A 138,282-nucleotide genomic window follows, 5' to 3' on the forward strand; every position below is an offset into this window, starting at 1 on the left:
CACTAAAAGGCCCATCAGTAGGTAAAGAGAGAAACAAACTGAGGTATAGCCATAGGGTAGAACACTACTCAGCAAGAAAAAAGGATAAATCCCAAAAACTTTATGAGAAGTGGAAAAAAAACAGACACAGAAAGTGAATACTGCATGATTATGATTCTACGGATATGACGTTCAAGAACAGGAATGACTCATCTATGGTGATAGAAATCAGAACAGTGGCAATCTAGGCAGGATGGGATTGATTTAACTTTCTGGGGCTGTGGAAATGCTCTGTACCTACACATTTGCCAAAATTCACCCAATTATACTCTGAAGATCTGTGCATTTCCTCATAGGTATATTTTACCTTAATTTAACATATATATAGATTAAAAATTATATACGTGGATATAGATATAGATTATAGATTATAGATAATATATAGAGATATATTATAGATTTTATAGATTATATATTATATAACATAATATATATAAAATAATTATATGTATTAGATTTTATATTATATATAGTGTGTGTGTGTGTGTATATATATATATATATATATATATATATATATATATATATATATATATCTCCTTTGGCCCCCATCCAATTCCTAGTAAGTCAGCATCTCCAGAGGTAGAATCTGGAAATTTATATTTAAAAAAGTGATTAATCAGGTTTGGGAACTTTTGGATCCTAAGAAAGCTTTGACTGACTCTCAGTTACCAGATTTGGGGTAATCTGCTACTAGAAAGAAAGACTAAAATAACAGCTACTGCTTATTGAACACTTATGTAATAACCCCACAAAGCAGGTATCATTTTCTCCATCTTACAGATTAAACAAAACAAAACAAAACCGAGAGCAAGGCACTTGCCCAAATCACACAGCTGGTAAAGAGCAAAACTACTTAGCCTAAATCCTCTTTACTACAGATACTTCATTCTTTCCACCATTCATTCATTTATTCAAATAATCCAAGCCAAGTAAGTATTGTGTGCCTTCTTGGAGCCAAGCACTCGGCCGGGCATTATGCCATGTCAACCTCTCTGAGAAGATAGTAAGGAGGACTGATGGGTGAGCAAGATGAAGTCTATAAGGCAGCATTTACCTTTGCTTTATAGACTTGGGGAGGAAAAGGGATCCAAGTCCTCTTTTCATTTTCATTATTCAGATGGTTTAGGGAAAGTCCTAGGGTTTATGGTTATATAAGCATAACTAAAGGAAGCCTCTGTGCTGCTTACTTTGGGAACTTTCCAGAGCTAACACCAATAGCAGGTAATGTTAAAAAAATGGGCTAAAATCATTATGGGATTATGAATAATTCACAGGCACCCCCTATTACCCATTACATTTTGTTCTACATAATTGCTTCCTGGGAATCTGCTCCCAGGGCAGGGAATTGGGACTATGCATGAAATTGAATATTTCTGCCTTTGACAAGTAAATTTAAACAAAATTGTGAATTAGTTTCAGTCCCCTGCTGCCTATCCCCTTTGAGTCGATAAGACAGGTCCTTTACTGAACAAAATAACCGTGCAAGCAAAAGAGTATAGCTCTTTTGAAAGAGAAGTGAGCCCCAGATCCTATTCATACCAGGAAATGTTCCGAGGGTTCTAAATATGCTGGAGGATTTGGGGCAGGATGGGGGACTAGAAGAGGGATGGCTAGGAGAGAATTAGAGTCAAACCAGAAAAAGTACTCTGGGTAGTATAAAAATGGGACTGACCAGGAGAAGAATAATCCTGCTTTTAAAATTGAGATGGGGCACCTGGATGGCTCAGTCCATTGAGTGTCTGACTTTGGCTCAGGTCATGATCTCGTGGTTCTGTCCCCCTCTCTCTGCCCCTCCCCCACTTGTGCTCTCTCAAAAATAAATAAACATTTTTTTTAAATTGAGATGTAATTCACATACCAAAAATTCACCTTTTAAAGTGTACAAGTCACTATATCCCACCCCCTGGCAACCATTGATCTACTTTCTGTCTTTGTGACTGGCTCCTTTCACTTAGCATATTTTCAAATTTCATTCACGTTGGCTCACGCATCAGAAAGAACTCCATTCACTTTTATTGCTGAGTCATATTCTATTGTGTGGATATACTATACTCTGTTTATCCATTCATCAATTAATGGAAGAAGTTTGGGCTATTATGAATAATCCTACCATGGACATTCATGTATAGGTTTTTGTGTGAATATATGTGTTCAATTCTTTTGGGTATATAGCTAGGAGTGGAATTGCTGGGTCATAAGATAACACCTGTTCAATTTTTAACTTTTTTTAAAAAATTTTTTTAATGTTTATTTATTCTTGAGACATAGACAGAGTGTGAACAGGGGTGGGGCAGAGAGAGAGGGAGACACAGAATCCGAAACAGGCTCCAGGCTCTCACTGTCAGCACAGAGCCCGACGCGGGGCTCGAACCCACGAACTGTGAGATCATGACCTGAGCTGAAGTCAGACGCTTAACCAACTGAGCCACCCAGGAGCCCCAATTTTTAATTTTTTAAGAAAATTTATTTATTTTGAGAGATAGGGAGAGAGCAAGTGGGGGGGAGCAGTGGGGAGGGGAGAGGGGGGAGAGAATGAGAATGAGAGAGAGAGAGAGAGAGAGAGAGAGAGAGAGAGAGAGAATCCCAAGCATCCTCTATGCGGTCAGCGCAGAACCTGACACAGAGCTCCGATCCCACAAACCATGAGATCATGACCTGAGTCAAAATCAATAGTCAAACGCTTACCCTACTGAGCCGCCCAGGCACCCCAACGTGTTCAATTTTTTTAACATGTATTTATTTTGGGGGGGGGGGGGACAGAGAGAAGAAGCTTGAGGAATCAAAATAGGCTCCAGGCTGTGAGTGCAGAGACCAACGAGGGGATCAAACTCACAAACTATGAGATCATGACCTGAGCCGAAATCAAGAGTTGGCCGCTTAACTGACTGAGTCCCCCAGATGCCCCACATGTTAACTTAAAAAAAATTATTTTAATTCCAGTATAGTTAACATACAGTGTCATATTAGTTTCAAGCGTACAATATAGTGATTCAACACTTCCATACATCACCGGGTGCTCCTCCGGAGAAGTGCCTTCCTTAATCCCCATCACCTACTTCACCCATCCTCACCTCTCACCTCCCCTCTGGTAGCTATCAGTTTGTTCTCTGGAGTCTGTTTCTTGGTTGTCTCTCTCTTTTTCCCCTTGCTTGTTTGTTTTGTTTCTTAATTCCACAACACAAGTTCAATTTTGGGGGGGAAGTATCCAACTGTTTTACATAGTGGCTGCACAATTTTACATCCTCCCAACAGTGTATGAGGATTCCCCCTTTTCTAGCAATAACCTCTAGCAATACTCTTGCTTTATCTTCTTTATCAAAATTTATGTTCTATGTAGTAGTCATAGCTTATCTGAAAACCTAACCTACATGACTGGTCTCATGTGTCATCCCTCTGGATAACACCTTTACAATTTAAGAGAGCTTCCTGGAAAGAGCCTAAATGTCCATCAACTGATGAACGGATAAAGAAGATGTGGTATATATATATAATGGAATACTACTTGGCAATGACAAAGAATGAAATCCTGCCATTTGCAGCAATGTGGATGGAACTGGAGGGTATTATGCTAAATGAAATAAGTCAGTCAGAGAAAGACACATATCATATGTTTTCACTCATATGTGGAACTTGAGAAACTTAACAGAAGACCATGGGGGAGGGGAAGGGGGGAAATAGTTACAAACAGAGAGGGAGGGAGGCAAACCATAAGAAACTCTTTTTTTTTTTTCAATATATGAAATTTATTGTCAAATTGGTTTCCATACAACACCCAGTGCTCACCCCAAAAGGTGCCCTCCTCAATAAATAAGAAACTCTTAAATACAGAAAGCAAACTGAGGGTTGATGGGGGGAGCAGGGAAGAGGGGAAAATGGGTGATGGGCATTGAGGAGGGCACTTGTTGGGATGAGCACTGGGTGTTGTATGTTAGCAATGAAACATGGGAATCTACCCCCAAAACCAAGAGCACACTGTATACACTGTATGTTAGCCAACTTGACAATAAATATTATGTAAAGAGAAAAAAAAGAGCTTCATGGAGATACACTAGTACATTATTCAGGACACTTCCAAATTCAAATTATCTGAAGCAAAGAGAGGATTTATTTACTCATGTAGCCGGGAAGATAATCAGGTAGCCTACAGACTCTTAAGGGGAAATTATAGGAACCAAGGTTTCAGCTTCAGGAAGAAGTTGCCTCACTTTCTCTCTTGCCCCTCCCCCCTGAATCTCCCTCTTGTTTCTTGTTTCTTTGGTGTCTTCTTTCCATGACACTCTCTCCACCTCTCATCTCTGTCGCCTCCACTTGGCCTCATTCCATATCAGGTTCTTTCCATGTACGAGAAAGACGGCTGCCCGCTGCTCAGACCTACATCCTCCCAGTTTAGCAGCAGTGGGGATAGTTTAGACTTAGGGACGGAGACCTTCTCGCCCACCATCATGTAAGTCATGCCATCCTTGTATCAATAGCATGTCCAGGAAAACGAAGTCTAAAATGTGTGGCCCCCACTGGCTCCCACACCCACATCTGGGGCCGGATCAGAAGAAGGAGACCTTCTCTGAGACTCACCACCTAAACTAACTACCGCCTCCTTAGTCATTTCACTCTGTTGCAATTTTACTTTTTCCAAATGAGTGGAATGGAATCTTTTTTTAGAAAATGGAGGAACAACTTCAGTAATTGAAAGCACTTTCTATTTTACTCTCAGTGGATTCCAAAATCTGAAAAGGACTCTCAAGGGACTTCCAAAACTTCTCAAGTTAGGTTAAACACCTATTAGAGCCCACGTGTTAAAAAAAAAAAGAAAACGAGCTGAATCCTTGAATGTTAGAGCTGGAAGACTCTGTGGCGACCACCTAGTCCCCCAACTCATTTTACACTGGGAGCAACTGAGGCCCAGGATTGGTAGGGCTCTGTCTGGTCACACAGATGAAAAGCAGTAGAGCTAGCCCCAAACCCTGATGTCCAGGCCATGCCCTTTCTTCTTGACCAGGCTTCTTGTCTGCACCCTCCCTTAGGCGCACAATCAGACAAAAAAAAGCGGGGGTGGGGGGTACTCCAGATTCATAGTAAGGGCATAAGAAGGACGTGCTGAATGTACGTACAGACTTCCTAGTTGCAATTTACTCTGGGCATCGCAGGGACCCAATTTATGCTGTGGGGAGGATTTCTTGCTGAAATCAGCACTGCCTGGGCCATAATCTTGCTGTGAGTCACAAACTGCACAGGAAGTATCTGAATGAGATTTCTTTAAGTGAGAGAGAAGTGAAGGGTGAGGAAAAGAAATATATGCAGGCATTTTGGGAACTGAAATGAAGAGCTGCAATCAACAGACTCACCCAACATGAGTCCCACCCCTGTGTAATGCTCTGTGGGCAGTGCGGACACCGTGGACACAAGCTTCTCCTTGCACACATGCTATTCAGAGAAAAGACATACTTCTGGGACACATTTTAGAATCTTTCCCCCCCCCCCACATGAATGTGTAAGAGCTCTTTATATGAAGAGTTTCATTCTTGTATATCTTGTAAGTGTCAAATATTTCTGCCCAGCTTTCATTTCTCTTTTACTTGTTTTTATCTTCTGCAGTGTTTAATTGTCATACGTGATCTTATCAATTAATTATTTCTTTTGTGCTGGCTAAGCTTTGATGTCATAATTCAATATCCTTCTCTACTTCATTTTTTTTAACCGATGAAAGTCATTTCTTATAAACCCATTGAAACTTCCCTTAAAAGCCCGAGTTTGCAATAATTTGAACAAGACAGACTCCCATATGCATTCTACTTAAATGTATCCAAATTTTCTTCCAGTACTTTTGATTTGTTTGTTTCGTTTTTAATGTTTACTTATTTTGGAGAGACAGAGAGACACAGCATGAGCAGAGGAGGGGTTAGAGAGAGAGAGGGAGACACAGAACCTGAAGCAGACTCCAGGCTCTGAGCTGTCAGCACAGAGCCCGACGCGGAGCTCAAACCCATGAACCATGAGATCATGACCTAAGCCGAAGTCAGGCACTTAACCGCCCAGGTGTCCCTCTTCCGGTACTTTTGTACACTTAACTATTTCAATTATCTGGGATTCAATTTGGTGCAAAATGTGAGATAGGGATCTAAGTTTTTGTTTTCTTGTTGTTTTTTTCCAAATGGCTAATCGCTTATCATAATAACACTTACTAACTAGTAATTCTCTTCACTTCCAGTAATGTTTTCTAGCGGTGCAGACTGTGAGGATGCATGCTTGGTTGCTGTTGTTTTAAAATATGTGCATAAATCCATGCCACTTTTCTCTTCAAAGGATGGAATTTAACTCCCCTCCCCTTGAGTGTCAGCTGGTCTTAGAAACATAATAAAGTAGGGGCGCCTGGGTGGCTCAGTCGGCTAAGTGTCCGACTTTGGCTCAGATCATGATCTCACGGTTTGTGAGTTCGAGCCCCACATTGGGCTCTGTGCTGACAGCTCAGAGCCTGGAGCCTGCTTCGGATTCTGTGCCTGTCCCTCTCTCTCTCTGACCCTCACCCACTCATGCTCTGTCTCTGTCTCTCTCTGTCAAGAATAAATAAACATTAAAAAAAAAAAAAAAAGAAAGAAACATAACAAAGTATAATGGATGGTGTAAGTGCTGGTGTGTGAGTCATGAGGCTAGGTCATAAGCGACATGCAGCTTTCTTCTTGCTCTTTCTTAGATCATCCACCCTAGAGCAGGGCAGCTACCAGATTCCACAGCCCCCACAAGTGCAACAGGGAACCTCTGCTCCCTCAGAGCGCCCCAGGTCTGTCGGGGAGGTGCTGAGAAGAGCCTCACAAGATCACACAAACCAGCCTATCTCTGTAGTCACCAGGCAGCTTCTTGCCTTTTTTTTTTTTTTTTTTTTTCTCTTTAGCACCACTGCTTCCTGACTGTGGCTTAGGAATCCCGTTGGAAAAGCATCGCTTCTGCATAAACCATCGAGAGAGGCCCGGGAGCAGAGTGTTTTCTGGGGGTTGAGGATGGAATTGCTTATGAGCTACAGCAGGCCACCTGGGTCCTTGAGTGGCTCTGCTTTGCCCTGAATTTTGGGGTGTCCAGCTTGAATTGCTTTATCAGTTTCTTTCTATAAGTCCCTCTCTCTGTAGAGTGCTCAAGGCAATCCAAAGGAGTAGGTAGGGACACAAGTCCTTGTATCTGCTTCCAGACATTTATCGTCTCTCCCACAGAGAAACGTCCCGTTAATTAGATGGAGCCATGGAGCTCCATGGAGATATGGATTAGAGCCCTAACAGCAACCAAGACGCAATGCTCTGTTATTCCCCAAACCCTTTTTATAGACCTCACCTAAGAGACCCCTTTGGTCTCTCTGTCTCACCTAGTTAGCATTTACCTTCTCGCAGATACACATTCCCCTTCCTTGGTCCAGATATCGCTTCCTTAAAAAACCCAGCAGCTCCCTCTCTGCCCCAGGCACATGACCTGCCTGAGTTTTTGCATTAATAGCTGACCTAGCATTCTTAGAGAACCAGTGCCTCTTGCGCATCAGATCTAGGAAGGAGCAACTCTGTGTTCTAGAGAATATTCTCTTGCCCTCTTGCCTTCAAAATGGCATTCACTGAAAAGGGATAGGGTTTTGCTGTCAAGACTGGGGACGAAGCCCCTCAGAGAGACAGACAGTCAGCCTTCAAAACATGCATACAAGCCTTTTTAACAAGCAACTCCACTGTTGGAAAAAATTTAAAGACAAGAACAAAGATTTAATGGCAAGGGTGCTCATTACAACACCGTGTATAAGAGTGAAAAATTGCTAATAGCCTAAACGCTCAAGACTAAGGGTACTGATAGATTATGGCACATCCATAAAATGGAATACCATTTAGCTTTTAAAAACTGCCCTGTAGATGAATGTTCATGGGCATGTAAAGATGGGCATTGTACATTGTTAGCAAAATTTACTGTAGCATGTCATTTTTTTCAGTATACACACTAATAAATGTAGGATGGATATTTATCAAAGATTAACAGGAGCTGACTTGAGATGATGGGTATTTTTATTGTCTTCATTTTGCCTGTGTATGTGTTCTACACATCCTCTAGGTGGGTGTCTGTCACCTTGTAAAGAGAAGAAAATTGTAAGAATTATTTTCAACTCAAAATCTGACTGCCTCTCTACTAGACCAGCTAAAAGCAAAAGGACTGGCAAGACCAAGCGCCAATGAGGATATAGGACTACCAAAACTCTCGTCCACAGCTGACAGGAGTGCAAAGTCTAACAACCACTTTGAAAAAATGTCACAGGATATTACTACAGCAAAACATGCATCTACCCCATGACCCAGCCATTCCTTTCCTGGGTTTATACCAATAGAAGTGTCTGTTTATGTACACCAAGTACACACACAAAATCATTACAGCTTATTAACAATAACTTTACTAACAACAACCCAAATCTGGGAAAACACTAGTGTTCATCAGCGATAGACTGGGTGAAATAAACTGTTGCCTACTAATACCACAGAGTACTACAGAATACTGAAAAAATAAGCCTCTACAACATGGTAGAACATGAATGAACTTCACAGATCTAACGTTGATCTGTGTACACACATTATTCTATTTACATGAAGGCCAAGAACAGGCCAAATGAAGCTATGATAGAGATCAGGATAAGGGTTACCTGGGGGGTATTGATGGGAAAGGAACATGAGAGAGCCTTCTGAGATGCTGGGAATGTTCTATACCAGCACTGTCCAAAAAACATATAATGCAAGCTGTATATGCAATTTAACATTTTCTAGTAGCCATATTTATTTATTTTTTATTTTTTATTTCAGAGAGAGAGTGTGAGCCGGGGAGAGGGGCAGAGGAAGAGAGAGAGAATCTTAAGTAGGCTCCACACCCAGCACAGAGCCCGAGGTGGGGTTCAATCCCACGACCCTGGGATCATGACCTGAGCCAAAATCAAGAGTCAGACACTCAACCAACTGAGCTGCCCAGGTGCCCCCAGAAACCAGTGAAGTTTAATTTTAAGGATATATTTTTACTTAGTATCCAAAATATTGTCATTTGGACATTTAATCGCTAAAAATTATCAATGATATATATTCGTTTTTTTGTACTAAGTTGTTGAAAGTGTATTTTATACCTACAGCACATCTCAATTCTAACTAGCCATGCTTCAACTGCTCAATAGCCACACATGGCTGGTAGCTACCATATCAAAAGCCACAGGACTGTACCTTGATTTGAGTTGTAGTTTCATAGGTATATACTTACATAAAAATTCATGATACTGTACATTTAAGATATAAAAGTGACACTTCAGGGGCACCTGGCTGGCTCAGTCAGTTAAGCGTCTGACTTCAGCTCAGGTCATGATCTCCTGATTCGTGGGTTTGAGCCCTGCATTGGGCTCTGTGCTAACAGTTCAGAGCCTGGACCCTGCTTCGGATTCTGTGTCTCCCTCTCTGTCTGCTCCTCCCCCACTCATGTTCTGTCTCTCTCTCTCTCAAAAATAAACATTTAAAAAAATGTTAAAAGTTATACTTCAATAACATAAACAAATACATTTTTAAATAAACCTTTAAAAAAAAGAGGGTTTAAGAGACACTTCGAGCCAAGAGAAGCAGCCTACGGCTGCCTAGCTCAGTTGACCAGCCCTCTCTGGAACTGAGGATACCGGTCAGAGTTCTAAGGGCAACCTTGCAAGTCAGCTGACTTGTCTGCACTGCACAGGCTAGATCCACGGTGTGGTGGAGCAGGGTGAAACCAGCAGGGTAATAGAAGGAAAAACAGAAACTTGTGGAGAAGGCTCCAATGTTAATAGGAGTGTGGGATGATTCTCATAAACAGAGTGCCTTCTTGCTGGGTTTGCCCCCCGGAGTTGAAGATCATGCTCTGGGACTCACATAGAAGATGGCCAGGAAAGATCCCAACCCACTGGCCAGGAAGGTCCCCATGGCCATGGCTGACATTGGTTCCACTCAAGCCTGACAGAATCTACCTCCAGAGTTTTACTTGGAACACCATAACTTAGGCCTGTGCTCCTGATGATTTCTGTAACATTTTTCTCACTAGTTATGTACTTATTTAAAATTGTGTGTGTAGGGGCTCCTGCTTGACTTTGTCGGTGGAACCTCTAACTCTTGATCTTGGGGTTGTGGGTTCAAGTCCCACAGTGGATGTAGAGGTTACTTAAAAATAAAATCTTTAAAAAAATTGTGTGTATATAAGTACGTGTGTATATAATGGAACATGAAATCTATGATTTCATAGATAACAACTGATTAGAATAATGCTAAAGTTTAAAAAATGCCTAAAAAATATTAAGTAATAACACAGACAGTACATGGATAATAGCAACCAAAAAACTAATGAAGTGGTATGCAATCTTTGAAATTTAGAAAACAGTGCTTTATATACAATCCTCCCTTCATGAAATGATACTGGATACCCAGGCTTTTTGGGGTGGGAGAGGCAGAGGTATTTAAGGGACTGGTCCATGTGGATGAATCAAGTAGGAAAAAAAGATGAACAATTTGTTTAGAATGTCTGTAAGAGGCATCAGAAACTGCCTAGTTGGGGGCTGCCTGGCTGGCTCAGTCGGTTAAGCGTCCAACTTCGGCTCAGGTCATGATCTCAACCGTTTGTGGGTTCAAGCTCAATATAGGGCTCTGTGCTGAGAGCTCGGAGACTGGAGCTTGCTTTGGATTCTGTGACTCCCTCTCTCTCTCTCTGCCCTTCCCCTCCCCTGCTCATGCTCTGTCTCTCTCAAAAAATAAATAAACATTAAAAAACAAAAACAAAACCCACAACTGCCTGGGTGGAAGTCAAAGGCAATTTTCTAGGCAAACCCAGGCCTCAGAGAAAACAACCGGGGCAGGTTTCTCCAGAGGGATTTATGTTGTAGTCATGATAGAAATTCTTTGTCCTCCTGGGGCAAAGGACAAGGCCCCGACTCCTCACCCAACCAAAGCCCAGAGCCATGCATTTTCCAGATCAGCAGATCTCTAGACATGGCACTTCCTGTTTGTCCGGGAGCCCTCAGACAAAACGACTGCTTGCAGGACTGATCCACGGCTGAAGGTCTGACAGAGAGCAAAGTCAGGGGAAGCGCACATCCGTAAATACTGAATTGGTGAGCAAAAACAAAGAGCAGTACCCTAACTTTGAGTGGTTGCTCCCTTTTTTAAGTCTGTTAGTACATCGATTTTGGGAATTTGTCTTTTCCTATCAATATTCTGAAAGTCTTTTCTTTCTGATCTGTTTTCCTGGTTCTGACCAGAATGCTTCCCAACTTGGAAAGAACTAGCTTTGTATATCAGGGCCAACCTGCAGGGTCTTTGGAGGAAGCAAAGAAGTAGGGGTTTTAACCGGCATTGAGTTCCTCAAGGGCCCTCAGCATCCACTGAAGAGAAGCCTGCCCACCTCCAATTCAGAAGGTGCACAGGGGGTTTCCGCTCTATTTCTCCATGCCCTTTGAGTCTAAAGCCCTGTGTGGAGGAGCCGCTGAAGGAACACAAAGATGTCACCACCTTGTTCTTAAAGAAGCTCAGTCCAATTGGGAGCAGAGGAGAACAAAAGTGTAAAAAAGGCGGAAGGAAGCCAAGAAGGAAGGAGTGGGCTGAGGAAAGAACCAGCCACCTTCACAGCGCCAGTTTGGTCCACAGGACAGATTTGGGGGATGAATTTTATATCCCTCCTCTGAGCTCCCCGCCATATGGAAGAGCCCATAACAGTCGTGAAAATTTGTTTCTATTCATTGTCCATTTACAGTGTGCCAGGCACTGTGCTGAGTGCTGTCCATGCACTATCCCATTTGGCAGAGAGGTTGCGAGCACAGGCTCTGGAGCTACTCATTCAGTCCACGTGTTTTATTGAGAAACTACTATGCGCCAGGTGCTATTCTAGGTACACCAGGGAAATGGCAGTGCCAAGGCCAAGTTCCTACCCTAAGAAGTTACAGCAGAGGCTTCACTTGGACCAGATCTGTGTTTCAAACCTGTCTCTGCTTTTCAGCGGATGATTGATCATTATTAGCTCCTTGAGCCTCAGTCTCTAAACCCATGAAATGACCAAAAAAAAAAAAAAAAAAAAAAGAAGAAGAAGAAGAAAGAAAAAGATTTGCCTTAAACGTCTGTGTGAGGATTACATGAAACACACATGTAAAGTTCTTAGAGCAGCACCCAGCAGAGCGCACAGGCTCAATTAATACTGGCTATTATTTACAATCCCTGAAGTAGGTACCTTTATTGCCCCCCTTTTTTTGTTACTGTAGTAAAATATACATAAAATAAAATTTACTATTTTAACCATTTTTAAGTATACAGTTCAGTGGCACTAAGTACATTGACACTGGTATGCAAATGTCACCACCAGCCATCTCCAGAATTTTTTCCATTTTCCCAAACTGAAACTCCCTTCCCCATTGCCTCCCGTCCCTGGCAACCACCATTCGACTTTCTGTCTCTGAATTTGACTACCCTAAGTACCTAATATAAATGCAATCATATAACATTTATCCTTCTGTTACTGGCTTATTTCACTTAGTATAATGTCCTCAGGATTCTTCCATATCGTAGCATGTGTCAGAATTTCCTTCCTTTTAAAGGCCGAATAACATTCCACTGTGCGTACAGACCTCATTTTGTTTAACCATTCATCTGTCAGTGGACACCTGGATAGTTTCTACCTCCTGACCATTGTGGATAATACTGCTATGAATGAAGGTGTACAAGTGTCTTTTCAAGTCCTTGCTCTCAATGCTTTTGGGTATATGCCCACAAGTAGGATTGCTGGTTCATATGGTAATTCCATTTTTAATTTGGAGGAACTACCATACTGTTTTCCATTCCCACCAGCAGTGCACAATAGTTCCAATTTCTCCACATCTTCATCAACACTTCTTATTTTCTTTTTCTTAAAATAACATCCCATGGGTATGAAGTGGTATCTCATTGTGGTTTCAATTTGCATTTCCCTACTGGTTAGTGATGGTGAGTATCTTTTCATGTGCTCATTGGCCTTTTGCATATGTTCCTTGGAGACATGTATATGCAAATCCTTTGCCCATTTTCCAGTTGGGATTGTTTGTTTTTGTTGTTGTAACCAAGTTGTAGCAAGGTGTTTTACATGCATTTATTCCTTTCTTCCTACATGCTCCTAGAGCCTCCTCTTAATCCTCCAGCCAGGCACAGACTCATGCCCAGCCTCCTCTCTTGGCACCCCAAAGCAAGCCAGACTGATAAATGAAACTTGCAACAGCAGCTGGAGAAAAGAAAACAAAAGCAGAAAGAAGGGAGGGAAGGTCAGCCAAAGAGATAAATAAACAGGCTCCAATTCTCTCAATCCAGGGCATGCTAAATTAGGTCCAAAATAACAGCACCTCAAATCCAAAGGAAAACTGATTCATGTGAATTTCGTCTTTGAATTTCACAAGGGAAATGGGTCTTTCACATTCTAGGAGCATTCTCTCTGCCTCCCCTATGATGAAAGAGTAGCAGCAAAGACCAAAAGAAATAAGAAAAAGGGTGAGGGGCCTGGAAGGAGGGTGGGTCCTATGCAATCAGCCTCTGTGAGCAGAATCATGTCTGGTGGAAGGAGGAGGGACAGTGATCGCTCCCCCATTGCATTCTCCAGAGGTGGACCCTTAGAGCACTAATGTAATAATTAAATTGATGTTAGAAAGTCAAGTGAGGCCATGATGAAAAGATGTTGCAAGGAAGACATGTAAATGCAGAACAGAAGACCCCTAGGGGGTGCCTGGCTGCCTCAGTTGGTAGAGCATGTGACTCTTGACCTTGGGGTTGTAAGTTTGAGCCCCACACTGAGTGCAGAGATTACTTTAAAAAAAAAGAAAGAAAGAAAAAGAAAAAAAGCATCTAAAAAGATGGCCATCCACAAAGCATTTTTTAAACATAATTGCTCCTTGTGGTGCCTGGGTGGCTCAGTTAGTTAAGCATCCAACTCTTGATTTCAGTCCAGGTCATGATCTCATGGTTCATGAGTTTGAGTCCCACATCAGGCTCTGAGCTAATAGTACAGAGCCTACTTGGGATTCTCTCTCTCCCTCTCCCTCTACCCCTCCACCCTGCCTCAAAAAATAAACTAAAATAAAAATAAAAATAGTTGCTCCTCTTGTGGTAGGTTCCCCTCCTTAAGGAAAGAAAAAAGAAAAAACAAACCTCAAGGCAACCTGGCTATATGCATATGTGACAACATCCCTCATGACCTTGTAACGTGAGACCACTTAATCAGACTACATGTTTGTGTGTTACTATACATGGGAGACAAAGAAGTAGCAAGTATATAAAAAACTACACCACATGACATTCCGGGCTCAGTTCTTTGGGTACAAACCCAACTGAGCAGTGCCGGCCCGAATAAAGTTGCTTCCTGGACAGAAAAGACTCAGTGTCAAGACTCTGTGCAAGAATCCTGCTACACTCTGACAGTGACCCCAGCCTTACCCCAGTCTCTTTGTTCTTGATATTAGAATTAGACTATAGCTCTTCACCAGAAAACATGCTAAATGCAGGTTCATGGGCACCATCTCCAGAGATATGGCCCCCGTGTGCCTGAGATGCGGCCCAGGAACCTACCTTTTGGCCGAGCTGCCCACTGTGACAGTGACGTCAATGGTCAGAACCTGTTCTTTGAGCTCTTCTGGCTACTTTCAGCAGCAGAGACAACCCTGGGCTTTCCCCAGTCTATGGGACAGCCATCATGGTCTCCACATCCCCTTTCTCTCCCCAGATCCCAGATTCCTGAGATTGCAAACAGAAAAATTAGGGGCCGATCACTTATTTACCCCATGACAACAGCATTTTTTCCTTCTTAAAAAAATTTGCTTAGAGATGCTTTTAATTTTTAAGCACTTGCCCCTAAGTCTTTGCCGCATAAAGAGTGTGAGGGAAAAATTTGGCAGATGGCATTTGGGGGAGAGATGGAAAGCATCTAAGAGCCATGCAAACTGATCATCACTGAGCAATGAAGATAAAGGGAGAATCATAACCTAAAGTTACAGTAAGAATAGGATTCTACATACTGGTCAAGGTCACACCCATTATAACTGTAATAATGGCTCATGAATCTCATGCCAGGCCCTGGGCTAAGTGCTTTTCACTAATTTATTAAAAATATATTTAGGGGCGCATGGGTGGCGCAGTCGGTTAAGCGTCCGACATCAGCCAGGTCACGATCTCGCGGTCCCTGAGTTCGAGCCCCGCATCAGGCTCTGGGCTGATGGCTTGGAGCCTGGAGCCTGTTTCCGATTCTGTGTCTCCCTCTCTCTCTGCCCCTCCCCCGTTCATGCTCTGTCTCTCTCTGTCCCAAAAATAAATTTAAAAAAAAGTTGAAAAAAAATTTTTTTTAATAAAAAAATATATATATTTAAATATGGGGGCACCTGGGTGCCTCAGTCAGTTAAGTGTCCAACTCTTGATCTCTGCTCAGGTCTTATCTTAGGGCTGTGAGCTCAAGTACCACATCCAGTGTGGAGCACACTTTAAAAAAAAAAAAAATATATATATATATATATATATATATGAAAAAATATATATATATATGAAAAAAATATATATATATGAAAAACTACATAAACAATTATAAAAATGTAAACAGAGGCTGCATTTACAGATGGTCTCAGGTCATTCAAGCAATGTAGCCTTGTGGTTTTAGCACATGAGCTGTAAACAGCCTTAGGTTCAAATCTTGGTTCTGTCATTCATCAACTATGTGACCTTAGCAAGAAACCTCTCCTGGCCTCAGTTTGCTCATCTGTCAAATAAAGAAGCATGTAGCTCACAGGGCTGCTCTGCTGATGAAGTGAAATGATAAATGCAAAACTCTTAGCACGGTCTCTGGTACGTAGTAAACAACTTAAGAGTGTTTATTATCATTATTGCTGCCAGAGTGGAGTGCGAGTCCTGACCTACAGTAGGGCGTGTTGGGCCAGTACCCACTTCTAACTTCATACATCTCCAACAAAGATCTAGAGAGATCCAGGGAACACTGCTAGGCCAGAGTAGTCACTGAGGTGGCACCCGGAGCTGGAAGCTGGCAACCTCTAGTCTTTATGCTGGATGACTCTCCCTTCACAGATGGCATGGCCCAGAACTGGCAGAAGACCTTATAAAATAGGTTGCTTCAAGAATTAAATAAACAAGCAATGCCTGGCACATAGCAAATGCCCAATCACCGTTAAGCATTATTATTATCATCTATAATTTTATAAGACATTTGCTAAGAACACGACCGCAATAATAACAATTAGCATGATTGTTAGCATAGACTCTTGGAGTTTGGATGTCTTGGGTCTGGAAGCCCAGTCCTTTCACTGTTCCCTAATAACAGCATTCCACCTTGTTTTGGACGAACTTCATCCCTCCATCCCACGGTCCTGGCGGGGCTGCCAATCACAGTCCTCTATTCCAGACCCTGACAGTCCCGTTAAGCCTCATCAGCCAGAGGCCACCAGGAAGGAGCCTGCAGTGATGCAATCATATTTCTTGCCTTGATGTGGTGAGGTGGGGCCTTCCACAGGACTGCTCGTGTTACTCTTCAGGACTCAGGATTGAGAAAAGCAGAGTTAACTGGGGAGTGAAAGCTGTTGTGTCATGAGGGTGGCTGAGTAGTTGGTTGTCCTCCGTAATAGATGAGAATGGCAAAGAAGGCCTTTGTCACAGATCAGAAAGCATCGGTCACCCAAAGAGAGGTCCTTATGACATTTCATAGTTTCTATGTGACTTTGGGAGAAAGTATTTCCTGTTGGCTTTCCAGCTGGCTTTATCTTCTCTGTCCTCCTGGCTTCATTCTTGGGCAGTGCAAGCTGATTTTCACTGTCAGTCCCAGACCCAGTTTTGCTCTTGCAGCCCCAGGAGTGACTTCAGACAGAGACACTTTTCCTCAAGACATGTTACTGGTATTTGCTAGAAAATTGTCATAATGAGAATTCAAACCTCTGATGACCATAACATGAAGAAACCCCCGGGAGTCATGCAAAGACCAACCTACAGTGACAGGCAGCACCTGTAGTGGCACTCAGGCCCTGAGCTGCGGCAGGATGCTCCGGGAGCCGGGCAGGGTGCCCTCAGGTGGAGACGAGGTCGGAGCATGGGAGCAGAGCCCCAGGGGGGTGCAGATCCATGGCTGCTGGTGCTAACATGCCTATAACAGCCTGGTGTCTTCCCGGCCTCCTGGAGAGCTGAGTGCTTAGTTACTTTTGCGATTCTGGGAGCTATTGTAATCTTTTTTCCAGGAATATCTGTTAAACCAAGCCACTCAGTTTCTGCTGCTTTCCACTCCAGAACCCTAAATGACATATCTCTTTCTGTAGGCCCTGTGTTTGCTGCTGGGGATAGAGAGGAATGGGCCGCAGTCCTACTTGGACATACTCACTGACTACTTGTGATTAAAGGGAGTCATTATGCTCATGACAAAAAGATTCTTGCTTTTGGGGCTCCTGGCTGGCTCAGTTGGTAGAGCATGTGACTCTTGACCTCCGGGTTGTAGGTTCAAGCCCATGTTGGGTATAGAGATTATTTAAAAATAAAATCTTTAAAAAATAAATATTCTTCTACTCCTGAAATCATTGTTGCACTATATGCTAACTAATTTGGATGTAAATTTTAAAAAATAAAATTAAAAAAAAAATTCTTGGGGCACCTGGGTGGCTGAGTCGGTCAAGCGTCCGACTCTTGATTTAGGCTCAGGTCATGATCTCACAGTTTGTGGGTTTGAGCTCTGTATCAGGCTCTGTGCTCTCAGCACAGATTCTTGGGGATTCTCTGTCTCCCTCTCTGTCTGTCCCTGCCCTGCTTACTCTCTCTCTCTTTCTCTCAAAATAAATAAGCTTACAAAAATCCACTCCTGGGTCCTCCCCACTCCACCCCATTTTCCTTCCATAGATTTGATGAAGGCTTTCTCTGACCCCAGCACCTGGCCCACAACAGCCTCAGCAGACGCAGTGAAGGGATGGCTGGATGGATGGACGATGGGATCATCTCCATTTCTACACAGAAGGAGACAGTCTCAAAGAGGCTTACAACTAGCCCACACACCTAGTATCAACAAGTGGTAGAACAGAGGTTCAAAACTACACCAGCCTGTGTCTTCACACACACACTGTCTTTCTCTTGTTTGCCCTGGAAAGGAGCTCTCTCCTTTGCTTGGATAGGAGAGAGCCAAGGTACCAAGAAAAGACTCCAATGTCAAAATAGCACATTGCAATTTGGGGGTTCCTCAAAAAAGGTAAACATAGACTTACCATGTGACCCAGCAACTCCACTCCTAGGTGTAAACCCCAAAGAACTGAGAACAGCTATTCAAGTACGTGCACACACATGTTCACAGCAGTGGTTTGAGTGGTTTTTTATTTTTTAAAATTTACTGCACTCCAGCCCGTCCTAACAGTTAGCTTGCTTCAAGCTTATGCATTCCTTGCTTGCTAGCCTGTCCCTTGATGCACAGCAGAAACAATTTACTTTCCTTGACATTTGCAGACCACTGGTTTTGGGGCACGAAGAACCAAACTTTTCCATAAGATAAGCCTTCGAAAACAGCTGCCACTGATCCAGCAAGTCTGTGAAGGGTCATGTCCACATAAGAGTAACCACCTGGGCACCTGCTTCTCTTGGGTATAGCCTCCCCCCCCCACCCTTTTCCCATGATTTCTCCTTTAAACCCTACGGCTTCCCCTGATCAGGGAAGATGGTCTTTGAGACATTAGTCTACCATCTTCCCAAGTTGCCAGCTTCCTGAATAAACCAACGTTTCCTTTCCTTCCATCATTCCTCTCTTGATTTTCAAGCGGTGAGCAGGTGAACCTAAGTTTGGAACTGGTTCTCTGTCCTGTAACATTTATAATAGTCAAAATGTGGAAATAGCTCAAATGCCCATCAATGGGTGGATAAACAAAGTGTGGTATATGATATTATGGAATCTAATAAAAAAAAAAGCATGGAGTACTGATACCTATTACAATGTGGATAAACCCTGATAACAATATACTAAGTGAAAGAAGCCAGACACAGGTCATATATTTTATGATTCAATTTATATGAAATATCCAAAATAGGTAAATCCACAGAAACAGAACACAGATTTGGTGGCTAGAGGGGCTGAGAAGAGGGAAGAATGGAGGGAAACAGCTTAATAAGGAGGTGGGTCCTTTTTGGGGTAAGGAAGATGTTTTGAAACTAAATAGAGGTGATGGCTATACAACACTGTGATTGTACTAAATGCCACTGAATTGTTCATTTTGAGATGGTTAGTTTCATGTCATGTGAATTTCACCTCAATAAAAGAAAATCACTTTCCAAGAGTCACACTAACACTCAAACATCAAATGTCTCCCATGGTACCTCTCCCGGTCCCAGGCACACAGTAGGTGCTCAATGAATGCTTGGTGCTTTTTAACTGGTTTTTAGGCTGTGTTGGATAAGCCCTCTTTTGGAGGAAGTATGATTGAATGGCTAAGACTGCCGACAGCTGGGTTCAAGCCCCAGATCACCCATTTACATGACCTCGGGTGAAATTCTAAACCTCTGTGTACCAGTTTTCTCGTTAGTAGAATTGGAATAACTGTGCCTACCCCATAGAGTTGTTCTAAGGACTGACATGATAATGCACGCAAAGCACCTAGCACAGTCCACATAACACAATACCTTCTCAGTGAACATCAGCTCCTAGGATGACAGTGGTTATCTGCTACAGTGGGTTCTGCTCCCAAACTCTCTGTTTTCCAGTGCTTATCATACTCTAACACATTCTGTGCTGTAGAAAACTGGTTTTGCCAGGAAAGAAGCTATTCTTCTCAAGGCAGACTGACTCTCCAGGGAGAAGACTTTCAGCTATGAAATTCCAAGGAGGCTATGGAGTACCCTTCTTTGTTTGTTTGTTTGTTTGTTTGTTTGTTTGTTTGTTTATCTCCATCAGCAACAGAGAGCTCCCAGGAAGTGAACTCTACACAGAATAATGAGAATGGTTCCTGTTTCCTTTGGCTGCCTGTGAAATTTAGTGCATTTACTGTGAGCTCTGTTTCTTGGTCATATGCTATGTGTGATGACATTGCTCTCCTTCCAGCCCCAGGCTGCTTCCTGTGCTCTGTGATGTGGAAGAGACTTGGAGACGTGGGAAACATCCCACACAGCTGGTCCACCAGCCTCGGAAGTCCACCCTAGAGCGGAAGGGTCACCAGGCTCAGGAAACATCCTGTCCACACCCTCAAACGTATCAAACCTGTGCCTTTTGTCTATGCCCAGGTCACACGCTTGATTTTTGAAACCACTGTTTTAAAAATAATTACAAGTGGGACACCTGGGTGGCTCAGTCCGTCAAGCATCAGAGTCTCGATTTTGGCTCAGGTCATGATCTTGAAGTTGGTGAGATTGAGCCCTGCATGGGGCTCTGCACTGACAGCGCAGCACCTGCTTGGGATTCTCTCTTTCCCTCTCTCTCTCTGGCCCTCCCCTGCTTGTGTGCACATACACTCTCTCTCTCAAAATAAATAAACTTAAAAAAAAATAAAAATAATCAGAAGCATTTAGCATAGGTAATGCACTTACAAAGGATAAAAAAAATCAAACAAGGGGCATCTGGGTGGCTCAGTCGGTTGAGCATCTGACTCTCACTCTTGGGTCATGATCCCAGGGTCACGGGATTGAGCCCCACATCAGGCTACGCACTGAGCGTGCAGCCTGCTTGATTCCCTCTCTCTCTCTCTCTCTCTCTCTCCCTCTCTCCCCAACTCATGCACACACGCACTCTCTCTCTCTCTCTCTCAAGGTAAAATAGATTTAAAAAAATTTAAAAATCAAGCAGTATGAAAAGGAAGACTTCCTGCTCCTTTTGCTTCAGGTCCCCAGCTTTTCAGTTCTCCTCCCCCCAAGGAGATCACCACAACTGTTCTAGAATATCATTCCAGAGATAGTCTATAGGAACATGTATTTATTTCTACCTCCATGACCCCCATGCATACTTCAGTGCAAATGATACCATACCTGGAGTTCTGCATCCTGCTCTTTTATTTATTTAAAAAAATTGTTTTATTTATTTATTTTGAGAGAGAGAGAGAGAGAGAGCGTGCAGGGGAGGGGCAGAGAGAGAGGAAGAGAGAGAGAATCCCAGGCAGGCTCTGAGCCGACAGTGTAGAGCCCGATGTGGGGCTTGAACTCACAAACCACACGAGATCATGACGTGAGCCAAAATCAAGAGTCAGACACTCAACCAACTGAGCCACGCAGCCACCCCTATTTTTTTTAATATTTATTTTTTGAGGAGGGAGAGGGGAAGAGAGATGGGGACAGAGGATCTAAAGTGGGCTCTGCACTGACAGCAGAGAGTCTAATGTGGGGCTCAAACCCACAAACAGCAAGATCATGACCTAAGCCAAAGTAAGACACTTAACTGACTAGGTCAGCCAGGTGCCCCGTCCTTTTTTTTTTTTTTTTTTTTAACTTAACTATGGGGGTAGTCTTTATAGCAGTTCACAGAACTCCTCCTTTTTAACTGCTGCATTATACGCCATTGTATAGATGTGCAAAACTTTATCCAACCAGTTTCCCCACAATGGGCACTTACGTTGTTTCCAATATGCTCCTTTAAGAAGCAGGGCTATAAAGGGGCGCCTGGGTGGCGCAGTCGGTTGGGCGTCCGACTTCAGCCAGGTCACGATCTCGCGGTCCGTGAGTTCGAGCCCCGCGTCGGGCTCTGGGCTGATGGCTCAGAGCCTGGAGCCTGTTTCCGATTCTGTGTCTCCCTCTCTCTCTGCCCCTCACCCGTTCATGCTCTGTCTCTCTCTGTCCCAAAAATAAATAAACGTTGAAAAAAAAAATTAAAAAAAAAAAAAAAGAAGCAGGGCTATAATGAATGACCTTTTAGGAGGAAATGAGAATTACAGTTCCTTCTGTTGGGGGTTGGGGGTGGGGATTCTTCTGTTACTCTTGAACTTTCCCCAGAGTTGCCAGTTTATACAGGACATGTTCTGTACTTTGTCCTGCACTCTCTATTAACTATCTATTAACTTTCAGGAAGCCCTGAACGTATTCAGCTTTTTTATTAACCTATTTTTAAAACTAATTTATTATCATTTTATTTTTTAAATGTTTTTATTTATTTTGAGAGAGAAAGAAAGAGCATGAGCAGGGAAGGGGCAGAGAGAGAGGGAGAGAGAATCCCAAGCAGGTTCCGCATTGTCAGTACAGAGCCGACACAGGGTTCCATCTCACTAACCAGGAGATCATGACCTGAACTGAAATTAAGAGTGGAACGCTTAACCGACTGAGTCACCCAGGGGCCCCCATTTTTTTTTTTATTTTAGAGAGAAAGAGGGGAGAGGGGCAGAGGGAGACAAAAAAATCTTAAGCAGTTTCCACGCTGATTTGAGCTGAAATCAAGAGGAGGATGCTCCACCAACTGAGCCACCCAGGTGTGCCATGTACTCAGCTTTTTAAAATTAAGTTACTAAAAAGTTTCAGAGTTATTTTTCCTCCACCATAATTGGTATTTAAATCAATTAAATGGCCACACTAACTGAAAAGCATAACTCTACCAATATAGATCTGGACAACCCCTTATGGTCTCCGCAGGTTTAACTGAGGTAAGTATAAAAGGGAAGGCTGCAAATTAAAGGTACTTATTTTCACATTCAGGAAAGGAAAATACTGTTCTTTGGCTAAAGTCCCAAGCGGTGAACACTATCCACCATTATTAAAAAATAGCGATTTTCGTTCTGAAAATCAGCCAATCAGCGATACTCACCCCAGTAACCAGGCTTCTGAAAGTGAGAGATTCGAGGAAGGAGAGCCCCATGCCTCTGAAAGCCAGCCAATCAGTGACAGCCCTGTGCTCCTAGACAACAGCCAATCAGCAAGTCCCTCATTCCACAGTCTGGGCTTCAAAGTCAGCAAGTCAAAGGCAGCCTTGCCCTAGCGATAGACGAACACAGCTGAGGGTCCTTAAATTCCTAAATAATTACTCTTCTGAAAGTCCACCAGCTCCTTGTCACACTCCCCCCACCCTTACAGAAAATCAGCTCTAGCTTTGTTCGGGAGACTTGGCCGTAAAAGCACACGTCTCACTTTCAAGCAAACATGAAGTTCATCTTTGTGCGTCAGACATAAAGTTCAATTTAATATTAGTTTGCAAGTATGCAGCCCTTTTAACATCTGGACCCCTGTTTATGATTGGTTGTGAGATCAGACTTCGGAGTGCAGGTGCATTGTTGCACCTGTGAGCTCTTCACATTCAATCTCTTTGACTCTTGGACTTGTTTCTATTGTCTATTTTTTATTTGTGTATATTTGAACCCCCCACAAACAAAAGCAACCATAAATTTTGTGAACTTTCTGAGCATAGTCATTTAGAGAGCAAGGAAAAATTCCTTTTAAGGTTTCCACAGTGTGCAGTTGGTCATTTCATATTTTAAAAATGGTGGAAAGCCACATATAAACCAGCATATGGTAACAGCTACGTATAAGAGATGTATGATTTCCTCAACTAGTGTTAAGGGGAGTGATAAACAGATTTTTTAAAAAGAGAGATTCAGGTTAAAATGATAAAATACTTGCAGCAGAAATGTAATGGACTTCCACACTGTATATCATCATCAGTCTTCAAGCTCAAATAACCATTCAAAGATACTACTGCTGAAAGTGTTTTCTGATTCTAAAATTGTAAGAAAATTTTCAAATAGTAGCATCCACTTCTATAATAAAATTGTGAAAGCTGTATTTAGTATTGTTGAAATGAGAGATCTAAATGTCTCACCTTATGGCATAGCCACAGTGCAAGTAATCTCAAGGCAGAAACAACTTTTCTTTCGTGAAATACTTTTCTGGTTACAAAAAGCTTGCTAATAGGGCTATTCTGAGTAGAATCTCTTCCAGATAAGACCTCAGAAAGTTTCTGCAAATTTATGCAGAAACTCTTTTACTGAGTTCATCATACACAGTTCACCACACACACACACACACACACACACACACACACACAGACACACACACACCCAAAGGGCCCAGGAAACTTCTGGAGGTGATGGAGATGTGTATTACCTTGCCTGTGGTGATGGTTCACAGAGGTATGCATATGTCCGAACTCATCAAATCACATACATGAAATATGTACAGTTTTATTGTGTATATAAAAAAAGAAATGTTGAAAATTTTTTTACTGCTTTTGTTGGAGATAATATGAACATACTTTTGGTGAATGTTTGTATAAGGGTATAAATCCTGCTTGTTCAAGGTTGAAGCACAACATAAATAATTCTATGGTTAGTTATCCTGCTGATATTCTGCATAATGCTACTCAACAGTACCTGATGTCTTTTTAAAAAAAAATTTAATGTTTATTTCTTTTTGAGAGACAGAGCATGAGCAGGGGAGGGGCAGAGAGAGAGGGAGACAGAATCTGAAGTAGGCTCCAGGCTCTGAGCTGTCAGCACAGAGCCCAACATGGGGCTCGAACTCGGGAACCAGGAGATCAGGACCTGAGCCCAAGTCGGATGCTTAATCGACTGAGCCACCCAGTCACCACTCATGTCTTTTTTACTGAGATTGGAGTAACTGTCATGAAATTGCTCTCTTCAGCATTGATACTATTCTAAGTGAGCAATTTAAGGATTTTGATTTTATTGGCATTCAGTATTCTTCATTTCTCTTACATTCAAAAACCATTAATTCTCGTTAACACACAGTTGAGAAAATCCTCCATTTATGTGAAGGACTGAGATGATACTTGAATTCTAAAGAAAAGGGTTTTCTTCTCTAAGAAATACTCTCTAAGAAGCCAGTTGTTGGTTCAAAATTCCTGTTGGCTTTTTTTTTTTAATTTTTTTATTTTAACGTTTATTTATTTTTGAGACAGAGAGAGACAGAGCATGAACAGGGGAGAGTCAGAGAGAGAGGGAGACACAGAATCTGAAACAGGCTCCAGGCTCTGAGGGGTCAGCACAGAGCCTGACGCGAGGCTCGAACTCACGGACGACAAGATCATGACCTGAGGTGGAGTCGGACGCTTAACCGACTGAGCCACCCAGGCGCCCCCTGTTGGCTTTTTAAATAATGCATTGAATGAAGTTTACTTCTTTTTCTTTCTTTTTTTTTTTTCTTTCTTTCTTTCTTTTTTTTTTTTTTACATTTTTTAATGTTTTTCTTTTTTGAGAGAGAGAGAGAGAGAGAGGAGGGGAGAAGCAGAGAGAGAGGGAGACAAAGAATCCAAAGCAGGCTCCAGGCTCTGAACTGTCAGCACACGGTCCGACCCGGGACTCAAACCAATGAACCCCGAGAGATCATGACCCGAGCTGATGTCAGTCGCTCAACTGACTGAGCCAACTCAGGTGCCCCTACTTATTTCTTGTTCATAGTCTTCAGTATCAATTTGGCAGTAGGATTGTGCAAATTGAAAGAACAGCTAACAGTGTAATGGAGGTGCTCCATTATTAAGGAACTTGTTGAATGTGTTAAACGAGAATTGATGAAAAACTTGTCCCTTTTATTATCAAAACTCTTGTTAAAAAGGATATTATGTATGAACCAGAAAATAAATTTCAGTCCAGTAGATAACTATTTCAGCACCTGCCATGATTATCTTTTGAAATGGGTTTCATCCATTACAAAATTTGACTATTTTACTTGGATGTTACTCAACACTCTTTTAGCATGGGAACAAGTAGAATCAACATGGGTAACACAGAAGAAAAAATGAACAAAAATTGAAGACCATGCTCCTTTTTGCTGGTGGACATTTTACAAAATTATTGATCAAGAGATGCAGTGGAATCCTGCAGAGTTGGAAAAGCAGGTTATGCTGTGAAAGATGGTATCATGTGCTTCAGCCAATCACATTTGAAGCGCAACGCTCAGGGTTGGTAACTTTTTGCAAGTAGATGTTCCATATGTTGGCTCATAATGCTAATGCTGAGCACGATTTCTCATTAACAAATGTTCACTGGTCAGGAACAGAATAAGTTGAATGTGGGGTTCCTGGGGAGCTCAGTCGGTTAAGCGTCCAACTCTTGATTTCAGCTCAGGTCATGATCTCCCAATTTGTGAGTTCGAGCCCCGCATCAGGCTCCGTGCTGACAGTGTACGGCCTGCCTGAGATTCTCTCTCCCTCTCTCTCTGCCTCTCCCCTGCTCTCGCTCTCTCTCAAAATAAATAAACTTAAAAAAAAAAAAAAAAGAATGTGATCACTGCAGAAATCATGTTAACATGTAAATGGAACAAAGACTGTAACTTCAGGGAATTTTATAAGCAAATTCTGCAAAACGAGGAACTATTAAGGAGAACCAAATAACCAGGGAAATATAATGAAATAAACAGGTGTGTAATTTAGATACTTAGAATTTATTTCAGATAAACAACTCTGTTTTTAGAATAAGTATGTCTCTTGTAACTTTTTTTATCTCAAAGTATATGCAAATAGGCATTAGAAATAATTCAAATTTAACTGTGTCCTGTGTTTTTACTTCTTGAATTGGTGAACACCTTACCCGCAGCCTCTGTGCCTCTGTGCCTTTGATAATCCCTGTCTATAATGCCTTCTCCCTCTTCTTCAATGACCAAATCCTAATTCTCTTTTGAGACCCATCTCAAAATGATCCCTTAGCGATGGCTAACTGTGCCAGGCACTGTTCTAAGTGTCTTACATCTATTAAGATCATTTGTTCCTCCCCAAGGTAATTATTCTTGGTTATAATAGCATATACTATAAGGAAGATATTTTTCATATTTTATGGATGAAGCAATCAGGGCACAGAGAAATTAAGTGACTTACCAGAAGTTACCCAATCAGTAAATGGTAGAGCTGAGATTCATAGCCAGAGAGTGTGGCTCTGAAGTCCATTCCATGACAAGCCATTCACGTCTGTTGGATATGGTTGCCCTTGGAACCCAGCCACCATGTTGTGAGGAAGCCCAGGCCACAGGGAGAGGCCCTATGTGAGTGTGCCAGCTGACAGCCAGCATCAACCACCAGGCCTGTGAGTAAATGAACCTCATGATTCCAGCTCCAGCCTGTGAGTCTTACATTTGAGGCTCCACTGTACCGTGTGAATGTCTAGCACATTAGAAATCATGAGAGATGATTAAAAATACATGTTTTTAAAAGGATTCTTCAGAGAAGTTTTAGGTTCACAGCAAAATTGAAAGGAAGGTACGGGGCACCCAGGGGGCTCCGTCAGTTAAGCTTCCTATTTTGACTCAGGTCACGGTCTCACGGTTTGTGGGTTCCAGCCCCACACTGGGCTCTATGCTGTCAGCGCAGAGCCTGCCTCAGATCCTCTGCCCTTCTCTCACTCTGAAGCTCTCCCACTCACACACACACTCTCTCTCAAAAATAAATAAATGTTAAAAAAAAAAGAGAGAGAAGGTACAGAGAATGCCCATATACCTCCTGTGCCTACACATGCACATCCTCCCTGGTTATCACCATCTCCCGCCAGAGTGGTACGTTTGTTGGAACCGATGAACTTACACTTATTCATTGTAATCCGCCAAAGCCTATAGTTTTCATAGGGGCTCATTCTTGCACATTCCATAGATTTAGACACATGTATAGAGACCTGTATCTACCATTATAGCATCTTACAGAATGGTTTCACTGCCCTAAGAGTTCTCTGTGTTCCACTTATTCATTCCTTCCTCCTCCCTAACTGCTGGCAACCACTGATTTTTTTTTTTTTTTTACCATCTCTCTAGTTTTGCCTTTTTCACAATGTTACACGTTTGGAATATTACAGTAGACATAGCCTATTCAGACTGGCTTCTCTCAGTGATAACACACTTGAGTTTCCTTTCAGGTCTTTTCATGGCTTGACAGCACATTTCTTTGTAGCCCTTACTGAACTTACTGTTTTCAGTCATTGAGTTTTGGGATAATCTATTGTGCAGCAATAGATAAGTATCCTTCCAGAATTTCCTCTAACTAGTCTCATGGTAAAAAAAAAAAAAAAAAAAAAAAAAAAATTACCTATGTTTTCACTCATCCATTCACCCGGTTATTGAACTTAACAATATATCTGGCTTCAGACATGGCTCAAATGATGTCATCAGGGTTCGGTATCTGTTTTAGATGGTTCTACTTTTCTCATTGGCAGTTCTAAGCTTTCCTGGATTTTACAGCTCCCCCAAATGTATATCCTCAAAATACCAGCATAAACCCCAAGGAAGACCTGAGTCATCTGCTGTAACAATGAGTCATGTCTTCAATTTCAAGTCACAGAAAACTCTAACAGTGACTTAAAGTTTAAACCATAAGGATATTTGTTATTTACTTAGGAGAAGTTCAGAAGCAGGAGTCCCAGCATTGGTCAAATATTAAGAAGTTCTTTCTAGCCCTCACTCTATCCTTACACTTATTGCCTCATGGTTATAACATGGCTTTTCCAGCTCCAGGCATCACATCTGCCTTCACGGAAAGAAGAAAAGGCAAGGAACAGAGACTGTTTGGCAAGCATGTCACTTTTCTCTGAAAGTAAAGTAACTTCCCAGAGCCATCTTTTTACTTCATTGTCCCGAACTAGGTTACCGGGCCACATCCTGGCTGAGGAGCTGGGAGAGTAGTTAACTTTTCAGCGGCCACAGTGGGAAGCCACAAAGGAGGAGGGAGCCTGTGAGCCGCCCTTGGGTTAGTATCTTCCCTGTCTGCCTAGAGCTCTCTAATTGATTAGATCTTAGGCCAAAGGGCAGGGCCAGCTTCACAAAACTCGTATGAACCCTGGGGACCCAGCAGGATTTTCTGGGCCTGGGGGCCAGATGTTTACTCGGAACAGGGGCAATCAAAGAGTAGAAAAACATCTGTCACAGGAGAGCTGCAGAATGTTCCACTCTATGGGTGAATCCACAATTCTTTTAATTAGCCCATTTTGGTTCTACAAGAGGACGGAAGCCAGGGTGTGGGTAAGATGAACCCCAGGCATGCAGTGGGAGGAACATGAAGGGGCAGGAGGTTAGGGTAGAGAACATTTGGAGGGTGGAGAGTGGGCTGTAAGGAAGGTGGGAGGAAATAAGGGGTAATGATGGCTGGCCATGAAAGCCAAGCTATACTACTGTATCATCGAATACTTCCAACAAATACATAAGGTCAATGTTACTAATCCCACTCAAACCCCTTGTTCCAGAAGAGAAAATTCAGAGCTGGAGAGGTTGAGTCCTTTGAGTCACTCACTCAAGAACTGGGAATTGACTACCAGATCTTTCTGATCTGTCCCTAAGCTCTCTGATTCCAGAGCTGCCAGCCTTGACATGGACCTGGAACTGGTTCCCTACAAAAAGGTAATGGGGGTTGGGGTGGAAGGGACAGGCCCGCTTAAAGTCACATGAAGTCATTCTTCCTGGACAGACCTGAAGGCAGCTGCTGATGAGCACCCCCCCTCCCCCATTTATCTGATGCGTTTGGAGACTGGGGTTGTGAAACATCTACGGTCCTCGTGTGGAAATAAGATTTCTGACTGCATTTTTTCCCCCTGCAAATTAGCTCCACCACTCCTTCTCATCAGGGCCTCACCAGACTAACACCACCTCTATCAAGCTGGCCTGGAGCTGCAGGTGGGCCCACGGGGAGCCGTGAGCCCAATGACAGGAACTGCAGAATGTGGCCACCTAGCTCATTGTGTGGTGTGTTCCCATTTCTGTAAAATAGAAGCACATTCAAGGAAAAACAATTTGGAAATGTAGTCTAAACTGTTAGCAATGTTATCTTTTTTTTTTTTTTTTTTTTACATCCAAGTTAGTTAGCATATAGTGCAACAATGGTTTCAGGAGTGGATTCCTTAATGCCCTTTAGCCATTTAGCCCATCCGCACCCCAACAACCCCTCCAGCAACCCTCGGTTTGTTCTCTGTATTTAAGGGTCTCTTATGTTTTGTCCCCCTCCCTGTTTCCATGTCATTTTTGTTAGCAATGTTACCTTGACGTGGAGACCTGGGAAGACCAGGGACCTTCCCTTTTCTTTAGTATAGATTGCTGTAAAGATTAAGCTTTAAAAATAAAGCAAGAAAAATCCAATTATATTTAAAGCAAAGAGGTTGTAATATCTAGGTAAAACCATGACATCTAAAAGTTAACCTGAAGGCAGAGCTAGGCCCAACTCTAGGAGACTCGAAGGAAGCGATTCTGCTCTTCCTGCCCCCACCCTTCCCCAGCACTAAAACTCAGGCCCCAAACCCAGGCCAAGCACTGCATTCCTGGGAGTCACCTGAGGCCCCCAAGTCCCCGGACTCCTGCACGAACCCAGTCTCCAAGCCTCGCCTCCCACGGCTGTTCCTAGCCCTGCGCGTCCCTGGAGCGGAGATGAAAGGGTGGCTGGCCCCGGTCAGGGCACAGTCCACCGGGAGCCAGGGCCCCGCAATCACCCGGACGAGTCAGCCCCTCCGGCTGAGAGCTGCTCCGCGTGACCCGGTGCCACGTGACCCGCGCGGGGCGGGGCCGCCAGCACAGTTGCTGCAGCCGCCGCGGGAGGTGTCGGAGTAAGTGGGTACCGGGCTGGCGGGGACCCTCCTCGCGGGTGGGCGCGGGCGGGGCCCGAGCGTTGTCCCTGCCTCTGGTCCCCCGGGGACCGTGAGCCAGCGAGCTGCTGGGATCCCTTCCCCATGCAGGGCCGGAGGGGCGATGGGATCGCCATCGGGGTCGGAAAGGCACACCCGTATCCTTTGGATGGCTGATCCAGACACTTCCGCCTCTCACTCTAACTGACCGCAGTGAGAGGGTAGCAGACGCCCTCCTTGCGGAGCGGTTACATTTTCCCCCATACGCTGTGGGGGAAACTGAGAGTCCACAAAGCAAGCCAGGCCGGTGGGAGCACCCACTCCAGCACTGATAAGAGAACACACCTCTACAGGCAAAACCCGTGGATCTCACCTGCTCTAGCGTCCCAGTATACTACTACACCTCTGTTTATTGAGGAAGAGGCCGTAGGTACAAAATATCCAGCGGATGGGGGAAGAGGGGTCGGGAAAGAGGGCTGGGTCGAGCTACAAAGTAATTGCCAACATATTAAACAGTATGGTTTACATGCATCCTTATTTAATATTCACCATCGTGAAATTTGTCAGGGAGGTACTGTCCCCATTTTCATGCCTGAGGAAACAGTCTCGAAGATCTTGAGTCCTTTGACTAAGGTTCTGCTGCTGGTAAATGGAGGAACGGAGATTAGAACCCAGGTCTGTCTCACAGCAGCGCCTCCTGGTGGGTGGTGGAGGCACTTGGCCCAGCCTATTCCTCTGTGAGCTGAAAGTTGGGATCTTTTCCTCTTCCTGGCTCATCAGCCTAGGCAGAGGGTGTTGCTGGGTGAGAAGGGCTTCTCCCCTCTCCCCAGCCACCTGCATCCCTCCCTTTATTCCTGTCCCTTACCACTGATTCCTTTTGTCACCTGTCCCCTACAGGACAAGATGAAGCTCATCATCCTGGACCATTATTCTCAGGCCAGCGAGTGGGCAGCCAAGTACATCAGGAATCGCATCATCCAGTTTAACCCAGGGCCAGACCAGTACTTCACCCTGGGACTTCCCACTGGTGCGTTGTGGGATAGAGAAGGTGCCATGGACTGGAGGCAGGGGGAGAGAGTGAGCATCTGGGGTTTTTAAGGGACCAGGTTCATGGGCTCATTAAGCCAAGAGACTTTGAAGGAGGGCTCTGAGGTGCTGGTGCTATGAGTGAACAACCTTGTTTCCTGGACATGCAAAACAGAGGACAGTTTCCTTTATGGTCTGGTTTAGTTGCTGCCTTCTCCTAAAGAGTTCTGGTATAGAAGGGATCCTGGTTAGGCAGGAATAACCTGATTTTTAGACTCCATTCTAAGTCTTCCCACCAGAAGTCCTTAACAGAACTGAGTCGTAATGTCTTCAGGCATACATTTTATGTAATGAATGAATTTTTGTGCATCTAAAGTGCTACTAGCTGAGCATTATCCTTGGGAGAATTGAGAAGATAGTCCACTCAAAGCATTTTCTATAATTAATTAAACACAGGACCTAAGTGAAAAACAGTCCCAGTTTCTTCATTCATTCATTCATTCATTCATTCATTTTTAATGTACATCCAAGTTAGTTAGCATATAGTGCAATAATGATTTCAGGAATAGAATCCAGTGATTCATCCCCTACGTATAAACACCCAGTGGTCATCCCAACAAGTGTCCTCCTTAATGCCCTTTGCCCATTTAACCCATCCCCCTGCCCACAACCCCTCCAGCAACCCTCAGTTCTCTACATTTAAGAGTCTCTGATGTTTTGTCCCCATCCCTATTTTTATATTATTTTTGCTTCCCTTACCTTATGTTCATCTGTTTTGTAGCTGAAATTCCACATATGAGTGAAGTCATATGTTTGTTCTTCTCTAATTTCACTTAGCATAATATAGTCTAGTTCCATTCATGTTGTTGCAGATGGCAAGATTTCATTCTTTTTGATTGCCGAATAATACTCCATTGTGTGTGTGTGTATACACACACACACACACATATATACACACATTGATGGACATTTGGGCTCTTTCCATACTATGGCTATTGTTGATAGTGCTGCTGTAAACCTTGGGGTACATGTGCCCCTTCAACACAGTTTAACTGTATCCTTTGGATAAATACCTAGTAGTGCAACTGCTGGGTCGTAGGGTAGTTCTATTTTTAATTTTTTGAGGAACCTCCATAAACGTCCCAGTTTCCTATGGAAAAAATCAGAATGTTGCCTTTATGGGAGGATATTTTGACCTCAGCTCCTTAAGGCAAATGTCCTGATTCTTTCTTTCTAAGTTTGGGTGGATCTGCCCCTCATTGTCCCATCCACTAGAGCAGGGACCTTCACACCTTTTCTGTAAATGGTCACTTAGTCAATATTTTACACTTCACTGGCCATATAGCCTCTGTTGCAACTATTTCACTGTCCTTGTAGCTCAAAAGCAGCTGCAGACAGTACATAGATGAATGTGCATGGCCGTCCACCAATAAAGCTTTATCTATGGACATTGAAGTTTGAATTTATATAATTCTCATATGTCACAAAGTAATATTCTTTTGATATTTATAAGCCATTCTTCACTGATGAGCTGCACAAAAAGAGGGAGCAGGCTAGTTTGGGCCTGTAGTGTGAAGTTTGCTGACCTGTGCACTAGAGGTTTGTGGGAGCAGTATCTACACGTACCTGGAAAACCACCAATGTCTCAGTCCCTGTGGGGGCTGCACTAACATCCTGTTTGGTAACTAGAGCTATTCTAGGTCAGAGTCTATGCTGCTGAAATCCCTCCCTAATTCCCCATCACCTGCATAATCAGATCCCGGCTCCTCAGTGTGGCATTCAGGGCCTTCCAAGACCTGGCTCCTTCCTGTCCAGCTTGAACCAGCATGGCATGTCCATATAAGGGTTCCTTGGAACATCCCTTCTTTTAGGTGAAACATCTAAAAGGTGAAAACATCTTTAATTGGTGGAAACCAAATAAACCAACTCTAGCTAACTCAAGCAGAAAAGGAATTTATTGGTTAGATATTGGGGAGCTCACAGAATTGATGGGAAAGCTAGAAATTTGGAAAATGCACATGATGAAGCTCAGGGGAAGGATAGAGAAGCTGTGTGGCTCAGGCATGGCTGAGGCCATGTCACAGGGACAGATTGATTATGGGGGCAGGGAGGGAACTTTCATTCAACAGGTTATTTATTGAATGCCGGCTGTATGCCAAACTGTTCTAGGCACTGGTGATACCACAACAAACAAAAGAAACAAATTCCTTCCTTCCTAAATCTTTAAGTGTAGTAAGAGAGACAGATAATAAGCCGACAAATAAAGTATGTTAGATGGTGATGAGTGAATGAGAAAAATGAAACAGTGAAAGGGGTTAGGGTGTATCTAGACAGGGGTGGGGGTTTGCAATATCAGATATGGTGGTGGGGAAGGTCCATCTGAGAAAGTGATGTTTGAGTAAAGGCCAGAAGAAGTGAGAGTTATGCAAATATCTGAAGGGAGAGCACTGCTGGCAAAGGGAACAGTATGTGCAAAAGCCCTGAGGTGGCATTGCAAGGAGCAGGATCAGTAAGGGTGAGAGAGGTAACCAGGGGCCAAATTATGTACATATTTTGTTAGGATTATTACTCAGTGACATGTGAAGCCATTAGTAGTTTGTGAAAAGAGTGATCTGATTTGGGTGGGTCATTTTTCTTTTCATCATCTTATTTTTAAGAATTTCAAATATTCACAAAAGCTTAAAGAATAGTGTAGTACCATTTTCTTGGGCTCACCAGTTGTTAAAATTTGCCACAGTTTCCTTCTTCTCTTCTGTCTCATGTTCTCTCTCTCTCTCTACACACACACACACACACACACACACACACTTTTTTATGAGCCACTTGAAAGTAAGTTCCCAACCTCCTGACACTTTACCTTTAAATCTTTTGGCATGTATCTCCTCAGAATAAGGACATTCTCTTACATAACTACAATGCTATTATTATCCCTATTAAAAATCCTTCCGTAATATCATCTGATATACAGACTATAGTAACATTTCTTTCCACATCATCCACATTTATGTTTTATAGTTTTCCCCCCAATAAGCCTGTATCCAGACTTCATGAATATTTACTTTTTTAATCTATGGAAGTCCTGCCTTTTTCACGTGCTTTATGACATTGACTTTTTAATGACCCTCAACTCGCAGGAGTTTGCTGCTCCTCAGGGAAGTCTTCTGTGAACCTACAGACTTACCCTGATCATAGCTGACACTACTGTTTCATGTTCCCAGTCCTACAGGGTGAGCTCTTCCAAAGCGGCTGCTGTGTCTCCTGCTCCTGTGTTCTCATCACGTGGCCCCCTGCCTCACATGCTAGTTGCTCAGGGAATATCGTGTCAGTAAGTAAGGTGATGTTCACTCAGGTTACTCATCATGGTCATTTCAGTCAGCCGTGTCCTGAGCACTGGGATTCAGCAGTGAACGGGACAGACACGGCCCTGCCCTCCTTGAGCTTACAGTCTAGTGGGGAAGTAGGCATTCAGAGCAGTTAGGATTGGAGCATTGGGATAGGACTCCATATCTGACATGTTCTCTCAGATCTGATAGGTTCTCCTTGCTGAGCAGCCCAGCTGGGCATCTTGAGGAGCTGGGAGCTAAAGGGAATTCATGGCTGTGGCCTCTCTTACAGGGAGCACCCCAATTGGCTGCTACAAGAAGCTGATTGAGTATTATAAGAATGGAGACCTGTCCTTCAAATATGTGAAGACTTTCAACATGGATGAGTATGTGGGTGAGTCTGTCTCTTTCAAGGTCTTTCCTGATTCCAGGAGAATTGTACTCCTCCCCTTTCAGGCTCAGCCCAGGAGAAGAATAGGGAAGTCCCAGGGAGCCGGTGATGTTTAGGGATAAGCTTAATTAGCAATACCTGTCTCTTCCGGGCCTTGGTGTACTCAGCTATAAAAGCTGACCTCCTAGCTTGTAAGCAGTAAGTGATCAAACAGATATGGAAGCCTCTTGTACGGAGCAAGCATTTTTTTTTTTTTTTATGTTATTTTTGAGAGAGAGACAGAGGGAGCACGTGAGCAGGGGAGGGGCAGAGAAGGAGACACAGAATCCAAGGCAGGCTCCAGGCTCTGAGCTGTCAGCACAGAGTCCGATGTGGGGCTCGAACTCATGAACCGCAGGATCGTGACCTGAGCTGAAGTCGGACGCTTAACCAACTGAGACACCAAGGCACCCCCAGAGCAAGCATTTTAAATACATATTAAATGAGTATCTCCTTCTTGTCTGCCTCTTCCCCAACTCCATGCCATTTCTTTCTGGAGCCAGTAATTACAAATGGGATCGTGGCTGGGGTGTGTCCCTCAGTGTCCGTGTCCTGTCTTTCTCTCCAGTGTTCATCCTCCAGCTCCCCTTCCTGCGAGGTACACTGGGAGAGGAATGGACACTGGTGTCCCTTCCAAAGCTGAAAAGCTACACCTTGGTCTTCTGTACCCGCCCCACCCCCACCCCCCGCCAGGTCATCATTTCATTTGGCTTCTTTTTAAACATCTTTTTTTTCACTTGTGGTAAAATCCACAAAATTCACCATCTTAGCCATTTTTATATGCACAGTTCAGCAGCGTTTTGTCACACTGTTGTGCAGCCATCCCCCAGAACTCTTTTCATCTTGCAAAACTCAAACTCTACCCATTAAACACCAACTACCCATTTCCCACTTACCCAACCCCTAGCAACCACCATTTTACTGTTTCTGTGAGTCTCACTACTCCAGATATCTTATATAAGTGGAATCATAGAGTAAATGTCTTTTTTGTGACTGGCTTATTTCACTCAACAAAATGTCCTGAAGGGTCATCCATGTTGTAGTGTCAGAATCTCGTTCCTTTTTAAGGCTGACATTAAACATCCACCTTGAACATTCTTTTTCTTGGCTAAAAAACATTTTTTGAAGCCCTGAGATAATTCTGTCCAAGCACCTGGCATTGAAGTTGGGGTTCAGGCTGAGCGGGGTATAACTGTGGGTGAATGGTGAGGTGGGAGGCACGGGGGAAGGGGCATGCTTACTTCCTTTCCCAAATGGGCCAAGCCCCACTCCCAGGTTGCTAGGCCACCTCCAAAAGCCCAGAGTGGCCCTGGCCTCCAGCCTACAATTACTCTTTTGTGAAAAGGAGATCCAGATGAGGGGATTTCTCAGGTTCCTGGTATGTAGCTACCTTGGCCCAGTCCTGTCGTCACAGCAGTGGTGGAGGGTGGACACAGGGAGACCAGCTCAGACTATCCTAAGTGTCTCAGGGCCAGAGGGGCGGTGCCCAGGGCTCCCTGATGAGCATTTCCCTGAAGGAGTCTGTGAAGGTCTGGGGGTATCCTGGCATCCTCTTTGGAACGAGAGCTGTGGCCCAGCCTGGGAATGACTTAGTGTAGCCATGGCCCCACAGGCCTTCCTCGAGACCACCCGGAGAGCTACCATTCCTTCATGTGGAACAACTTCTTCAAGCACATTGACATCTGCCCAGAAAACACCCACATCCTGGACGGGAATGCACCTGACCTGCAGGCCGAGTGTGACGCCTTTGAAGAGAAGATCAAAGCCGCGGGAGGGATCGAGCTGTTTGTTGGAGGTGAGCTTGACACTCTGCAGCACGTGTCCAGGGCAGGTCCAGGGTGGTGAGGACATGTGGGAATGGGACGAGACCCATGCCTGTCCCACTGCAGCTTCCTCACTGCACTGAAACAGTAGCGATTATTTATCACCCTGAGTCAGGGAAGACCCTGGAGTAGGAGCCCTCACCTTAGCTGTGCTGCTCAGTGACTGTGTGATCCGCACTTCAGTGCCTTGTTGGTAAAGTGAGACGTCTGGATTTGGACTCTCAGATTCTATTCCCTAGTCTTAAGGTTTTGTATGGATCAGTCCATGGGACTTACCTAAACAGTTCAGAGCAAAGACTCTGTGTAGTTCCAGAAGATTGCAACTTGGCCCCCGCACCACTGTAGCTTAGAAGCAGAGAAGTTTGATGACTTCCCCGGGGTCAGCCACAACAGTGGAAAGAAAGGAAGAATCTAGGGTGGCCCCTTCTCAATTTGAGGTTTGTTCCTACCCTGGGCTGCCCTCTGCCATTACCGTCTGTCGCCACCTCCGGATTCACCCGTGGGGGTGATAAGTTGGGACTTTTACTCTTGTAGATTTAACTCTTCTTTACTTCAAGGCAGGGAGGAAGAGGCTCATGTTCTCAGCACTCATGTTCTGAGATTTTATAAACTTTGCAACCCCTGACCAGGCCATTTTTTATTTGCTGTAACTCTATCTCAGCAACAGGACCCCTGACTACTGGGAAGGAGAGAGAGAAGTTACCCATCAGTGATCTTGCGAAGCAGAAGCTATTTGGAGTGCTGCTTACTTAGCTTTCTGAGGGTGGTAGTGAGGCCACGATGTCTGTGTGAGCCTCAAACAGAAATGCCAGGAGGTAGGGAGAGGGGAAGATCTTATGCTTAAGGTGTACCTGCCCAGGGTGAATGGGAAAAGAGATATGCTTTCAAGGATTTTTTCAGACCCCAGGTGGGGAAAAATAGATTGTCCATTCTTGAAATCTTGGATCCCTGGGACTGACAGGCCTGTCCTCATTGTTTCTCCTGGGCAGGCATCGGCCCCGATGGACACATCGCCTTCAATGAGCCGGGCTCCAGTCTGGTGTCCAGGACCCGTGTGAAGACTCTGGCCATGGACACCATCCTGGCCAATGCTAGGTTCTTCGATGGTGACCTCACCAAGGTGCCCACCATGGCCCTGACGGTGGGTGTGGGCACTCTCATGGATGCTAGAGAGGTAAGGGCGCAAGGGGTCCACAGGCCTTCCTGGGGGGTGGGGTGGTGAACTGGCCTTTTTGTTGTTAACTATACAGGGTACCACCTGGGTACAGTTATTAAAAATGAAGACCTTACAAATAAGGCTAAAATCCTAACTGATCCCATCACTGCTCCCCCTTCCTCTTTGGAGGCAACCATTGTTCTCAGTGTGAGGGAACCCTTTTCAGCACTGCCTACTTACGAAAGGCTGCAGGCTCCCCCGCCTCTGCCTGCCTAGCTTCTCCCAGGCAGAAAGGAGCCTGGCCCTACTGATGTCAGAATATGAATTTGCACCTGCCCGGGTACTGAGAGGGACTGCTGGTTCCCTGCAGTTGGTGGAGGTCACTGTTCGAAGAGAGCTCCCCCTGCCACCCCAGGATAGTTGTGGTTCTAGGCCTGTGTTCGGGGATTCATAAATGTGGGGAAGTGTGATTTGAACTCGGTTCAGTGTGTTTTTCCCTAGAAAGTGGAGTATCATTTGAATTTTTGGTGGTTCCAATTTCTTTACTGTCTTTCATTAGAATTTTAAAAACATTTTCTCTTCCTTTCAGGGGTATATTCAGTGGGAAGCAGCTACACATTTTAGCTTCAAGTTTCTTTGCCTAACAAACATCTACATCAGTGAAAAGGGCTCCCTGTTTCTTTTTTTTTTTTTAATTTTTTTTTTTTCAACGTTTATTTATTTTTGGGACAGAGAGAGACAGAGCGTGAACGGGGGAGGGGCAGAGAGAGAGGGAGACACAGAATCTGAAACAGGCTCCAGGCTCTGAGCCATCAGCCCAGAGCCCGACGCGGGGCTCGAACTCACGGACCGCGAGATCGTGACCTGGCTGAAGTCGGACGCCCAACCGACTGCGCCACCCAGGCGCCCCAAGGGCTCCCTGTTTCGAGTGAACTTTTGTGAAATGAGTGATATCACCCACTTTCTCTTGGGTAACCTTGACTCAGTACCTAGGAGGTCACCCTGCTATTTTTGGCCTTGCAGCTTATAAACCTGCAAGGGTTTGAGGGCCCTCCCTGTCATGTGATGGTATTATGATCTGGGAAAGGACCTGGGTCTGGAAATCAGGAGTTCTGGGGTCCTGAATGAAGAGTCACATTTTCTCTGTGCCTCTGTTTTCATTTCTTATGAGAGAGGAACAGTAAATCCTGTTCACAAGTCCATGGTACAGTGGAATTATAATGAAAGGAAATCTAGAGAGCAGAGTTCTTTACACTTTCCAGCACTTCTGTTCTTGATATTTGAACTGTTGAGGGGAGGCTGTGCCTTTGTTTTATTTGAACAAAAAGCATCACCCCAAGTGCTATTAGTCAGTCTAATACCCGGAATTGAAAGTGACCAGATTGAGGGGCAGCCTTTCTGGGCTTCAACCTTAGGAGCCACACGCATAACTATTACCATCACTTCCATGGCCCTTTGTAGATGGGGCAGATCGGGACCCCTCTTATTCAGACTGTGCTTGTGAAAACTCAGCCAGCCTAGGACCCCTTGGGACCCACTGTCACAACCATTGGGATAAGGGGTGTGGGCCTCTGTCTTGCATGTCTATTCATAGTCGTCATCAAAGGTATCAGGAGGCACCATCAAGTGGTGGCCTTTGGGTCAGAAATGACCTGGAGCAAGGGACTTAAATCTCCTGGAGCCCTTTTCCTCCTCCTAGAACATGGGGATAATGATGCCCCTGCCTTAGGTTATTTGTGTGATCAGGCACATACAGCAGGGAGCACAGTGTGGTGCAGGCTAACAATTTAAAATGGTATATTAAAAACAATGATTCTTACAGCTGGTTGGGGAGACTGGGCCAGAATTCAGGTTTCTGGACTCTGGGTTCCACTGCTCATTCTCCTCCATCACAGGCTTGTTTTCTGATCCCCAGGTGATGATCCTCATCACAGGTGCTCACAAGGCATTTGCTCTGTACAAGGCCATCGAGGAGGGGGTGAGCCACATGTGGACCGTATCTGCCTTCCAGCAGCATCCCCGCACGGTGTTTGTGTGTGATGAGGATGCCACCCTAGAGCTGAAAGTGAAAACTGTCAAGTATTTCAAAGGTGAGGGGAGAGCTGGGGCTGGGAGTTGGTGGCCAAGTTTAGGGTGTGCCAGGTGTGAGGAGTGGATCTAGTTTTCTTGCTCTGGCCACTTTCATAGACAACTCTGATTTTAACAAAAATGAAACCTTAGGATCTCAGAATACAGTCAATGCTCTTCCATCCATGACTGCAAGGGTCTGTTTCTGGAAGCCTCTTTGTTCTGAGGAGGCAAAAAACCCAGTGAAATGAAAAGTTGTCGTCCAAGGGCAACGTGGTGACCTCTTGGCAATGATATTGAGCCTCAGGGTATTTTAATCTTTCAAGGTCTTCTGCAGGCCTTCCCCTCTAGGTAGGCCACCTAAGAAGGAGGATCTTTTTCTCTTCCACTTTAAAAAGGACACACTGCTTTAAACAAACTTATGTGAAAACCCTCATCTACTAAGCAGGCATATTGGGAATTTATTCTTTGGTTAAAAGATTAACCTTTGAGACTGCGTGCCGTCATAGCGGTCACGTCACGCTCTGTACCGCTCCCCACCGTTGCCCTGTAGCAGCAGCCGCAGCCCCCGATGCCAGCCCCAGGGGCCTCCCGTACCCAGGTCCAGGTCCCGGCTCCACCGCCTCTGTCCAGTCAGTTCGCTGGTACTCCCAGGGGGTCGCATGAAACAGATGGGGAGTTTGATGCTCACCGGGTGACATACTTCAGCAAGCCAGGTATTGACGCCTGGGAATTGTGTAAAGGGATGAACACGCTTGTTGGCTATACTCTGGTTCCAGAACCTAAAATCATTGATGCTGCTTTGCGGGCATACAGATGGTTAAATGATTTTGCTAGTGCAGTTCGCATCCTAGAGGTTGTTAAGGACAAAGCAGGACCTCATAAGGAAATCTACCCCTATGTCATCCAGGAACTTAGACCAACTTTAAATGAACTGGGAATCTCCACTCCAGGGGAACTGGGCCTTGACAAAGTGTAAACCCCATGGATGGCTTCTCAAGGATTTATTCATAATGCTACTTGATTATAAACAGTCACCTGGAATTACTGATGATAACGTATTACCTTATTTGAACAAGTTTTCCTTTATTGAGTACCAAACCATGTAATGGTAACTTGGACTTTAATAAAAGGGAAATGAGTTTGAAAAAAAAAAAAAAAAGATTAACCTTTGAATGGCCAACACCCCCAGAGACTGGATTTAAAAGTCCTGTGGATTCTAGCATTCTTTGGAAATAACAAGTTCTTTTCCTACTCTAGGGTTTTTGTCATTTGGAGTCACAGAAAAAAGATAATTTTCAGGAAGAGGAAAAATTTGAGAGCTCTTGGATATGACTGTTCATAACGGTGGAACTTGGCTTCTACCTGCCTTAACTGCTTTTCGTTTTTAACTTTTCACAGGCTTAATGCTTGTTCATAACAAGTTGGTGGACCCCTTGTACAGCATCAAAGAGAAAGAAACAGAGAACAACCAGTCTCCTGAGAAACCGTATGGTGATTAGCCTGCGCTCACCCTAGCATCAAGGACGTCCTCAGGACAGGCGAGGCATTTCTGGTGATTGCCTTTAGGAGGACACAGTTGTATTTCTCTCACCCAGTATGGTTACTCCAGACCAACGGGCATACAAATTGTTCTTGGCCCTGCAGCATGGAGCCTAGTCGTCAGAGTTTAGGGACAGGGAGAATGACTTGTTTTCTAACTTAATCAGAAAAAAAAGTCTCTGAAAAATGTACTCCATAATTTTTGATGTCTGCCCTACAGAAATTAGGGTTTTTAGCTTTGGTTCTCCCTCTGGCACTGTTCTCACATACAGCACACTCCCAACAGGAATTTCTATCATTTGTATACTGATTCTCAATTTGGGGGGGTGGTGGGAAAGGAACCTGTGTATATGGACCAGACCTCTCTGGAGAGGCTCTGAAAGCCCCTCTTGAGCAGGTCTGCTATTTGAGGATCACTACTCCAAATGAAGGAACAAATTCTCAACCTTATGTTCAGTTCCAAGTGCCGTGGCAAGAAAGAAAAGGATTTCTTTCTTTCCCTTCTTGTTTTTCTCTGCTCTCACAGTTGGCCTTTCCGTGAACTCGGAGGATTCCATGGGGGAGAATCTGGGTGGCCCGGGCTAAAGAGAAGGCTTTTGCTGATAAACTCAGAGCCTCAAGGGGCATGGCCACGTCACACTCCCTTCCCTCGGGGACCCTCCAGCACGGAAGGAAGGCGGAAACCCTCTTCCCAGCAGAGCCCATGTTTCTGTTCCAAGGTCTCCGTGGGCACCATGTCAGTGTGCCCAGCTAAGGAGATGGGGGCCAGGGCAAGCAGCTCGCTTCGGCCTAAGTTTAGTCACAACACAAGTGACATGTTCTCCTGCTTCCCTGAGAGCTGAGTGCCAAGACAACATACCAAATGCTTCTAAAGGCGCCTAATAATAGCCTTTCCTCACTTAAAATACCTTGCCCTTTCAGCCCTCTCAGGTTCCTGTGGCGTGTTCTCATGTTCCCAGAACACCAGGAAGCACAACAGTTTTGCCCCTTTATCCTTCACCCCGTGTTCACAAAATGAGTTCATTGCTCTGCCTTTCGACTCTCTTAAGCCTTCGTGGAGTGGATGCTGCCTTCCCCTCCCTATCTCTGTGCCTGTTTGAAGCTGCTGCTTCCTCTATTTCTGGGAAAGATCTTTCAGAGACCAGCTCAGGCCTCTCCTTGAGTGCTGTTTGGTACCTGGTGTTTTGTCTTTAGCTTTTATACGTGATCGTGCTGTCATTCTGTCTTAGGCTAGTGGATTGATGGGCTTATTTACAATGTGGTATTTTCTATTAAATCTGATATTTTCAAATAAAACATGTCTTTATGGGTTTGCGCCCCCAGGGGTCAGAGGGTGGTCTGCGTTGATACTTATGTATTTTGGCAATGGCTGGTGAGCAAGGCTTCACATTCACTCCTCACAGCAGTTCCATAGGAAGGTGCAGTCACAGCAACTGCTCACCCTCTTCCGTCACCAGAGGGAAAATAAAGTCATTCATAGACATGAAGCACCTGTGTAAAATGGCAGGTAGGAACAGATGAGCAATGAATTGTCATGTTCTGGCTATGCCTGGGATCCAAACAAGGATACGGCTTCCAAAGAGAATAAGGAGATTTGTGACCAAGGGGGATATAAACATTGCAAGGTATGAAAAAATAGGTTTGGATGGTTTTTTTTTAGTTAGAAAAGTAAACATAATGGAACATCTTGGGTCAATATAACCAGTTGAGGTACAAGTGGAAGTTGGCAGAAGGGTTTAAATTTTTATCACTTGTATTGAGATATAATTTACGTGCCTGTAAAAGTCATCTATTTTAAATTCAATGATTTTTATTAAGTCTACCAAGTTGTGCAATTCCCTGCCACATCCATTTCTGTCATCCCCGAAAGCTCCCTGTTCTTACCCCAGCCCATGTGACCACTGATCTGCTTCATCTCCACAATCTACCTTTTCTAGATACTTCCTAACAGTGGAATCCTACAGCATGGCATCTTGTCGGTCTGGTTTCTTTTGTGAAGCATAATGTTTTTGAGGTTAATCCATTCAACATGTATCAGTATTCCCTTTTTATTGCAAAGAAGTATTCCACCGTATGGATATACCACATTTTGTTGATCTGATAAAGAAAGGAGTACATTTTAAGTGGGTATGTTAAGAAAAAATTCTATTAGAGTCAAATGAAAAAGAATTTAGTCACGACAACTAAACTGGAGATGCCTGAATGAACTCGGGACCTTAAAAAGATCCCTTTCTGAGGCCCATGTTTCCCTGGTGGCCCAACAGCAGTGTCATCCTGCTACAACCAGTTCTTCTGCAGGTCAAGTGGGATGTATGCTCTTGGGCCAGAGGCCTCCTTGGAAAAGAGCTAATTACGTTTGGGGGCGGGGATCACAGCAGGCCTGGAATATCTTGTTGCCAAAAGTAAGGGTGCTTTCAAAAAGGTTTGAGGCAGTAATGAAAAGACAAGGCAGCCAGTTTAATGGAGCTCTGAATGGCCAGGTTGTGACAATCTCATCAGTAAGTATTAAATACAGCTAGGTAAAACAAGTTCAATCTCTAAAACCCTAAGTCTGATACTCAAAGAGAAAAAAGGTAATATTAAGTATAAATGGTATTGCATTTCAGGAAGAAAGGATTGAATGCGTTCAAGGTTTTATTGCATTTAGTAAAAAGTGGCAGCCTGTTGACATAAATGGGTATCACGTCTTGTATTAAATCTGTTTATAAAGTAGAGATGGATACAAAAGCCAGGCCCACTATTTCCCTGATACATCTATGGCTTACTTCACTACTTCCTTCAGGTCTCTGCTCAAATGTCATTTATCGGAGATCATCCCTTACCCTCCAATATAAAATAGCAATCCACACTCCCTATTCCCCCTTTTCGTGCTCTTTTAGTGCCTGATGTGTATTTTGTTTCCCACTAAAATGTAAGCTTCCTGAAGGCAGGCCAAATACTGTTCTAACCCATCTCTATCAGTGCTTTGATATCTAGAAGGTGTCTGTTTTCGGTTGAACTATAAGCCTGATAGTACCTCCCAAGAGTAAGGACCATAACAACAACCCGGGGGAAATAAGAGCATATTATATGATAATAGATTAGCCAATTGGCCTACTAAGGAGATCTAACTTTGTAAACTCGATTCCTCATTCACGAGAACGCAAATCCTTACTGTGAGAAGATGCTAGTGAAACATGCATACGTTTCCAATAAAATACATTTTAACAAAATACAGAGTTATTCAAGAATGATAAATAAAACAGAACATAATAATTCAGGCTTCAAGGGAGCCTTAACACCGGCTGGCAACCACACGATATTCCCCTAGTCTGTTCGGTCTCCTCTAATTTATAAGCCTCAAGCCTCCAACCACTCTTCCTCTAGCCTTTCTCTCAGCTGTGACCTTGAAAATCAAAGTAATCAAGACAACGTCCATAAGCTCCACCATCACGCGCACCCACCTGCCAGCCCTGCTCTCATGGTTTCCCTTCTTCCTGTTATTCGCTGCTTGTCCAGTCCCTCCACTTGTGCACTAGATCCTTCTCTTGCCTCCTTGAGGGCATCGTTCCAGCAAGATTCTCGCTCACCTGCAGCATCAAACTGTCCTGCTTTCCTGGGTCACTCCTATCAGCATACAAAACAAGCTTTAAAAACAAAACTCTTCACCAGGTTTGCGCCATCCTGGAGTCACCTGTACTCTAGCTCTCTCCTCCCTCCCTCTCTTCCAGCATTACCACCATGTATACCTTATACCTCTGTAACTGTCTCACAGTTCTGGGATATTCCGTCCCTTTAAAAAATTATTCTTTTTCTTCAAATTTCCGCTTGGAACATTTCTCGTGACATACTTGCAAGTTCACGGATTCTTTCCTTAGCTGTTTTAAGTCTACGGATGGATCCCTCAAAGGCATTAATTTCCGTTCTTTTTGTTCATAGCATTTCTTTTTGATTCTTAGTTTCCATATTTTGCATACATGACTCACCTGTTCTTGTATGTTGTCCACTTTTTCCATCAGAGACCTCAGTATATTAACCATAGTTACTTTAAATTCCCAGTCTGATAACTCTAGAATCTCTGCCATATCAGTCTGGTTCTGGTGTCTGTTTGGTCTCATCAGATTTTTTTTCCTGCTTCTGAGCATCCTTGTATATTTTTTATTGGAAGTTTGACATGATATATATTGGGTAATAGGAACTGAGGTGAATAGGCCTTTAGTGTGAGGTGTTATGTTTATCTGGCTTACAGCTAGGCTGTGTTCGATGCCTGCTGCAGGTGTCAGAGGTTTTGATTTCCTTCAGTGTCCATGTTTTCAGTCTTCCCTTTCTGGTTTTCCCTAGAAATTCCTTCTTGAAATAGAGTCGGTGTGTTGCAGTTTCTTCAAAAGCTGTAATCCACTATAGTAATACTGGAGTCCTACTGATGGTATGGGACTAGGGAGAATTCTTCTGTATCTTATGAGTAAATCTATTTTGTCTTTTTTATGAGCCAGAGTCCTGGGCTGAGAACTTTAGAAGTTTCTTAGCCTTTTTTTTTTTTTTTTTTCCTTATGTGAGAAAGGAAGGAAGGGGCTTAGGCTATCCAACAGCCCTTCCCCAAGGTCAGAGAAGACAAGTAGTTTTCCCTGAGGGCAGTCTTCTGCCAAGTTAACAGAAAGCTATGGGTGTATTTTGAAATGGCTACTACCCCCCAGCCCCCTTACAAGAGGAGAATTTTCTGCCATCTTCACAATGAGAACCTGGGGAAGCTCCTGGAGGTAAAACCCACCAAAGTGTGAGCAACCCCTTAGAGTAACTCCCAGGAGTTTTAAACTCTCAAGCTAGCCCACACTCAGCCCCCAGCAATTCACTTCAATCCTGATTACTGGCTCTAGCTTCTCCTTTAGGCGAAGTGATCTGTATTTTCTGCATATTTTTTCTCTAGTTTTTGTGGTGGCTTGCTCTGTGACCTCTATTCTTTGATGGGTCAAAGAGAAGCTGATTTTCAGTGTGCTCAGCATTTTTTCTTGTTGTGAGGCTACCCCATGTCTTCTCAAACACACTCCATATTTCCCCCTCCCTTCCATTGAAACACCACTTGTCAAAGTCACCAATGACTACGTAGATCGCTAATTCAATGCTCAGAGCTCCTGTTACTTGACCTATTTGCAGTATATGACAGCTGACCACTGCTTCCTTCAAACTTCACATGGCTTCCAGGATATCACAGTCTGCTGATTTCCCCTGAGTAGCCACTGTCTACTCTGATGGGTCCTCCACATTGCCCTGAACTCTTGGCATCTGGAGTGCTCCAAGACTTAGCCTTTGGACTTCTTCTCCCCATGTAACTCACTCTCTTGGTAATTTCATCCAGTCCCATGGCTTCACATACCATCTATACACAGACTCCCATATTTCCATCTTCAGCCAGAGACTCTCCCTTGAACTCCAGACTAGAATACCCGACTGCCTACCCAACATCTCCATTGAATTAACTGCCAGGTGTCTCAAACTCATCTGTCCAAAACTAAGTTCCTGATCTTCACCAGAAAATCTCTGCCACCTAGTTTTCCCCTTGTCAACCCGAGACAAAAAGAGCTAGGAATCAATTCTGACACCTCACTTTCTCATATTATATATCCAATCTATCGGTGAATCCTTGAAGTTTTACCTTTAAGGTAAGTACACAATGTGACCACTTAAGAAGATTCCAACTACAGACATGCCGGTCCAAGCCACCTGCACTTGTCACCTGAGTGCTGCAATAGTCTCCCTTCTTTTTTTTAAAACATTTTCTTGGTACTTTTTTTAAGTTTATTTGAGAAAGAACAAGCAGAGTAGGAGTGGGGGGGGGGCGTGGGGCAGGGAAGGGGTGGAGTGGGAGAGAGAGGGGGAGAGAGAGAGAATGAATGAATCAATCCCAAGCAGGCTGTACACTGTCTGTGCAGAGCCTGATGCAGGGCTCGAACCCACAAACCGTGAGATCATGACCTGAGTTTAAATCAAGAGTCAGACGCTTAACCAACTAAGCCACCCAGGCACCCCGCTGCAGTAGTCTCCTAACTGGTCTGTTTCTACCCTTACTCACACACTCTCCTAAAACCTAAGACCCTGTCACACTTCTGCTCGAAGCCCTCCAAAGGCTCCCATCTCAGAGCAGAAGCCCAAGTTCAAGCAGTCAGCCTCTGCTATCCTAACTCTTCCTACTCTCTCTTCGGTTCCTACTGGCTCCCATGCTGTTCCTGGAGCACTCCAACATGCTTCTTACTCCAAGAGCCCTTGCCTCTGCTGCCCTCTCTATCCAGACTCTCTTCTCTTAGGTGCCCACATGGTACACTCCCACACTGCCAAGCCTTTGTCCCAGGGCTATCTTGATGATAAGTCTTCTCCACTCTTTTAAAATTCCAACATCACTCTGCCTCCCCGATCTCCCTACTTCCTCAACCAACTTCACTTCTGATCAACCATATTAGTTCCTTAGTGTCTGTCTCCTTCTACCAGAATTTAAAGTTGCATAAGGGGAGAGATCTAGGTCTGTTTTATTCACTGCTACATTCTCAGCACCTAGGAAAACAGGAAGGCCCATCATAAGGTGTGCAATAAATACTTGGTAAGCAAGTGAATGAATACTAGGAACATAGTAGGCTGCAAGAAATGGAGTGGGAATGGGAATAAGACACGCATCATCATCTAAATTTCCATGCATTGACATTAATATTAGTTTAGTTTGTTGGTTCAGCAAAGGGGAGAAAAAGCTAAGCAAGGGAAAAAAGTAACTATGGTGACTTAGTATTTACAACTTTGGGATCAGAACCTCACTAAGTTTTCAGCGTGCACAGTCCTCTCCGAGGCGTCCTGTGGCTCAGAGAAGTATGCGAATCCTTGGGAGTGGCAAATCTTTAGGCGACCTGAATCATTGTGCAAGGACTGGACTGTGAATGCTGCAAGTGGATAATTAGCATTAACCTTCGTTAAGAACATCCTCAAAGCCAGCTCTCTGACCACAAAGGCCCAGCCTGGTTTGCTGGCTGATTTTTTCATTGAGCCAAAGTTCAGGGAGCAGACTATTTGGCTCTTCTTTGCAGTATCAGATGGTGCTGGTGTTATGTTATGACTTATCCGTCACACTTAGGAGCTTCAGATATAACAGTCTGTTTACCAAGGGATGCACAAGTGACACTTTCTATGTAACAACTGGATGCCAACTATGGTTCAAGTATAGTTTTAAGTGGCCTCACAGTTTGGATAATATTGCTGCTCCTGCCTTGCTGATGTCGTTAAGATGCCATTCTACCTCCCTGTGTGGATAGTGGACTACAATCAAACACAATGAGGAAAATGAAAATCCCAGAAATAAGCCCGTTTCTGTAACAAAATAAAATACTGCTCCTCTCTTAATCATGTACTGCATTTTTAGAACATGGAAACTGCTGCCACCTGCTGGCAATGCTTATGACAAAGTAATACTTGGTGGGCTCTCCAAAATTTCCTTCCAAAGCAGGCAGCCACATGGATTTATGATTATTCTACCTAATCAACTCTACTTTTCTCCTAACAACAACAAAAAATGAATCTTAAGTATATTAAGGGATTTCTAAAGTAAATTAGAACCATCTACTCCAAAAATATAACCCTGCTGGGGCACGTGGCGGGCTCAGTCTGAAGAGTGTGCGGCTCTTGATCTCGGGGTTGTGATTTCGAGCCCCACGTTGAGTGTAGAGATTACTTCAATAAATTTAAGAAACAAAATGACCTTGCTGACAATACTAGAGGACTGGAAGAGTGGCTGCCAAGTCTCTTGTCCGTTATCCATCTCCTTACTTGCTGGCTGCAGTATTTAGCTGAGACTGCAAGCTTGCCCTCTCAGGCCTGTGGGTCCGGATGACCCACAAGTCTCATCACCTTACCCAGTTCAGGGGTACCTGGCTGGCTCAGTCAGTAGAGCATGCGACTCAATCTTAGGAGTTTGAGTCTGAGGCCCACGTCAGGTATAGAAATTACTTAAAAATAAAATCTTAAAAAAAACCCAAAAAACAAAAAACTTACCCAGTTTCACGATTTCCTCAATAAGCTGATTTGGAAAATGACCATAACAGGTACATTGCCTAAAATTCCATACAAAGCCAGTGAAATGTCCTGAGAAATAACGGATTTAAAGCTACAAAAAGACCTCAAACAAAATGTTCAATGATTTGCTGAGCCTGCTAGGATTAGGTCATCAGTCTTCAAGAAAAGGTTTTCAGGAGTACCAGGGTGGCTCAGTCAGTTGAGTGTCCAACTCTTGACTTAGGCTCATGTCATGATCTCACAGTTGTGGGATCAAGCCCCACACTGGGCTCCTTGCTGGGCACAGAGCCTGCTTAGGATTCTCTCTTCCTCTCCCTCTGCCCCCCATCCTCTGCTCATGTGTACATGTAAAAAAAAAAAAAAAAAAAAAGGTTTCAGCTCGTGACCAACCCAGGTACATCAAGATCTAATGGCTGTTTAAGTAATATTAACAAAAAAAATGGATGGGATCTTGACTGTGCCAGCCAAGAGGAGCCTAAGAAAGCGTGATGACTAAATGTAATAGGAGGTATTCTAGATGTGATCTGCAAACAGCTCAAGGTCATTAGGAAAAAAACTAAAGAAATCTGAAACAAGTATGGACTCTTGTTACTAATAATCAATATTTGTTCATTATTGTGACAACTGTATCATACTAATGTAAGATGCTAGTAATAGGGGGAAGCCTGTGTGGAATACAACAGGAGTCTGTACTATCTCTGCAATTTTTCTGTAAATCTGAAACTTCTAAAAATGTTTACTTCAAAAGAGAATGGGACAAGATGCAATTCAATTGACAAAGTGGGCCCTTAAGTCTGTTCAATCACAACCTTAAAAAGTCACAAAACTTGTATTTTGACTTTGCAAGTTATTCTGTAGCTTATTTTCATTTATCTGTTCTAGACTCAAACCTTTTATTTAAATCAAGAGATGCAACCTCTTCAAACTACACTTTTGAACATGATGACCTGGCAGTCTGTACAGGGACCCTTTGCTCTCTCGTGCCCACCAAAAGGATACATGAGGTTCATGTCAATTTATGACAAATCTCGGCCCACTTGTAACAAAAGGCCTTCATGAAATTAAACTAGGTACAACACTCCTTATTCTATCATATAGTTTCTTGATATACCAACCTTCCACAAAGTCATGTATTTCACAGGGCATGTGTGGTTACCCCAATCTTTCATTTTACTCAGAGACAAAAGTACTCTACCCAAGGGGCGCCTCGGTGGCTCAGTAGGTTAAGTGTCCAACTCTTGATTTTGACTCAGGTCACGGGATTGAGCCCTGCATCAGACTCTGCGCTGACAGCACGGAGCCTGCTTGGGATTCTCCCTCTTTCTCTACCCCTTCCCCCCACTCACGCATGCACTCTCCCTCTCCAAATAAATAAAATTTTAAAAAGTACCCTATTGTGCTCGCTTTGGCAGCACGTATATTAAAAAAGTACTCCATGGGGCGCCTGGGTGGCGCAGTCGGTTGAGCGTCCGACTTCAGCCAGGTCACGATCTCGCGGTCCGTGAGTTCGAGCCCCGCGTCGGGCTCTGGGCTGATGGCTCAGAGCCTGGAGCCTGTTTCAGATTCTGTGTCTCCCTCTCTCTCTGCCCCTCCCCTGTTCATGCTCTGTCTCTCTCTGTCCCAAAAATAAATAAACGTTGAAAAAAAAAAAAATTTTAAAAAGTACTCCACCCAGAACTGTACCATCTTTTTTTTTTTTTTTTTAATTTTCCTTAATGTTTTTATTTATTTTTGAGAGGGAGACAGAGTTTGAGCAGGGGAGGGGCAGAGAGAGAGGGAGACCCAGAATCTGAAGCAGGCTCCAGGCTCTGGGCCGTCAGCACAGAGCCTGATGTGGGGCTCAAACTCGTGAACCGCGAGATCATGACCTGAGCTCAAGTCGGTCCCTTAACCGACTGAGCTACCCAGGCGCCCCAGGAGAACTGTACCATCTTAAAATTACCTCATAACACATGCTTCAAAAATAAGACTTTATAAGCCCTATTGTCTTTGTTATAATTGGATGGTGAAAATTTTGTACCTAAGGAAGAAAGGATGGAACATTCAGATGAACAAACACGTCTAAGACTAACCACCTGTGTTTTTTAAAATCGTAAAGAGAAACCTCCCATTTCTTTTACAGAAGTGCATTATAAAGCTTTCTTTCCTACTTCCACTTTATCAACAACATAATGTGCAAAACCCTAAAATAAAATAGTCTCTAACAAATACCAACTAGTCCATGAACTAAAGAACTTCGGAGTGGCTACTAGTGAAAACATCTCAACTGAATTCCCATTCCATCAATATGCTGTATAAGTGTTTTAATGTACATTTATTATATTCAACTTATTTTTTTATTATTATTTTCAACTTATTCTTTAAGAAATTAACTTTAGTTCTGGGGCACCTGGATGGCTCAGTTGGTTAAGTGTCTAACTCTTGATTTCGGCTCAGGTCATGATCTCGCAGTCTCATGGGTTCGAGCCCCACATCAGGCTCCATGATGATGGTGCAGAGCCTGCTTGGGATTCTCTCTCTCCCCCTCTCTCTGCCCCTCTCAAAAATACACAAGTAAGCTTAAAAAAAAAAAAAAAATATATATATATATATATATATACATATATATATATATGAAATTAACTTTAGTTCTTATATAAAATGTGCAAAACGAAAGCTCATGAACCATATGGTTGAAACAAAATATGGGCCCTAAAAACCTAAGTTCAGTCACGAGTCTGGGTAAAAGAACAGGTGCTATTCCATGACTTTTTTTCTGTTCACTCTAAGAATATGTGTTACATGCCATAAAGTTTTTTAAAAATGTGATCAGTTGCCTTGGAGACAGAACAGCAGCAACTCTGCTCTAATTATAAGACAATTTTTAAATTATTTTTATTTTTAAGATTAAGCAGCCTCATTGACAATCCAGAAACAGTCCTTGCTGACTCTGGATACACACACATAAAATGGTTAAAAGTGATTCCCCAATTTTCAGTGACAAGTTGGGAAAAAAGAACATGTTCACAGCTGCAGCTGTATCCCTGTCCTCTTTTTCAAAAAATCATTTTGCTACCAAGCCATTCACCAAATCACAAGGAAAGACAATTTTTCAAAAAGCCATCAAAATCCAGAAACAGGGATCTAGGAATCAAGCCAAAATTATCCCCCAAAATAGTGCTGTTGCAAAAAAGGGTAGGAAGCCAAATTTCCACAGCTCATTAGAGAAGACCTTTAAAAAGAATTCAGAAAATTGGGACTCGAACTACAATGGTGGGGAGTTCAAAATAGAGGTAATTTTTAAAAATGCAGCTTGTTCAGCTTGGGAATATATTAGGCTTTCTCCTATTCCAGCATAAATAAAAATATGAGCTGCTGGAGTTAATATTAAAATTGTCCTTACTAATGGAAGGTAGGGCATGAGTGAAGGGAGAGAGCGTAGAACAAAAGGTAGCAAAGACAAGTCATTTTGAATCTAGGCTCTACCGCCCAGAAGAGCTGAATAGGACTGAAATTCTTCTGAGCCAGTATCATTAAATTCTAGACTGGGCTCAAAACCAGTGAACTATACCCCACTAATAAATACCAGCTGGCCCACAGTGTTTTTGGCATTAAAAAGATTTTTTAAATTATCTACAAATTTCTATTCTGAAAAGCAGATCAAAATGACACTGGGTCATCCAATCAGTTACTGAGTAAAAGGGCTTCCTCAAAGAAAAGTCACTTGGCAGAAACTTAGGGTGAAAGGAACATGACATGGAGTAAATGAGATCAGGCTCTTGGTACAATTTTAATAAGGCTTCTTTCTACCTACCCCAGTCATAAGGAGCAGTACTGAGGGGACTCCCCCTAATGTCTTAGAGGGATGCTTTCAGATAAAAAGGTCTATAACTTTAACTCTTGACTCCTCTCTTCACCTAAAACTTGGGGAAGAAAATAAATATTTACTTTTTAACTATTCAGAGCTTCGGGCACACTGTAGTATTTAATATTCTCTAGTTTTCATTGAACCTTTGGCTTATAATTTTCTCTATGTTACATTGAAAAACGTGTGCATGTGCCTTTATCAGTAGTACCACATGGAAATATAAACCTTGTTCTTCCACATCTTCTACAAAGGATGAGTGCATAAATGGTACCCTAAATAGCCTGCAAAACTATTTTGTGTACTTGACACAAGATTTGGGTAAACCATTCCATTTCCTTATCTTGAGCAGGAGTTAACTAATCTTCAATCTCATCTTCCCAAATATCTCCATTAACATCCACAGCATGGAACAACCTGGAAGTATAAAATAAGGTACATTTTTATGCACTTGGAAAAAACATAATCTCTTTCCTTCTCTCAAAATTACCTTCTGCACTCTTCTGATAACATCTTTGAACAGCTTTTCCTTTCTCTCAATCACTACACTGAGGAGGGCTGAGATACGGGTCCCTCTGAATAAGCTGTCTTAAAGTTTACAAGAATAGCCCTTTTCGGATCCAGACAAACTCTTTAAGGCCAAGGATTAACAATAATGGGAAATGGGTATCAAAAACCTGATACTCAATGTATACAGTAAATGGAATAAACCAGGATTAGGGAAGTCAGGCAATCCAGAAGAAGGTGAACTCTTCTAAACCACTGTAACTCTTATCACACCTGAGTCACTCTACTCTGCCTCATCACCCTTGCATTCTCCACTGGTAGAATGCTTTATAGTTGCCAACTCGTTTTTCTTTCCAATGTTACCTAAAATTCATGTAATTTTCAACACTAGATTTACAATGGTTCACGGGGAGAACCTGTTTCTTCAACTTTTCTTACAGTTAGGTAACACCAATGATTTTAGGTACTATACATATGCCTCTTAAGAAAGATCATAAACTGACACTGAAATGAGAGCTGTTGAAAAACAGGATATTTTTATTGTGCCAAGAAATCACCCCAGATATTACTTACTAATCACACACACAAAAAAACCCAAAACCTTACATTTTTTAAAAATATATTTGAGAGAGCATAGCAGGGGCAGAGAGAGGCAAGATTCCCAAGCAGGCTCCACACCACCAGCGCAGAGCCAAATGTGGGGCTCCAACTCAGGAACCTCAGGAACTGTGAGATCATGACCTGAGCTGAAGTCAGACGCCTAACCCCTGAGCCACACAGGCACGCCAAGAAAACTTACAATGACGATGGAGCAAGCAATAGAACTGAGCAGCATACTAACAATGGGAGAGCCTGACATTACGGATGTAATGCAATATAAAATGAAGTACACAAGTATTCTTGTCAAAAATGTTAACTCTAAATATATTCAAACTCAGTCTAGACCTAACTTCCAATTTACAGGAAAGAGAGAGGACAGAGTAACTAAAAGACAACATGGAGAAAGAAAACTCTAGAAAGTAAGATGTTCTATAGGACAAGTGGCCTGGACTCTCTAAAATGTCACTGTTTTCCTCAATGCATCCAACAAAAAAGGGTGAGCAGGGCCACCTGGATGGCTTAATCGGTTAAGTGTCCAACTCTTAATTTTGGCTCAGGTCATGATCTTGAGGTTGGTGATTCTGAGCGCCGTGTCAGACTCTGCACTGACAGTGAGGACCCTGCTTGGGATTCCCTTATTCCCTTTCCTTCTCTTTCTGCCCCTCCCCTGCTCACGTGCACACTCCCTAAATAAATAAATCTTTAACTTTTTTTTTTTTTTTTTAAGTGGAAGGGACCCCTGGGTAGCTCAGTTGGTTAAGCCTCCGACTTTGGCTCAGGTCATGATCTCACAGTTTGTGGGTTCCAGCTCCAAGTTGGGCTCTGTGCTGACAGCTCAGAACCTAGAGCCTGCTTCAGATTCAGTGTCTCCCTCCCTCTCTCTCTATCCCTCTCCCGCTTGTGTGCTCTCTCTCAAAAATAAACTTAAAAAATAAAAAAGTGGGAAAAACTCTTCTGTATTAAGAGACTAGAAAGACAAAGCCAAATAAAATGTTTGAATTTGATTATATTGTGGCTCAATAAAACACCTTTAAAAGATATTTTTAGGAGTCATTGGGAAGTTTTAAATATGTTTATTAGGAGATAATATGCCACCATCACTAAATTTCTTTAAGTACTATGTTATGTAGAAGAATTTTCTTATTTTAGGTGATAATGTGGAAGTGTTTAGAGATAAAGTATCCTATCTCCAACTTAGAGTCAAGTATTAGAAAATAAATACGGCAAAATACTATCAATTGTTCATTTTGGTAGAAGATATCCTATTAACCATAGTCTTTCAACTTTTCTTTATGTTTGAAATTTTTCACTGAGGAGGATAAAAAATAAAATTTCCCAGTGGCATATTTTCAACATAAACTCACAAGACAATATAGAAGTCCATATATGTGAGAAAATATATAAGAGAATTCTCTAAGAAAAATGGTCCAAAATCTGTTTCTGAGACTACAGGATTATGTATACGTACCGATTAAAACACGGGGAAGCAGGATCAGTGAAATGTTTATAAGGGTTTGCTCTAGAGAGAGAACCCATGCAAATCCAACAGAAATATTGCATACATCCAGTACATGTCATCTTGTTACATCCATCTAATTTCTGGTGGGAAAGATGCAAAGAGAAAAATACGAGGGCTATTAAAGCAAAAGAGGAAAGCACATGCCAAAAAGATTCAGTACAATGTCCTCCTCGACTTCTCCTTTTACCCCGTGCAGGGTTTAAATATGCAGGGAACATGCTGTAACTATTACACATTACAAGTAGAATATAGAAAATATTCAGCACGTGTACCTACAACTAGATACTTAGCAAAACTTTTCTGATCAACAGGAGATACAAACCAAATGTGTATATTATACGTGGAACGTGTAGTTTAATCTAAGTAAACATTTGGTATCAAGCCCTCCACTCTAACATAGGGCTGAGGCACGTCTGAAATGGTTCAACAGAATGCCGGTTTCCTTAGTGGAGTAACTGGAAAATCACCACCAGGTTCAGTTCAGATATAATGGATCAGAATGGGAGGACCAAATGCAAAGATAAATTCTGATTTTAAAACATTAAGATTGTGTCAAGAAGCAATACATTTAAATGTCTATTTTGGCTCAGGTTAATAGGAAAATGTCGTTTCCTAAGTGTGTACTTCGTACGCAGGTGTGTTAAATTCCAGTATAATTAGTTCTAAGAAGTCAGGCGTGAGTTTTTATATCATGGAGATGAGGTAAGAGTTGATTGTAGCTCTACAGTGGCTTCGTCATAACCCATTCCATTTTGATGTGAAAACACTATGAGAATAATTTTCACTTTGTGAAAGCATTTTGAAAGGGAAGTCTACATCCACTTAAGGTCAATATTTAGTAGTGAATTTGCATCTTCCAAGTAAGGTTTGATAAATATGTTTCCCTAGTCATAAACAATAGGCTTCTTCAGGCAATCATAACGAGCTTGCAAATCTGTCTGCCGAGTCTGTCCCGAACCTTTACCTCTATGGGAGTCCCACAACACGGGCAGCTCTTTGAGTTCTTTTCTAGCCATTCCTTACTTTCCATCTCTTCCAGCGCCTTCTGAATCACCCTCTTGCCATACCTCTGTTCCAAAAATCTTTTATTGGCCTCATCTGCTTGCAGGTACTCATTTCGTAAGTCTATTAATTTCTCTGGAAAGTGAAATGGAAAATTAACTTTTATACAACTTTGCAAAGCTGACTAAAAACCATTTAAAAATGGTCATAACCCTTTGATTATTCAATAATGTTATTACTGGGACTTTAATCATAAGGAAATAATCCAAAATGAAGTTATATGCACGGAGATGCATGTAACAATGGCAAACAAATTAAAGTCCAAGGGAATAACCACAAGTGAAAGGGCCAGTTAATGACATCATTTTTAATTATTAAAAACTTATAAATGAGGGGCGCCTGGGTGGCTCAGTCGGTTAAGCGGCCGACTTCAGCTCAGGTCATGAGCTCGCGTTCCATGAGTTCGAGCCCCGCGTCGGGCTCTGTGCTGACAGCTCAGAGCCTGGAGCCTGTTTCAGATTCTGTGTCTCCCTCTCTCTGACCCTCCCCCGTTCATGCTCTGTCTCTGTCTCAAAAATGAATAAACGTTAAAAAAAAATTAAAAAAAACAAAACTTATAAATGAGATGGCTACAACTCAACTAAAATACTCATTACAGAATCCAGAAAAGGGCATATTTTAGGTTATAACTAGGTAAAAATGACACATGTACAAATAACAAAGAACATAGAAGAATCCTCCAGCTAGAGAAGTTGGACTTGCTCAAGGTATTAGAATAAGAGCCACCTTTCTCGTTGACTTTGAGTTAATAATGTTGACATTTGTGCAACCAGCGGCATACTGTTAAAGAATGACTTAGCTAAAAGACACAAAGGTTGAAACACACACTCATTTTCCATGAAGTCAGCATCATTCACCCTTTGATAATAAAAAGGCCTCCCAAATAAACAAAAGTATCTTTGGCTTAAGAGCTAAGACTCTTCGATTCTGTATACAACAAAAGTCAACAAATAAAACTTGCCACCCACAGGTACTGCAAAGTCCCTCCTGTCAACGTTTCCCCTTGATATTCTCTCTGGCTGCACAGCTCTATCACTTAACTCAAATGTAACAGGCAGCCAGTCCCAAAGGCTTTACTTGCAGACAAAGGCTTTTGTTCACATTCTATTACCTTAGTTTTTCAACATTTTCATTGAAAACCTCTCTCAATAACGTTATAATTATTTTATTAGTTTATTTTCCTCATACTCATTAGAGGTCTTTTTAAGTAGTGAATCTTTTGGGGAAGCTTTCTTTCTCTGTATCGTGCATTCCCATGGCTCCATCACCTCTACTTAGAAGCTGCAGACCTTTATCTTTTTATCCTGTCATTTTTATCCCTCTAAAAATTCAAAGCACTTTTGTGTTCCCAGATATCTTAAGAGCAAAGATTATTGCACTAAAGTTCTCAAAATAATTGTATTTTATGTATTTTATATAGTACTATCCAATAGATAGATATACAGGCATGAATAGATACAGAAAGAGATTCTTAATTTTGCTGAAGCCCCCAAGCCCCTTTGATTTCTTCCACAAATGTTATGAAACACCTGAAACACACCTCAGCTCTTCAATGATAAGGTTATACAAGTCTAAAGCAAAGGCTTCTATTATAATCTGGTGAAGTCTCCATCCCATCTGCCCATATCTACTATAAGACTCTGCTCTAGGCAAACTGGAAGTATTCACTCATTCTCCCCTTAGGGTTACTTTCCTGGAGATACTGACACTCTGCTTACGATAGCAATTAGGAACCACATTAATAATGGCATTAATGGTTACCATTTTGCATTTTACACGTATTAGCTCGTCATTCCCAAACTATGTTGAAGAACCAGTATTTCCCCCACCACTCTGCCAAGGACCAGTATTTTCACAAAATACAATCAAATGAATTATTAGACAAATAATAAGACAAAAAAACCTAAGCTTAAATTTTTATTAGATCGGACATAAAATTACTCTGTGAATTCACTGTAACTTCCTAAACCTCTCAATTTATTTATCATGTCACGGACCAGTTTAACAACAATACCAACTTCGAGGAGCATTACAATAGTTTATTTTATCCTGACAATAGCCCTATGAATAGTAGCTATTATCATTATCCCTGTTAGTCTGAGAAAGACTAAGCCATCAAAGTCCAGTCAAACTGAGGTCAACACCTGATTTCTCAATCCTTATTTAGATCAGAATTAGCAAACAGGTTCCACCTCCTGTGTCCACTTTAATAAATGGTGGCTTTCTGAAGCGCTATGTGTTGAGGAAGATTCTGAGACTTTCCTGGGCTCAGTGACAAAGAACTTGATGACTGATCAGATGTATGTGCCATGGAAACAAGAGTGGCAGCTAAGATGGTCTGCACTTGCCAATTAGGAGCTACATTACTCCACGTTCATAGATAGAAATGACCTTGCCATTCCTTCTCTGTAATGGTCCCCTGGTATCTGCATGGCCGTTTCCTTAGTTCCTTCTTCAAGTCTTTATTCAAACCGCTTTGCCAGAGAGGCCTTCCCCTGGTTTCCCTAATAAAACCTCAAGCCACTTCATATTCTGTTCCTGCTTTATTTTTTTTTCCTCCATAGCACTTATAACCATCTACTATCATTACTGTTCTGTTTGCCTACCCATTAAAATATAAGTTCCTTGAGGGTATTTGGTCACTACGATATCCCCAGAGCCTAGGACAGTAACTGAAACAAAAATATCTGTTGAAGGAACACTTGCAAATGGAAGGATTGAAGTGATAAGGATTTTTTTTTGGCGGGGGGGCGGGGGGGGGTGGCGGGTGGCATAGAGGATAGGAGGACTGAGTTGACACAGTTAACACTTACCAGCAGTTACCTTACATGGAGAGACCCCATGGTAAGTCAATCTGCACAAGGTACAGAAGGCAAAATTGCAACTAGAGCAGATGCCCATGGTGCAACCGGGCTCCTGCATCACAGGCAACTGGCAGCAGGGGCGGGGACAATACACCACATCTGCCATCAAGTCCAAGGTGGACTGGAGGAGAAGACGGTCATAGCGGGCAAATAACTCTGTTTCCACTAGCTCTTTGACCTGGAGGGAAAAATGAAACACACAAGTTTAATGATGCCCAAACGGTTCTGATTCTGGGGAGAATCAGCACCTTAAAATGCCGGTGCTAAGTTCACATGAATCAAAACACTCTATCTCATGTGACAAATCTAGACCCTGACTGAGGTGGTAGTTATATGGGTCTACACATGTGTGAAAGCTGAGCCAACGTACACTTTAAATGGGTACAGTGGGGGTGCCTGGATGGCTCAGTCAGTTGGGCGTCTCACTTCGGCTCAGGTCATCATCTCACGGTGGTCTGTGAGTTCGAGCCCCACGTTGGGCTCTGTGCTGACAGCTCAGAACCTGGAGCTTGCTTCGGATTCTGTGTCTCCCTCTCTCTCTGCCCCTCCCCTGCTCAAGCTCTGTCTCTGTCTCTCTCAAAAGTGAATAAACATTAAAAAACAAAAAATGGGTATAGTGATGGCTTAACAAAGTTGATTTAAAAAAAAGAGTCAAGCCAAGTACCCTGTCCCTGACTGTTACCCATTCCAAGGATATGCTCTTCAGATCCAAACCTCACACAAAGGCAGGCTAGTGATTCTCCAGGGTTGATGGGATTCCAGGAGATAAACAAAGTAAATCACCCGAACACTTTATAATTACTTTTCTAACACTCATCTCTGCCAAGAACTGCCCATTCCAAGTCCAGCAAAGGAAGCATTTACACTGGCTTCAACAATAAGACCCCAGCATTCTTGATGGATACAGTGAAACTATTTGTGGGCTGGCTCCAAGGCCTCAGCCTGGCCTGATGAGCCCTAGCAAGGAAAATCCTGAGAAAACATCTCCCTTTGGGAAAGAGAAACGGGAGGCAGCTTTGAAGAGAGTAGAGGATTACCTGACCAGGAGTGGCCACCGAAGGACACTTGGGTTCTGGGCAGTTGAGGCACTGAACTTGGCCATCTCTGATCTGGATTTCAAAGTAGTCCTTTAGACAGGCTTTGCAGTACACGTGCCTGCACTCCAGGAAGTACATGCATTCGCTACCCAGCTTCTCACAGAAACAGATATTGCACAGGAACAATTTACTGTTAAAGCATTTAATCTGCTGAGCTTGATCGAAGTCCAAGATTTCCTGGATCAGACTGGACAGTGATTCCACATCCTGCACCGCTCGCTCATCCACAACTTCCTCTTGGTCAACATCGGATCCAGCAGCTCCTCCAAAAGCTAGGTCTGTGCTGGGGGAGGCTTGAGCCATCCTTCTCTGCACCTTTTTCTGAGAACCCATCTTGAGCTCAAAAGGAGAGACAATATTCAGGTATGCTAAGGTCTCTTCCTTAAGAAACTGCATCCAAGCGAACAGGACCACGCTGCCACGGTGTTCTTCCCACAGGTTGTCTAAGTGCTTGCAAAGAGCAGACAGCTAGGAGGAAACACACGAGGGTGCTGGTGAGTTTGGAAAGAGGAGGATACTGTCAACTCCTCATTTCTCTTGAAATCTTTTTAACCTCTAAGTTAGGCCCTTACAATTCCAAACATGTTTTTTGTTTGTTTTACTGCTGTGATAAACTGTGCTGGAAAAAGAGTAAGAATATTCTTATATTCTTAAACTATCCAACAATGTGAGTCACAGCAGAAAACAAAGTCAAAAACTAAAAGAAGTACCATGAAAACAAGAGACATGGCAAGGCTGTGAAGGGCACAGGTTTACATAGGGGCCACTAAGGTGGAGGAGTTTTCGATTCTTTATTTGTTCTTTGTTTTAGTGTTGCTACATAGCTCATGTAGGAGAAAGAGAGCTAATTTTAAAATGAACTATTCCTATTCCTTTGGAGTCCTAGCCCTGTAGGTACCCTGCATAATAGAAAGAGGGCAGTTTAAAAATATCGTCCAAGTTTTTAATTCTAGCTTTCAGTCCTATCAAACAGCCAACTCAAGAGAAAGAGTCACTAACAGAATCCAACCTCAGAATCCTTGTTATTCAGATTTATAAGCTGGTTTTAACTAAGCAATCTGAGCTTACACCAGATCCTGGTTAATGAAGGGACACAGAATGCTATGGAACCTGGACACGATTATAAGCCCTCAACATGATTCGGCTGCCATAGGGAAAGCTCACACTCTCTAAGCTGAGCAACCAAATTTAAACTACTTCGACTTTTCCTCTTTAAAGGTGGTGTGTTCAACTTGAAAGGCAAATGTAAGAGGATTTTCCATTAGAAATGTAAAATATTGGTAAGTAGAGCTCAGGAATTATAAGCAGCTTTTCTTTTTAGCTAAACACAAAAAAATAAGCCTTCCAGATGCAGACAAATTTTGTAAATTTAAATAACAAGTGAAAAAGGACCACATTTTCTGTTCCTTGCTCTGCACAGTGCCATTCACTAAACCCTATATAAGCACGAACTTAAACACTTCCTGAACTTAAAAACTTAGGATGTTAAATACCGTTCAAAATGCTTTTTCACATGTACATGAATATGCTTATAAGATCAATCATACTTTTGAGAAACCTGCTGAAATGTGTAAAATGTACTAAATACGAAAAGGGAAACTCTGAGTGCTATTTGGGCCACCAAGTCCAAAGAACCATTCTCAATCCTCTTTTTTTCTCCACCCCTTCTCAAAAGGGGCAGCTGGGGTACACATAAATGTAAGGAGGAAAGAATAAGAGAGAGACTGTGTATGTGTATGTATATATATCGGGGGAGGCATAATGGAAAATACTATGAGGTTAAACCCACTTCCCTTCTACCAACCCCAATCCAGTGACAGACAGGACCATGTGTCAACTTCACTATCAACAGGTGACATTCACAACCAACAAGAATTGAACCAAGAAGGAATACAAGGCCAATTAAAAGATCAATTATACGCATAACAATTTATCTGACAGGGAATCCTACTGTTATTTCAGCTGTAACACATAAAATAACAAACAACCCTCCTCTCCCCACACTCCCAAAAGCCAGCAGTAAGGAGATGCTACTTGGCTCGAATCTGAAACTGCAGCCATGCACTCAGTTTATCTGTCCTTGTTTTGTGCTTGTGTGTAAGTGTGTGCACACAGGCATGGATACAAAGTATCAAAAGCTCTCTGGAGAAATGTGATTATAAATATCTAAATAATTCAGTCAGCTTTCAGTGATCTAAATGTCAAACAGCCTTGACACTCTTGGGCAAATAATCCACTGCCTTGCATGTATTGCCTCTGGCCCAGATATCAGAATGTAAGGTAATAATACTCCTTTCTATTCTACATGTATTATCCTTTTGTAAAATTTAATTTTGTTTTTAAAACATAAGCTCAATTTTACAAAAGCACTCAAAGATTAGACTAGTCAGTGGGGTGGAATAAAAACTCCATGATCAAACAGGAAAACCTGACAAGCTGTTCCTTGAGGTCAAGGAACTCTGACAGCTTTTGTCTTAATATACATCAGCCTATCAATCTTCATCACGACTTGTAGAAAAGTAGCTGCTATTGATCCATTATCTATCTCAGAAGGCTTTATATTAGCTTCAAGTCATACTTATGTCTCAATCAAGAGTCGAGGTTATTACTTGAAAAGGATATATAAGCCGGAGGAAATGAAGGCTTCATAATACAAGGTTCGTAATATAAGGTCTCAAACCTTCGTGAAATAGAAGGTACAGGAAGAGATAGGAGACCTCTTCGTGACATAGGAGAAACATACACATTTCTAGTTGTGTGTATTTACATCCATGTGAGACCAGTCAACAATTATTTGTTATTAACATACAGATCTCTAAAAATAAAAGCACTTATTCTGTTTACGTAGCTAATTTGTTTATTTTAACTACATCAGCACAACTTTAGCCCTCCTAATAACAGTTAAATCTTTGATTTAAGGAATGGATAAGAAACTAAGAAAAAAAAGGCATGCCGACATCTAAGGAAAACGAGAAGGACCTTATAGTCTCTATTACAATACAGATTAGATGGGAAAAATAGCAAGAGAAGAAGAAATATATATACTTGATTAAAAATTACTCATACTGCAATTCACAATGATCAGTCATCCTAATTACTGCCGTTCCTTTCTAAAACACCACTTTCAATTCATTAACATTAGGTTTCATGAAGGCAAGGGGAAAAAATTACAAAATCAAAGCCATTTGGTCTTCATGCACTGAATTCAAGATCATCAAGGTAGTCGTCTTCAATTAAAGATGATTTTTTAACTTTCTAAAAATGGATAGGAGAAATTAAGTTTCGGGTCTAACCTGAGTTGGTGACAGCCATTTGCCACTAAGTGTGAATGAAGGTGGGGAGGAGGATGGATAATCTGGTGGCAGTTCAAAGTTCAGCACAAGTGGAGGCAGAAAGCAAATGGTGTATTCAAAGCCACTATTCTGGAGACACTCATTTGAATTGCCTGAACCAAAAACAAAAATTAGAAAGAATCAGTCGGTCAACACTTGAGTGTCCATTACTATTGAGCAGGTGCTCAAGAAAGACTAACGCTTTAGCTGAGGGGATAAAAACCCTCCCCCAAAGCACCTTCTATTTCCTAATTATAACTTCATAGCCACCACCTTTAAAAAAAAGAAAAAAAAAATCTTATAAACCCTTGAAAAATCTACTAAGCACCATGACATTTCTAAGGAAGACACATAACTTACTCTTGTACATTTTTTGTGAGTACAATTCCTAACACTAATAAGTAATACACAATGTTTTCTTTTGTTGTTGTTTTACAGTAGATGATTAAAGACACTATCTAGAGAAAAGGATTTTTATTTCTATCCAAGAGCTATGACCTACTTAGACCAGCATGTGCCAACTTCCCATGAATCATAGTTGGGAGAATTTGTGCCAACACAACGATCTCAGGCTCGAGGGCAAGATACAGCACACAACACTCTCACAAAGTTTCATTTTAGATTATTACACTTACTTTCTTTACTCAATGCCTTTATAGTAGAAACATTTTGAGAAAGTGTGCATCAAAGTCTTCCGTGAACGTCTGTATCAAAAGCAGCAATTTTTTATTTTTGTGTGTGTTTTTTTTCTGAAGCAAAAGGTCACAGAGTAACAGCACGTCACAGGCTTATGGTAGTTGAAATGATTCTGGAAACCAAATAGTATTGACAACCACCACGGTACTTTAAAACCTTCCAAGCGTTTTCATGTACATGATGTCATTTTCTCTTTTATTATTCCTGTTTAACAACTAATGACTCATAGCTGATAAACTGCTAGTTAGAAGATTAGGATGCATGAAATATACAGGATAATATCCCAATTCAGTGGTCAAAAGGCAAATCAAATTGAAAACTATGCACCCTCAGTCCAATTTTCAATTAAAACAGGAACATGCATTAAATCTGTAATACTACCATCTATCACCAATGCCTATAAACACAAGATGGTAAATAATTTAGGGTACAAATCGAGAATAACTTTTATTTAGAAAAATCTGCTTAAGAGAGTATTATTAACTAACCGCTCACGAATATCTTGAAATTCTGCGGCAAGTCCAAATAGATCCTGGTTTCTCCACCTTGGACAGACTCTGCTTTCCTAAATTCATCTCCATCGTAAATACTCGCCAGGGCCAGCAACTCATCCTCCTGAGCTTCTCGGTCTTCTGACGACATTTAATATTCTGGAGCTGAAGTTAAGTTAATCCAAATCAGTTAAGAATAGAAAAGGCAGAGAGTTTGGAAAAATCTAGGGGCAATCCCCACCCTCACCCCCCAAAAACCGTTAAAGTTCCACCCAAAAAACTGCAAAGAATTAGCCAATATTATCAATCTTCTGCTCAACTAAAAATGATAGACATATCTAATACTCCAGTACCTTTGCAATAGTAACAGCTTTTTCAAAAATGATGATTGTGGTGCTTCTAAGTGCTGACTGTAACAGATATCAGAAATTTAGGGAAAAAAGGCATGATCTAAAAATTTTTTTAAAATTTTCAAATTATTCTGACTTATCCACCAATCCTAGCAAATTGCCTTGCTCACAAAATTAGTCAAAGTAGGGACCCCTGGGGGGCTTAGTCGGCTGAGTGTCTGACTCTTGATTTAGGCTCAGGTCATGATCCCAGGGTCATGGGATCAAGCCCTGTACTGAGCATGGAGCTTGCTTTTGAGATTCTCTCTCTCCCTCGGCCCCTCCTCTGCTCACACTCTTAAAAAAAAAAAAAAAAAAAAAAAAAGTCAAAGTATATGTAATATACTTACTAAAAACAAATGAATTATTATTTTTTTTAAGTTTTATTTATTTAAGTAATCTCTACACCCAACGTGGGGCTTGAAGTCACAACTCCGAGATCAAGAACCATAAATTCCTCCAACCAAGCCATTCAGGCATCCCTAAATGAATTTTCTAAATCCCTAAAAGTCTCTAGGGCAGGTTTTCTTCAACCTCGGTACTACTAACCTTTTGGAACAAACAATTCTTTGTAGTAGGAGGCTATCCTGAGCCTTACAGGATATGTACCAGCATCCCTGGCTTCAATCTACTAAATTTTTCTTTAATGTTTATTTATTATTGAGAGATAGAGAGCATGAGCATGGGAGGGGCAGAGAGAGGGGGAGACACAGAATGTGAAGCAGAGACTCCAGGCTCTGAGCTATCAGCAGAACCCAACACAGGGCTCAAACCCACAAACCACGAGATCATGACCTGAGCTGAAGTCAGACAGTTAACCAACTGAGCAACCCAGGCGCCCCCCGGCTTCAACCTACAAGATGCCAACATAGTCAAATGTACTTCCCCCTCAACATAGTCAAATGTGCCCCCCAGGGGTGCAGTGGGGGATGGCTCCCAGTTCAGAACACCCTGTTCTAGAGAATGTTACAGGGACAGATACTATATAAGAGGGTTAGATAACTGAGGAAGCAGCAAAATAACATCAAATTTTTCTATTTTTTAATGTTTTTTTATTTTGAGAGACAGAGAGCACACACGTGCCCAAGTGGGGGAGGGGCAGAGAGAGAGAGGGAGAGACAGAATCCCAAGCAGGTTCCACACTGTCAGTGCAGAGCCCAACAGGGAGCTCAATCTCACTCACCAGGAGATGATGACCTGAGCTGTTATCAAGAGTCAGATGCTCAAGTGCCCCTAACATTAAAATTTTTTTTTTTAATTTTTTTTTTCAACGTTTTTATTTATTTTTGGGACAGAGAGAGACAGAGCATGAACGGGCAAGGGGCAGAGAGAGAGGGAGACACAGAATCGGAAACAGGCTCCAGGCTCTGAGCCATCAGCCCAGAGCCCGACGCGGAGCTCGAACTCCCGGACCGCGAGATCGTGACCTGGCTGAAGTCGGACGCTTAAACGACTGCGCCACCCAGGCGCCCCTAAACTTTTAAAATACCACCAGACTTTTTAAGAATAATTTTAAGGTCTACCATTATTTCAGGTGAAACTAAGAATGAAAATATGCTACAATTAAAATGTAAAATCGATAGTTTTTAATCGCAGCAACTGAAAGATGCACCACAATTTCAGGTAATTTAAATGTGGAAAAATATGTAAGGAGAATCTGTGAAAATTACTTTATTAAAACAAAAAATTACCTTTCTGTCAATTAAAATACTGGACTATAACTGGATTTGCAAATGCCCCCTCTTGACTAACATTTTTTAATTTAAGCATACACAATTGAAAAGTTAGGACATTATAAAAGGTGACACTTCAAAATTTGAACAAATTCATTTAAAATGATTCCATTTAAAAAAAAATTTTTGGGACACCTGGGTGGCTCAGTCGGTTAAGCGTTCGACTTCCGCTCAGGTCATGATCTCACGGTCCGTGAGTTCCAGCCCCGCATCGGGCTCTGGGCTGACAGCTCAGAGCCTGGAGCCTGTTTCAGATTCTGTGTCTCCCTCTCTCTCTGACCCTCCCCCGTTCATACTCTGTCTCTCTCTGTCTCAAAAATAAAATAAACATTAAAAAATTTTAAAAATAAATAAATAAATAATAATAAAAAAATTGTTTTGTTTTTTTTCCCAGCAGATCATCATGGTTCTGCTTAAGCTACATTCCCATCCCAAACAGAACACACTAACATATTCTAGTTGAGATGAGTTAGTACCTGTTATTAACAATCAGAAGAAAAGGCTATTAGCAATGCAGTCTGTCTTTCAATTCAGAATGTGGAATTCATGCAAATCCCATTTATTCTCCAGGAGGTGGAGATAAGAGTGTCGAAGGTGGATAAAATGCCAAGATCTGGAACTCATGCTAGATACACTATAGAAATCCTGCCATCTGCAGAAAAAAAACAAAAACAAAAAACCCCAGAAGATGGTGTCAGGACCCTCTCCAAATTTTAATTCCAAAGTTCCATTATTACCAGTTAGGTCAAACACGTCCTAACATATAGTCAATCTTAATCTACAGCTGCCTATTACTTTCTTTAGGACAGCCTAACAGAGCCATGTGGTTAAAGGAGTGGTTTGCAAGGCCCCAGCAGTGTGAGAAGCCTTATCTGACTGCCCTCAGCCCTGGGAGGAGTCAAGGTGGAATACCAACATCCTATGAGAGTTGAGCACACCACGTCTCATAATAAACATCTAAGCATCTTATTGGATTTGTTTTGTTTTTGTTTCTCCCTTCCTCTTTGGCTTCTTCTATTCTTTCATTTTCTATCCCCCTCCAGTTCTTCCTCTTACCTGCTATGAAATTAATCCTGCTAGGGACACTCAACATTAGGTCAATTTAAGTGTGACAGCAAGATATTTAAAAACAGAACAAAAGCGTGCAAAGGTACACATATACACACACTTTCAAGTTCTACTTTGAAAATTTTAGAGCCAGACTTCTCAACTGGGAGTAAATGGAAGTGGAGGGTGGTCGATAAATGGGTTATGGAGAATCCTAAGAACACTCTGAAGTTTTACGTAAAAATCCTATAAGAAACGGTAATTTTGAAACCAAATTCTCAGATGTGTGACTCCCAAATAAACTAAGAATGAAAGTCACAATCAATTTACATTCATTGAGTGCCTATTATATATTGTATTAGGTCGTTGCACATTACCTTATTTAATGCTAAACAATTAAGTTTCTGTTTCTTCCAGTGTAAACATTTGTAAATGGGGTGAGAGATGATTTTATAATGATTCAGGTTTTAGGTTACTCTTCTCCATCTTGTCTGCACATGGGAATCACCTGGGGAGCTGCTTTTTAAAATCTCAATACCCAGGCCATTAAATCAAGCAATTAAATCAAGCATCAGTAGTTGCCCAAGCTCTCCAGGTGATTCTAATGTGCAGCTAGGATTAAGAAGCTCTACTTCAACCAGAGTTTCCCATCCACAGCTCCTCAAAACCTACCGCACAAATCCCAGCTTCTGAAGCTGCCATCAGGTCCCAGTGCCTTAATTCACATGACAGACCTACATTTCATTTTCATTCTATCCACTCAGCTTTCAAGACTCATCTCCAAAGACCCTATTCTATGTAGAAATTTTCAATTAGATGTCCTGTCTTTAAAAATCCAGCAAACTTTTTTTTTTACGGTAACTTTTCTATGACATTATCACATCCCACTTTGCATTACAATAGTTTATGAACTTACACTTTCAGGCCACATTAGCTCCTTAAGGGCAAGTTTCAAGTCTTTTGCATCAGTGTGTTGCTCTCAGCATCTAGCAGTGCCTTGCGTTTGACAATGGAGACAAATATGTAACTGGTGTAAGATGCAGCGTGCTGAAAAGGGGGACCAGAATTCTAAGGTTCAGTGACTGCTTTGCTACAGCCCACTAGAAGCAGGAGTCACAATAACACCGAGAAAAGTAACACTGAGTTCTTACCGTGTGTCAGGCATTGTGCTAAGCACTTTAAATGCATTAACTCCTGGCAGATTCCCACAGCCCCACGCAGCAAGTCCTCTATTTGTATTACACGGATGAGAAAAATGACAGTTTAAGTCCGTTTCCGGCCCAAGGTCACACAGCTAATATGTAACTAAATCTGGGTTCAGACCACTGTTTCTTCATCTGTAACCCAGGAACGAGACGAACCCCCGCGCCATCCGACAGATATTAAGTTTACTATTAGTCTCGGCAAACGGAAACTGCTACACTAGCGAGGGAAGCCCTCCTCCGCCGGGTTTCCCTTCGGCCTGCGAAAATCCTACTCATTCTCCCAGGCCACACCGTGCAAAGTGTCGAGCTGGGGTCAGCCCTGGCTCCGGAATCAGCACGCCGCCGAGGGTGTCCCCAGCGCTCACCACCCGGGGTGCTGAGTCGTTGTTGGTACGACTCACCTACAACCCGGGGGCAGGCCCCAGCCTCGCTACCTGCCCCGGCGCTCGGACACAAAGGACGCTGCAAGAACGTGAGGTGTGAGCGAGACCCAGGTGTCCCGAACCAACAGGGCCTGGGCCTTCCCCTTCCTCCTCTGAGCGCCCCGGGTGGGAAGAGGGTTGGGATCTTAGCCGGACCGGGCTGGGGACGCCCTGTCCCAGGTCTGGGAGGCTCAGGCCCACTGAGCAGTCCCGGCCCGGCCGCTCTTCTCTGCCTCGCGCGCCCGGAGCTCGGTCCACACCGTCGCTTCCGGCCACCCCGCCGCGCCGGGCCCAAAAGTTCCGCCCTCCGCCCTAGCCCTGGTCCGCTCACCGCCACCGCCGCCCCGGCCTGGAGACGCCCGGCTCAACCGGCGCTCGGCACCGCCTCTTCCGTGTTTGGAGCTGTCAGCTGAGCCGCGCGGATCCGGCTGGCGGCCCGGCGAGGGGAGGGCTTGCGCAGCCGCCGTGACTGCCCGGTCCCTCGGCCGCCCCCTGAAGGCCAAAGGCGGCGGTGCTTGGGGGATCGCCGTCACCACTCTCCCCGCCTCGCCTGGTAAATTTAAGTTTGCCTCTGGAGAAGTGGGTAGAAATGCAGATTCTGTGACCAGGAGGTTCCTTTCCGTAGTTCTGGGATGGGCCCTGGAATTCGAAATTTTGCCAATCCCTAGAGGTGAAAGGGAGACAGTTCTCTATCCAAGACAGACACTCCTGTAACAATCTCAGACGTGCTCCTCCAGGTAGAGTAAGCAAGGTTCCCCCATCCAAACTTCTCAGAAATGCTGCCCATCTTTGGGGCACCTCCTCCATGAAATCATTCACTCACTGTTCATATTACAACACTAATAACTACCATGTTTATTGAGCAGTCAGGATGCTTCTCTTCACCATAACCTTATGGTTTTAGATACTATTTGTTATTCCTACTTTATTAATGAGGAAATTGAAAGTAGAGAGGTTCAGGAACTTACCAAAGGTCACATGATTTCTTAATAGAAACTGAGTGGGAATTATAATCACATGCCCTCTACCTCATACCATATGCATAAGTAACTCAAAATGGATCAAAGACCTAAATGTAACGCTAAAACTATAAAACTCTTAAAAGAAAATGTAGGAGTAAATCTCCTAAACTTGGATTAGGCAATAGTTCCTTAGATGTGACACCAAAAAAACACAAGAAAAAATAGATAAATTGGAATCAACACAACTAAAACCTTTTGTGCTTCAAGTACACTATCAACAAAGTGAAAAGACAATCTACAGGAATAAATATTTGCAAGTCGTTGATCTAATATTCTGTATATATAAAGAACTTCTGTAACTCAACAATACAAAAAGCAAATAACCCAATTTTTAAAAAAAATTTTTAAATGTTTATTTATTTTTGAGACAGAGAGAGACAGAGCATGAATGGGGGAGGGTCAGAGAGAGGGAGACACAGAATCTGAAGCAGGCTCCAGGCTCCGAGCTGTCAGCACAGAGCCCGACGCGGGGCTCGAGCTCACGGACTGTGAGATCATGACCTGAGGTGAAATCGGATGCTTAACCGACTGAGCCACCCAGGCGCCCCGCAAATAACCCAATTTTAAACGTTTTCAAGGTTACCCATGTTGTAGCATGGGCGAAGGATCTGAATAGACATCTCTCCAAAGAAGATATACAAATGGTCAGGAAGCACATGAAAAGATACTCAACATCATTAGTCATCAAGGAAATGCAAATCAAGACCGCAATGAGAAACTACTTCACACTCACTAGGATAGCTATAAAAAAAGACAGATAATAACAAGTATTAGTGAGGCTGTGGAGAAATAGGAACCCTCATACACTGCTGGAAATGCAAAATGGTGTAGCTACTCTGGAAAACAGTTTGAAGGTTCCTCAAAAAGTTAAACATTAAAAAAAAAAAAAAAAAAGTTAAACATAGGGTTACAATAAAACCCAGCAATTCTACTCCTAGGTGTATACCCAAGAGAATTAAAAACATACATTCACACAAAAACGTGCACAAATATGCAACTATGTTTGTACCTATTTCTTTGGGTATAGTGTACATAAATGTTCACTATAGCAGCAATATTCACAATAGTCAAAAGGTAGAAACAACTCAAATGTCTGTCCTTGGATAAGTGGATAAACAAAATGTGGTATATCCATATGATGAAATATTATCCTGCCATAAAAAGGAATGAAGTACTGATCAATACTACAACATTGATGAACTTTAAAACCATTGTGCTGAGTGAAAGAAGTCAGACATAAAAGGCCACAAATTGTATAGTTCCAGTTATATGAAATGTCCAGAGATGGCAAATCCACAGGGACAGAAAGCAGATTTGTGGCTGCTGGGGGCTGAGGCAGGAGTGCATGGGGTTAGTTTCGAGGGATGAACATACTGCGGAATTAGATAGTGAAGAAGACTGCACAATTCTGTGAATATACTAAAAACCACTGGACTGCACACTTTTAAAGGGTGAATTTTCTGAAATGTGAATTATATCTCGATAAGAAAGTTTTAGGTACAAAACACTAAAGTTCTCAGCACTTAAGTGGGATGCTAAAATGTTGGCTCCAGTTCTTGGGAACCATCAAACTAATGTGCCCTAATGACCTAATAAATTCCTGTGTCCTCTTTATCATATACTTCTCCCCCAAGAAAAGCAACTTGCAAGGGTAGTCCTCTAATGCAAACCTACAGGATTCTAAAAGTCTTTACCGCCACTGTCTTCCAGGCAGGATTGGCTTCAGGGGCCAGCCACCTGTGTACAAGCCACAGGGCCTTGTTTTCAGGAAGGCCTCAGGCTCACAAGGGTCCTGCTCTTGGTCTAATGCTCTCCTATGGCCATCTTGAAATTCTTAATTTTTTAATGAGAAGCTGTCCATTTTCATTTTGCATTTGGCTCCACAAATTATGCAGCTGGTCCTGCACCCAGAAGAGAAGAAAAACCAAGTGAGTAAATCAAGACGTTGGAGGGGTTTCCCTGACTGCCACCAAAGGGAAACTTTTGAATTGCAAATAACCACTCCTAATTTTCCATATTGTCACAGACCAGAAACCTAACCAACCCCTGTCATAGATACCCACACCAGAAACATATTCCTTAAAGATGCAAAGACAGAAGAAGAGTCTCTATAGTCACTCACTAATATCATTATTCATGTTTAGCCAAAGGAAATAAAACCAAAAGCAAAACATATGATAACCCTACCTCACTTTCTCACAGGTGAGACCATGAATCCTGTCAGAGACCTACCAGATGCAAAAAGTAAGGGAGACTAAGAACCAGTTCGGGAAATTCTCACAAATCTGAGCAGGAGGTGAATTGTGACATCATGTCATGACCTCATGTCAGAAGTCACAGGATTGAGGGAATAGAAGAGAGAATTTCAAAGCAGTGTTAATAATTTGGACTCAATGCTTAGCATCCAGAGACAGTGTTGTAATAAAATTTGGTTTTGGACTCCATAAAAATAACAGACTTTCGTATCTTTGGTTTCCTGTCCTTTATCATTTTTCAAATGAGCTTTCCCCGGGGGTGCCTGGGTGGCTCAGTTGTTTGAGTGTCTGACTTTTGATTTTGGCTTAGTTCATGATTCCAGGGTTGTGGGATCGAGCCCCATGTTGGGCTCCACACTGAGCATACAACCTGCTTAAGATTCTCTCTCTCTCTCCCTCTGCCCCTCTCCCCGACTCGTGCGCTCTCTCACTCTCTAAAATAAAATATAAATAAGTGAATAAATAAATAAATAAATAAATAAATGAGCTTTTTTGCATGTGCCCAGCCCTATACTGTGCTAAGCACTTTACGTGCATTATCTCATTTAAATACCCAGGACTCCATAACTGAGGCAATCTTGTCTCCCCATTTTACAGATGAGGAAGTTGGGGCACTAATGGGTGAAGTGATTTCACCAATGTCAAACAGTGGTGACATTCAAGATTAGGACCAGTCCCTCACCAATCTGACACTCTGCTGTAGCCTATAAAAGAATTAGGTTTGTTGTAGCAGAAATACAAAGAGAACAAAATAGTTCTCGCCATAAGAATTAAAAGGGAAAACCCTAAGGAAATCAGGATTAGATTTTATGACATGATGATAGGTGAGAATGAGGATACAGAGGGAAAGAAAGAGACTCCCCTCCATCACTGTCCCCAAGCCTAGTAGATGATGGAGCCATCCTCAATTATCATCCCTATTTTAAAGCTAAGGAAACTGATAACAGAGAAGTTAAGTGACTTTTCACTGTCACACACGTGGTATATTATGGAACGGAACTTTGAATCCAGGCGACTGGAGCCCTGAGCCCACATCATTAACCCCAATGCTATGCTTAGATCAAGTTAACACTTCACTCAAGGGAAATGGTCAGCTGGGTGTGTAAGGAGAAACAGCCAGATCACCTGTGAGACCAGCTTCTTAGGTTGGGGCAGCTCATACAATACCTCAGGTCATCCCAGGGTTATATAAAAATAGACTCCTAAAAAGGCTTGAGGTGGCTGACAGCAGAAAATGTTTTCTGTGCTTCTGATGCAAGGTAAAATTTGATTTACAATAATAGGCACAGAATGATCATGTTTATACTTGCAACCTGGCATTTTATTATTATTCCCCTGAATAACTGTGAAAAGGGTTTTGTAACCCCAAGGTAACATGGCTCTGTAAGAAGGAAAGGGGGTGAGATTTAGCAGCAGCTGCCATCATAAATCAGTGTGTGGCTGTTTCTCTCAGAGCTCCAGGCTCAACTCCTGGCTGTCATAAGCTTATAAAGGGAAGCCCCATGAGAATTTATGTAACGATAGGAAGACTCATTTTCCTTCCTGCAAGAACCTTTCTGAAGCAAGGCAAGAATTAGGTTGATTAGATTCTGTGTGAAGAAAGAAAACCAAACCAATGGTTCAGAGGAAGGGAAAATGTGGGTCAACTTGAGCTACTTTCCTTGCCAAAAAAATTGACCTTGTAAATAGAGACGAACATGCTGAATTCCACCAAATAAATGAGTGACTGGATGACCGAATAAGCTAATGAATGAATGTGATCCAGGCTTCCCCCTGGGGTGGTTCTGTCAGTGTGAGAACGGTTCGATATTGGAGTCACCCAGAAATGCTGAATATATAACAAGGCCAATCAACACAGTCAGCTTCTGAATATTCATGCACAGATGATGCTTCCAGTCAATATGTTTGATTTTTGTGTTCACTGATAGATTTTCAAACTCGCTGTGTAAATCAAAATTCTAAAGAAGAAGGAGAAGGCCAAGAGGAAGGGGAAGGGGAAGAGATTGGGGAAGAGGGAGAAGAAGGGGATGAAGGAGGAGGAGGAGGAGGAAGAGGAGGAGGAGGAGGAGGAGCGAAAACAGAAAGATAGAAGAGAAACTTGTGTTGAGACTATATATCACTCTGAGTAGGACTGCCAGGTAAAAATACACTAAAAAAATTGTCATCATTTGTCTAAAATTCAAATTTATCTGGGCACCTTGTATTTTTATTTTTTAAATCTTTACAACCTGTTTCTGAACCCTATGGAGAAGAGAAGGTTGAGGACAGTATCTGGGGACATGCCCACACCTGGGAGTCAGAAGGAGGGAAAACCAAGGATGGAATCAAAGAAGCAGACAGAAGAGTCAGTCTGCAGAAATATGGGGAGAGAACCAGCTATGCACAGAGCTTCTACTGAGTAGTGACACAAGCATGGGGGAGAGTTGCGGACCAGGAGGACACACAGTAAGAAAGGCCTGATGGCTGTAGAATTTGGCTCTGACAAAGTTGTTAGTGCTTCTAAGGAGTTCTAAGTCAGTGGTTCTCAGTGAGATGGGTGTGGAGATGGGGTGTATGTCAGGGTGACTTATATATCAGAATTAAAATCTACGTGCTAGAAGTAGCCCACTCTCCCTCTGAGGTTGGGGGAGAGAGACAAAACACATGTGTAACATGGGATGCCTCAGTCAGTTGAGCATCCAGCTTCGACTCAGGTCACGATCTCACGGCTCGTGGGTTTGAGCCCCGCCTCGGGCTCTGTGCTGACAGCTCAGAGCCTGGAGCCTGCTTCGGATTCTGTGTCTCCCTCTCTCTCTGCCCCTCCCCGACTCACATTCTGTCTCTGTCTCTCTCAAAAATAAATACACATTAAAAAAAATATGTGTAACCCTTATCAACTCAGAATTTATGTGCTCCCATTGTGGTTACTAAAGCTAATAAATTTTAAGTATTTTCTTGCATGTTTCTTGAAAATCATGAAGGAGACCCATGGTTCACAACAATTCATTCACAAGTCCTCAAATTCAAGTTGCTACCTTCCTTCACAGTACCCCCTCCATCACTTCCTCGGCCTTCATCAACCCCCCTCTCCTATTTTCCTTTTATTATGTAGATCAATTAAGCCCTCTCTTTCCAGAAACAAGTTCCAATCAACTTCCCCAACTCTGTCCCAAATAAAAGGTGAAGACTTTTTGAAGGGATGGTAGAGGGAATGGAGCTGGCAGTTATAAAACTCTCTTCAGCCGGGTGGGAAGGGGATACATTTGAATTTTCTTGCCCTGTCTCTGGAATTCAGAAAAGTGATTCTGACACCTGGCCCTTTTTGAGAGCTACCACTCTTAACCAAGACAACCAAAACACAAAGCCTTTTCATTCCTTGAAAAGTTCTATTTCTTGGCAAACTTTCCCCTACAAAGTACATCTTTCTTTCTGCACTGGGCCCAGAAAGAGGTGCCATTGTGTGGGAGTGGACATCTGTCATCTGTCCCACCAAAGACCACAAAGTGCCATGTCAGGGGCAGGAGACTCAGAACATCTACCTGAGTCTCCCCATCAAGATTCCTGGCCAGACTGACTCTAATTTCAACAAGGTCTTGCTAAAAGAAAGAGGCTGCCCTTGGGTGGTCCTGTCATCCTCCCAACAGGAATGATCCCAAGGAGGATGAAGCTTGTGAGCTTCACCAAGTGGCCTTGTGATGGTGACTGTGGCAGCTGCTGGGCAGATTCACAAGGAGCCCTGAGGGTGGGAAGCCAGCCAAGCAGCACGTTCATAGCCTAGAGTATGATCCTAAGCCTGCATCCAGCTGAGCAGGGAGTCCCCCCAAGGGTCAGAGTCCCACCTTGCTGGTCTGACTCAAGTCTCCTCAGGACACCTAGTGTTTTGAAAAAATCCCGACTCCACCCCTCCCACTTCGTCCCCCAACCCCTCCCCATAACCAAGGGCCCAAGTGTGAATGACCTCATAGTTGGTGGTGAGCAAGGCTTTCAAACACCAGCCCTGATGCTGCCCTCTTTAAAAAAAAAAATATTTCGGACATAAGGGAGGCCATCCTTAGCTTTCGCAAACCTATTTGAGAGTACCTGCATGACTTCAAACCAATTTTCAAAACTCAGAGTGATGAGGGCTCTCCAGACAAACTCCATTCACCTCTTGACATATGACTGCTAAAGAACAACTGATCCCCGCAGCCAGAAAGGAAGAGAGAAAATCACTAAGTGGGGATCTCATTCCCAGAGATAATCACCTTGTTTGCTGGCTTTGGATTCTTATAGGGTTGTCTCAGCTTTGTGCCCCCAGTGTGAATAAAAGAAACAACAACCATAAAAACCATCTGTGAAATCTAAATTCAAGTTTTCTTGTGACCTGTGAGACCACTTTTTGCATCCATGGTACAGCCAAGGCGACACATACACCCAGAGCATAGATATCACAGTGTCCCTTCAAGAATATAAATGTTAATACAGGTAAAATCATGAATTCCATAATTCTTTCAGTGGGCCTTGGGTGACATCGGGTTTCTCCTGAAAGGAAGCGATTGTCTTCGGGGATAAGCTCCTTACATTGTGTTCCATGAAGCATGGGTCTAGAGCTATGGATATTCGTGAACTCTAGCCACCCACCTCTCTGCCTCTGTACCTTTTTCTCTGCCTTTGGCCACCAGATGGCATTCTGGAAACATTCTTTGCACCAGAGTTTTCTGCACCAAAGCTCCCCTGCATTGCTCCCAACTGCCCTCCCCCTCTCCCTCCTCTGTTTTCTTCCAGTCCATTTTCCAGAGTGCAGCCCAAGGGGCTTTTTGGAGGTCCAATTTGCGTGATCTTGGGCAAGTTAGCGAGCCCTCTGTGCTCAGCTTCTTTCTTTGGTATGAGGGTGGCACAGAAGGATGTAGGTAAAGACCTCAGGACAAGGCCTGGCCTATAGCTACTGTCTTCATCATCCTTCTCAGAGCCATCTGAGCCATCTCCATTCAAAAGCTCCCCTGTGGCCTTCAGGACAAGGTCCAAATTCTTAGCATGGGACCCCAGGCCCTCCAGGATCTGGCGGCCCCTTCTTACGTCCCCAGGCCACCTTCTTCCTCCTCTTTCTTCACACAGGCCCTCTTGAGGTACTATAAGGAGCCAGATCCCTCACCTCTGGCCTTTGTCCACTCAGCTCCCCCTGCATGTTCAGTCTCTCCTTTGTTCACCCACCTTCCTCTGACTAACTCCTCCATGTCTTCAGGTTTCGGCCCAGTGCCCTCCATGAAGGAGCCTCCCCTGACCCCCAGGCCCGAATGCAGAGCCACTGGACCCACTTCTTTCCTTTTCCCCATGCCCTCCTTCGACTACAAGCCCCTTGTGGGTCACTTTGTCTTGCTAGCTGCCTTGCACATGATAGGACACATGAGGGCCAAGAAGCGAGGTTGCCATGCAAGTTATCACCCAGGGGCGGTGAGCACAGGGCACGTCTCTGAACATGGGGCCTGTGCTGGCTCACTCTGATGCACAGGCAGCATGGCCTAAGCCTGAGCTGAGGAAGCCCTGGAAAGTGAGCTTTCCTGGCCAATGAGGAGGGAAGGGACAAATGCAAGGCCATCTTCACCATTTGCATTGGAGGCATAAAACCTGGGAAATAATACAAGCTACAGTAACAGTCCCAATGAGTGCCTTCCCTATCTCCTTATAGGTATCATCTCGTTGCATCCTTACCACAACCTCAATAGGTGGGTGAAAGCTACATTCTACAGAGAAGGAAACAGAGGCCCAGAGAGGTTAAGGGACTTTTACAATGTCTCCAAGCTTGTGAGTGTTCTGTCTCTAGGGCCATACTGTAGGAGATGGCCCCATGGATTCAGGCCCTTGCTGTGTGTGGTTCAACAAGTGACATGGACGGGAAACATCCAGGAGTGGAACATGGACCCGGTGTGGGGAAGAAAAGATGAAGGGAAGGGAGATGGCTCTAAGGCCATGGGGCTCCCTCAGCTGCCCCCGTCCTATAGGCCCACAGGCCCATGTCCCAATGGGTACCTCCAGCTTCAAGGACTCAGCAGCAAACAACCCCCTCAAGGAAGCTGGCCTTAAATTCCCATCATTTCAAATCCTTTACAAACCTCTAGACTCAGCCCAAGGCAGGGTGTAAGACAGATGGTGCTGGGGCAGCAAGTGATCCTGGGGGCCTCACTGTTGTGAGGAAGTGAGTGGGGGGAGGGCACACCTGAACACATCCACATCCTTAGGAGTGTCGGGGGTGGAGAGGAGTACTGTTCGTGGGACTCTGTCATAAACAGGAGTGGGGAGACAAGAATCAGGGGAAGGGAGGGATAAGGAGAGGAAGGCGTGGGAGAGGGAAAAGTATAAAAATCTCCGAGGCAGGGGAGCAGGAGGCCGGGGATTCCCCTAGACAGGGACTCAGGCAGGACCAGATGCAGAAAACAATGGGCCTGAAGGCTGGGGAGCAGGAAGGGAAGGGGGAGGAAGCCACGTGGTCAGGTCAGAGAGATTCCTGCGCTTCAGGAGCCAAGGCCATGGGCATCCTCCTGGGTTTGTGTGGGCAGGGGCTGCCCCAGGGCCAGTGGAAGAGCCAGAGCTTAAGGCGGGACCAGCAATTCAGTTCTCAACACCCACTGCTCACAAACTTCATCGACTGTGACTCTGAGCCAGGACTCAGCCCTTCACGCATCATTTCATTTGGTCTTCACAATTTCCTGTTGTGAGTGCTACTGTTCTTATTCCCATACACACTTTAAAGATGAAGTGGAGGAGGCCCAGAGAGGTTTAGTGACTTGTGCCACATGGCCCAGCTGGTAAATTGCAGAGTCAGGATTAGAACCCAGACAGTTGGGCTCTGACAGTCACTCTCTTAATCACAGTTGTTTCCCAAGAGACAAAAATGGGTGATCCGGGCAGAGCCAAGACTTTGAAATAGATGAGTGTAAGGAAAAGACTGGAATGGGAGAGGAATAATGGGAATATGAGGGAATCAAAGAGAGCTGAGGAAAGGAGAGACACAGGGTGCATGACACGGCCAGGAAGGGTATCAGGGGCAGGCGGAGGCTCAGGCTTTCTGCCCACTTGTTTGCACAGCAGCCCTTCCCTCGGCGGCCACCTTGAGTGGATAGCACCTTTCCATGGGCCTGTCCTGGGACTCCCATCCTGCTCAGCCACAGGCCACTCGACAGTGGGGGAAACACTCTTTCTCTAATTGGCATTGAAACTTACAGCCCTCCCTTTTCCTGTAGGTGGGGTTTCCATAGGAAAAAGCTGCTTCTCCATTTCCCCAGCCCAGCAACTGTTTGGAAGTCAGATCCCCACATCCTGCTTTACTGGGTCAAGTCCCTCTTGGACCGGCTCTTTCTATCATTTACTGAAGGGGACCAATGGGTGCCCCTGTGTGGGGTCTCCCTTAGCAGTTTCACTTCATCGGTGCCTGGACCTCTGAGATCTCTTCAGATGAACATGGCCTTGCCTGGGAATCCTGCTACTTCCATCACCATCTAATTATGGGACAAGGCTGTGACAACAGGTTTTGGCGAACGGGGCTAATCAAGCCCCCCAGGAAACACTGGAGGACTTGCCTACCCTTTGAAGAACTCTAGTGGTTTCTGAGTCTAACCCACTCTGGCGGTAAGCATGATACGACTTCTGCCACTTCTGCTGGGGCTTTTGGGGCCAGGTGGCTACTTGTTCCTTCCAGGGGGTTGTCAGGAGGTGGCCACTCTCACTGTGAGATACCAAGTGTCAGAAGAAGTGCCGTCTGGGACAGTGATAGGCAAGCTGTCCCGGGAACTGGGTTGGGAGGAGAGGAATGGGCAAACGGGGACTGCCTTCCAGATCTTGCAGCTGCCTCAGGCGCTCCCCATCCGGGTGGATCCTGAGGACGGCCTGCTTAGCACAGGGAGGCGGCTGGACCGAGAGCAGCTTTGCCGGCAGCAGGATCCCTGCTTGGTTTCCTTTGACGTGCTTGCCACAGGGGATTTGGCTCTGATCCACGTAGAGATCCAGGTGCTGGACATCAATGACCATGAGCCACAGTTTCCTAAAGGCGAGCAGGAGCTGGAAATCTCTGAGAGTGCCTCTCTGCGCACCCGGATACCCTTGGACAGAGCTCTGGACCCAGACACTGGCCCCAACACCCTGCACTCCTACACGCTGTCTCCCAGCGAGCACTTTGCCCTGGATGTCATCGTGGGGCCTGATGAGACCAAACATGCGGAACTTGTGGTGGTGAAGGAGCTAGACAGGGAAATCCACTCATTTTTTGATCTGGTGCTAACTGCCTATGACAGTGGGAACCCCCCCAAGTCAGGCACCAGCTTGGTCAAGGTCAATGTCCTGGACTCCAATGACAACAGCCCTGTGTTTGCTGAGAGCTCACTAGCACTAGAAATTCAAGAAGATGCTGCCCCTGGTACTCTCCTCATAAACTTGACTGCCACGGACCCTGATCAAGGCCCCAATGGGGAGGTGGAGTTCTTCCTCAGTAAGCACGTGCCTCCAGAGGTGCTGGACACCTTCAGTATCGATGCAAAGACGGGCCAGGTGATTCTGCGTCAACCCCTAGACTACGAGAAGAATCCTGCATATGAGGTGGATGTCCAGGCAAGGGACTTGGGTCCCAATCCCATCCCAGCCCATTGCAAAGTACTCATCAAGGTTCTGGACGTCAATGACAATGCCCCAAGCATCCACATTACATGGGCCTCCCAGCCATCACTGGTATCAGAGGCTCTTCCAAAGGATAGTTTCATTGCTCTCGTCATGGCAAATGACTTGGACTCAGGAAATAATGGTCTGGTCCACTGTTGGCTGAGCCAAGAACTGGGTCACTTTAGACTGAAAAGGACAAATGGCAACACATACATGCTACTAACCAACACCACACTGGACAGAGAGCAGTGGCCCAAATATACCCTCACTCTGTTGGCTCAAGACCAAGGACCCCAGCCCTTATCAGCCAGAAAACAGCTCAGCATTCACATCAGTGATGCCAATGACAATGCACCTGTGTTTGAGAAGAGCAGGTATGAGGTCTCTACTCGGGAGAACAACCTACCTTCTCTTCACCTCATTACCATCAAGGCTCATGACGCAGACTTGGGCATTAATGGAAAAATCTCATACCGTATCCAGGAATCCCCAGTTTCTCACTTGGTAGCTATTGATTCAGACACAGGAGAGGTCACTGCTCGGAGGTCACTGGACTATGAACACATGGCTGGTTTTGAGTTTCGCGTGATCGCAGAGGACTGGGGGCAGCCTCAACTTGCATCCAGCGTCTCTGTGTGGGTCAGCCTCTTGGATGTCAACGATAATGCCCCAGAGGTGATTCATCCTGTCCTCGTTGATGGAAAAGCCAGCCTCTCAGTGCTCGTAAATGCCTCCACAGGCCACCTTCTGGTACCCGTTGAAACTCCTAATGGCTTGGGTCCAGTGGGTGCTGATACAACGCCACTGACAACCCACAGTTCCCGGCTGTTCCTTTTGACAACAATTGTAGCAAGAGATGCAGACTCAGGTGCAAATGGAGAGCTCCTCTACAGTATTAGGAGTGGAAATGAAGCCCGTCTCTTTGTTCTCAACCCCCACCTGGGGCAGTTGTTCATCAACATCACCAATGCCAGCAGTCTCATTGGGAGTGAGTGGGAGCTGGAGGTAGTGGTAGAAGACCGTGGCAGCCCCTCCTTGCAGACCCGAGCCCTGTTGAGCGTCTTGTTTGTCACCAGTGTGGACCACTTGAGGGACAGGGCCCGTGAGCCTGGGACCCTGAGCACATCGGTGCTGACAGTGATTTGCCTGGTCGTACTTCTGGCCATCTTTGGGTTGGTCTTGGCTCTGATCATGTCCATCTGCCGGACAGAGAAGAAGGACAGTGGGGTGTACAACTGTCGGGAGGCTAAGTCTACCTATCGCCACCAGCCCAAGAGGCCCCAGAAACACATTCAGAAGGCAGACATCCACCTTGTGCCTGTGCTCAGGGGTCAGGTGGATGAGCCCAGCGAGGTTGGGCAGCCCCACCAGGAGGCAGGCAAGGAAGGGACGATGGAAGCAGGCTGGGACCCCTGCCTACAGGCCCCCTTTCACCTCACTCCAACCCTGTACAGGACCCTGCGTAACCAAGGCAACCAGGGAGCATTGGCTGAGAGCCAAGAGGTGCTGCAGGACACTGTCAACCTCCTTTTCCATCATCCTAGGCAGAGGAACGCCTCCAGGGAGAACCTGAACATTCCTGAGTCCCAGCCTGTGATGGGCCAGCCACGCTCAAGGCCCCCAAAGGCTATGGGCAGCCCCGCAGGGAGGCTGCCAGGAGACGCAGGCAGCGAGGAGGCTCCACTGAGTCCACCGGCCTCCTCTGCAACCCTGAGGCGGCAGCGGAATCTCAATGGCAAAGTGACCCCTGAGAAAGAGACAGGTCCCCGTCAGATCCTGCGGAGCCTGGTCCGGCTATCTGTGGCTGCCTTTGCAGAGCGGAACCCTGTGGAGGAACTCACGATGGATTCCCCTCCTGTTCAGGTACCTTGGGTGTGGGCAGCTCTCTCTGTGGTCACCCCTGGACCACCACATCAGACACCCCCATTACCCTCACCTTCATCACATGCATTCCTTGGGCTCACTAGGGACTTTACGGTATGTTGGATGCAGTGGGTCAGGGCACAGTTCTGAGGTCAACAGAATTTAGCTGTTGGGCACCTTACTTGCTATCTCTGAGTCTTTGTTTCCCTCTCTGTAAAGCAGAGATGATGGTAAGAGCATCTGTCTTGGAGAGCTGTCCTGAGGACTTAATTGGTTCTTATAAAAGCACTTACTTAGGGTCTGTCAAGTAGACACACAGCAACAGGCACGCCTAAGAATACATGCTTTGGGTTCAGACTGCCTGGGTTCAAATCCTGGCCCCACCTCTTCTTAGCTGAGAACCAAAGGAACATTACTCAGCTTCTCTGTTGTTGAAGACGCCTGCGTTAATTGTACCCATCTCCTAAATTTGCTTGAAGATGAAATGAGTGCACTTAAAGCCTAGAATAATGTCTGGCACATAGTGAGCACTCAGCAAATGGTTACGATTACTTCTGCAAAAGCTCTTCATCTCTTCTTATCTGGGCAGCCTCCCCATGAAGCAGGCCAGCATGGGCATCATTGCCCCCGGGCTCAAAGGCTGCATTTGACTTGCCTAAGACTAGACTTTGCTGGCGAGGTCTGTAGAATGGGGCAGTGGAAACAATCTCAGAACTTGGGAGTCTGGCAGATCTGGGTTTAAATTTCAGCATAGCCACTTAGTAGCTGGGCAATCTTGGGCAAGTCTGTCAATATCAGAGCCCCCCTTTCCTCATCTATTAAATGGCAATTATGATGCCAAAATTACCCTGCGTCTACCTCCCAGGGGTTGAGGATCAAATGGGATAATGAAGGACAAAGTATCTAGCGACCAGGGATTTGCTAGACAAAAATGGGAAATCTTTTTCAGAGACTGTAACTTATCTCACACCCATATCTGTTCCTCTCCACTTCAGATAACTTTCCCTGTGCCAGGCTGCCCACTCAAGGCACACTTCTGTTTGGCCAGGCCATTGGCTCAGGTTTCCTGTGGAGCAAGGACACAGCTTCCTTCCCCTACACCCTCCCCAGGAAGCCACCTGGTGAGAGCCCGGCTCCTCTCTTAGGAGTCTTGCCCTGGGACCTATGTAGCCCCAGAGGTTGCCCAGAGCCATTCATTTGTTCGTTCATTTATTCATTCATTCGTCAAATGCTTACTGAGGAAGCTTTTTGAGCCAAACACTGTGCTAGCAGAGATAGCAGAGAACAGGGACTGTGGTTGAACCCACCGGGGTGATGGAAAGAAGGGTGCCCAGCTGGGATCAACTTGACGGAAAGAGGCAGCTTGCTTAATGCTCAGGTCTTTCCAGCAGCCACAGCAGAGCCAGATCTGGGATCAAATTGTAGCCCGGTTTCTAACTGCTATGTAGGCCCTGTGAGCCTCATGTTCCACATCTGCATAATGGGTCTAATGGTGGTATCTCGTCCCTAGGGTTATTGTAAAAATTAAATGAGATTATACACCACCCCTACAGTTTTTAAGTGATTATCATAAGATCTATTAATAAATGAATTATAGGGGTGCCTGGCTGGCTCAGTTGGTAGAGCATGTGACTCTCGATGTTAGGGTTGTGGGTTCGAGCCCCATGCTGAATAGACAGATTACTTTAAAGAAAAGTAAATAAATGAATTATATATCTTCACTCATTTAATCCTTATAACTACAACCACCTGGGCCTCATTATCATTCCCTTTTGACCGCTGAGGATACCGAGACTCAAAATGCTTAATTTCTCAAGGCCATCCAGTTGGAACTGGAGCAGGGGCAGATTTAGAATTTGAATCCAAGTCCGACTGATTCCAGAGTCTGCACTCTAACATTGAAGTGACTCTGAATGACAGCACTATGTTCAGGGCGTGGCAGTCGGGGACTGTCCCTGAAACATCAGCTAACCCTCGGAAGAGTGGCAGGTGCCTTAGGAGGGCTTCTGGGCCCTGGCAGAGAGGTGGGATCTGCCCTGAAGCAGGCAACTGGACACTGACTCTCCCAAGTCACAGTGAGACCCCAGCCCTTACCACTTCCTCTTCCAACTGTCCTCTGTGGTTTTGACACTTTCTAGCTGGAGCTGCCCAGAGAGGCCAAGTGGGCCTTCTCAGGGAAAAGTGGGGGTAGGCCCAGGAGCCAGAGGCAGTGTTTCTAGGAGTAACAACCCTTTAAAAAATTTAAAAACCATTAAAAAATTTAAACCATTAAACCATTAAAAAAATTTAAAACCATTAATCCTGACAACCCGGTGAAGAAGGCTGGATGGGTATTTCCAGCTCCAACTTAGAAATGAGGGAACTGAGGTCTGAGTATGTCTAAAAACCTGCCTAACGTTACACATACTAGAAATGACCTTGAACTAGAACTCAGCTTCCCAAGACTTGGTCTGTTGCCTTCTCTTTCAAAAGTCCCTGCAGGGTCTGGTCCTGACATCTCATTCACCCCCTGCTCCACTGTCCAGCCTTTCTGAACCTCTACGGTCTCCTCTGGGCTTTCAGCTTGCAGTGCCTTCTGTTCTCATTCTTACCCTTGCTGAATGAATGAACGAATGAATGATACATTTTGCTTTCTCCACAGCAGAGTCTTGCGGTCTGAGTGTTTGCATACTGCTAAAGGCATGGAAATAACACCTTCAGACAATGCTTATCAAAGTAATAATGAATTTATGGTCAGGAAATGCCCTTTTCACCCCCATCCCACAGATTCCAGCGGGAGCAGGTCACTGAGAATGAGAATGAGGGGATGGGCCCAGGGGGTCCCCATTCTCTCCCTCAGACACCCATGTCCTGTGGTGACAGGACAAAACAAGGAACCTGCCTGCACAGGTCCCTGCCTCCGTCACTGGTCACCATCCCCCATCTGATCACACAAACATCTGAAGCTGGAGGAAAGACTATAAAAAGAAAGCGCCGGCATTGAGGGAAACATCCGGCAAGGAAGTGTGCTGGGTCGGAATTGTGTGGAGTCAACAGATTTTTCCTGTCTTGCAGCAAATCTCCCAGCTGCTGTCCTTGCTGCATCAGGGCCAATTCCAGCCCAAACCAAACCACCGGGGAAATAAGTACTTGGCCAAGCCCAGCGGCGGCAGGTAAGCAGCACATGTACCCACAGGCTTCTTGAGCCCCCCACCGGCTCGCGTGCACCCCTGCGGCCTCTGTGATCTGAGGAGGGGTGAGCACATCCCAGACAGCAGTCCCCTGGGAGAGCACCGGACTGCATCCATCCCCCCATTCCAGGCAGCGTGGTCCCGGAGCAACTGTATTTATAGTATTTATAGGACCCAGAGTCTCTAAGGAAATGACTTCATCCCTGAGGCTCTATCTATCCCCTGATTGCAGAGGTGCTGGGCTAGGGCTTTAAATGTGTAACTTTCAGCTTTCTTTCTCTTGACCCTTAAACATAATATAAGGACTCCCCAGCTAAGGATATGGGTGTGTGGATGTGTTCTTTTGGACACTCCTAGAATTAAAAAGACCTCAAGGGGACATCTAATATAATTCTTTTTTGTTACAGATGTAGAAACTGGAGCTCTAAGTAGTTTGATCCGACCTCTCTGTGTTAAACTTGAGCAAGCCAGATAAATCCTCAGGCCTCAGTTTCTAATCTGTAAAATGAAGGTCATCACACTTCCTTGCAGTGATGGGGTAAAGATTTAATGATCAGATTTACTCGAGGCCCACAGCCCAGTGACTGGCACACAGTAGGTGCATAACCAATGCTCAATCCTTTCCTCCTAAAGTGACTTTGCTCATGGTCACATAACCAGTGAGTGGCAAAGCTGGGACCAGCTTGGGGCACCTGACTCCAGGTTCAGTGCTCTTGCCTTGACAACTCATACCTTCTTCTTTGCAAAGATGGTGGGAGGTGTGGAGAGCACCACTGATTGGTTTTCTCATTTGCAAAATGGGAATAATAACAAGAGAACCCCTTACAGATGTGACAAGTCTGAGAAGGTGCACATACCTTGCAAAACCTAAGGCCTGACTCAGAGTAATTGCTTAATAAACATTAGTTGTTGTCATCATTATTGCAAACTTGTCACCTCCCTGCTGATTGCTTCATGACAGCAGGAATGGTCACAGAAAAAAGGCAGAAAAGATGCCCAGACCTTAAAGTTCCTCAGGGAGCCTTCCCACCTGCTGGGATGTGGGGCCAGACCTGTCCTGCCATACTGAGGCAGTCCCGAGAAATAGCCTCCCCAAGTGGTAGGCAGGGTTTGCAGGAGGGAGAGGCCAGGATGGGGACAGCAGGAGTCAGGTAGAGTCCAAGTGGCCTTTGGATTTCTCACCTTAGCTACATCTTCTGCTGCCCTGCTCTTCTGGTCTGGGATTTGGTTTCAAATAGGGAATATGGAATATTCAGTCACTTTGTCCACAAAGTGTTTATTAAGCACCTACTTTGTACTTAAGCCAACCCCTGCTTTGAGCACTGGTGAGCGGGGAATGAGGCGGACAAAAATCTTTGCCCTCACTGGAGCTCATACTCAGATGGACGGAGGTGGATGGATAGATGGATGGATGGGTGACTGCATTGTCTCGACCAAAGTTACTCTGCTCCTACTTTGGGCCAGGCATTGCGAAGGAGTGGGAGGGACAATGGTGAGTAATGACATCAACGCATTCATTGTTATTTCTATTTGCTGAGTGCTTGCAAGGTGCCAGGCACTGTACTGATTTCTTTACATACGATGTCTCATTTTACCCTCACGTGCCCCTTGAGGTGGGGGTTATTATCCCCATTTTAGAGATGACGCAACAGACTCAGAGTAGTAGCACGAGGCCTGGGACCAAGTTATCCAGTTCGTCTGACTCTGAAGGCCGAGCTGTGTATCCAGTTCCTTATGTGAAGGAATGAATGCTGGCATGAATAGAAGAATGTTCATGAACAGGAATGAATGAATCTATGTGTGAATTTCCTCACTCATGGACTGGTTGGCTTCCTTTGTAGGAGCATAGTCCCAGACACAGATGGCCCAGGTGCCAGGGCTGGTAGCCAGGCAGAACCAGACCAGGAGGAAGGGCCCCTGGATTCTGAAGATGATCTCTCTGTGAAGCAGCTGCTAGAAGAAGAGCTGTCAAACCTGTTGGACCCCCACACAGGTAAGGAACTCCCCAGGATCACTCTGACCTTGCTTCTGCCTCCAAGGTCACCTTGCATGCCCTCCATGGGAGAACACAGACATTCTGTTTCTGGGCAGGAATATCAGCAGCATTTTACTTTCCCTAAAGCTTCAGGCAATCTTCATTTGTTTAAAGACAAGATGCTACTTTGATTATTCATTTTAAAAATCATAATAATAGCAAATGAGCTCTTGGTATGTGCCAGGTACTGGGGAGTGTCTCATATACATTATCACATTTAATCTTCCAGTCTTTGGAGGCAGATGTTATGAGCTCCAATTTAGAGATAAGCAAACTGAGGCTCAGAGAGGCACTGCAGCCTGCCTAGAGTCACTTAGCTCATCAATGACGGAAAAGGAACCAACCTGGGCCTGCATGCCATCAAGGAGACCTCCCCTTACTTCCTAAACCACTCATTTGTGTTTCTTTGGTGGGCTTAAATATCCTTTGACCCTGAGAACTGAGTCAAATCTTTAATGTGTTAATATTTCTAATTGAAACAAAAATCACATTTTCTAGAGAAACAATTAGTTTTGATATTAAGTACATAATCTGGTGCTAGGTGGACATTGGTTAGCCTCCTTTAGGTAACATAGCATACCTCTGTACATCCCTACGCTGTGGTTTTCTGTTTCTGTGGTTAATAATGTTTCTCAGCTGGACGTATCCTATGTGCTCCATTTGGCTGTAAACACATCGAAGGCATGGCAAGGACTATAGCTAACAGGCGCACCTGGGTGGCTCAGTCGGGTGAGCGTTGGACTTCAGCTCAGGTCATGATCTCATGGCTCATGGGTTTGAGCCCCATGTCGGGCTCTGTGCTGACAGCTCAGAGCCTGAAGCCTGGTACAAATTCTGTGTCTCCCTCTTTCTCTGCCCCTCCCCCACTCATGCTCTGTCTCTGTCTCAAAAATAAATAAAAGCCTTTTTAAAAATCTTGGGGCGCCTGGGTGGCGCAGTCGGTTGAGCGTCCGACTTCAGCCAGGTCACGATCTCGCGGTCCGTGAGTTCGAGCCCCGCGTCAGGCTCTGGGCTGATGGCTCGGAGCCTGGAGCCTGTTTCGGATTCTGTGTCTCCCTCTCTCTCTGCCCCTCCCCCGTTCATGCTCTGTCTCTCTCTGTCCCAAAAAAATAAATAAAAAACGTTGAAAAAAAAAAATTTAAAAAAATCTTAAAAAATAAACATGGGGAAAAATATCTTTACAAAAGTATAGCTAAAATTTATGGAGAGCTTTCTATGTACTAGTCCCTGTTCTGTGTTCCTCATGAGAAAATCTTACAAGATAGAACATCTTAAGAGAAACTATTCGTTATCACCATTTCATAAAGGAAAAAACTGAGGGGCGAGGGCGTTTAATAATTTTCCCAAGGTTGTGCAGAAAATGGTTACTAACACTGGCAATGTGGCTCTAAATTAAAATTAAGGAAAGTTAAATCTAATTAAAATTAAGTTCAATGAAAAATTCAGTTCTTCAGTTATAGCAGCCACATTTCAAGTGCTCACTAGCCACTTGTGGTTAGTGCATATTGCTTTGGGCAGCACACATACAGAAAGTTTTGTAGGACAGCATTGTCTAGAATCTACAACCATGAGGTCCAATATGGTAGCCACTAGCCACATTTGAAAAAGGCTAGTCGGAATCAATTTGGGATATATGGGGGCCTGTACCTGGCTCAGTGGGAAGAGCATGCAACTCCTGATCTCGGGGTTGTGAGTTTGAGCCCCATGTTGGGCACAGAGATTACTTTAAAGAAAAAAGAATCAGACATCTTTAAAAAAACAAAAACAAAAACAAAACCTGGAGCGCCTGAGCCGGCTCAGTCAGTAGAGCATCTGACTCTTGATCTCTGGTGGTAACTTCTAGTCCTATGTTGGGCATAGAGCTTACTTAAAATAAATAAAGAAATAAAATGTATTTTAAAAAGTGTAACTTATTATTTTTTTAAAAAGGATGTGATAGGGGCACCTGGGTGGCTCAGTCGGTTGAGCGTCCGACTTCAGCTTAGGTCACGATCTCGCGGTCCGTGAGTTCGAGCCCCGCATCGGGCTCTGGGCTGACGGCTCAGAGCCTGGAGCCTGCTTCCGATTCTGTGTCTCCCTCTCTCTCTGCCCCTCCCCCATTCATGCTCTGTCTCTGTCTGTCTCAAAAATAAATAAATGTTAAAAAAAAAAATTAAAAAAAATAAAAAGGATGTGATAAAAATATAAAACACACTTCAGATTTTGAAGACTTAGTATGAAAAAAATGTAAAATATCTCATTAATTAAAAAAATTACATGATAAAATGAAATTAATTACAAAAATGTTTTACAAATCAATTTCATCTTTCCTTTTGACTTTTTTAAGGAAGCAAATTTAGAATGACCTTTATGGCTCGCATTAATCTCTACTGGCCAGCTCTGGGCTGGAACCTGTGGGCTTTGCTGCCACACGGTCCTGCTTCTCCACAGCACAGAGGGCAAAGAGCACAGGAGCACTGTAAGAAGTAGGGGGGGTGGTGACGAGGGCAGCAAGGATAGAAAAGCCTGCGCTGCTCACAGGGCAGGGCTGAGAAGGGGTGAGCTCGCTGACCCCAGAAGTCTGGGGAGCATCCATCTGATAATGTGATAAGGATAATATTTAACTGGTCACAAGAGCTCGCTGAATGCTCCCAGCAACCTGACCAGATGAGTCCTACTATTTCACCACTTTATGAGAGAAAAAGGAGGCTCAGAGAGGTTAAGGGATTTTCCCAAGGTCACACTGCTCATAAATGGCAGAGGTGGGAAATCAAGCCCAGGCCAGCCCAGCGTCTACCTGCCTCGGGGTGGATTCACCATTGCTTTCCAGCCATTCTTATACACTCCAGTGATTTTCTCATTCCAAGCCTCATTCCTTCTGAAGCTCTCTGACCCTGGCACAAAAGCCTGATTCTATAACACCAAAAAAGTTTCAACCTTATTACCAGAGTCTCAGGGAACTAAGGTTTACATTTCCCAAATGCCCAGGGTTAATATTTATGTTCACTGAGTCATTCAAGAGATGCTTACTAAGTCCCAGACAGGGGCTGGACCAGTGGGGAAGAGGTCTGACCCTGACAAGGCAAGACTAAGACTCATTTATCAATATAAACAGTGATTAGCTGTATTTTGGAATAACTTTTCCAAATTACAAAAGTAATATTTGGTTAAGGTAGGAAAATGTAGGCAAACAAAAAGAGAATAAATCACTTCTGCCCAGGGGTAACTCCAGTTAACATTTTGACATATCTCCTTCCGGTCTTTTATTATATGCATAGATTCTAAAGCAGCTCACCTGAAGCAAACATTAAATACACACTAAAGTGGATGTTGTACCTTTTTTTTTTTTATTAAACACAGTTGCTTAACCATAAGACTTATACTTTTTTTCCTTTGACTTGGCCTCTACCATTGGGCCCAGGGCTAGTTTTTTTTTTTTTTCCTTAAGTTTTCATTTATTTTTAAGAGAGACAGAGACAGTGTGAGCAGGGGAGGGGCAGAGAGAGAGGGAGAAAGAGTCCCAAGCAGGATCTGCGCTGCCAGCACTGAGCCCGATGCAGGGCTTGAACACACAAAACTGTAAGATCATGACCTGAGCCAAAATCAAGGGTCAGACACTTAACTGACTGAGCCACCCAGGTGCCCCCAGGGTTATTTTTTTGAGATAGTATTTTTGTTCAAGAGATGTGAAAAGGAAAAGCGTGATGGTGGCATTAGGGATCTAGGGGACAGTTTTTCACTGTCCCATTCCTGGGACAGCCCTTAGGCAGACAGCCCTTTCCCAGCCTCAAGGCCAGGGTTTCCTGCAGCTTGAGAAGTAAAGTTTGAGGAGTTTAGGGCATGCTGACAGTACAGACCTTAGCAGGCCTGGGGATTCCAGAGGCCACAGGTGGCTACCCGGAGCACCCAGGGGGATAAGGGGCCGGCTCCTCAGAGAGTGGGTGGGTGGTACAGTCACATGAGGCTCTGAAGTCATCAGATTTGGTGTCAAACCTTGGTTTGGTTGCCTAGTAGATGTATGATTCAACTTCCTGGAACTTGAGTTTCCTCATCCATAAAATGGGATAGCACTCTTAACTTCAAAGGGATATGCAGAGGTTAAATGAGAGAATTAGATAAATTGCTTGGCACGAAAGAACTTAAGAAGTGGTCACTATTATTATGAACACAGGCAGATGGCAGGACCAAGTCAGGAACTTCAGCCTTGGCTAAGAAGAGGGATGTCCCCTCCTGGCCCCCCTCACCCCCCCCACCTTCCCACCCCACCCCCTGGCAATGCCATCTTCACCTACTAGTGCCCTGAGGGAGTGAGGATCCCGACTACCCGAGTAGATGGAAGACACCCAGCCTGAAACACACCAGGCCCAGGAAATTCTTCAGGAAAGGGCCAATTTCTAATTCAAGGTCTTCTTCCTCCTCCTGCCTCCTCCCTACTCAGCTCGTGTGGGTACTTCAGTCAGCAGCCTTCCTGCCCAGCAAGCTTCCCTGTCAGGGCCTCTTCCTTCCCGTCCCCCTCTGGCCTCCCCGTCTGTCCCCCGCCATTTCCCTTCCCTCCTTTGTCCATTGCCCTTGCCCTGCCCACAGCCCCACCCTGGCCTGCCTGGCCCTTCCCAGGGCCCAGCCCTCACTGCGTCCCCTCCTTCCCATGCAGGCTTGGCCCTGGACCGGCTGAGCGTCCCTGACCCGGCCTGGATGGCGAGGCTCTCTTTGCCCCTCACCACGAACTACCGTGACAACGTGTTCTCACCAGACACTCCGGCCATGGAGGAGCCGAGGACCTTTCAGACGTTCGGCAAGGCGACAGGGCCTGAGCTGAGCCTGACAGGCACGCAGCTGGCCAGCACCTTTGTCTCGGAGATGAGCTCACTGTTGGAAATGCTGCTCGAACAACGCTCCAGCGTGCCTGTGGAGGCTGCCTCTGAGGTGCTGCGGAGGCTCTCCGTCTGCGGGAGGACCCTCAGTCTGGACCTGGCCACCAGCGGGGCCTCGGGCGCAGAAGGACAGGGGGGCCCAGGTGGAAAGAAGGGGGCCGAGGGCAGGACTGGCAGCAGCAGCAGCAGCAGGGGGCTGTGGATCCAAGAACCAGGGATGTTAGGGAGCCCAGGCTCTAAGGATCCTGGGACACGAGCTGCTTTCTAAAATCCTTGAATTCACTGTTGAGAGGTGGCCCAAGAACTTTAGGGTGACCTATGCTGCCCCACAGAGGAGGCAGGGGAGCCACGACTAATATCTGACTGACCAAAGCAGCCCCTTGTGAAGGGCTGGCTCTGCCTGTGAACTTTTTGGAGTGAATTTTTTGGCTGAAATGAGTGTTTGTTGGCAAAACACATGTACAGCACAGAGGGTCAGGCCTCCTGTGGAACAGATGCCAAGGAGTGTCATAAGCAGGAAAGGATGGCCTCATCGCATAGTTGGGGGTGGGGTGCTGCTCCTGGGGTGCCAGGCAAAGCTCTCTGACCTACTAATAAAGGAAAAGCACTGGCTCATTCTCCTGTTTGCACCTGTCAAGAGGGGGCAGGGGAAGGGTAGCAGAGTGAGGGGTCCTTGTTGCCCATTTCCTGGCAAGATGGTATGCTGGACGTGGACAGGAATAGGGCACATTAGTACACAGTGCTAGGTACACAATGATGAACACGTGTGCTCTTGACCTTACTTCCCTATTGCTACCTTATCAAATAATCTGCTTCTCAGCTGGAAAATTAGGGCTAAGAAAAGCATGACTATTTATAGAGCATTTATGTGAGCCAGTAAAGCCCTGGGCTTTATGCTAGGATTTAATTTCCCAACAACCTTGGGAGGGAGGTGTTATTATCCCCATTCCACAGGCAAGGACGTGAGGCTTGGAGAAGCAGAGTGTCTTGCCCAAGATCAAGAGTGGAGGCAGAAGCAAGCTTTGGAACTAGTCTTCAACACCAAAACCTCTGCCCTCCACTTTGACACTACACTGCCCGCCAAGGAGAGGAAAGGAAAAGTCCCCGCAGCTGAGCTGAGCCAGGTGTGGACTTACCTGAGCTCCCCTCATGAAACACTGTTGAAAAGAACATTTCCAAAGCTGCTCAGGCCTCCACAGCTCTGCATTTCTGAGCACAGAACAAGAGGGACTTGGATCTAATCTGACACGGGCCTGAGCTTCTGCAGGCTCCTGTGCTTTCCCAGAGATTAGCCCTTCAGGTACAGACGTCATCCTTGCAGACGCACCGTTCATGGGTAAATCTTCCTCTGTCACAGCAGGTTTGGGCCTGTGAATTCAGGCCCTAGAGAACAGTGTATGAACTGGGTCTATGAAATCGATACTGACAGCAGCAAAACTTCCAGGGCAGGAGGGAGCGAAGAAATAGCAAATATTTTTCCAAGTCTCAGCCTTATAATTTTCCTGGAAATTTCCAAGCAGTCAGTCAGCTAGCCATTCAGCTTCTCGGTAGCATGGGGCCCTCCTTGCACTACAGGCAAAAATTCCTCTCCGTGCTCCTCCTTTCATTCTCTGTTGGAAGCCAGTACTTATGTTCATTGTCCACAGTAACAGGCCAATCATACTCCCAGCCAGGGATAATGAAAATCATATATATTTGGAATCCAATGTGGCACCCTTATCCAGTTATTCCATTTTACAGATGAGGAAAATGAGGCCCCCAAAAGTTAAGTGCCCCAAGAGCAGGGTCTCTGGGTGTGTGTCACCTCACTTTAGGCCCAAGTGATCTCCTTACAAGATCTGTGAATTTTAAGCTATTGGGTTCCCAAAGTAAATGAGAGAGGCCAGGGGAAACTAAGCAGACAGGGTCTCAAGCCTGACCAGCCAGGTGACTGGCACAAAGCAACAATGGATATATACTTAACTTGTTGAATGAATGAGTGAATAAATGGATAAATCAGTGCTTCAGAGTTTCCTTTTATCTGTATTGGAGCTGCAGGTAAGACGTCATTAGAAAGAAAGAAAGAAAACTTCCATTATGGGAATCAAAGTCTGAAAACCACAGAACTAGAGTAAACTATGCTGACCGCCACTCTCCACCCACAATTACTAGTGGATTTTTGATGCAGAGCTCATGTTGGGAGGGTGGAGAAAAGAAGAGATGGGGGAAGAGCCAACCTAAGAAACCCGGAGCCAAATTAATTAATTAAAAAGAAAGCTGGAACTGTGGCTGTCAAGTGGATCACTGGATGCCCTTGATCACTGCTTCACTCTAGTTCAAAAATCCCTAATCTGTAGCTCTTGGACCTTGAGAATACTAGGCAAAGCCTTGTGCATAGGTGTTTTTCTAGGCAGAAGATGCAAAGTCCTCATCAGAGTCCCAAAGGAACAAGTAACCTATGAAAGGTTATACTGCACCTTGTCTAAGTCCCTCCCTAAACCTCCACAAACACAAGCAATTTTACTCGTAAGGAGCCAGAACATTTTATAGCCAAGAAAAAAGCAAGACATTTCTGATCTGCACAAAGCTGCACGGCGGGCTTGTGGCAGGGCTAGGATCTGGATCTGGAATTTGTGTGTTGTTCTTTCTAACAAATCAACGGTTCTTAACCTGGAGTCCATGGTTGGGCTTCAAGATCTATAAATCCGCTAAAGTGCATGCAAAATTGAAGGGCTGCATACTTTTGTATGGGAAGGAGTCAGTGCTTTTACCACATTTTCAAAGGGGGTCTGGGGCCTCAATAAGATTAAGGACCACTGTGATCCTCTCTGTTGGTCCTCGGCTCTGCCTTCTCCGCAGACCCTAAGGAATTCATGGGTAGAGCTGTTTCTGTTCTGAGGCAACTGATCTCTGGTCAGAGTGGGGATGTATGTAGGTGCTCTCGTCTGCAGCATGCAACCAACTCCTAGCATGGGAACACCCAGCACTTTCCCATGAACAGGCTGAGCGACACAGTGTGTATGGCGACAGAATTGAGCGTGCTGAGCAGAAAGGTTACAGAAACTTCTTCGCATCAACCAAGATGTCAAAGCTGAGACTTCGGACGTGCTCAGAACAGTTTTCACCAAGATGGGCTCAATCCCCTGGGATATCAAGGGAGCAGGCAAGCCAGCAAGCACTCAGTTAAATGTCGGCTTAATTTGGAAAGCGCAGAGGGACTTTTTTTTTTTTTTTTTTAATCAACAGTCAGCCGGTTCTCCAGCACGAGGAGTGTGATGCAGTGCTCACTTGGAGCCTGGGGGCAGCTCAGAGATTGACAGGCAGCCTCCTTGTCTGTCACCCAACTTCAGCTTGGCAGCTCACTGACCCTACCTCTCCTCTGGCTAAAACAAGAGTGAGATGGCAACCACTACCCATGGGACTCCGGAGAGAACTATATCCCAAAAGGAAGACAGGAGGGGGAGGGAGGTGTTTTAGCATGGGCTCGGCCTGGCACACAGTATGCACCAAGAAAATAGGTCAGCCTTTTCCAGCTCCTACTAAGTATGGAGTATGACGTAATGGGGCAGGGGAGGACGGAGGCATGACCAGAAACACTCATTCAACAAACACTTTGTATTTATTGAGCAATTACTAGGTGTCAGAAGTAGCACTGGAAGTAGCAGTGGGGAGTATACAGAATCATGGAGTCGACAAATATTTAAAGCACTTACTATGTGCTAGGTAGGCTTGGTGCAAGGAAGTGGGTGGAAAGGGGGCAATGCATAAAATCACTCATTCCTTCAACAGATATTTACTGAACATTTACTAAGTACCCTGCACTGTATTAGCACTGAAGATATAATGAATCGAACAGCCTTGTCTGCACTGTGTCAAGGATCCCTGAAAGCAACATCTCTGGATAAGGGAACTGAGTCAGCACAGCCTCGCACAAAAGTCTCACTGCTGAAGGGCACCAGGTCCTGAAACTTGGGTCACCCTGTACCTAACCCAGGCAGGGGCCACTCCCCTGTCCTCCCCACCTCATATTTCCTTTCAGGACACTGATGACAAGTCATTAACAATGGAATTGTAATGGCGAAAGCACAGAAGTGCCTGGGTCTGTGGATGAAGGCCCACCCCTTGGGGATGGACGGAGACCGCAGTGACTGAACAGCCAAGGATTTCTGGTCCCTTGACAACATTGCTCTCATGACTCTTCCATCCTGCCTTTCCACAAGGAGAGCTTAAAAATATCCTACCTCCACGTTTAGCACCCCAAATTGGATCAGTACTTAACTTGTAATGACTGAGGGGGAAGGAGAGCTGCATCTGGCCCTCAACACGGGACACCCGCTGTCCCACGGCTGTCTGAACTGCCACTCCTTCCCCAGAAGGAATCGGTAAGCCAAAATGAAAAGAGGAGGGGAGGAGACTGGAGAGTAGGGTCCCACAGGAGGGCAGGAAATGACATTTTACAGAAGGTGCCCCAGGAAGTTTGATCGGCAATCTGTGTGTGGCTGGGCTCTGTGCTTGGCTCAGGCTGGCAAACACGGGGTTAACCAAGTTCTTTACTGCAGGACTTCTTGAAACCTTAAAGATGCTGATGTACACTGTAAATCTATAAAAAAAGGGATGTCTGGTATAGTGTTTCCCAAACTTATTTGACCACAGAAACTTTTTTTTTCTTGCAGAGATTAGTGCATCGTACAGCTTAAAAACCTAACCTTTAACCAATGTGTGTATTGAGCCCCTACTAGCGTGGGCCTTGTGCTAAGTGCTGAGGATACCAGAATACAAAGACAAGGTCCCAGATCCCAAGGAGACATCTGTGGGAGGCAGCCGCATGAGGGGATCAGTGTGGGGGTGGGAAGGCCAGCGTGCAGGGCAGCTCTGGAAAGGGAGTAGCAGTCAGGGGAGATACTAAAGTTGAAAGAAGCCTAGGGCCCCCATGACAAGAGGAAAGTGCTGGAAAAGTGTGGCAGGAGCCACTGGAGGTTGGTGAGAGGGGTGGGCAGCAGAGAAGACAACCTCCACCCCCAACTCCTTCCACTGTTGAACTGGCCAAGCTGGGTGATCTTTCACATCTGAACAGTTACTAGAGGGTTTGGTCCCTCCCACTCCCTACCCTCAACCACATCCATGCTATTGAACTTGGGCTAACATCCAGAAGCCAGGGAATAGCTATTCACAGATTCAGTAATTGGAGTCATTAGCGTTGACTCAGAAATCATTTTTTCCTAAGTCTCTCCCTTGGAGAAGCTTTTAAGACCCTTCAAATTGGTTAATGGAGAGTTTAGAGATGAGGTGGGAGCCTCTGCTTTCGGCTCCCCCTGCCCCACCCCCGGCTCTCCCCAACATACTCAAAGGCAAGAGTGATGAGATAATCCAGTATCTATTTTATTAAACTCCCATCCATTTCTGGCACACCCTTCACAAACAAGGATCTCAAAATCTACACTTTCCTGCTCCAAGCCTCCACTTACTCCCTCACATTGGAGAGATGTGACAGTAACACATAAAGCTAGTGTGAACTGGCAAAACAGAGCCCTGAGCCAGGAGTGAGGGGGCCTGGTCTTCTCCTGGCCTGGTGACTCATAAAGCCATACAACCACGGGCAACAGTCTGCCTCATTGGGCCTAAGTGGTCACCAAGGCCCTTTCTGCAGTGAAATGCCCCCCATGAGCTCTGTAGGGTCAAAGGACATACACCAATGCCTTCGGTCAACAACTGAGAAAACAATGTAGTGGGTCAGGTCACTGCTTCATAAGGAGACACGGCCAGGCAAGGTGACATGGCCAGGACCTGGGTCTTTACACACTTTCTTCTTCTTTACTATGCTGGGGCAGATGCTTAAGTTTCTTTGGGAAGTTGTGTAGATATCTGGCCTCTGCTTTGGGACTCAAGTTGTAACAGAGAAGCCACAGGCTCCATCTTTAGGGCTGAAGTGAGAAGGTCTGAAAAAGTCAAGCAGACATATTAGGTATGTAGGCAAGAAACTCATTCCTCCCGAATCAGTGATGAAGATGATCCTAACTCCACTGGGGACGAACAAAAGTGAATACGGAAGCCCATCTTGGGAATGGCCTGACTCAGTGTTCCTCAAGTTTTAGCCATTCATGGAACCACCATGGGTGGGACCTGTGCTCCCTTTTATCCAATTTCACAATGTTTTTCTTTAAATGGATCGTTTTTAATATCTGTGAAACTATAATGTGCTAGTCACATTTTACATTATATATTAAATATACAACTACTAAGATAGAAAATATTAGAGTACCTAAAATCCTCTTATGAACCTCCAGAAGCACATACGTCAGATGTTGGCAAACATCTGTCATGCAGTCTAAGCCTAAGGAAACTGAGACATGGGAAAGAATATGTAAGTGGTTTACTCAGTCACAGGCTATGGTAAGACTCTGGAACCTTCAGGAGAGTTTTTTACAGGTCACTGAATGAATCCCTTTCGTGCACAGAACCAGAAATAACTATCAATGTTTCCACTGCCCACCTGTGAGGCTACCAACTGGAGGAAAGGTCAAAGTCATTTATTAGCCAGCACTTGAAATTGCTTGAGAACCTCAGCTCTCGCTGGAATGTCCACCTCAGAAAGGGACACTGACACCTATTTTTGTTGCCATCCAACCTGTGCACCCTCCCCACCCCAGCACCAGTAACTATGTCTTATCTTACCTTAGCCAAAACCCAGTCTGACGAGACTCCTTTCCAAAGGGGAGTTGTGTGGGGGAAGAGCTCCCCTGGGACTGGCTCCGAGACGCCCACTTCTACAGAGGAGGCCAAGGTTCCCTGTGCTCGAGGCGTGTGGGAGGCGTGAGGCTCCCGCCAGCAGAGTGTTGAGGCTGCAGAGGGAGGGGCTGGAGAAGGACTTCAATCCTTTAACTGCCAAATCGCTGGGCCCCAGGGCTGTGAGGAGAGGTGAGAGCGACTCTTACTCATACTGTGGGTTCTTAACTTTGGAGCAAGGACTTCTTAACGGGCTTGGTTGCCCCTGGCGTTGTTAACCCCGGCCAGCCCGAGTGACTCAGGAGTGAGCACTCAGAGCCCTCGAAGGGTAATTCAGGGCACTGAGGCAATCTCAGGATACGGTCTCTCCTGAAAAATCCTCAGGGAGGCTACCATTTATTCAACACCCGCTGTATGCCAGGTTGTGCCAAGCCCTCTAGAACCATCTCATTTAATCCTTACAACCGAACAAGTAAGGTACTAGTAGTACCCTCATTTTCAGAAGTGAAGAACCACGTCATTTTCAAAGACATGGAGTCCGAGTTCAGTGACATAGCAGGGTTCTTAAAGCTCAGGTGTGTCTGACTCAAAAAGCTGTGCTCTTACCCATTACTGGGGCAAGAAATGCCAAGGAGACCAAGGACTACTGCCACCCCCTTCTCTGTCACAGGGCACTGAGCTCAGGGAAGGGAACTTGTTGGCTCTGACATGCACCTTTAACCACTGCTTCCATGGAAAAGAGAGTCCGCAACCTTTCCCTGGCAGGTTCATTGCCCAGAGCCGCTGACTGCTGGTAACATCTTATAGCCTCTCCCAGATTCCTCTGCACACCAAGGCCCTTCTCATAGCAAATTCCCAAGTGGTATCTGCTCTGTGAGTCCTAAAAGGGAAAATAGACAGCTGTACAGATATGCACACATGCAGGAGAGAAGAACTGAAATGCTAAGGCAAGAGGAAGGTGGGGTAGTCGGGCAAGCTGGGGCTTCATCCATATAGGTTCAAGGTCCAGTCCCAGTCCCCCCTGTACCAAGGGATCTCAAGTATGAAAAGCCAGAGGCCCAGAGTGTGCCCAACACAGAGGAGCCGGGGATCCCTCTGCCCAGGGAGATTCGAGTGGCAGTGTGGCAGCCTCTCGCTGAGGCTGATGCTGAAGGCAGACAGAAGTGACGGCCACGGGAACGACCAACCCAACTGTGGGGAACCTGGGAGTCAGGCTCCTAGTTAGGCTAGAAGAGCCAGGAGCCAGGGTAGAGGCTAGGCTTCTCAAAGGCCCCAAATGCCTTTCTGAATCTCTGCCCAGGGGCTGCAAAACATACACTACAGAGAGTGTCCCTCCTTTGAAAGGTTAAAAGTCTAATAATCCCTTTTCCCAAAATGCTGGATCCTCTCTCCTCTCACTGAAAACTATGATCCTTAGAGAGGCATTAGCAGGTAGGGCTTAAGAGAACAACCTATATAGCCAGACTCTCTGGGTTCCAATCTTGGCTCTATCACTTACCAGCTACGTAACCTCAGGCATATTATTCTATGCCCCTGTGCCTCAGCGTCCTCGTCTATAAAGTGGGAAATAATAACACCCACCTTAACTGACCAAGCCACCCAGGCGCCCCGCCCTAAAGAGATTTTAATCTCTCCCTCTTTACTGGAAAATTATTATATTCAAGCACCCAACTTAAAAGAAAAAAAAAAAAAAAAAAAACTCTGTTGATTCCCAACCATGGTCTCATTTCTCTTCTAATTTCCAGAGTCCAATTTCTTGAGAGAGTTTCTGTAACTTGCAGGGCAAAGTCTATGTAATAAATATGGTGGACTCATGACCGTAGACCAGCTTAGAACACAGCGCTGCACATTCCTAAGGCCAAAACAGCCACCCTGCAACACTGCTCAGTACAAACCTACAAAGACACAATTACTCCCGGGGGGTGGGTGTGTGTGTCAGGACCGTGCCCAACACCCTCTGTGCATTTCTCCCAGTGTCCTGACCGAAGTGGACCAAGGTGCCCTCAGGCATGTCTAGCACATGAGACGGTGAAGCACACTCAGCCCGAGATAGAGCTGGGACTCCATCAAGGAAGGCAGGCACAGAGGCAGTACTAGTTGGTGACACTGGTCCCCTTCTGAAAGCTACTACAGGTAACAGAGTAAAAACAAAAAAGTATTCTGATGCCCAAGAGTCCAATCAGGTACCACTATGTTGGCCAGAATACACCGAGAATCAGCAGCCCCAGTGCAGGGAAATTCCAGTACATGCACATGGTTTGCTTTAATCCACTACTCCTGATCTTTCAGCACGCAGTGCCCAAAAAAGTCCTGTTCAAGTACATTTCAGGAATACAGCAAACCACAGACGCCTTTTTGGTGATTCACACTGAGGTGAAGCTTTGAGATCACCTGCACTGAAGACACCTGTTTAGTGCAGCATTTCCCAAACCCATCTGACCATGTTTTCCTTCCTATTATAAACACCCCATGAAACTAACACTCTGGGGAACAAACTCACGGTCCTGCAGCCTGGATGCCAAGGCCCCCAGACACCTGCCACCCCTGAAACTGTGCAGTGTCTTCTGACTTCCCCAAACTGCACCGTCCAGGAGGGTGCACCTTCTCTGTGCTCAACTGACCAAGCACTCACACACCTGCTACCTCAGTTAGATTTTGATCCTCACAACAACACCCGCGAAGCAGTCGACAGGCGAGGCAGTCATTCCATCGCAATTTTCCAGATGAGGAGAACAAGAAGTGACCGGCTCAGGAATATGCTGGTAAGGGTAGCAACTGGCTCTGCAGTGAAACAGGCCTTGCTCTGGAGCATGCAGTCATTTCTGTGGTGCAAATACTCCACCCACAGCTGATTTTAAACTACCGACAGCGTTCACAGATTGCTGTCAGCCAACTCCAGGGCCCCACTAGACCTGCCCAAGGGTCACACAGTAAGTCAGCAACAGTTAAGACCTGAAGCTGGCCCAGCGTTCCTGTCAACCCTCTCCTATGCACAGCAGAGCCTGGTACCAGTTCCAAGATTCCCTCTTTCAGCAGACTCGACCCCCAACATGTGTGGACACTGGCAATCCCATACCCCATTGTTGGCCGCAAGCCAAAGGTATTTCACAGCTCTCTGCTCATCCAGGTGTGGCTCCTTGGTGAAAAGCACCCCGAGGAAAGCTTGAGCCTGTGGTTCAGGAGGAAGGAAAAAGGCATTTCCATCACTTTCAGGCCCCGCATACTCTAGGAGCCCAGGAGAGACTCCCCACCCCTACCCTGGGCACTCACCTCTCTCAAGCCCGAGTGTGCAGCCTGCTTAAGCATGGACACTGCCCTCTGGCACTCAGGATCCCAAGTGGAGGCTGGGCCTTGCAACAGGCACCTGGCGTAACGGTACTGAGCCAGGCGGTGACCCTGGCTGGCAGCCAGCTGGTAAAAAAGAACTGCCTGGGACAAAGGGAGGGACACCTAATCAACTGATACCTCTGCAAGCCAGCCTTCTCTTTGAGCGAAATTTGTAAAAACTATTTTAATTAAATAATACATCATCATTACAGATTCATCAGAAAACAGATAAGCCAAAATTTCAAAATACAGATAAACCAAAAATAGAAACATAAAATCCCCCCCCAATCCTGCCTCCTAAAGATCATTCTCTGTTCACTTTTACTTTACAGCTTTGCAAATTTCTTCCCACATATATGTGTATTTATACATGTACACATATACACGCACACACACATATACATATAAATGTGTGTATGTGTGTGTGTATAGGGAGAAACAGTGAGAGAGAGAGAACATTCACACTTTTGTAATCTATTTTTCCATTTAACAATACACTATGAATATCTTTCCCTGCCAGTAAACATAGATCTAGTGCATCATTTTTTAAAAATATTTACTTATTTTGAGAGACCAGGGCAGGAGCAGCTAGAGAAGGAGAGAGAGAATCACAGCACAGAGCCTGGCATGGAGCTCAAACTCAGGAACCGTGAAATCATGACCTGAGCCAAAATCAAGAGTCATATGTTCAACCAAATGAGCCACCCAGCTGCCCTTGGTGCATCATTTTTTAAGGCCCACATAGATATTATTAACCAACTTACTATTGAATAACTTCAAGTTGCTTTCCCTTTTTTTTTTTTGCCATCATATACAATTCTAAGAAAAGTACATTCTTATATATATATAACATCTTTGCGTACTTATCCTACATTTTTACAATGAATTAATCCATTCATCAAGGTAAGGTTCTAGGTCCTGAGGATACAGCTGCAAAGAAAAAAGACAAGGTCCCTGGCCTCCTTCTGAATCTAAATTCCTGCAAGTTAGAAGCTTCTGTCTTCTTTTTCCCTCATGGCTGGGAGAGAGAAGGTGAACTCTCCCCAAGCCCTCCTGCCGCTCATTTCTGGAGGTCGACTTTGGGCAGGGCAGCTCAGGAGACAGGCCTGGGGACAAAGAGGAGGTGCAGTACCTTGCCAAGGTCCCTGGGGGTGCCTCTGCCATGCTCATGACACAAGCCCACATTGTACTGTGCTTTGCTGTAGCCACGGTCTGCTGCTTTCTGGAAGTAGGAAAAGGCTGCCGTGTAGTCCCCATTCCTCATGTTCTCTGTCCCTGTAAGAAAGCACAGAGTGTAAACACAACTTCCTCTGTGAACCTCCCCACATCCTTGCCCAGATCCTCATAAGCTGCTTCCTTTCTTTTTTGTGCTAGACACTCTGCATATGTTTCCAGCCTCCAAATATTTCAATGGTTTGCCAGAGACATCAGTGGGTTCTGCCCTCCTATACAACATCCTCCTCTTGGTACCAGCACCCCAGTTTTCCTTGGAGAGCAGCCCTCCTCCCCGCTGCCCAGTGCTATCAATCGTTGTGCTATGCTCTTCCCAACCAGTAAGTCCCTCACTCAGGAATCTGAATCCTGATCTGGTTGAGGCAGGAGAGAAAATAGCTTTTGCAGGTTTATTCTGACAGCAAAACTCTGAAGACACTGTCCCTCAGTTACTGCCGCCTGGATCCCCGGACCTTCTCTATTCCTGTCCTGAGATTTGGCAGATCAACAGATCCCAGTAGATTCCTTTTGTGCTTAAGTTAGCCAGAGTGGGCTTAGGCTGCTTGTAATGAACTAGATCGAATTGATAACAGCTGATACTGTTAATCCTGCTTTAGGAGGAAGCCGTGAGAGAGAGAAAGTAAGACAGCTGTGACCTGAACTCAGGTGTGTCCGGACAGCAAAACCCACGTTCCGTTTTATCATCCAAACAAATGAGCAAACAGAAAACACAGACGGGGCTGGGCACAGCCAAGTCCCAACTCAAACCTTTGCTCAAGTTGTCTCTCCTCCCTGGGCTATCTTTCTGCCTCCACCATCAGACTTTCCCATTCTGCCTCTGCTCTGGAAGCTTCAGACCACACTCAGGCTTCAAACACTCTTTTGGTTTTTACTCAGTATACAAGCCTTTTTCCATGAACTAAACTGTTTCCAGAGTACAAGCCCTGTCTCCTCAATTAGACTGCAAAATCCTGGAGGCAGAAGCAGAAAAAGAATGTAGAAGAAATAACTTCGCATAGGGTGAAAGCTCTATACAAATGCAAAATATGATGATGGCTTGTGCTCCCTTTGTGTTCTGCCACACTGCTTAGCATTGCTGAATAAATGAATATATGAATGAAGGAATGGGCAAGAAAATCCTCAGAAGAGACTGTCGGCCCATCAAAATCACAAAAAGCTAATGAGGTAGAAGCCAGGTTCCATTCAGCCAGCAGTGAATTAAAGTTACCTCCCTGCTGCCTGAAAATTTGCTGTCCAGGATGCACAGAGCCCTCTGCCCTTGAGAAGACTCAAGAGGGCAAAGGATCCCACCCCTGTCCCCATTGTCCACACTGGCTCCTCGATCCATCTCTCTTCTCTGTCCCCTCTGCCTCTAACCTAGACCAAGCCACCATGACGCTTTGCTATGCCATCAGTAACAGCTCCAACCCAGTCTCCTGTTTCCTCTGGCATGCCTGCACTCCACATTTGTCCACACAACAGCCAGAGAAATCTGAAAAAGTACATCAGATCATGTGACTGCCCTCCTCCTCTTCCACTGTAAAACCCTCCAATGGCTTCTGATCTCCCTTAGAAAATCCACACTCCACAGTGGCTCAGAAGGCCTTGCCTAACCTAGCCCCTTCCTCCTTCTCTCACTTCATCTGTTTCTACTCTCCTGGTGATTTCTAAGTTGCAGCCACACTCACCTTTCTTTTATTCCTTTCACAAGCAAAACTCAATACTGCCTCAGGACCTTTGTACTAGCTGTTCCCCCTGTTTGGAAAGCTATTTCTCTATACAGAAACATGACTGGCTTGTTTTTGTCAGTCAGGTCTTGGCACAGAGTTCTTCCCATCAGTGAGGACTTCCAAATCAAAAGCTGCTCCTTCCCCGAGTCACTGACACATTCCCCTGTTTACAATTCTAACATTCACCATCATCTGAAATTCTTTTTTATTTATTTGGCAATGTTTTATTCTTCTCCCCCTCAATTCACACGTCAGCTCCATGACAGTAAGAACTCTGTCTCATGAATCACTGTATCCCTGACACCTAAAAGAGGGCCTAGAAAAGGTGAATGCTTAACAGCTTTGTGCTGAAAGAAGCCCACCTTCTCATGCATCTGCCCAATACACTCCAACAGATGCTGTTGGCAGTCTGGGTCGCTGCATTAAAAGGCCTGAAACTTAAGCCAAGTCACTGCAGAGAACAGAACAAATGGTGGAGGGGCATCTAGAGTCTCCAGACGTGGGTAAGAGTTCCTGTCTGTGCATTTGAGAGCCTGCTCCAGACCTTAGGAGTCTCTTCTCACCAAACGCAAGGTATCCTCCCAGATTTCTCTTCTGCTTCTTACACAGTAACAGAATGTTCAGGTAAGCACATGGACATTCAGCTAGAGACTACATTTCCCAGGCTCCTCTGTGACCAGGTGTGGTCAGAGGCCTACATCCTGGGCACTGATTTGTGCAACTTTCTAAGTGGGGAAGGAGTAGTCCTTTAGCTTTCCCACCTATCCCCTTCCAGAAAGAAAGCTGCTATAGCCAAACAGGACCTTGAGACGGAAGTCAGTTTTAAGAATGGCAGAATCATGAGGATGGGTCCCTGACACCACTGTGCCACCATGCCAGGTCTAGTCTACCTACCCGGGAGAAGATAAATTCTCTCAATTTAAACCACTCCCTGCCCTAACTCTGTTTGACCAACCCCATACCCTTTCCGTTCTCCCATCCGCCTGCCTTGATGCAAGGTCCACCCAGTTACCCAGGAAGTTGAAAGCAATGGAAACACTGAGCTGGAAGAGCTGCTGAATGGAAGTCACAGCCTCCTCGAGGGAAAGAGTTTTTGATTTATCTTGTTCCTGGGGAAGAAATATAAAGACTCATCATGGGAGGGTTCACTCACACTGCAACCTGCCCAGGGGAATGTGCTGAGGGTCTGGAGGCCACATCTGAACCATACCTGCTTTTGTCCGGTGGGCACAGGCTGGGCTGGCTTTGCCCCGGATCTGAAGCTACTGCTGGCATGCAGGAAGCCTAGATCACTAGGGTCTGCAAGGGAAATGGGTGACACCCAGCCAGGGTAAAGGAGAAAGTGTGGTTTCTCCTTTTCTCCCACTGCCCCAGTCTCCCTGGCCCCTCTGGCCAGCACCACCACCAGGAATCAAAATCATTCAAAGGGCCCCAGAAAGCACGGGCCCTCACAGGAATGACAATTTCCTTATGTGGCATAAGCAGCAACAAATGTCCATCTGCCCAGTCCCCACCCCCTCTACCTCTGGCTGACTCTAGGTGGTGAAAACATACCTTCTTCAGAGAGACCCTGAAGACCAGATGCCCTCACGGAGCTGTATGAAGAGAGGTTCTCAGGCTGAGTGGAGGGTTCTTCCTGGCCCAGCCTGGGTTCCCTAAGGCCAGTGTGCCTGGGAGCTGGGCCATCAGAGCTGGGGAGAATATGCCTCCGGAGTGCTGGAAAGACCCAGTAAGAGTAGTCACATCAGAAGGGGATCAGCTCAGTCTGCTCAGGCTCGACTGAGTGTTCCCTGAGGTTCGGGGGAAGAATGTGGAATTTCCTCCTTCACACACCTCCACCTCCTCCTCCAATTCCTTTGCTGGGGTCAAGAGGGGCCTACATTTATGCTGATCTCCTGCCCTAGGTATAAATGCTTCATTTGCCTGAATTCTTCCAGTGGCAAGGAGGCATCTACCTCACTCACAGTTGTAGCCCCGACACCTGGCACTCTATTTGATAGTAATATTGATAATGATTATAAGCATAAGGACAAGACCTTAAACTAATACTTACTGGGTACTTACTGTGTGCCAGGCACTGTTCTAACTCGTTGACAGGTATTAACTCATTTAATCCTCCCAAGAGACCTATGAGGTGGGTTTTATTATTATCCCATCTTATGGATGAAAAAATTGAGGCATGGGGGAGTTAAAAGTGACTTGTTCAGGGACACAAGACTAGTATGCACCAGCTATGGGGCCTGAACCCTGACACTAACTCCAGGGCCTTAACCCCTGGGTTGCATCGCCTGTGTACCATGGTACATAGTAATTATTCAAAGAAGATTCGCTTAGTAATGAATGACTGACCAGAGAATGACCTGAAGGGTCATGGGTGAAAGGTAAGCAGGAAGCCACACCCAAGATCTAAAGCAGCCTCGATCCCTGTGGGGCTCCCTTCATGGAAGGGGAGGGGAGGACATGGGAGGATAGTGAGGGGCAGGGGTGGTCCACACCCTGGGTGGGTAGAACTTCCTCACATTCCCCTTCCTCTGACTTCATATAGGAAAGGCAAGGAGCTGCTGATGGCTCTTTTCCTGAGGTGTGTCCAGAGATGCTTCCTGGCCTAGAAAAACTCCCAGCCTAGCCCTCCTGTCCCTGGGACTGAAAACTCACAGGAGCGCGGATGCCACAAGGGAGATGAGAGGAAACAGTCCAGGGGTCTGCGCCAAGAGCAGTGCTCTGCTTGTCGAGGTCCTGCTGGCAGGGACGACTGGAAGTGGATCTGCCTTGCCAGCTGCAGTGCCAGCACGGCCAGAGTGCCCTGGGAAAGACAGCACACTGGGGACCCAGCTTTGCACCAGTTACCTCCTTCAGTCTCACCCTTCAGCTCAAACGCCACTTCCTTGGGAAGCCTTTCGTGACTCCTGGCTGAGGCCAACTAATACCCTCCCGGTGCCCAAACTTGCCTGGTAGAGCCCTGATCACACTGGTACTTAAGTAATCACCTCAACAATTATTTAGCTAAGGTCTGTCTCTCCTGTTAGTCTCTAAGCACCATGAGGACAGGAATCATGTCTGTTTTGTTCACCCACGTATCCCTGGAGCCTAGAAGAAGGCTAAGATGTAGCACTAATAAATACACACATGTATTTATTACATGCATAAGGAGTGAATGAATAAAGTCTAAGCAGGCAAAAAGATAATGTGGTAAGCTGGGGCTTGGCCACAAATGCAGTGACAGGTCAGGGCTCACCATCAAGTTCATTCTCTTTCTCTGGCCTGAGGCACAACTCTTCCTTTCTCTCTGACCAAGCCACCCCACCACAGACACATTCACACATACAGGCTTGTTGAAGGTATCTCTTCTCTGACAGGTGTGTGGAAAACCTAAGCTAGCTCCTAGCTCAGAGACTGCTTGGTTTTCCCTGCCCCTTCCTGTCCACACCCAAATACCTGTTTATTACAACAGGCACTGGGTACACTGGGAAAGATGATAGTCACGTCTCTGCCCTTACGGACTTTATATCTTCACTGAGGGAGAAAGACAAAATTCACGTACACAGAGAAATAAATATAATAACAACAAATTATGCTAAATGTAAAAAAAAAAAAAAAAAAGAAAGAAATCAGGAGTTTACACAGAGCATAAGACGGAGGTCTGACAAAATAGGGCATTAAGGATAGCCTCTCTGTAGGCGTGATGTGTGAGCTGAGGCCGGAAGGAAGAGAAGATGCCAGCATGTAAATAACAGAGACGTGTATCCAGAATACTGGGACAGCTCGTACCCTTTCACAAGGACAACAGTGACACAGCTGAGGGACAGCATCAGGACCCCCAGAATCCAAGCCCAGATTCTATAAGGATTCACTGTAGAATAGCTCTAGGGCTCAGATCTTTGACAAAATGAGAAAATGCTCCCCTCTCCAAAGTATGTTATACCCCTAGTCCACAGCACCAGAGAGAAGTGGCCCTACCATGGAGACATTCCAGGCTCCATTCCGCTGATGACACCAATTTACAGATAAGACAACTGATGCTCGGGGAAGTCAAGTCTTGCCTAAAGCACACAGCATGAAAGTGACAGGGATGAGATGTGACAGAAATGAGAGTGATGTGTGCAGAACCTGGATGACAAAGATTCTGCCTTCTTGGACCTAATGTTCACTACTGAGCACCTAACTTTATACATCAGAGTCAACAAATATTTATTGTTCTGTACTGGGATCTGTACTAGGTGCTTTTACAAAGCCACACTAAGTATAGCAACCAATCTGTAGAGCATGGTAGCTAAGAGCATGAGCTCCAAAATAAACCTGGTTTCTCTACTTAAGAGCTGTATGGCCTTAAGCATGTTACCTAAAGGTCCAGAGCCTGAGTTCCCTTATCTATAAAACAGAGATTATATTTCCCTCGCAAGATTTTTATAAGGATTAAACAAGATAACGCATACATAATATTCTACATTAATATATAACATGTTAGCTATTTAGTATTATTCAATGATAACATCTACCTTGTTCTCAGCTGTGTCACAAGTGCCTAACAAAAATGCCTGGCTCAGAGAAGGTGTTAAATAAATGTTTACTGAATGAAAGGAGAAATAGGGCAGAGGGGAAGAGGAGCCGCAATATCTCCCCCAAATATGCCCCAATGACATGGGTTACTCACATTTTGAGTGTGGGGACAATGATGCCCTAGCTCTTGTTTCTAGGCTTTATTACCATGCAGGATCATTCTCATCCACACAGAAGGTCAAGGACAGAGCTGGGAAGCCTTACCCATGATATGGCATCCCACAAGGTGTTTGGGGAGACACGGGCAGACATCCACTGGAAGGCATCCTTCCATCCATGAGACCTTGGGCCCCTGTTCGTGCCTGGGCCTGGGCCATGGGGGCCTGACCTAGATGAGGCAAGAAAAGCCATCAAGTTATATCCCAAGTGGAAGGAGTAGGGGGTAAGGGGAAGGGATGGGTGACGGAATGGTAATATCTCACCTGTCAAAGCTGGGGACAGGGACCAGCAGAGTGGAGGAGGCAGCCTGAGGCTCATTTGGGTTGGTAGACTTTGGAGTCAGCCCCCGGAAGCCGGGTCCCAGCAGACGGGGAAGAGCTATGTATAATAACAAAGATCAATCATCTCAACATGAACGGCCCCACCAATCTTCCCTCTGTTCCTTGACAGAGCCCCACTCCTGGAACCCAGGAATCACTGGCATCTGCCACTGCGTAAGTTCTTAAACAAGGATATAAGTGGGAATCTTTTGCCTAGTACAGTTTCTGAGGTGCCACCCAGGCCAATAAATCAGGATCATCCAGGGCATATTCTGAAAATGCTCCCCGGGTGACTCTGATGTCCTCCCAGGGCTGACAACCACCATTATGAAATTACCAGACATTCCTACGCAAACTCTCGCTCAATGTTTGGAGCGCCCTGACTCTAAATCTTGCCTCTTTTCATTGGTTCCGCACTCCATTGGCCACTACCCACCTTTCACGAATTCGGAACACCAGCCATTTGACCCCTCCCCCTTTAGATAGCCCCACCCATCTCCGTGGCCCTAAGCTCCACCCTCTTCCCCACGAGCCCCATTCACACCTCAAATTCCAGCAGCCCCTGACCAGCGGGCGTAGCCCCGCCCCCGTGGGCCCCGCCTTTCCTCAGCTTTAACCCAGCCCGCTCAGGCTTCGGCTCAGTCCTCCGGCCCGCCCTTCTCCAGTTCGGAGTTTCAGCTGCTTCTCGACGCGCGGCTCCGACGCCCCCCTACCTCTGCCCAGGAATCCCGGGAGGCGCCACATGTCGTCGCCAACAGCATAGAGAGCTCGCAGTCCAAAGAGCGAGGCCAGACCTACGGGCGGCGGCTAGAGAGGCCGCTGTCGCGCCCTCCGAACGGCCGAGTCCCGAGGAAGCTTCCAGCCAGCCAATTAGAAAGGAGCCTAGCCGGAAGGCCGGCGCTGCGCGAAAGGAAGTGGGGGCTGGCTGGGAGGTGAACTGCGGCAAGGGCATGGACGTGGGCCCGGCCTACCCTGGAAGAGGCGTCGCTTGCCGCCCGCAAGAGAGTGGGGAGAACGCTCAGCGGTGGGGGGGTGGGGGTGGAGTCGCAGGTGGCGAAGCCGAACCGAGTCGGAAACTGGACTGTGGAGAGGCGGGGCTAAGGGCGGCCTCGGTAGCGCAGGACGACCTTGCAGACACCGTGGAGACGCGAAAAGGGGAATAGTGTACCCCAGCCCCGCGCCTGGACGAGGCGGTAGTAAGCACGGCCAGTGGGCGGAGAGGAGCGCTAGGGTCCAACAAGAGAGGCCCGTAGTCCGCGCTTTTCCAGTCCAAGGCCCTCGACTAGGAGATTCGGGCTGGGACCGACGGGGTAGGCGTTAAAAAACTGCGCAGGCAGCGTTGTGATTCCGGGGTTCTAGCTCTGGCTCATCTTGTGTGTACCGTGCAGCCACTGTACGACCTTTTCCCCTGTCTGGGCCTCAGCTTGCGCCATGATAGGATCAGATAGATGGAGGGATCTCGAGTAGTCCTTCCTGGCGCTACAGGAACAACTTGAGTTGCTTTCGAAATACCTAAGAGGAGACCGTCCCCCCACCGACCCCCCAACACCTGTTAATCAGAGCCCTCATGCTCAGACCCAGCCAGTGTTATCTATGCATTCTTTTGTGTGGAAGAGAATGGTTCTTCTTTCACCAAATATGAATATATGAAATAAAGGACTTCAAGTTCAAATCTAAGGTACTTAGACATCCTTCCTCCTTCTTTCCCCCAGGTACATGACTTCTGGTTGGGAAGAAGTCTACACCTGGGCTAACAGCTTACTGGGGTCACCTTTTAGACCTGGTTTTGTGATAGGACAGTTGTATTTGTTCACCAGTTTTTGAGCCATGTGGCAGTCCCCATCATAGAATCTGAGAAGACAGATGAGTAAAGAGCATTTGTAGCCTCGAGGAACACTTGGTCCGGTGTTTTAAGAATGGCCTCTGGAGTTCCACAATTGCTTTGAATAATAGCTTTCTTACTTCCTAGCTATGTGTTCTATAGCAGTTAACAATCTTAAGCCTCAAGTTCTTCATCTATAAAATAGGAGGAAAAAATACCTCATGAAATTGTTGTGAGGATTCAATAATGCATTTAAATGGTTAGCAGAGCCCCTAGCACATAGGAAGAGCCTAATAAATGTAAGTTGCTATTAATTGCAGTGGCAGAGGAGGTGAGTAGGAAAAAACAATAGATCTGTTGCAATAGAATCGTGAATACTGGGCTATGGGATACTGAGGAAAGATTCAAAAAAGTCATTGCATTTGAGCTGCATCTTTACATATGAGAAAGAGTTTCCTAGGTGGAGAAGGGAGAAAGCCATTGCAAGCAGGAAAAAACAATAAATAAAGGCCTAGGAGTACAAATATTGGGAAACTGGGTTCAGAGATACACTTGCTTTGGGATTTGGGGCAGGCACCTTTCACATTCCTTGTGTTGCTGCCCCAAAATAGCTGATTTGGGTCTGTTCTTTGTCCCTGGACTTCTGCACCTTTTTTCCTGCCAGCTTGTCTGCAGTTGCTTTCATGCCCTGAGGCTCGGCCACATCCAGCTCTTCAGTGAATACTCCCCAACTATTGGAGCCCTCGCTGCTCTCCGCTTTTCCCAGTTCCTTACCACTTAATTTATTGCCACACAATTTAGCAGTAATTATATGTTGTCCTGTTATTTAATTGTCTCATTTGTGTAAGTCTAGTCTCCCCAGTTCTTTCCCCCGGGGCAGGGATGACATTTTCCCATTTTGTGTCCCGCATAGAGCTTGACACAAACTGTCAAACCATGTCTGTTGACTGGACACCTTGTGCTGATGATAGTTACAGACAAGAGCACCAGACCCCAATCAGGGATTTATTGATTTGGGTAGGAACGTATTCATTCCATATACAAACATTGAAGGGCCCTTCATGTTTGAAGCTGGTTGAAAAATTGTGAAGATGAGGTGTCTGTTTCCACGTGTAAAATGACATTATGACATCTGTTCCTAGAAATCTAAACAACTAACCACTGTGTAGATGGCAAGGGCAGCTGAAGTCTCACTGGCACAGCAGATCACCTATTCAGTGTTGCCCAGAGGAGTGCCATCAGAATGACAACTTTGTTCCCGTGCCTTTGGCTTTGCTAAAACCATTGGCCATTCTCTTCTTCAGCTCCCAAGGTTGCTCCCCGTTGTTGGCTTGTGGCCCAGTCAATTTGACCCAGTCCTTCTACAGAGATAAGCTGTCTAACTTAACATCAGGAACCTACTGCCCAGATAGCCACTTCATTACCTTTTGTTCATGACACTGTATACTCATCACAGCCAGTGTTCCAGACATTTTTTGTTGTTGAGTCTCAGTTTACATTAATCAAATATTTTCGTGCTTATTCTGTGCTAGAGAATGTCCCGGTATATAACAATTTTTAAAAAATGGACGTGGTCCCTGCCTTCACAGAGAAAATAGTCTAGCAGGGCAGACACACTCAGTAGACAAATAAAATACAGAATGGTGTCTTGGTACAGCATACAAATTCTCTGAAATTTAGTGGCTTAAAACAATTATTATCTCTCACAGTTCTGTGAGTTGACTGGGCTCAGCTGGGCAATTCTGCTGGTCTCACTTCAGGTCTCTCGTGAGGTGGCAGTCAGACGGCACCTGAGCTGCAGCTGGAGTCCTATGAAGGCTCAACCAGGACACTGGAACAGCTGAGCCTCTTTCCTTCTCCATGTAGTCTCAGGGCCGTCCCAACTGAGTAGCTGAACTTAAATGGTGGCTCAGAGCTTCTGAATGTACAAAAGTGTAAGCTGCCAGGCTTCTTGAGTTTTAGACCTGGAACCTGCACCTATACCCTGTTGGCTAAAGCAGTTCATAGAGTCAGCCCACAATCAGTGCAGAGGGGAAGACAAATGTTAGGAAGTGTGGTTTTTTGGAGACCAGCAAGAGCTTTAGTGGGGAAAGTACAGGTGCTATGAGAACACCTAGGTACGGAAGGTGGGAAGACTTCCTGGAAGCAATGACATCTTAACTGATGAGCCTGAATGATGAGGTCTGGGATCTAGCGAGATGAAGAAGGGAAAGGGCAACAGTTCAGGCAGGGAAAATTGCCGGTGCAAAGTCTCAGAGAGGCAAAGAGAGCACAACTTAAGATCAGTGTGGCTGTAGCTGGGTGGGGAGTGGGACAGTGGGGGAAGTAGGCGAGGGGGTGGTATGGGATAGGGATAGCCCTTTAATCTGGAGAGATAAATAGCCTGATCATAACGTCTAGTAAGCCCCCCTCCCTGAAGATGTCTGGACTCTGTCCTGAGGGCATGGGACACCAAGGAAGGAAGCAAGGGCATGATCAGACCACAGAGATCCTAAAGAGGCTACCAGCTACTGTGTGGGGAATGGATTAGAGGAGTTAAATTCTCATTTGCATCCAGACCCATCCAGTGACCTCACCTGTCACCAAGAAGACTGAGTCATCACCTCAGCACTAACATTAGTTCTTGTTGCTTTTTATTAGTGGGAATGTTTTTTAAGATTAAAAAAAAATTTTCTTAACATTTATTTATTTTTTAGAGAGAGAAAGTATGCACGCGAGCCTGAGTGGGGACAGGCAGAGAGAGGGAGACAGAGGATCCGAAGTGGGCTGGCTCCATGCTGTGAGTGCAGACCCCAATGCGGGCCTTGATCTCACAACCGTGGGATCATGACCTGAGCTGAAATCAAGAGTTGGCTGTCCAACCGACTGAGCCACCCAGGCGCCCTTAAGATTTATTTTTAAGTAATCTCCACACTCAATGTGGGGCTTGAACTCATAACCTCAAGATCAAGTGTCACATGCTCTACTGACTGAGCCAGCCAGGTACCCCTATTAGTGGAAATTTTTATTAGAAATGCCAGGTCCTTTGTACAAGTTTTTTTATTTTATTTTATTTTATTTTTTTCAATTTTTTTTTTCAACGTTTATTTATTTTTGGGACAGAGAGAGACAGAGCATGAACAGGCGAGGGGCAGAGAGAGAGGGAGACACAGAATCGGAAGCAGGCTCCAGGCTCTGAGCCATCAGCCCAGAGCCCGACGCGGGGCTCGAACTCACGGACCGCGAGATCGTGACCTGGCTGAAGTCGGACGCTTAACCGACTGCGCCACCCAGGCGCCCCTTGTTTTTATTTTAAAATGAACATGTCGTAGGAAGTCTTCTACCTGGTAGAATTTGGACATAAGGTTGGCCAGGTGATCAAACAATTTGTGCTTAAGTGTAAAGTGTGTTAAGGAAGAGCTTGCCTGCCAAGGACAGGGAGCAGGCCAGATTCAGTGGATTTTACCCCTCAGTTAAGTAATGGTCAGTTAAAAGAGCCCCTATTCTAGGAAAAAGTCAAACAGTACTAAAAGGCTTAAAAAAATTATAAAATCTTTTCCCTCACTCCTCATCTCTAAGATGGGAATGACAATTGTAGGCTTCTCGTGAGATGACGGTATATAAATCGCCTGGCACATGGTCAATAAAAGGTGATGAAGAAGGTTCTAACTTGAGAGCTGCTGTGAGTACAGCTGTGGATGTTTAGTTGCACACTAGACCAATAAATGTAAGGCATGAATAGGAGAGGAAATGACAAGAACATAGACTCATTTGGAGAGGTCTGTCTCTTCCCTTTGTTCTAAGGCCAAACTCTGCTCTGAGTCCCATTCTCTTCCTGCCTCTTCTAGAACCTTGTCACTATAATTAACCTGACCCTCATGCCAAAGCATATGTGTCTCTACTGGTTATTTTCTTTGAGCCTATGAAATATACAAGAGCCTTTCCTATCTTGGGAGGAAAATCCTTCATTTGATCCTCCTGCCCTTTGCAGCTACCATTCTGTTTCATTCTCTCTACTGCCAGATTTCTTAATTAAGTAGCACACACACTGCTTCCTGTAACTTCACGACTCCTTTGCTTTTCAGTTTTGTCTCCCAGCTTCCATCGCTGTTCTTCTGACACAGCTGTCAGTGCGGTCGTCACAGACCACCTCATTAACCACCAGTGGGCCTTTGCTCAATCTCCTTGGCCCAGAGCACTTGACTCAGTTGACTGTCCACTCCTTAATTCTCACATACAAAACCACCTCATCATCCCACTTCCTTATTTCTGTCAATTGTATCATTTCCCCAAGCCATTCAGGAAAGAAACCTTGAACTCAGGGTTGGCTCAACTCCCTTCTCTGCCCTCCCCCACATAAGTTTTGACTTTTACTGCCAGTATTAGAAATTCATTAAGCTAGTTTTTTAGAAAAATTTGATCAGGATATGGAGGAGCGGAGGGACATTTAATGGACCCTAAAGACAGGATATAGTTGGAATCCAGGAAAGACCAGGACTGTAGACTTAGGAGTCGATGAAGTGAGCCTTCTCTCTCTAGCTTTCTTTCTGGAATTCTCATGATCTTCACAGACACCCCAAAGGTGCTAGATACTCCCACACCTACTTAGTCCCCAGGGCCCATCAAAAATCACCATCTTTTGCATCAGGCCCTTGAATCTGTCTTCTCCCAGCTTCCCTTCTACTGCATTTCCTGTGTTGGTTTACCTTCTGATCATTCTGTGTCTGCCATTGCCTCTTCCTCCTCCTGTCTCTGAGTCCAAGCATTGCCCATGTTTCAGTTCTCTGTCCAATGCCGTTTTCTTGAACTCTCTTCTGTGTTGTTGACTCCTAAAGGAGAGGAGACTCTAGGGGCGCAGGGGTGGCTCAGTTGGTTGAGCATCTGACTCTTGGTTTCAGCTCAGTTCATGTTCTCATGTTTCATGAGATAGAGCCCTGCATTGGGCTGCAAAAAGACAGTGCAGAGCCTGCTTGGGATTCTCTCTCTCTCCCTCTTTCTCTGCCCCTACCCCCCTCGTGCACGCACACGCGTGTGTACACGTGCCCACATGTGCACGTGTGCGCACTCTCTCAAAATAAATAAATAAACTTTATATTAAAAAAAAAAAAAAAGGAGAAGAGAGTGGTTAAGAGTTTGGATTCCAGAGTCCTAGTGGCCTGCGTTTGAATCTCCCACCATTTTCTAGCTGTGTGAACTTGGGAAAGTGACTTGAATTTTTTGAGCCTAAATTCCTCATCTGTGAAATGGGGATACGGGGATAGTACTGGTACCTTCCTGACAGGGTTGATGTGAGGATTCACTGAGCCATCACATGTAAAGTGCTTAGTTAGCATAGCACCTGGCACACAGAAAGAACTCAATAAATGGCAACAATTATTAGGCTTAGCCTTAGCCTTGTTCTTTTTCCTGAGTTCTGGCCTGACATCATCTGCTAGACTTTTCCATTAGATGTCCTGCTGTGACCTCAGATTCACCTGTCAGAATTCTCTGGATACTGCTGGAAGATGCAGATTTCTGAGAGCTGGAGGGTGGAGGGGACCTGAACAAAGAAAGGTGGTCTCATCGAGTCTTTGAAGGAACCCCCACCTAACCTCAGTCAGGCCTCAGCAGAGAAGACTCTAAACAGTTTCCCTGTAAGCCTTCAGACCCTTTGCCGGCTGACTCTTGGAATCTAGGAGAGCAGGCAGGGCTGCCATTAAGAGAGCAAATGAAGGCTGTGAATCCAACCTTTAAAAAAAAAAAAAAGCCCTGGGGGTGGTGAGAGGAGATGTAGCGGGATCAGTGGAGCTTTGAGGTGGGTGTGAAAGGTGAGAACAGCACCCTCAGGGCGCTGAGGCTGGCTTAGGCAGGGGCCTCCCTCCACTGCCTGGGATTTGGCAGCTCACAAGCCAGAGGCACTCCTGTTTTTAGCTGAGCTTTTGCAGATCTCCTTTGCCACCCTTGTGAACATTCCTCATTAAGCTCAACGTGGGGAGCAGAGTGTACAGCTTTCACCCGCCCTTCAGCCCCTTGCTCCTACCTGCCTCTCTGCTTCTGGGTGGCAGCATTCCTACTGCATTTGTGGGCAGGGGACGGTATCCTCAGAGCTGTTTGCTCTGAGCCAGAGTGGCCAAAGAGGTAAGAGCTCTGACCCTAAAGCAGAATGTGTCTCTATTTGAAGGCCCCTGTTGGAAGGAACTGGTGAAACAGTATAAAAGACTCAAGATTCCCTCAGGCCTCAGGGTCCCATCAGCCATGCTGGGTGATTCACAACAAATAGAGGTCCTAGGCCAGTCACTGTTCCAGGGCTTGGGCTTGCAATAGGAGAGGTTCCTGGCCCCATGGGGCAAACTGTTCAGGGGGTGGTGGACATTAAACATAACAAAACTGATGATACATTCCATCTAGGAGCACTGCTAGCAAGGAGAAGCCCAGCTGCTATGAGAACAGAGGGCAGAGATTACATTTGGGGAGGGGAAAATCAGGGAGAGTTTCCCAGATGATGTGACAAGTAAATTCGGGCTCAAAGAAAGGACAGGCTGGTTTGAGGTGGAGGGTGGAAAAGAGCCTTGCAAGCAGATGAAACTGTACACGCAAAGGTCCTGAGGCAGAAGGGAACTAGGCTTTTGGGTGGTTAATGCAGCCAGCAGAAGCTCAGTAATGAAGGGGGACAGTGGCCTCTTGAAGGCCGCAGAGCTACCAGCATGGGTTGTGCAGAGCTTTGCAGACTACGATGAGAATTTGAGCCTTTATCCTAATGATGATAATGAGCGTTCAATTTTATGTATACGAGTGCTCTACTAAGTACTTTACGTGCGTTTTCTCATTTGCTTTTCATAAGCCCCCTAGGAGGCTGGTGCTATTATTCCCATTTTACAGATAATGAAACCATGGCTCCGGGAAGTTAAATTGCTCAAGATCACACAGTTGGCACGGCAGAGCTGGGATTTGAACCCGGATATCAGGATCCAAAGCCTGCCCTCTTAATGTCTGCACGGCCCTCGGCTGAGAGCTGAGAGCTAAGGATGGCCTTTGAGTTCAGTTCCATCTTCCTCAGACCTAGGTTCCTCTATCGCCGCACGCATGTCCCCGGTCCTTCTGCCCAGAAACCCAGGCAGAGGTTTGTTTTGGCCAAAGGAGAAGCGGGCCGCGCCGCGGATTCGCCCCCCGCCCGGCCCCTACGGAGGACAGGGGCTGGCTGGGGCGCGGGCGCCGCGGAACCGCCAAGCGCGGCCGCAGGGCGGAGGGCGCTGGCGGGTGCGCGCTAGCGCTGCCTGGCAGCTGTGAAATCTGGAGGTAATGGACCCCAGAGAGGAGCGTGGGGCGGGCGCCCCTCCGCGTCCGGCAGGGGGCTCCGTCTCCCCGTGATCCCGGGGCCGAGCGCCTCAACCCCGCCGCCCGGATCACGTTCCCTCCAGCCTTGAGGGGGAAAACAGCGTTCATTTCTGATTAAAAATGACTATTTTTTAAATGGGCTTCATTCTTTATTTCTTTCTGTCCTCTCCCAGGGCCAGAAAGAGGCGGAAAGCGACACTGAGAATCCATTCCAAACGAGCAGCCAAGAGGAGACGCGGCAGCTCCCAGATGTTGATGTTTTGTTTTTTGACATAAATCTTTGCACTCATATGGGAGTTTTCATTGATTCTTGTTCCCATCTGCTGAATTTCCTCTTATTTATTTAATATGGCTTTTTGGGGAAATCTTGCTCCGAAGCTCTGGAGGAGCGTAAACTGTGGCAACCGCTGCACCCCATCCTCCCGCCTCCAAACGTTGGCTTGCTGGGGGGAAGGGAGAGGCAGTGGCACCCTGCAGAAAAGGCCTGCTTCACGTTCTCATCTTGGGGGACAGGAGCCCTAGGCACGTGCTAACGTGACTGTTCCCGTGCTTGGGGCCTGCCTGAGGCTGTAAACCCGAGAAAGAAACAGCATGAGACAGTCACACTGAGTCTCCCTTCCTTTTGCTTCCTGCCCGCCCACAATACCGCGTTCCCTTCAAGCTACAACACTCTCGGTTCAACAATTTGGAAACCAGGAAACATTTAACAGTGGATGTCCGCATAAAATGTTACACTATCTCCTCCTCCCCGGGCTCATCCTGCACACCCCCACCCCTGTAGTAATTCCTAGTAATGAAGAGCTTCTTTCTATTTTAGAGTCAGACCACCTAAGTTTGAATCCCGAGTCTATGAATTCTTGAGCCAGATAGCTTCTCTGAGTGTCAGATTCCTCATCTATAAAATGGGGATGATTATTACTTCTTTTTCCAATACATTTTACAAATGAGGAAACTGAAGCTGAGAGTAGTTAAGAGGTTTGCTCGAGTACAACAGAACCAGGACCCAGAGCACATGAGTGGTTCAGTTGGTTAAGTGCCTGACTCTTGATTTTGGCTCAGGTCGTGATGCCAGCTTCCTGGGATGCAGCACGGCACTGAGCGTGGAGCCTGCTTCTAAGATTCTCTCTCTCAGGGCACCTGGGTGGCTCAGTCAGTTAAGCGTCTGACTTCGGCTCAGGTTGTTCGGTTCAGGTTGTTCATGGGTTCAAGCCCCACATCAGGCTCTGTGCTGACAGCTCAGAGTCTGGAGCCTGATTTGGATTCTGTGCCTCCTTCCCTCTCTACCCCTCTCCCACTGCTCTCTGTCTTTTAAAAATAAATGTTTAAAAAAAATTTTTTTTAAATTATCTCTCTCCCTCTGCCCCTCTCCCCTGCTCACTTGCTCTTTCTCTACAACAAAAACAGACAAACAAACAAACAAACAAAAAACCCAGTACACACTTCTCGGCCTTTCTCTTCCTCATCCCATCCCACCTCCACCCCTTGCCCAGCTGCTCCTTCAGGTTTCCCAGGATAGGCCATCTGCCTGGCAGAGAGAGGGTACTTTCTTTTCCATGATGCACAAAGACTAAAAATTAGTGATTCACAATGTCTGACACCTTACAACAGTATCCATTTAAACTTAGAACATAGGGCCAGATATGGAAAGGACCACAAGGTCATCTCATCCTGTCCCCTACCTCATCCCTGCAGGCTTCCCTGACAGGTGCAGAGAATTCACCCCCTTACAGGACAACCTTGTCCTCTAGGTATTAGGAGACCCACAGACCATTGAATGGGACCACTTGAACATAAGAAACCATGGTTGCCACAGAGCAAGCCCCATAAAACCTATTGTTGCTAAGACCCGAGACTGTATCTCCAGTCCCAAGTGGAATGGAGAGATTACTCACAGTGTGAGATTATTGTACAGCATCATCCTTTGTGAAGCACATACTGAATACACATTCCTTCCTGATGTATATCCCGTCCAGTCCAAGCTTCTCTGCACATGCTACATGGGACTCTCCTTGCAGGGCAGGGTATGGCTGCATATCTAGGACTCTGTGATTTGGTTCTTAGCTCACCCTGTAAATGCACGCCCTTAACTCTCATCCATGCAGGCTGTTTTCTGGAACTCCCGTGTGTGGTAAGCAGATATGATTGACAATCACAAATTTAGTGCAGAGTCAGAGAAGACACAGAGGGGAGGGGGACTCTGGGGACCTGGACGAGAGAGGTAAGAGCAGTGAGGAGAGAATCGCATTTGTGCAGGCCCCCTGTGGGAGGCCCAGGCATGAGGCTCCAGCCAGTCCCTGAGATGCCTCACTGACACCCTCTTGGCTACATCACGCTTCCCGCAGTGTGGATTTAGCCTCGGAAGTCAACACAGGACACAGTAGGATGGCCCAGGCCCAGTTCAGCGACAGTGAGGGAAGCCATTCTGCTGACTGTATGCTCTAAGGCACCGTGGAAGCAGCCAAGAATAAGAGCTGTCACCCAGCCAAAAGGCACTGGGATTAGCCAGGAGGCCAAGAAAACCTGGCCAGGGTCTTCCAGCCAAGAAATGCCTACAGGGGTGTGCACCTCTGAATGCCATGTCCACAGGTCTTAGAACAGAGACTTGCGCCCAAGCTTGGCCATGAGCTCCTTAGATGTACCTCCCATGAAGAGCCCAGTAGGGGGTACTGGGGAAGGCCTTTCCAAACCAGAGTGTGCTGATTTCCACACCAGGGACTGATATACTTTGTCATATGATAGAAGTCCTAGAGAAAGGGGTGTTCAAATGCTGGACTCACTACACAGACTATGGGTTCCTGGTCTAGAGACACCTTGGGATTTTTCCCTTTTACCCTTCCATTTTACCCTGGATTACCCTTCCAGCTAATCCAATTCAGTAATTCAATTCATCCTATATCTGCTGAGGACGTGCAATGCCCAGATGCTTTTCAGATGCTGAGGATCTTATGGTGAATGAGGAAGACATGGGCCCTGCCTTCAAGGAGTTTACAGTTTAGGGGGAAAGAGGTTCAGGATAATTACAATTACAGGTGGCTTACAAAAGGAGAGGCTCAGGGATCTACGGGATAGGATCAGTGGAAGTTTAACATAGCTTAGTGAAGTTTCTCAACATATGGTACCTGGCCACCTGCATCAAAGGCATCTGAGGTACTTGTATAACATTCAGATTCTTAGCCCTCATGCCAGTTGTATTAAGTCAAAAGCTCTGAAGGTGGGGCCAGGAATCTGCCTTTTTTTTTTTTTTTTTTTTTTTTTTTTTTTTTGGAGTAAAATTAACTAAGATACAACTAGCCATTTAAGAGTATATACTTCACTGGCACTTAGTACAATCACAACATTGTGCTGTCATTGCCTCTGTCTAGTTCCAAAACATTTTCATCATCCCCTAAAGAAACCCCATACCCATCAAGTAGCCACACCTCATTCCCCCTCCCAACATCTGGCAACCACTAATCTGCTTTCTATCTCTATGGATTTACCTATCCTGGACATTTCATATGAATGAAATCATACCACATGACCTTTTGTGTCTTCCTTCTTTCCCTTAGCATAATGTTTTTGAGGTTCATTCATGTAACATACATCAGTACTTCATTTCTTCTTATTGATGAATAATATTCCCATATATGGATATACCACATTTTGTTTATCCACTTATCCATCAGTGGAGATTTGTGTTGTTTCTACTTTTGGCTACTGTGAATATTGCTACTGTGAACATTCTTGTACAAGCATTTGTTTGAGTACCTGTTATCAATTCTCTTGGGTATATATCTAGGAGTGGAATTGCTGGATCATATGGTAATTCTATCTTTAACTTTTTCTTAAGTTTATTTTTATTTATTTTGAGAGAGAGAACACGAGAAGGGGAGGGGCAGAGAGAGAAGGAGAGAGAGAATCCTAAGCAGGCTCTGCACTGTCAGTGCAGAGAGCCCACTGCGAAGCTTGATCCCACGAACCTTGAGGTCATAACCTGAGCTAAAATCAAGAGTCGGAGGTTTAACACCCAGCCAGGTGCCTCCCTATGTCTAATTTTTTAAGGAACTGCCAAACTGTTTTCCACAGTGACTATACTATTTTACATGCTGACTAGGATTGTATGAGGGCTCCAATATTGCTACATCCTTGCCAGTACTTGTTATTTCCCTTTTATTATTATTTTTTTTAGTTTATTTATTTATTTTGAGAGAGAGTGTGTGTGTGATCAGGGGAGGGGCAGAGAGAGAGGGAGAGAGAGAGAGAGAGAGAGAGAGAGAGAGAGAATCCCAGGCAGGCCCCACACTGCAGGCAGAACCCAACTCTGGGCTCAAACCCACGAATTGTGAGATGGTGACCTGAGTCAAAACCAAGAGTTGGATGCAACCCAGGTGTCCCTTATTATTATTTAAGATTTTATTTTTAAGTAATCTCTACAGCCAATGTGGGGCTTGAACTCACAACCTTGAGATCAAGAGTCACATGCCCTACCGACTAAGCCAGCCCCAGACACCTCTATTATTTTTTATTATAGATATCCATTCTAGTGGGTGTGAATTAGTATCTCACTGCATTTCTAATTTGCATTTCTTTAATGACTAATGACGCTTAGCATCCTTTCATGTACTTATTGGCCATTTGTATATCTTCTTTGGAGAAATGTCTATTCAAGTCCTTTGCCCATTTTTAAATTGTATTATCTTTTTGTCATGGAGTTGTAAGAGTTCTTCATATATTCTGTATATGAGAATCTTATCGGGTATATGATTTGGGAAGAAAGAAAGAAAGAAAAGAAGGGAGAGAAAAATGTCTTTTCACTTTTTTGATGGCGTCCTTTGATGCACAAAAGTTTTTGATTTTGGTGAAGTCCAATTTATCCATTTTTTCTTCTGTTGCTTGTGCTTTTGGTGTCAGTTTTAAGAAGCCATTGCCAAACCCAAGGTTATAAAGATTTGCTTTCATATTTTATTCTAAGAGTTTTATAGTTTTAGCTCTTACATTTAGGTCTTCAATCCACATGGAGTTATGGAGTTAATTTTTGTATATAGTGTGAGGTAGGGATCCAACTTCATTTTTTTGTTTTTTGTTTTTTGTTTTTTTGCTTTGTTTTTTTTTTTTTTGTTTTGGCATGTGGATACCCAGTTGTTCAGCACTATTTGTTGAAGAAACTATTCTTTTCCCATTGGGTGGTCTTGTCAGTCTTGTTGAAATAGCAATAATAGTAATTTATTGACACCATATGCCAAGCACTGGTAAGCATTTTAGAACATTATTTAACTAATTTTTCACAACAGTCCTATAAAGTGGGAAACATTATCATTTCCATTTTATAGATGAGGTAACTGAGACTTGAAGGAGAGACGTAACTTGCCCAAGGCAACCCATCTATCAGGTGGCAAAGGCAGAATTTGAACTCAGATCTTTCTTTTCCAATTTCTTTTGTCCCCCCAGGCCCCGGTAAACTTTAATCATCTCCTTGCAATGAAAAGCAAAACATCAGGGGCACCTGGGTGGCTCAGTCAGTTGAGCATCTGACTTTGTTTGGCTCAGGTCATGATCTCATGGTTCCTTCTTGAATTTGAACCCTGTATTGGGCTTTCTGCTGTCAGCACAGAGCCTGCTTTGGGTCCTCGGTATTCCTCTCTCTCCCTGCCTCTCCCCCCAGTCACGCTCTCTCTCTCTCAAAAATAAGCATACACACACAAAAAAAAGAAGTAAAACATCAAACATGTGCCTTTTCCGGCCCCTGGTCCAGTCTTTCCACATTCTTCCCAGGCTATTCATTCTTTAGGGCCCAGAGAGGTCTTCCCATTCTCAAGTTGTTCCTTATTGTTATTCTCTCCCTTTGAATTGATGGTTGAATTAATGCATAAATAAAAATAAGTAGCAATGAGAACAATTTGCAATTATATACTTATTTGTGTATTTTTTTAAATTTATTTATTTTGAGAGAGAGAGACAGAGAGCAAGGGAGGAGAAGAGAAAGAGGAAGAGAGTGAATTCCAAGCAGGCTCCATGCCTAGCATGGAGCCCAACTTGGAGCTCAATCCCATGACCCTAGGGTCATGGCCTGAACCAAAATCAAGAGTAGGGCACTTAACCGACTGGGCCACCCAGGCGCCTTTGTGTATTTGTTAAATCTCTCTCTCTGCCACTAAACTGTCAACCCATGTAGGCAAGATTCCAAACTATTCAGTTCACCTAGTACCAGCAGGTGCTTACAAAGCATTTATTGAATAAATAAGGAAAGATAGGAACTCAAATATTTTGGGGACATTAAATGAGTTATTTTTATTTTGAGAAAGAAAAGCAAGTGTGTTGTGAGATGTCATTTAAGATATTAACTATAGATTCCTTCTCTCTCTGGAAAAAATCTTATACCCCATAGAAAGTGCCAGAGGTTTTAATTCCTTGGAAGGAGATACAGAAGAGACCTTAGTCTGATCTAAGAAGCATCTCCTTCCCCATTGGCAGGTTTGAATGCTGAGATGGGGATGAGAAGGTCTCTTTTCAAGAATATCATTGCGCTTGGCTGGCTCACTCAGTTGGAAGAACGTGTGACTCTTGACCTCGGGGTTGTACATTTAAGCCCCATGTTGGGTGTAGAGATTGCTTAAAATCTTTAAAAAGAAAAGAATATCATCAAGAAGAAAATAGAACATCATCCTAACAGCCTCAGAAGGTCAACTGCCTGCAAAGAAAGAAAAGGGCAAGTGACCTCTCCAGCCCATTTCCTACTCTGGGATTCTGCTTTTCACTGTGGCACCAGAGAGTTAGCAGCGACTATGCTGCAGGTGAAGGCATAATTGCTCCTTACCTCCCCTGGATCCCCCAGTGTTAAATTAGCTTTATATCAATATCACATTGGCAGCTGGGATGAATTATTGAAGCTCATTCACTGCAGTGGGCCCAGGTTCCACTTGCTTTATGGAATGGAGGTGAATGTGAGCATATTATTTCTGTTTGCCTTGTTGCGGTCAGTACATCTTCAGACTGTTGTTAATATGAAGGTACTCAGCCCTGACCAGCAGATAATCCTAGCCCCTGTGGAGACAGGCGTAGTGGGAAGGAAGGTGCACAGGAACATGTCTGCTGGCCCCAATCACACAGGGGCTTTTAGTTATCACAATTTATACTGTAGTCCCCAAACACCTATTCATATACACACACATTATATACATATACACACATAAGCACATACAATCAACATTCACACACATATTTATGCACATATACATTCAAAGTCTCAATAAAGGTATGCTCGCCAGGAACCCAGGAACAAGAATACATAGGGTGCCAACATTTTAAATAGTGACTTTCAAAAGCCTAGGCAAATTAAAACCCTCTCCTCCTCCCTCACCGTCAACACCAATGCTTCCCTAGCAAGGCTGCCTATTTTGTCCCAGACACTGGCAGAGATGGGTGATCTGTGACGTCCCAAGTCATGGGCAAGGAACCAAACTGTTGGGGCTCCTGTGTGCACATGGGGGAACAGTCTTCCTTCTCAGCTCTCCCCCAATTCCATCAAGAGCTGGAGTATCACTGGATTTAAAGATACGTTTCTGCTACTTGGCCCCGATGTCAAAATTATTAGTTACAGCTTTGCATTTATCCATACATACCTGCACCAGCATTCACAATCACAAGCATGCAATTATACTCCTACACACACACACACACACACACACACACACACACACACACACGCACACACAAACTCACACTCATGCATGCTACATACCCGGAGCTAGCCCTCCTGGCCACATGGTTTGGTCTGAATGCTGCTGAGAAGGCCTCCTGACCCTATCAGGTGGTCACATGCCTCTCAAAAATCCCACCATTAAATATTTATCCCTATGGGAATCCCCAGTTAAAAATCAAATACCTCTGGTCAAGACAACACACCATCAGGTTATCATGTAACATTTTGGCAGGAAGTCACTCTGCCCAGGGCACTTCCCCCTCCTTTAGCCAAAGCTGATTCTTATTCCTCAGGTCTCATCTGGCTTTCTCTGCTGGCTCCCTTTTCCCCTAGACTAACAAGGGAAGTTAAGTTCCCTCATTATCCATTCTCATTACTCTCTGGCATTTTCCTTGGATGCACCTATTGCAACTATAATTAACTGATTATTTGTGTGATTGTATTTGCAAAGTTTGTGACCCCATTCAACTGAGAGTTCCAATTGGTTAGGGACTGCCTTTCTCTCTGTTCTTTACTGCACCACCCGTGCCTGGCATAGTGCCTGGTACACAGCAGTTGTTCAATAAAATTGAAATGAAGCTGGAGGGTTTGGAGAAAGGAGAGCAGAGTAGGGAAAGGGGCACAAAAGGTTGGAGCAGATGTTCCAAACTGTTTTGATCTTGGGCCTCTGAATATCACCAGTCTTTCCCTTCCTCACCTGCCAGAGTGACACCATGCCCCCCTCCTCCTGGGCCATGTTAAGATGCCCAATGGAATCACACAGGGATAGCACTGGGATTGAAGGGAACAGAGACTGTTCAGCTGAAGGCAACAGGCTTGACGGGCGTCTTGGCCTATCGGACTCCCCACTTTTCCAGAATGTGACTAAGAGTTCATATTTCTGGAGCAAGTTTTGTATAAGGAAACTCCGCTTCTTTTTAAAAAGTTTTTATTTATTTAAGTAATCTCTACACCAAATGTGGGGCTCAAAGTCGTGACCCTGAGACCAAGGGCCGCATGCTCCTCTGACCAAACCAACTAGGCACCCCAGGAACGTCTTTTATATATGTTTCCTGATAATTAAGATTGAAGATGTTTGTTGCTGAGAACATATTAACACTAACAACGATAATATTAATAGCTACCATTTATTCAAAGCTTACTATATGCCAGGCACTGGGCTAAGCACTTTATACATATTTATGTATTATTAATTCAATTAATTATCCAATCATCTTGTGATATAAGTACATATCATTCCCATTTTACAGAAGCTGAACAAGCTCAGAGACATTAAATCATTGGCCCAAGGTCACACAACTAGGAAGCAGCTAATCCAGGACAGGACTCTTGAGGTCACAGTTTTACCCACCAACCAGCATGCACTACCTTCCACTTTTAGCCCATAGGGATGCCAGTCTACTCCTTATCCCTAGACCTTCCTACTCACTCAGTAGTTATAAACTGAAGGCATTTACGGACCTGAAATTTATTTGGGATCTTGGAAGCTGTCACTATTTCCTTGTCCTAGTACCTGGACCTGATTCCAGATACCTGGAGTCATAAAAGAGGAGAGATGGCAAAATATCTGGAATTATAGGAGGAAGCAGATACAGACAGCTTGAAGGTGCCAGTTCCTCAGTGTTCCCCAGCAAAACACTCCTGGGCTCAGGCACACCTACTCCAGATGGACCCACTTTAGTCTTTTTCCTCCACACTTTTCTTCGTCCAGTGGTCTTGAAGACGTAACAAGTGAGTCACATAGGGCCACAGAAACCAAAAGTAGGGTGTGGGAGAAGCTGCCACTGAACATGGGCCCTCTTTCCTTGGGACTGCACTCAGGGCCCTAGATTACCATGTACAGGTCCTTGCTGGAAGTGAGAACTGTCTTGACACTAGATCATGGTCTCTTCTTTCCCCCTCTCCTTAGTACACTGTCTTTAGCCTAGTTCCTCTAGTGATTAGCAGAGCCGAAGCTCCATAGCTCCAAATTAGGTCTGGAATCAATTTAAGACTGCCAAGGTCCCAGACCTCATGTGGCTGATGTTTTAACTGTCACAGACACTTTCTGGCTCCTGGTTCCTTTAAATTTGCATTGATCCTGGTGTTCTCTCCTCTAGTTGTGACCTCTTAAAGGGCAGAATCCAAATTAGTTTGAAAATGGTCAACTGGCATGCATCCTGTACTCCTTCTATTACTACTATGTTACAGAGACCAGAAAACTACATTTCCCTGACTCCCTTACACTTAGGTGCACTTGTGTGACTGGAAGACAAAAAGGAGGAAGAGGCCTTCTTTCTGCTATTTTGGGCTTTCTGCTGGCAGGCAGGATCCTGTAGACATGGGGTTCTCCTGTAACAGCCACTCCAACTTCCTGTCTCTTCTAATTCCTAGATGGCAAATCTCTGAAACGTGCTCTTTAATTCAGTAGTTTCAGTGATGACATTTTGAGTCCCCATCTTTGTGATCATGACATACATACATAGCTCTCTTCATATTAGCTCTCTTGGTACATTTACTAGGAGTCTATTCCACAAGTCTTTTCATTGTTTCTGTAAACTTAATTCCCTATATTAAATTCCCTTCAGTTTAAAATACATAGAGTTGGGGCACCTGGGTGGTTCAGTCCGTTGAGTGTCCAACTTTGGCTCAGGTCATGATCGCATGGTTTTGAGTTCGAGCCCTGCATCGAGCCACTTCAGATCCTCTGTCTCCCTCTCTCTGCCCCTCCCCAACTTGTGCACGCTCTCTCTCTCTCTCTCAAAAATAAAATAAAATAAAATAAAATAAAATAAAATAAAATAAAATAAAATAAAATACATAGAGTAGCTTCTGTTTTTGCACTGAACCAAGTCCTCAAAGAGTTATGAAATGACATCTTGGAGAAACTGGGCAAAAAAGCGAGTATGGTGAAGGGTAGGAAGCCAGTTGAGCAGAGACACAAAAATACATTATCATAAATCAGCTTCTCTTACTGACACCCAGCAGGCTTTCCCATTCAGAGTATAACAAAGATAAAGGCAGGGGCAGAGGAGGAAGGTAGGTAAGCAAAGAAACAGACTTTTATTTCAAGGGTTGTATGGCTTATACATAGGAGATAGAGAAGCAAATAAGCACACAGTTCAAATATGACAGTTCAGAAGTCTGCTAAAGACCCACCACTGAATGTGAACTTGTGTGTGACCCTTAGACACACACACACACACACACACAGACTATAACTCAGGATTCTCTCTGCTTGTTTGAAAATTCAACGCCTTTATTCCCTCTGATGGCCCCAAATGGGATTAAGAATGATGTAAAAGGTAAAAGATGCATTGTGTTAGGAGGATAAGAATCAAGGTGAAGTGATAAGACTGCAGTGAAAGAAACAAGAATGGAGTAGGAATAATGAAGGAAGATCTAGAAGTAGGTGGGAGGATATACTGAGAGTGAACTCCAATTGAAAGGAGGGAAGGGGGTGAATGAAGGGGTGTTTTAGGGAAGATAAGCAAGCAAACCAACCTCCTAACTCCTGGATAACTTAATTTGTATTGCAAAGTGCCTAGAAAATACTAGGCATTAGATACACATTTACTGAAGAATAAAATCAAGGAGGATAGGGGAGGCAGGATCAAACAGGGTATGTGTGTATTAATAACCACTAACATTAGGGTGCCTGGGGGGCTCGATTGGTTAAGAGTCCAACTTTGGCTCAGGTCATGATCTCATGGTTCATGAGTTCAAGCCCCGCATTGGGCTCTGTGCTGACAGCTCAGAGCCTGGAGACTGCTTCAGATTCTGTGTTTCTTTCTCTCTCTTACCCTCTCGTGGTGGTGCTCTGTCTCTCTCTCTCTCAAAAATAAAAAAAAAATTAAAAAAATTTTTTTAGGGGCAGCCTGGGTGGCTCAGTCAGCAGAGCGTCTGACCGGCTCAGGTCGTGATCTCATGGTTCATGAATTCCAGCCCCGCCTCAGGCTCTGTGCTCACAGCTCAGAGTCTGGAACCTGTTTCGAATTCTGTGTCTCCCTCTCTCTCTGCCCCTCCCTCATTCATGTTCACTTGCTCTGTCTCTCAAAAAATGAATAAACATTAAAAAAATTTAAAAAAATTTTTTAAATAACCACTAACATTTACCAAGTTTTACCATGAGCCAGGCACTCTGCTAAGCACTTATGCGTTATCACTTTAAATCCACACAAGCACTCTATGAGGCAATTATTAAATTACCCCCAATTAATAGATGAAGAAACTGAGGCTGAGGTAGTTTAAGTACCTCATCCAAGGTCAAACAGGTAGTAAGTGGCAGAATTAGGGTTTGAATTCTAACTTGTCTGACTTCAAACCCAGGATTCCTCACCACTACATCATATGTATTCCCCTGTGAATCAAGACTGGTTCATGCCCTCCCCCCAAAGTTTAGAGAGGACCCCAAAGGACATGGTCCCAAACCTGGCCTATAAGAGAGAAGAGGGCTAGCAAAGGAGGGATGGGGGCAGGCAGCTGGGGCCAGGCCAGGCCCCCTGTCTGGGAAGGGACCATATTAAAGCCTCATCTACAGCAATACAAAGAAAAACAATTTGAAACTTAATCATCTCCCAGAATTATGATCCCTCCCCGCAGCAGGAAGCACATTAGCAGAGCTGAGAAATGATAATTCAGCAGCCCCCAACCCAGCAGGGAGGGAAAGAGAGGAGGAGGGAGAGAGCTGGAGGAAAACTGAAATAGAGGCATGGGGAGAGACTGGGGGCAGGGAGAGGCAGGGCCTGACCTCTCGTGGTTTTTTCTTCTGCTGAGTTGAAGACGTAATTCCAGGGGAGTGGCCTGGTGGCGATTAACCCTTCAATTCTGCTAAGACAGGGCCTCGGTGAAGTTGCTCCTGGGGTCATTTTTCAGCACTGATAGATCCCCATGCCCAAAGCTGCACCAAAGCCCACCCAGGCAAGTTGTGGTTTGTGGTCACGGTCTGAATGGAGAACAGCTCCGAGGCCCCCACGACCCTTAGCACCTTCTTGCCTGATGGCACCTAAGCAAGTCTAAGGTTCGTCAGGACCCGAGGTGCTGGACAGCTCCCAGAGCCAGAAAACGTTCTCTAAGACAGCAGGCGGGGTGGGTGGGGCGAGGCTTCCCTCGCACTCCGCCGGTCCCACTCTGAGGATAAGCCTGAAGGCTGCTCGGAGCTAATGGGGGAAAGGGCTCGGGGTCGTGAAGGGGTCCCGATGGAGATCTGGTGGCGATCTGGAGACTGGAGCCCTGGAGGCAACTTCTCCAGACGCATTCCTTCCTTCTGAGTCGAGACCCCCCACTGCCCCCACCAGCCCTCCCCACCCCCCGACTGAGACAATGGCGCCTTCAGCCCCCAGAGATGAATGGGGCCTTTGAGAGCGGCACGCCACGGGGTCAGCAGCGGCCACCAGTCCCGGGGCTGCCCAGCCTCCAGCGCTCGGAGCCACTAGGCTGGAGCTAGCTCTTAAGGGAAGCAAGGTATCCTATGGTCCCTGTCTGAGAGAGTAGTGGCTCTAGGAAAGAGTTTCATCCTGGATCAGGCAGTTCTTGCTAAAGAAGGATTTTAGGGGCTTGGGTAGAGAGAAATCTCCCTCCCCTTACCAGGAAACGTTGCACTTGGGTGTCCCCTCCTCAGGAGGCATCAGAGCACCCTCCTCAGAAGCATTTAGAGCAAGCTGCATGAATACAGAACCTACCAAACTTTTGCTACCTCCTTTCTCCTCTCCCCAAATCCAGATCCCTCCCTCCCATTGGACAGGTTGTTTTTTCCCTTCTCTTAGTGCCGTTCTCCCTTCTTCTGGGACAGGCCCCAGGGTCTGGTCCCTCCTCTCTGCTCCTGTCTCCCCATCCCTTCCTGCACTGCACAGACTACCCAGTTTCTATGGAAACAAGCCCAGGATGGCTCTGCCAGGAGGCCAAGGCCACTACTGTTGGTTGGGTTTGGGGGGTGGGGGTGGCAGGGGATAGGGATTGAGAGTAAGAAGCAGGAGGTGAGGGGCGCCTGGGTGGCGCAGTCGGTTAAGCGTCCGACTTCAGCCAGGTCACGATCTCGCGGTCCGGGAGTTCGAGCCCCGCGTCAGGCCCTGGGCTGATGGCTCGGAGCCTGGAGCCTGTTTCCGATTCTGTGTCTCCCTCTCTCTCTGCCCCTCCCCCGTTCATGCTCTGTCTCTCTCTGTCCCAAAAATAAATAAAAAACGTTGAAAAAAAAATTTTTTAAAAAAGAAGCAGGAGGTGAGTTCTAGCTACTCGCAGATGGCAACAGAAACCTATGGGGAACCAGGCTTTTACTGTTGGGGGAGAGACATTAAGAAAAGCAGCCAGGGATATAACTGGGTGATGTGATTTGAGGCAGAATCGAGGGGATCCTTGTTCCTCCAGTTCTCAATGCTCCAGACATCCAAAAGGACATCCCTTCAGAAGGGAAATAAGTGGGTGAAGAAGGAAGGGAGACAGTAATACCAAGACCTCTGCCCCTTCCTATTTCACATGAGGCTCTATCAGTTTACCTCTCCTGGGAACATGTTCACTTGAGAGAAGGAGGCCCTCGGGAAATGAGCAGGCTCCCAGGAAGTAGGAGTGGAAACTGGAGTGAGCGTGGGTATTCAGGACTATTCAGGAATTGCCCCTGGGCAGCTGGACCTAGAGGTGGCCAGAGGCCTCAGGGTGTCAAATACTTTTGTGGCATCTCTCCCTAGCACCTCCACTGAGGAGTTGGGCAATGGGCCTGCAGGCTGCAGCTCCCTCCTGTCTTCTGTCCCACCAGGATGCTGGGGTATGAAAAGAAGAAAATAGAGGCGGCCAATTAGCAGTTGGGAGCAGAGAAGGTGGAAGAAGCTTTAAGGAAGGAGGGGCCAGGAGAAGGTGGCTGGGTGGGTATAGATGTGTGTGGCTAGGACAAGTAGGGAGCTTCTGAGAGGCTTAACTGTCAGCTGCTGGGAAGTAATCCCCAGCCCTCACATCCTCCCCATGCTCCCACTTCAGGCAAAGCTGCCTGTTGGGTGAGGGCCATTGGAAGTCTCAGAGTCCTGGGAGAATGTGTTGTGGGGGGGGTTTGGGAAGGGGCCTCCCAGGTTATCAGGGCTTTCAGCAAAGCTTCCCTGGAGAAGAGGAGGGAGTGAAAGGGGTCCCTTGGGAGCCTGGGTTTCCTGGATCTGAGCCATGGGCTCTGTCTTGGCTATAGCCCCCAGCACAGCCATTTTGGTGTTTGCTTATTTTGGTTATTTTTTGATCAGATATTTTGGCGCTGTGCACACTGCCTCCTGTTACCATGGCAGCCGTGACAGGGGCTGAGGCACCGTGAGAAAAATACCAAAATTAATGAGTGAGCGAAAGTGCAGCCGAGAGAAAAACAAGGTTAAAAAAAGAGTTAAAACAGTAATGAAAACAGGCTTCCCAGCTCCACAGCAGAGCAGCTGCTGGAGCCTCCCCAGAGCGGCAGCCCCCACCCAGCCTCAGGCTCCTGGCATCTCCCAGACCTCAAGGCAGAACTCACTCGCCTTCCCCCACCCGGCCAGCCACAGGCGCAGCAACAGACACACAGAACCATCCCAAGTAAAACAGTAGATCAGCTCCAACAGCAGATCAGTCCCAGCTCAGGTTGCATGCTGCCTCCCAGAACAGCATCCTAGGGAACAGCTTCTCATCTCCTAGGCAACAGAGTCTGGGCTATGGCCCCCACACAACAGTGGTCCAGCTACATTACTAGGAAATGGCCTCCCAGCTACACTTGAGCTTCAGAGCTATGGCTGCAGGCATAACAGCATCCCAGCTAGAATCCCGCACACAGTAACAGCACAGCCACAAGCCTGGGCAACAGCATCTTAGCTATAGCCAATCCCTGGTATGCTGTCATCACAGCTATAGCTTCGGGACCAATAGCATCCCAGCTACAGTCCTATACACAACAGTAGCTCTGCTCTTATCCCAGGTAACAGACTTTCTCCCAGGTACAGGCTCCTAGCAACAGCCTCTCATCTCCTAGGACCTAGGCAATGGATCCAGCTACAGCTCTACCTACGTCATATTATCAGAGAACTGCTTCTTTGCTATAGCCATTCTCAGGTGTGCCAGCCTCACACCTATAGCTTCAGGCCCAATGGCATTTCAGTTACAGCTCTTCCCTCAAAATGCACACATGAACACACACACACACACACACACACACACACACACACACACACACAGAGCTTGGCAACAGACTCGTAGGTACTCTGTGTTGTTCTGGCTATAGCCTATGTACACCAGCATCACAGCATTGCAACAGTATTTGAGCTGCAGTCAGAAACAGCAACTGGGATGCCTGGGTGGCTTAGTCGGCTAAGTGTTCAACTTTGGCTCAGGTCATGATTGCACCGGTTCGTGAGTTCAAGTCCTGCAATGGGCTCTCTGCTGTCAGAGCAGAGCCTGCTTCAGATCCTCTGTCTCCTTCTCTCTCTCTCTGCCCCTCCCCCCACAGCTTGCTCTCTCTCTCTCTCTCTCTCTCTCTCTCCCCCCCCCCTCAAAAATAAATAAACATTAAAAAACAAAAAAACAGCAACCTTTCTGTTATAGTGCCAGGACTTACAGCACCCTAGTCCTCTTGGCCACAGCCCATCCCAGGTACATTCATATCACAGCAAGAGCCTTAGGCGACAAGAATACCAACCACTTCCACGCCTAGCATCCCCCAGGCTCCAACCCCTGGCAAGGTCTCAAGTGGAATCTCAGGCACCATTAGTTTCAGGAGCCCCCCAGTGCTCTACTTGCTCTACTGCCAGGTCCCAGTTTGGTAGGAGGCCAGGAGCCTTGGCTTCTCTCCTCTTCAGATGCCACCTCCTAGTCCCTACTGTTTGCTGGCCTCCTTTCTAGGGGAGACAGTATCATCCCCATGTCTACACTGCCCCAGGCTCAGATTCCCCCACCCCCCAGAGCCCAGCCTGGCAGCTGGGGTAGGAGGGGATGGGGAGCAGGGAGAAGAGTAGGCACACCCTGTGTTGCTCTGGCCCAGTTCTGCTCCTACCACTTGGTGCAGGATTTGGGTT

General features: G+C 45.2%; 4 protein-coding genes, 2 long non-coding RNA genes and 1 pseudogene across 19 annotated transcripts; 3 read left to right on the plus strand and 4 right to left on the minus strand.

Annotated features, from left to right (window-relative positions):
* Positions 1–16,222: 16,222 nt before the first annotated feature.
* Positions 16,223–22,980, minus strand: LOC147584398 (uncharacterized). Its single transcript, XR_015249368.1, has 2 exons — positions 21,888–22,980; positions 16,223–21,641 (listed from the first exon to the last, which is right to left on the minus strand). It is a non-coding gene; the product is annotated as an uncharacterized LOC147584398 (long non-coding RNA).
* Positions 22,981–24,830: 1,850 nt separating this feature from the next.
* Positions 24,831–31,403, minus strand: LOC147584399 (uncharacterized). 2 transcript variants are annotated; one of them, XR_015249365.1, is made up of 3 exons: positions 29,521–31,403; positions 26,791–26,993; positions 24,831–25,011 (listed from the first exon to the last, which is right to left on the minus strand). It is a non-coding gene; the product is annotated as an uncharacterized LOC147584399 (long non-coding RNA). The 2 variants fall into 2 exon arrangements; XR_015249360.1 differs by lacking the exon at positions 24,831–25,011 and having other exon boundaries at positions 26,342–26,993.
* On the plus strand, positions 30,353–43,832 carry GNPDA1 (glucosamine-6-phosphate deaminase 1). Of its 3 annotated transcripts, none has more exons than XM_025923586.2 (7): positions 30,353–30,481; positions 31,397–31,526; positions 35,141–35,242; positions 36,891–37,073; positions 38,091–38,275; positions 40,173–40,347; positions 41,726–43,832. In XM_025923586.2, exons 2-7 carry the CDS (start codon positions 31,403–31,405, stop codon positions 41,824–41,826), a joined length of 870 nt encoding a protein of 289 aa, XP_025779371.1. In that variant the 5' UTR covers positions 30,353–30,481; positions 31,397–31,402; the 3' UTR covers positions 41,827–43,832. The 3 variants fall into 3 exon arrangements, with proteins under 3 accessions (XP_025779371.1, XP_086557776.1, XP_086557784.1); XM_086701650.1 differs by lacking the exon at positions 30,353–30,481 and adding an exon at positions 30,569–30,929; XM_086701658.1 differs by lacking the exon at positions 30,353–30,481 and adding an exon at positions 30,569–30,925.
* On the plus strand, positions 40,510–41,499 carry LOC147584400 (cytochrome c oxidase subunit 5A, mitochondrial pseudogene; annotated as a pseudogene).
* An 8,908-nt stretch (positions 43,833–52,740) lies between the features above and the next one.
* Positions 52,741–71,149, minus strand: RNF14 (ring finger protein 14). Of its 9 annotated transcripts, XM_086701698.1 has the most exons (11): positions 70,679–71,013; positions 70,224–70,301; positions 69,989–70,119; positions 68,502–68,677; positions 65,901–66,068; positions 64,678–64,829; positions 61,325–61,852; positions 60,237–60,465; positions 57,326–57,498; positions 56,311–56,441; positions 52,741–54,152 (listed from the first exon to the last, which is right to left on the minus strand). In XM_086701698.1, the coding sequence occupies exons 5-11, from the start codon at positions 66,052–66,054 to the stop codon at positions 54,095–54,097; spliced, it is 1,425 nt and encodes a 474-aa protein (XP_086557824.1). In that variant the 5' UTR covers positions 66,055–66,068; positions 68,502–68,677; positions 69,989–70,119; positions 70,224–70,301; positions 70,679–71,013; the 3' UTR covers positions 52,741–54,094. The 9 variants fall into 9 exon arrangements, with proteins under 9 accessions (XP_086557824.1, XP_086557832.1, XP_086557841.1 ...); XM_086701706.1 differs by lacking the exons at positions 70,224–70,301; positions 70,679–71,013 and adding an exon at positions 71,031–71,149; XM_086701715.1 differs by lacking the exon at positions 70,224–70,301.
* Positions 71,150–81,200: 10,051 nt separating this feature from the next.
* PCDH12 (protocadherin 12) lies at positions 81,201–96,499 on the plus strand. Its single transcript, XM_025924793.2, has 4 exons — positions 81,201–84,443; positions 87,498–87,595; positions 89,455–89,606; positions 94,279–96,499. The coding sequence occupies exons 1-4, from the start codon at positions 81,564–81,566 to the stop codon at positions 94,764–94,766; spliced, it is 3,618 nt and encodes a 1,205-aa protein (XP_025780578.1). The 5' UTR covers positions 81,201–81,563; the 3' UTR covers positions 94,767–96,499.
* Positions 96,500–98,077: 1,578 nt separating this feature from the next.
* On the minus strand, positions 98,078–113,374 carry DELE1 (DAP3 binding cell death enhancer 1). 3 transcript variants are annotated; one of them, XM_086701771.1, is made up of 13 exons: positions 113,219–113,374; positions 112,449–112,563; positions 112,231–112,354; positions 110,125–110,272; positions 109,024–109,185; positions 108,680–108,768; positions 108,482–108,578; positions 105,660–105,802; positions 104,471–104,629; positions 104,277–104,369; positions 101,915–102,080; positions 101,150–101,380; positions 98,078–99,077 (listed from the first exon to the last, which is right to left on the minus strand). In XM_086701771.1, the coding sequence occupies exons 1-12, from the start codon at positions 113,247–113,249 to the stop codon at positions 101,151–101,153; spliced, it is 1,557 nt and encodes a 518-aa protein (XP_086557897.1). In that variant the 5' UTR covers positions 113,250–113,374; the 3' UTR covers positions 98,078–99,077; position 101,150. The 3 variants fall into 3 exon arrangements, with proteins under 3 accessions (XP_086557897.1, XP_025780302.2, XP_086557905.1); XM_025924517.2 differs by lacking the exon at positions 98,078–99,077 and adding an exon at positions 99,836–100,413 and having other exon boundaries at positions 113,219–113,373; XM_086701779.1 differs by lacking the exons at positions 98,078–99,077; positions 104,277–104,369 and adding an exon at positions 99,836–100,413.
* Between the last annotated feature and the right edge of the window lie 24,908 nt (positions 113,375–138,282).

Source organism: Puma concolor, chromosome A1 (genome assembly GCF_028749965.1).
Source record: "Puma concolor isolate L17-30 chromosome A1, mPumCon1.1.hap2, whole genome shotgun sequence".
Classification (NCBI taxonomy): domain Eukaryota; kingdom Metazoa; phylum Chordata; class Mammalia; order Carnivora; family Felidae; genus Puma; species Puma concolor.

Excerpts from the sequence above, each read along its gene's own strand:
- GNPDA1 (XM_025923586.2), top strand. The coding sequence starts at position 31,403 with ATGAAGCTCATCATCCTGGACCATTATTCTCAGGCCAGCGAGTGGGCA. Across the intron at positions 37,074-38,090 it reads GATCGAGCTGTTTGTTGGAG|GCATCGGCCCCGATGGACAC; the intron begins GTGAGCTTGACA and ends TCTCCTGGGCAG. Across the intron at positions 40,348-41,725 it reads AACTGTCAAGTATTTCAAAG|GCTTAATGCTTGTTCATAAC; the intron begins GTGAGGGGAGAG and ends AACTTTTCACAG.
- RNF14 (XM_086701706.1), bottom strand. The coding sequence starts at position 66,054 with ATGTCGTCAGAAGACCGAGAAGCTCAGGAGGATGAGTTGCTGGCCCTG. Across the intron at positions 61,853-64,677 it reads AATGGCTGTCACCAACTCAG|CTGTCTGCTCTTTGCAAGCA; the intron begins GTTAGACCCGAA and ends GTTTCCTCCTAG. Across the intron at positions 57,499-60,236 it reads TCCATGTAAGGTAACTGCTG|AGAAATTAATAGACTTACGA; the intron begins GTAAGTGTTAAC and ends TTCACTTTCCAG.
- PCDH12 (XM_025924793.2), top strand. The coding sequence starts at position 81,564 with ATGATACGACTTCTGCCACTTCTGCTGGGGCTTTTGGGGCCAGGTGGC. Across the intron at positions 84,444-87,497 it reads TGGATTCCCCTCCTGTTCAG|CAAATCTCCCAGCTGCTGTC; the intron begins GTACCTTGGGTG and ends CCTGTCTTGCAG. Across the intron at positions 89,607-94,278 it reads CCTGTTGGACCCCCACACAG|GCTTGGCCCTGGACCGGCTG; the intron begins GTAAGGAACTCC and ends CTTCCCATGCAG.
- DELE1 (XM_086701771.1), bottom strand. The coding sequence starts at position 113,249 with ATGTGGCGCCTCCCGGGATTCCTGGGCAGAG. Across the intron at positions 112,355-112,448 it reads CCTGTCCCCAGCTTTGACAG|GTCAGGCCCCCATGGCCCAG; the intron begins GTGAGATATTAC and ends TGCCTCATCTAG. Across the intron at positions 105,803-108,481 it reads CATTGCTTTCAACTTCCTGG|GGACAGAGAACATGAGGAAT; the intron begins GTAACTGGGTGG and ends GCTTTCTTACAG.